The sequence below is a fragment of the Pseudochaenichthys georgianus genome, chromosome 1, assembly GCF_902827115.2.
Source record: "Pseudochaenichthys georgianus chromosome 1, fPseGeo1.2, whole genome shotgun sequence".
Classification (NCBI taxonomy): Eukaryota; Metazoa; Chordata; class Actinopteri; order Perciformes; family Channichthyidae; genus Pseudochaenichthys; species Pseudochaenichthys georgianus.
The window spans coordinates 18028737-18150632 of record NC_047503.1 but is presented as its reverse complement, the minus strand read 5'-3'; the positions used below and the strand labels follow the sequence as shown (position 1 = coordinate 18150632).

The window sequence follows — 121896 nt, the reverse complement described above, 5'->3', positions numbered from 1 at the left end:
ATATGCATAAATAAAATAGTAAAATAAGATATGAATGAACAACAAAAATAAAATGCATTACATGTAGGCTATTTGTTATTTAATTATTCAAATGTAAACCGATCTTTTTCATATGGGTGTTTGGAGTTGTACCCCCTAGATCTAGTCTCTAGTAATTCTGCGTGTGCACCAGATTGAAGCATTTTACTTCAAAATGTTCAAACATTTCTTCCCGGTATGCCTGAGAAGGCAGATATGCTTGTTTTTCTCAACAAGAACTGTTTTTAAAAGTTGAACTGTTGTAGCTTCAGGGGTTCTCAGGTTAAAGTTACATAGCAGTGAATATAAACAGACTGATTAATGTGAATATTACTTTAAACTAACCTGTGTAAAAGTTTCTCGAATAAATGTAATTTTTTTGGTGGAAGAAGCATGTATCATTTTTTTACCCTGCCCCTCAAAGAATCGGAATCGAGAACCGTTAAGAACCGGAATCGAAAAGTAGAATCGGAATCGTGGAAATTCAAACGATACCCAACCCTACTCGTAATACAATACATGATCATTATCTTTTAAATAACGTTAACTAAAGGGAACAATCTATTTGACACAGCTGATGCTCTGGCCTTCTTTAAAAACTAACTAATTTAATAACAATCACAGTTGCATTACACACAATGCACTGTTTTTTGAGAACACAAATTCGTAACTAATGTAATTTTTACATTCTGACGAAAAATAAAAATTGTTATGAATACAAATAAAATAAAAGAAGCCTCCCGTGAGTTACTACAAGCTATAAAGTCGATTTTAAAAACGTTTTATAGAATAAAAGCTCACTGCGGGACGTTGTAGAAATGCGTGTGTGCACCACGATAAAAGAGGTGTTAAGGAGTCGTGGTGGAGTCACGCATTCTGGTGAGATCAGGTTGGTCTTTGCATGCAGTTCTTTTTCCCTATCCCCTACAAATCCGCTGTCCTGTGTTATCAAGAGTTAGCAAGTCAGCACATAAACTACAGAAAGTCACTGTTGAATTTCTGTTCCTTTTTTTGGACGACTGTTGGCACCGTGTTGTTTAAGTTTCTGTTATAATGTGTCCAATACAGTTGTCCCACAAATCAATTGCAGCTTCTCAACCAAAAGCAACTATAAAGCAATACAACCCATACTGGTGCAACATGTTACATTTGAATTGCCTAATATGAGTCCACTCAGGGACCAACTGAGCCATGTCCAAAGTAGGAAAAAAAGACATGACATTATTTGACAATCATCGAAAATCAAACATTTTAATAATCACAGCAACATATTTTAGCAGAAAGACAAACTGACATACTATTAATTGTATATCAAATATCACAGACAAGATGTTGATAAAAGCTATAAACTAGCATCCATATTGGACTCTCCGACTTGCTTTATTAAGATGTCGTGTTTACATTGTCTTGTCAATGGCTGTTCATTCAAGAGTGCAGTTCAGTTACTGTGTGTTTACTGCCCCCTACTGTACTATATCTGCTGTTACAACACATGAAGGTAAAATAATGATTTGGGCTCTTATTTGGGTATAATCATAATGGTTTTCCATTTGAATACATGTCGGATTGGAGTGAGAATGTAGACATTGCTTATTTCCAAAAGCCTCGACCCAAAATGGACCTGCATGCTCATTCGTTGTTTTTGACCAGGCTGCACAAAGTGGGCGACCGTGGGCCAAAGTAGGACCACCATAAATCCGGATTGGCCCAGTAGATATTTATAGTAAATATAAATTACTCATGTGCTGCTTTTTTATTTTTTATAATCTGATCACGTCAGTCAGAGTGACAATTTTTTTTTTTGGGATCCTATTTTGCATCTTAATGCGTTTTTCCCCATGGCCAACTATTCCGTAGTTATAAATTATACACAGCACCGTCAATACAAAAAATAAGGCTGGAAAATGCAATTTCCCACTTATGTACATGTACTGAATAATTATTATGACAACTGTACAGTGGGAGAAGCTGTAAACATTATAAGAATTGCTACATCTCTGAAATATATGTAAGACATGGCATTGGCTATAATGGTAATTTTAGTAAACTACATCAAGTCAGAAATTAAAACATTAGATAAGCAATGCATTTTCCAGTAAACTAAAGGAACAAAACTACTACTGCTGTATAATATTACAAACACTTTGTTGATTATTTAGAATTGTCAGTTTAAAAAAAAAAGCTTTAAAACGTATATGGGAAAATTGCTGTGTTGGACCTGATATCAATAAGAAAGTACTGTAGAAATACATATACAAAACCCAGTTAAAATTAATATAAAATAAAACAATAAAATACATTTAAATAAAAAATAAAAATTTGCTCAGAAATGCCAAATGCTCAGAAACATTCATAATAAGAAAATACACAATAATTCCCCTCACATGTTTTCAGTAAACACACCAGCATACACAGATATACTGTACACTGGTCTTCTGTACACAGACCACCCACACATACACAACACACACACACGCACACACACACACACACACACACACACACACACACACACACACACACACACACACACACACACACACACACACACACACACACACACACACACACACACACACACACACACACACACACACACACAGAGACACACACTCATAGGCAGAGGCAGAGTGGAATTTAAGAAATGTGAGTCACACACATTAGTAAGGCTCAAAACATTTAAATACTCCCACAATGCATGTCAACTCCTACTCTGAGAGAAAGCTGTTAAATAATGTAAATTCTACTACAAACCCTTTGTTTTGTATCATGTAAATAAATGAATACATGTCAAACTATCATTTACCAATGACTAATGAAATTCAAAATAAAATGCAATCCTTTAACCGCTTTATAAGATATAAAAGGCTATAGGCTGAATACCCTCCAATAGATGGTGACCTTATGATTTTCTGAAGCTTGTGTGACAAGGTTGCGACCTCTGTGTTTGTTTGTATCTCTCTTGTCCAACAAAATCATCTCATACAAAAGATTTTTCCTGTGGCTTCCCCTCTCCGGCTGCACCTGTACCTGGGTTGTCTTTCAGCACTCCAGCAAAAGTAGGCAGTCTTCCTCTGCTTTGCTGAGAGGACCCCAAATGCAGCAGAAAGCCCCCCACCATGAGCAGCAGGCTGGCCCCCCAGCCCAGGTACAGCGCTGGGCCCAGCTCTCTCTTATAAGGTGCTGCGATATTGGGATCATAGAAGTCCCGGATAGTTGCATGGGCGGTCCAACAGATGGGTATCATGAACGCCAAGCCAGCCACCAGGAAGAGCACCCCTGCTATCCTGCCCACCCGAACCTTGGAGGCCTGGTTACCATCACCCATGCAGTGAGTGCACTTGGCCCCCGCCACCCCGAGCATGAGGGCCAGGAGGCAGAGGAGCAGGGAGAGAACAGTGAGGCTCCGGGCGGCTTGGGCACTCACAGGAAGGGCCAGGGTGGAGTCATAGGTCTTGCACTGGATCTGGCCTGTGGTCTGAGACAGGCAGTTCATCCACAGTCCCTCCCACACCACCTGGGCAATCACCAGCTCTCCCCCCACGAAGGCGGAAACACGCCACAGAGGAGCCGCACACACCAACGCCCCGCCAACCCAACCCAGCACCGCCAACACCAAGCCCAGCAGCTGAAGACCTGTTGAAGCCATGGCTGCTGAAAGACACTTGAATGTGCTCTCAATGTAAGAGAAATGTTCCTTAGAATAACCTCAGTCCAATCACTACGATGCTGCTGAGCACTCAGTAGATGAAAGTCAAGCCTTCACAGAGTTGATTCATTCAGTAAAATGTCCAGTGACTGTGAGAGCCCCTTCTTCTCTTCAGTTTCTTGTTCACTACCTGTTGTTAGATGACAGTTTTCATTACATTAAATTCATGGAAGAACATTTTAAATGAACACATTAGATGAATACTCCACCCCCAAACAGGATCATTTGTATATAATTGTGTATCCAACCTGGAAATTGTAAAGAAAACATTACTCATATATCTCCACAGGGAGTAGGAGCGTTTTAAATTAAGTGTATAGTGACATTTTAAATTAGAAAGCATATGACTGGAGAGAGTTTGTCAACAAATGTTTTGATCACATTGTGTGGCACCCATTGGCTTCAATTCCTCAATCATTTCTGAATAATTTACTGTTCTACGTACATAAGAAGTTTACATCAGAAATTCAAGCTAACAGAGATAAGTAATTGATACATAAATTATAATGTTTGCGTTGAAGCATTCAAGTATTCAAGTGCTTCAAGTCATTATAGATCTGAACTAATGGCATGGCATTTTTTTTTGTAACATTTGTACATCATATAATTACGTAATGTAACAGTAAAGTAATTAAGAATAAAAACATTGAAAGTTTTCCATCTGGACCTGTTCTTCTAATTTTCCCAGTTACAACTAAATACAACTTTAAATCTTACCTTTTAATCAATAATCTCACAATCAGATGTCCAAAGAGAGCAGGTTGATGGTTCTTCGTCGTTTCTGGGTTGTATAGTCGTGTGATGTGAGTAGTTGGTGTCTTTCTTCTGTTATGACTGGCCAGCTTGTCTCTCTGGATTTCATACACAGGGGTGTGGGAGGGCAGCAGTGTGTAATACTGCATACTAAACACACACACACACACACACACACACACACACACACACACACACACACACACACAGCTAGTTATGCAGAATAATACAGCACAAGGACACTTTGTTTCAGACATTGTTGATTGCTACCATGTTGTCATATCTTGGAGTCGGAGGGGCCATATTGAGGCGATGAATGGAGCCGAGGAGGAGATTGGAGACCCGACAAGTGGAACATTGAACAAACCCATTGTACAAAACGAGTGAAGAAAATCTACTCTAATGTCTTTATTAGCTAGCACTTTAGTTGTTGATATCATGCAGGTGGGTAAATGGAGAGTTGCTCTTTAGAGACACTAGATGGCATTAGAGAGACTACAACGATTCCAACTCCAGCCTTAACATCCCGCCCTTCCAGGCGCTTGGGTCCAGAGCAGGGGCGTCGCCTGGGGTAGGCATCCGGGGCTAAAGCCCCGGATGTTTTTTCTTTAGCCCCGGACAAATTCTCCCTCAATAATATAATACATTAACCTACTTTACCTATAGGACGGACGGCAGAATTGTAATTTCCCATGTTCAGTGAATGCAACACAGAGGCAAGACGACGCCACCAGACCAATCAGAGAGTTGCATGGAAATAAACGTGTTTTATTGGCTGACAGGTACGTACCCATCTCTGTGACAATGTTTAAACTGTCAGCCCCGGACGCGGAGATTCTGAAGATGGACATTAGACATTTCTTTAATAAAAAAGACGACAATTCTCAAGTGGTGGCTCACACAACAACCCCAGAGCCACCACCTGAGCCAGGTGAACAAGGTATGTACCTGTCAGTAAACTTACAAGTTATGTCAACATGTAAGCAAAGCATAAATTATAGCTACGTTGACGTTACTTTGAATCGCGCGGGTAAGCTAAACCGTTAGCAAGTAGCTATAGCTAGCCAGATATATTAAATAAACACTTTGTCATACAATCTAAATGTTGTGTTTTTTAGCGTTACTTGGTGATTTCAAAGAAAGCTCTCTGGGAAATGTTGACTTACTGTCTGTGTTCGACATGAAGCTAGAAGCTACCTTACAGTCGTAGTTGATCCTGAGTCCTGTCAGTTAAAGTGTTTCATAGTTAGCTTAGCTAAGCATCAACCTAGCACTGAAATATATATGGATGTTATGTGACAGTATTTCTGAGAAAAAGTCAGCTGAAATGGTGGCATAGTTGCCACTGCTTTACGTGTCGACAGCATGTTTGAACGTATTTGCAGCAGTAAATGTGGCTGTCTGGCCACTGACGTTGCCATAACAACACCTGCATTTAAATGTGCAACCTCTTTTTGTGACAGATTTTGCATGAAAATATAATTCTTCTGATTGATATTTCCTATTGACAGCTAGTTTCTATGTGAACATTATGAGATGGACAGCCAGCTAACAAGCTTTTTATACAAATACTTCAGATCAAAGCCAATCCAGTGGGGCTCCTGAAAGGGGGCAAGGGACACTATGCTCCCAAATATTAAGCCTTGACCCCCATCTTAAAATTGATATGATCAAAAAATGATCTGCATTGTCGGAGGCCTTTTTTCCTCATCATCATGTCAAATTGTACAGCTTTCCTTAGTTTTGAATGCAGAAAGATGACTATATTAGAGTATTAAGTGAAAATGACTATATTAAAGTTTTAAGTAAATATATTAAGTGAATTACTCAAACTGCATTTGTATAGGAATGATTCTGTCCTATTGGCAGATAACTACTCTAACAGTGATATCTACAAGAGATTTCCAATGTACATTTAACTATTTTCAATTGGTTAGTATTACATGTTGTGACAGTGTGGTGACACTCATTTTAATGAAGACACATTTGTGTATCTTGAAATTCATTTATTTGACAGAGCTGGAAACTGATTGACTTACATACTTGTTTGTGTTTACCTACACAGTCATCACAGATGAGCCAAACGGAGTAGAGGATGAAGAAAGGAGAACAGGAGAAAGGGACACACAAGAAGGAGATACAACAGACAAGAACGACCATGGAGACAAAAATGAACAGGAACACCAGAACAGACAAGAGTCAATGGGTAACATGACTGATTTAGGGACTGCAGAAACAGGGCCAAGGCAAGTGAGACACCACTGCTTTCCATCCAGCATGTTTGGCCAGCAAAAGAGATCATTTCAACCGCAAACAGCAAGAGATGAGGGAAGCTGCAAGAGATGAGGGATTATTATTTTCTCCTTCCATCCCTTTTTCTGTTTAATCTGATTACTAACAACTTCTAATAATTTGACATAGTTTATGATTTAATTGGAAAATGAAGTGTTTTTAAATAATAAACTCGTTTCTGATTCTGATTCTTTGATTTCTTTTTGACATCTGGGTGTTGAGAGATGTATCCATATCTCTTAATGTTGCTCTCAAAGTGCACAAGATTGATGCTTTTAACTTCAGTATTTAAAAACAAATCTTCCTGGGGGACCCCAGAGGAGGTGAGTTCCCCCCAAAATAGCACTTTATCTCTGCTTATGTAACTCCGGTGTAGTGTCCCCTCGGCAACAGATCACTCGGAGCTGGTGATTACTTTCCTGCATTTCAATGGACAGCGTATAAAAAGGACACGTGAGCTGCATTGCTTAAGAGATCCTCTCATGCTACCTCTTTTACAAAATAAGTGTCCAGTCAACAACAAAACATCAGTGATCGTATAGTGGTAGTATATTTTTCACAAGCAATGTGAAACATTAAACTTATACAAACTGGTGTACAAAACTCACATACCTGCGTTGATCTCCTGGAGTGTCTCTACTCTTTCTTCTCCACATCTCTTGTCCACCATCAGAGATTGCAAACATTTCAGAAACAGCTAGAGGTAGGGGACAAACAACTTGTTCGCTGGGCATGTCAAAGACCTCCCTGCTTTGATCAAGACTTTAGGGAGCCTTTCAGCCCCTCTAGCAAAGGGACTGGAAAGCAAGCTTTGAACATGCAGTACCATCTACAGTACATGCTGTCATGTTCCAGACACTGCTCTCAACCACTCAGGGCTTCCAGACACTTCTCTCAACACTCAGGGCCTGCACAAATACCTGCAGAAAGAAACACTTGACTTGGTGCAGGCAGTAGATTACAAAACAGCAGTTGAGAACACACTGAACAATTACCAAAGTAACGAGAAAGCACATGAGGTCTATGACAAGACCAAGGCCCTGTGCAATGATCTTGATATTCCTGAAACTGACACAGAGGAAGAAGCATAGAAACATGGAAGACTTTGTAGTCGAGGCATCACGTGGAGCAATGTGAAACATTAAACATAAATAAACTGGTGTACAAAACTCACATAGCTGCATTTCAATGGACAGCATAAAAGGACACGTGAGCTGGGTTCTGTTGCTCAGATTAGCTATTGATGATCACGTTGATAAATCTTATAAAACAAATAGCCAATCACACAAAAAACATGTTGCTGTGACTGTGAGCATTAAACAATTAACATTAAACTAAACAAACACAACAGTACGTTATTGTCCTATAAAATAAAAACATACATTTTGTCCACCGAGATAATACAGGCAGGCACCTTACCCTCAAGAGATCCTCACCTGCTATGAGAATCTCCCACAATCCATTGCCGTAACAAAGCTAATGTAGGCACACGTTTGTGACACCAGATGGCGCAATTGTGTATGTGCGTGTGGGGAGTCTTGCAGTAGAACATTTGACTGTAGCGCCGCCACTGTGGGCTAAGCCCCGAATGTTTCCAGGTCCAGGCAACGCCCCTGGTCCAGAGTGCCTATTATTTGCATTTTGCCTATTGCCGGAAGGGGTTTTGTTGATTAGCTGAGAATTAGAATTCCTGACTGTACATCAAGCTGGCAGCAATGTCTGGTTCAAATTGTATTTGTCTTTGATAGCTGCAATGCAAACTTGTTGAATAGCATGTTTGCTCCCCTATCGCCCTAGTCGCCACAAAAGATTGAACACTGGTCTGATTATATTGTAATTTCACATCTTTGTCTAATTTAAACAATATTTCAGTGTGAAACATGGAGGGACAAAAACATGACTCCTTTAAGAATGCATGCCAAAAGGGGATTGGTCCTTTTGCATGAAGTCTCCAGCCTTCGGACAGTTTAAGTTTCACTTTCCAGGGAAACCATTGAGTCAAAAAGAGGGGTAACACAGCACAAATAAGTACAGGCACACTGTGATCTGGAAGAAACGGTTGAGAAAAGCAAAGACAGATTTTGTGCAATAAGTCAGTTTTGATTTGTGTTTTTCTCAACAACAAGATGGGTTCGAGCTCAAGAGAAGGTTAGTGTCTTTACTTGTGTTTAAGCGTATATGCAGGCTTTTAGATTAGATTAGACTTTATTGTCATTACATAATGCAAGCAGAGTGTAACAAAATTAAGAGGGTCTAACCAGAGTACAAACAGTCAGTTATATACACATCTATAAGCAGTCTGTACAAAATAAATGCACAATACAAGTAAAGATATGGATGTAAAATGCATAAATAAAAATAAATACACTGAGGGGTATACAGTATATACAGCAGTATATGTGCAAAGTGCAACGCGCTTCAGCACAGCACACAACAACACTTGTTGTACTCCTTACTCCAAAGAATTCGAAGCAACTGCCTCTCTTTTATTTGTTCCACAGACTGCGACCTGAGGATCGTCCTGCTGGGGAAGACTGGGTCAGGAAAGAGTGCATCAGGGAACACCATCCTGGGAAAAAGTGTTTTCAACTCAGAGGCTTCTCCATCCTCTGTGACAGAGACCTCTAACAAAGAGTCTGGCTACTTTGATAAAAGAACCGTGACTGTGGTCGACACTCCTGGTATCTTGGACACATCAATGAATGAAAAACAGTTTAACATTGAAATAGAGCGAAGTCTCACACTGACTGACCCCGGACCACATGTGTTCCTGCTGGTGATCAGACTGGATTTACGGTTCACAGAAGAGGAGAAGTCTGCCATCAAGTGGGTCAAAGACAACTTTGGTGAGGAAGCCTCCAAACACACACTGGTGCTTTTCACCAGGGGGGATGAGCTCAAGGGGAAGTCCATTGAGACTTTTTTATACGAGGGACCTAAACTAAAGGAGTTTATCAGTTGTTTTACGGCTGGGTACATTGTGTTTGAAAACACATGCAGAGATAATCGCACTCAGGTGGCTGATCTGTTTGAAAAGATAGACAAGATGGTGCAGTTGAATGGTTACAACCCTTATACCTGGAGCATGTACAAAGAGGCCCAGAGAAAGAAGAATTCAAGGGAATGGTGGAGCAAGTGTGGAAACTGTTTGAACAAGTACGGTACTGATTTGTTAACTGCAGCAACAATCACAGCTGGTGTTGGTGCTGGTGCTGCTGTGGCAGCAGAAGAAGTAGTAGTTGAAACCGTAACACCACTTCTATGGGGCGCAGGTGGAGGGATTTTAAAAGGCCTTGGGTGGTGGATAACACCTAAAAAAGACAACTGAGTCATATCAAGCTATGATCCTTTAAAGTTACAGAGAGGAACTTTTAACCTGTCTTTGTGTAATAGATGATGCCTCTATATGACTATATACATACTGTAGTAAACAAGACCATCAATCCAATTCAAGATTGGTTTTTTTTACGAGGTTATTCTGAATACTTGTCATTGGTGCATACATGTCTGATTTTGGCTGAGGCAGGGGATATCATACAGGTACCAGAACCAGAACCTGCAGTCAGAGCAACACAAAAGGAAAGTTCCTCGTAGTAACTTTAAGCAAACTTGTGAAGTCATTCCATTGATTGCCTTTTTTGAATACATGTAGGAACAATTGCATTGCTTAATGTACATTCATAAATATCAAACACAATCTGCATTGCACGATATATAAACTCTGAATAACCAAACTTATATTGATTCTGTACACTCTTATTCTGAAAATGATTTTGTATTGAAAACACTATTCTTCCTTGTGTATATTGTAGTGGACATTTTTATTATGTCCTTATATGCTTAAACCAAAAGCTTCTCAAAACATTGTAAAACACCTATATCATTTCCTGATATGTGCTGTTTTCTTCTCATACTCTACCGTGGGTTTATCCCCAAGCGCTTCAAGGCCACAGAGCTGATTTGGCTACTAGGTTGAGACTCACACAAAGTCACACAAGAACTTCCCTACTCTGGGAACCGTTATGCTATCTACCGCTCAAGGACAGGTGTCTAATAACAATATGTGACTGTGTGAAGACAGATTTCTGAACTTCCCACTCCTTCTTGTATATAAGCTTTGCTACCATATTGTACTGCGCACACTCACGCAGACTATCCTATACTCTGTGAGACCTGTGACTTTGTATTGTATCTTATGTATTTGAAGCTTCAAATAAATAACCAGAAAGACAACTCTGTCTGTTTCACCATTTATTTGTTTTGATCACTCTGACTTGTACTCTCCACAGTATTGGGTCTCAGATTTCCATAACAATATTGTACTAGTCATAATGAAATAAAACAATGTGGTTTTAACTTTTGAAACTGTTGTTTGATGTATTAAAAAAAAGCGCTATTAGAAATGATTGCCTGTTGTGTAAGCAAGAAATCTCACCACATCATCCAGGGCTCCACACTGCTGTTTGTTTTTCATAAACCAAGTCTGGTTGATTGCATAAGATAAAGACCCACTGTGGATCTTGTGTAAAAAAAAAACACAAATCTCTTATGGGGCAATGCTAACAGAAAAACATGAACTTCAGTCAGTGTACATAACACCACATTTATCACCCATCAGTCTCAAGTTAAAGGTCCACGTGATATTAAGATAAAACTCCTACACAATTACAAGTTATATTAGGATCTACCTGATTTGTTTTACATGAAAGGTCACAAGGTTGTTTGAAACTCCTGTTACTGTGCTAGCACAATTCAACAGCTGCCAAAATGCTTTTATGATTGCTAATAGTTTTATCAAAGTTGATCAATGTAACCAAACCTACATTCAATATTTGTTTTGTAAAGATAACAAAGTGGTGCAGCTTAGCGTGAACAGAACCGCAGCCTTGTTAAAAAAAAGTTGCTACACTTTTTCCAATGAAGGGCACACTATTCACCAAAATCCTGAATCTGATCGTAATAATGACACGTCTCCTTAAGAGGTGGAGGCAAAACTGAGATTAGGGTGTTACAAGCTTTAGCATTTAAGATGTCTAAACTATTTCAACAATGTTTTAATCCCAAACAGATTTCTGAAAGTTTCACTTTCCAGGGAAACCGCGTGGTGGAGAAGACAGAGAGTTTCATTTCACTGGAAAACACTGAGGGAGGGAGAGGGAGGGAGAATGACTAACACACAGCAATGAAGAGTGTGATCTGGAAATAAAGGCTGGACAACACTGGCAGATTTAGGGGATAGAAATCGGTTCTGTGTGGTTTTTCAACCTCTACAACAAGATGGGTTTAAGCTCAAGAGAAGGTAAGTGTCTTTACTTGTGTTTAGGCATATATGCAGGCTTTAGTACTCCTTATTTGAACTAACTTAAAACTCAAGATTCAAAGCAACTGCCTCTCTTTTATTTGTTCCACAGACTGCGACCTGAGGATCGTCCTGCTGGGGAAGACTGGGTCAGGAAAGAGTGCATCAGGGAACACCATCCTGGGACAAAGTGTTTTCAACTCAGAGGCTTCTCCATCCTCTGTGACAGAGACCTCTAACAAAGAGTCTGGCTACTTTGATAAAAGAACCGTGACTGTGGTCGACACTCCTGGTATCTTGGACACATCAATGAATGAAAAACAGTTTAACATTGAAATAGAGCGAAGTCTCACACTGACTGACCCCGGACCACATGTGTTCCTGCTGGTGATCAGACTGGATGTACGGTTCACAGAAGAGGAGAAGTCTGCCATCAAGTGGGTCAAAGACAACTTTGGTGAGGAAGCCTCCAAACACACACTGGTGCTTTTCACCAGGGGGGATGAGCTCAAGGAGAAGTCCATTGAGACTCATTTATACCAACACCCTGAGCTCAAAGAGTGCCTCAGTATCTATACAGCTGGGTACGTTGTGTTTGAAAATACATGCATGGAAAACCACACTCAGGTGGCTGATCTGTTTGAAAAGATAGACAAGATGGTGCAGTTGAATTGTTACCAGCATTATACGTGGAGCATGTACGAAGAGACCCAGAGAAAGAAGAATTCAAAGGAATGGTGGAGCAAGTGGGCAGTTACTATGGACAATTTGAGTAATAACATGATTTTGGCAGCAGTATTCACCACTGCTGTTAATTCCCCTGTAGCTGGTGCTCCTTTAGCAGCAGCTGCAGGGATTTCTAAAGCCATTGGGTGGTGGATGAAACCTAAAACAACGGATGTAAAGCCATGATCCTTCAAGCTAACTTGTAAGGTCATTGTTGTGAAAAACTAAAAACATATATGTTGTAAGCATCAGTAACCACTTTAGGCAGTAAGGCATTCATTGTGTATTATAGGTGTCAAACCTATACATAACATCATGTATTATCATTTATTAATTCAACAGCTCCATCTTTTTTTTCACATGATAAAATGTAAAGTTGACAGATGTAAAACATTCATATCAATAAACATGACTTAAAGAAAAATAATGTCACTCTTTCTTATGTCTATTTTGAAATGTTAGATGTTTGGTGTTTTCTGTCTTGAACATTTTTTATTTGATGATGATGCTGTATTGGTTAAAAATGGTGTCATCACAAATGAAAAAAAGGGTCCCACAATTTTTATTTTGTGTGTTTTGGTAATGATATAATGGATGAAATGAGTAGTACAGAATTGTATACAATTTAACCTCAGTACAATCTCTGATTTTGAGTCTTTCAAAAACATGGCCAAATCCTCTCTTTGAATTGGCCAAAGGAATAGGAAGGAAACACAGAGGAAATGTATTTGTCTTAGATATCAAGAGCATGTCATAAGTTCAAATAGTTTACAGTGGATGGAAATGATTACCCTAAAAACAATTTCTTTAAAGAAATACAAAAAAAGATCTAACTTGTCAGAACCTGTAAAACATATCTATATAAAGATACACTGTACTTCTTTTATGTTCCTCATACTTTGGAAATGACACAACACCCTAATTTGATTGCAAACTGGTTAAACAGTCTAAATTCATCATGTTGTTGGTATGTTATTGTCAGAGGTGGCTCTGTTAAGAATGCTTCCTCAGTTAAATGTGATCGGTCAGCGGACGTTGACCATTGTCTCTCATTTCCTTTAGGGAAGTGAGCTCATAATGTTACTAATAATAAAACAATGGAAACGGCACATCCATAAACATTTTATTATCCCATAAGTTATGAAATCATGCCCAATGTACTTTCAAACGTTATGAGATCTATAGAGAACATGTCAACACATTCAAACTTATTATGTTGTTCAAGTATAACTCGGGACATGGGTCTCATATCTAAGCTCCAAACGATAAATGAGAGGAAAGAAAACAAAAAGAAGAAAACACGTATTGCATGTCATACCGTTTGTTCACTGCCAGCATTTAATTCACATACTTCAGTTATAGCAATGTTGTGTCCAAACTTAATAATCCTCGAAGAAGAATGCAGGATAATACGAAAACACCATTCACAGATTAATTTAAACAATCATGAGTGCAGTATACTTCTACTGTATGTCACCTTGTCTTAGTCACTAACCTCTATACCGGAACATTTGCTTTCGCTTTGCATCTTATGCCCTTCCAGACACAAAAAGCAGCTAAACCACATAACACTCCCAGCAGGAGCACAGGAGCACCTAGAGCCAAAGCCACCGTGGTGTCGGCCCCCACTGCTATGATAGCCCCCGCTAACACCAGCACAACAGCAGCAGCCGAGGCCACGCGTATATTCTTCCTTTTAACCTTCTTCTCCTTTTCTCTCTGTTTCTCTTTCTCCTCCCTCTCTGCATCCCATATTTTCCTCTCCTCATCCTTCTTCTCTTCCTCCTCTTGTATCTTCCGCTCCTCCTCCTCCCTCAGCTTCCTCTGGGCTTTCTCATACAGCTCATTGGTGTAGTGTTTCCCCCCATTTTCCTGGATCATTTCCTTGACCATGGTAATCAAATCTTTGACCTGTACTTGGTCCTGCGGGTCTTTGTTGTTAAAGGCATGGTACCGGCGTCCAAACATAATAGAGAGTCTGCGCAGCTCCTTGCACTCCTTCAGAGCATTGTCAGCTTTGGCCTGATCTTTGCATGTAAACATCATGATAGTGTACATGGAGGCATCATCCCCAAAGTTGTCCTGGATCCACTTCACAGCGTTTCTTTCCTCCTCGGTGAATCTTACTCCGAGCCTGATCACGAGTAGGAAGGCGTGAGGGCCGGGCACGGACATTGTGACGCATTCCTCTATTCTGGTTTTCAATTCTTCCTCTGTGATGCCTGTATCAAACAGACCTGGAGTGTCAATCACCTGGACCACAGTCCCGTCCACCTCCCCGCTCTGTGTCTCGCAGTGTTTGGTCACAGATACAGGGCTCGGGTCTTCTTTGAAGGCAGCTCTCCCAAGGATGGTGTTTCCTGTCGCACTCTTGCCAGATCCAGTCTTGCCCACCAGGACAATCCGCAACCCTCCAGAAATGTCCCCAGCTGGAACAGCAGAATTTAGGTTTAGCCAATTGCTAATGTTTAGTTAATGTGTTTTCCATTAATCAGCATGAGTGTGTTGGTTATTAAGCACAATTTGGGTTGCAATGGTTGTGAAAGACCTCTTTGAAGGAGGTGTATACCCCTCCATATAGTACAGACTTCACCCCTAGGACCACAAAGTAGATTTCTTAGTATTGTGGAGACACGTGAGGCCACGCATAACCTCTAGCTAATTGATATTTGGTGGCATCAATTCACAAAGAACTCAAGCATATGGGCCAGCAAACGTGGTGTAAAACCATGTGATAAAGCTGAAGTAGTTTTACGATTGGGTCAAAACATTATTTCCAATCCACAGAAGTACTTACTTCTGTTAAAAACTATGAAATAAATGAGAAGCTAGAGAATAAAAAGCTCTAAACTGGACACAATGTTAACAAGATTTTTTAACCCCACTTTTCCGTATGTGGCCAACTGTGATACTGCGGCTTAAATGAATCTCCTGGGGCACTAAAATCATTGCTAAAGAGACGACTGCAAACACGTTTACATTCACCTCAGACAGAAAAGGGACGTTGATTGTTACGCATTCTATTCAGATTTTTTAAAGCATGAATCACATTAATGATGTCATCCAAATAACAAGTCTATTGGCCAAATGGGACTACCTTTTTGTTGCAAAACACTAAATGTAGACCTATAGTAACTTGGTGCAGCTTTAATCCGTCAGGAAGCATTCAAGCACTAAACACAAAAAAGCTCATAAATAATTTGTACAATGTACAACATTGTATCTTTTATTGTAGTGGCCTAATCCTTTATAGCTTAGTAACATTGATAACACCTCTCGTTTAACAACTTCAAAAAGTTAATAAGTGACTTTAAAGAAATTAGTCTGCAGTTATAGATGTGCGAGAGACAATCTTTCCTGTTAAGCCATCAAAATCAAGCAGCCAAAGGTAGACCCTGTAATACCAGAGAAGAATAAACACCAGACAAAGGGATTTTTCACAACCTGGAAATCCTAAAATAAATGATTTGGTCAAAACAAACAAAACAATCAGGTTAAGCCTGTATAAAGTGTTTCTTGTTAGAAGGTGGTATAGACATATAGTTAGAGATTTCATGAGACAATGAATGAGCATACCGTCAAAGCTGTTCAGACCACACCCATCAGCCCGAGGAAGAGTGTTCTGCTTCTTTTCTCGCAGTGGTATTGCTGTAATGGAAATTATTCCATTGAGACAAAAACAAATTCCACTATTAGTCACTAACATCATTATCAAGGTCTAGGTTTTTACGATTTCCCTCTTTCCAGAGCCACAGTGTCACAGTAAGTGTTACATCTCACAGGGATAAAAGATAACGGTTGTTTATTTTTAACATAAGTCAGATAGGTTGTCTTACCTTCAGCCATTACTTCAATATCACTTTTTCCAGTTCCCAGGTGGCCAAATGTGTTGTTCCAGGCCTGAGTTGTGAACTTAGACAAGCTCCGTGGTTTGACTTCAGACATTGATTTTCTGGGAAACTTCTGGAAGCCTGGCCTTTGCAAAGGGGGCTTCCTATTTCCTTCTATTGTCTTCAGTTTACATCTGAAAAGTGCATCCCCAAAGAGGCTGTCCACAGCTCCGTGAATACACTGAGCAGTTTGTGTACGGGTACTCAGATCCTTTCCTGAAGTACAAATACCATAGCCTAAAAATACACCATTACAGGTAAAGTACTAGTTTAAAAATGATATTTAACTAAAAGTGCAGTATTATAATTGGCGAAATGTATTTAAGGAGGATCTTAATTATGCAGCAAAGCAGCTTTCGTGGTATTCTATTTTTATAAAATGTTATATTATTATGTTTTTATCAATATTGAAAACATATCAGAGCATTTAAATGTTTTTAAAGCTATTAAAAAAGAACTACTTTATATTGAGCATTGTTTTGGCAGATACATGTAGTGCAGCATGATATTCCCCTCTGAGATTTAGTAGGGTAAGTAAACAGAAACGCACATTTAATGTACAAGTATCCCACTACTGGACTCTGACCTGAGTTTCAACAGTCACATTAAAACAGTTACTAAATCAGCCTACTATCACCTAAAATATATCTAGGATTAAAAGACTAATGTCACAGCAGGATTTAGAAAAACTTGTCCATGCTTTTATCTTCAGTTCAAACCGGAGAGACGTGATGTAAGAATTACATATTTATTGTTTACACGTCATATGAATGAAATGATTGCCCTGATAATACAACAGGAGAATGTAATGGTGTTTGGCGATTAGGCCCCGGTTTGCAGGATAATCATTCAGGAGGGAAAGCACCGCTCCGATGAAATCCCTGGGGTCTAGACACTGGTGGTGGTGCTGAGTAGGTGAGACCGGTCTGAAGAAGGAAGGTTTAGCTTTGTCCTGGAGGAGACTGGAGGCGAGAGGGGTGGAGGCGGGTTGCGGTCATCTGCAAATGACAACTGACAGGGAGGAAGAGCAGGCATTAAAGGAATTTAGCATGTGCAGCTATTGGCTGCTGAGGGGTGACGCCCTCATATTTAATGAGGGGGGAAGGGAGCCATCGAGTGACGTGTAAGTGACTCGTGTTAGGTCTTCCTTATTGAACTTGCGCTAAGCTTCATTAGACTCGACTACTGCAATGGTGTCTTCACAGGTCTCACTAAAAAATCTATTAGGAAGCTGCAGCTGATTCAGAACGCCGCTGCTCGAGTCCTCACAAGAAAGTGGATCACATCACTCCTGTTCTGAAGTCTTTACACTGGCTTCCTGTGTGTCAAAGAATAGATTACAAAATACTGCTGCTGGTTTATAAAGCATTGAATGGTTTAGGCCCAAAATACATTTCTGACCTGCTAAATTATGAACCATCCAGATCTCTCAGGTCTTCAGGGACTGGTCAGCTTTCTGTCCACAGAGTCAGAACTAAACATAGTTTGTAACACGTTAGTCCCAACACTGGTAAACACACCTGATCACCTGAGAGCTGCCGTTTCATTCAGACTGTTTAAAAAAAAAACCAGTCTGATTTTAACAACTCAATGTGTGATTGTTATAGCAGTAATATTAGACACTAATACAGTAAACTATTAACACTGTACATATTATTGTTTGCCCGTGGGATTAGGATGATCGGTACTGATCCTCCGGTCGGATGTGATATAAAAACAAAGCGATTATTTTTGTTGTTGTAAACTCACGTGGATTAAACTACATGTATTAGTGCATTCATTTCAATTCGCGAACATATGATACATTAAATGATCGTGAGGATGATGATTGAAAATCGTTTGTTTGAGCCGGGCTGCATTTCCTGATCTAAAAACATAGCGATGGTTTTGTACTTACGCCAACGTGAATTAAACAACATTATTTTGTTAAATAAAAACATGGTGATGTTTTGTAAATGATTACATGTCTCTTATTTAGCACAGAATATGATCCTATCCGTGACATATGGATCTTAACAAATATCCGATCAGATACCTGTGTGCTTCTCAAAGTGTGGTCCGCGGACCACTGGTGGTCCGTGATCGCCCTCTAGTGGTCCGTGAGTATATTGGTAACATTTCACATTTGAAATAAATAAATACATTTAAGTTGTCCGCACTGGAATATCTCCGCAATGGAGCGAGCCTAAGTTTCACTTTCGATTGCATGATATAGCCCAGCGAAACACCTTCGTCACACATGTTGCCACCTGTTTGTACCAGTTTCAGGCGATTTGTAATCTGTTCTAGAAAAACCATGTGTTTTTTTATATTTGTGGAGTTAGGTGGTCCGCGAGTGTTTTTTTATTGGTTAAGTGGTCCTTGGTATGAAAAAGTTTGAGAAACACTGCTGTAGATCTATCAGCTGTTTATTTCACATGAGTTCCAGTGTGGCAGCTTTTCACGGCTCCCCCTGGTGGATCCATGATCCATTGCAGCTGGTTTCATTAAAATTACATTTATTTATCAAGGGGGCGTATCAAGTCCTGCGGGGGGGGTTTTCCTTTTCAGCAGGGGCCCACCCTGTGCAGATCACGGACCCGCACGGGTAGGCGTCTGAAATGAAGCGCTACATCTGTAGTTTAATTGGCAAACCATAGCCTCAATCCACTGATCAGGCCAAACAAGAAAAGCCAGAACGGGTGGCAGGTGCTTGCTTGCGCATTTGTGTTCCATTTCTCTGTCATCTGACTGCGTGACAAGCCGCCTGTCTCCTTCAGTCTTTTCTACTTGGCATGATTTTTCCCCAGCTGCTGTGAACAAGCCACTGATTGTACTGTTGATGGACAGAACTCTTCAAACCATAGGTGTAAACAAACTCATATTCCCTCCTGTAAGTCCAACAAGATGTGATGAAAGCCGTAGTGGCTGTTCTGAATCATTAGCTTTATCTGACATGAAATCTTAAAGCAGCTGCACTATTATATAGTCCAATGTGTCTCAGTGGGCTACTTCAACATCACTTAACAACCCAGTCCAATGGCACACCAAAAATAAAATATCAGTGAAAGAGACGATTAGACAAACATGTAGGTTATTTTACATTTACAAAAGCTGAATACACAGCTGTTGATCTTCCTATTGATCAAAACTCTACTCACTGACCAACGTAGATGGCATCTACAAAATCCAAAGCAACACATTTTGTTTGTAGAACAGGGTGCTTTCAATTGTGAGCGGCCTTGGCAGAACAACACATTTTCCAGCGAAGGTAGTAGAAAAACAGAATCACGTTTCAGAGGCAAAGCTGTTATCTTCTCTGGGCACAGTGTAGACCCATGTATGTGTGTGTGTGTGGTGATAATGGCATCCTCTTACCTGCAATGTGAATTTTCTCACGCGACAGCAGCAACCGTTATAATCAAGCAGCAATTTAGCTTAACCACACCGCTTTAAATTAAACAATTTATTTGAACATATTTATTCCATAAAAGGTGTTGTCACTTTAAAAAAATGCATCTATCTGGTGAGTTTTAAGAAAGGATGATAAAGCACACAAATTAATGTTTGAAGTACTTGTATTGAAGCCGATGATAAGTGAGCACTTCAACCAACACAGTCAGCGAGACTGTGTTGCTTCAGCAGATGTGAAGTACAAATCTTCCCTTAAATCGCATATTCAAACATTTCATTAATGCACTAAATATCCCCTTTACTGGAGAGTCTAATACTTTTCTGCAAACGGTTCTATTTACTCGAAAGACTTGGTTTCATTTGTCATCCCTACATCTCTCGCCTCTGCATCATGACGCAAGCGTTGTTCTGCTGCTTTCAGTCATAATGACTCACATGTTCACATCACATTGCTTTATAATGGCACCCAGCTAGAGCTATGTGAATGAAGAAACTACTCTCAAGTTTTTTTTTAGTGTTAACCCTTTTATCACTGTTTTTAGGGGTCTGGGGCCAAACTCTGTAACTCTTTTCAAACGTAGGTTGGGATAAGGTCTGTAAAGCAGTGGCAATGGAAATGCATATACTGTACCTGCAGGCAACTTTCACTAAATGCTTCACACACAGCAGAAACAAGTTGACACCAGAAAAGGTGTTATAAGTGCCCTTTTAATAAACACTATAAGCCAAACGACATTCATTACAAGAAAATGAATTTTTAAACTTTTATTTCTATTCATAATAATAATAATATATAATATTTTTATAGCGCCTTTCAGGAAACGCTTGTATTCATGAACATAAACATAAAATGTTCTGTTTGCTGGAAAACTTTCATCATTGTAATGTCATTCGGTCGTTTTGTGTTTATTGTGTTGTCATGTTTTATGTGGACCCGAGGAAAATAAGCTGATGAGCTGCATGGGGATCCTGATAAATAAAGGGACTAAATCCCTGTATGACTTGAGAGCAGTGGAAATCCTATTTTCAGGATGTGTGGGAATCCAGAGGAGAACTTCTGGCAATCGTGACTCTAGGTTAACACACACACACACACACACACACACACACACACACACACACACACACACACACACACACACACACACACACACACACACACACACACACACACACACACACACACACACACACACACACACACACACACACACACACACAATATCACGATAGATTCATAGTTAGTCATTGTATATGTATGCTTCTTGTATTAATAGGCCAGCCATTGTGCTATTAAAACATATTTTATTTTGAAAACATCATCTTAATGTGATTATAGATAGGAATAATGGCTTATATTTAAATAATATCAGTGCTTAATTCGTTGTTTTATCCGCTCTGTTACAATTCTTGTCTCTCACTGAATCGGACATTTCTCCAGTGCTTTCCCCGGCTTGGTTGCAGTAAGTGGCCCAAGGACTTGTCTGAGATCCGTGGTAAAACTGGGCCGACGGACCAGAGGATGCAGGGCGCCGAAGGCATCATCTCGCCCCGGAGTCTTGCTGACCTTCCCGGGCACACGGCCTGTCCGAATGGCCTGGTACGAACGCATGGACAGTTTGCGGTGCTGAGATGGCCCAGTTTCAGTAGGAAGCCCGCCTCGCTTTGCCAAAGTCTCAAACACTTTCTCCAGATTCGTGCTTTCTTTTGCAGACGTTTCAAAATATGCACATTCATCGCCGAGGGATTTGAGCACTTCTTCCCTAGATATTTCTCTCTCTGATTCCAGGAGATCCACTTTGTTGGCGCAGACCACCAGAGGAATCTGCGGCTGTGCGCAATGCTCTGGCACAGAGGATTTGGTGAGCTTTAATTTAGCGGCCAGAATCTCCTTTCGTAGGGCACACACCTCTTCGAAAGAGCTCCGGTCATCGAGACTGAATACCAGGAGAAAAATGTCCCCTGCATTAAAGACAAGAAATTAGTTGGATAATATGGATGTGAGAGATAGAATCAGAATCAGAATCAGAAACAGGTTTATTACCAGGTAGGGTAACACTTATGATGAATTTGGTTATGGTGCACACATAAGATAACACACAAATAGAAACTATTTGAAGAAAACTATAATAACATTAACACATATTAAAAAATATATAGTAAAACAAATAGCAGTATTGAATATGGTTGTAATCCTCGAAATATAATTGAATAAAATATTTGCAGCAATAAAAAGCAAGATTGTACACTGTGTGCATTAATGTCATGCATATGGGTCTATGATGTGGCTGAATTACGCATGCACAAACAAACTGCAACGATTCGCCTGTTATGGTTTTGGAAAATATATAAACTGAAAACAAATCTAAACTTGTGTCAGGCCAGAGACTATAACACGCACCAGTAAGGATAGATAGCCGCCGCTTGGCTGGAAAATCCCTTTCCCTGGACGCGTCCAGAACGTCAATTTGATAGCTCTCTCCACGAATGCGAAACATTTTCCTGAGGAAATCCTCGGAGGTGGGATTGTACTCCTCCATGAATCCTTCTCGAAGGTATCTTCTAACGATGGACGTCTTGCCGACCCTTGGCGCACCAAGAACCACGATGCGCTTACAGTTCTGAGGCTTGGTCGGTGCTTGCTCTTGGCCAATCTTGCGCTGCCGGCTTTTACCGTGCAGAACCAGAGCTGCCAACTGATCCAGGGGGGATCTCTTGCAGGGGTGGCTGCTGTTGGCAGTGGACAGTTGCCTAACAGGTGGCCCTGAACGCGTCTTCTTCTCCTGTTTCCACTGAGACGTGGCCACTTTAAGTATCCCCAAACCTGCTTTGATTCCCGATGAACTCAGGTGCTGTGAAGCGTTTTTGTAAGCCAGAAAGACTTTGGAGGTGCCGGTGCCCTTCTCGTCCATATTACCATGAAATTGGGGAGCATCTATGGAGCAGCTGATCTGGTTTGCCACAGGCAGAGAGGTGGTCTGTGGCACGGTAGAGATGCTGCCTCTTTCCATCATTTTAATATAGCCTAGGTCCAGCCCGTGGCTCAACAATGTGGACAGATTGTGAGAGCTGACGTTATCGGCTTGTTCAAGCTTGTCTCTGTGCAAAGGCTGATGCCCGTTGTCTTTATATGAGCCATCCTCAACCCCGTGATTCATGCGTCATGCTCATGGTCATGGAGAGGGTTGTTGTGTTCCTCAGGAGAACAGTGTGTTGAGGAAACAGTATAGGGCTATAGTACTCAGCGTATAAATTATAACACATGATTTACATTTGCCATGTTTGATTGTTATATAATTATCATTTATTATTAATAAAACAACCATTCAATGTATTATTTCATGATTATGTTTGTTTTTGGTTATTGTTATTACAGTATTAGCTTATTTATAGGTTAATTTATCAAAATGAATATGCTTATTTATCATGGCTCATTTTTTTTCTCCATGAAACATTCTGACTTCTGACAACTTAGGCTATTGTTGTTCCCTTTCATTTTAAATTGTTTTGGTAGCCTATTTTATTGCTTAAGAGAAAAGAAAGAAAACATGTGAAAGAAATAAAATACTTTTTAAAACGTTATTTACCCGAATTAAACTTTGCACACAGAACCGAAAAGCAGCCATACAAAACCAAAATTGAAACTAAAACACAATATAAGAAAAATGAATTAGAAATCAAATTAATTACATAAGGCTCTACTTTTCACAGCTTTAGAGTTTGTGAAGTAGACCTATTTAGTGTGTCCAGGTAGGACTTGAAGCAGGCAAGACAGGCAAATGTGTTAGTAGCTAATATGGAATTTTGCATATAAAACAACAAGACTGATGCCATTATCAAAATAACCAAATATAATTAAATACATAATAATTGAAGGTCATTACCAAAAGTCTGACTCTGTGGTACAGTCCCTAATAGGCTGATTAAGGTTTGATCTGTGTGGTGATAGAAACTAGGAGGGTCCTTTATGTTACAATAACTTAATAAACCGGAAACACATGTGCAATACTGTCATATAAAACTCACATCTTGTTAACAAACTCATCTGTTCCTCCTTTGTTTTGAAGCGTCGTGGTGACCATGGTTACCAATAGAGAGAACATACTTGACGCTGAGGTGCAGCGCTAGCTTGGTTAGCACTGCTAGCTAACAACGCTACATGAGTTTACCGAAACTTTCACGGCAGTGAGAACAAATGAATTACGGCGAGTCAGTGAGTAAGGGGCTCAGGCGTCTAAGTTCTGCAGGTAGGCTATGTCACACACTTCTGTGTCTTTCTTTTACCCCCCTGTCCATGTCTCTACGAGCTAAGCGTTTGCAGCACCATGACCCCTCCACCTGCTCAGGAGCTGCACTGAAGTCAACAGCGAAAATGAAGCTGTGCCTCTCTTTATTTTGTTGGAAAAGATACTCAGAACTTTGACTTTTGTTAAAGTAGCGAAACCACAATGTAGATAACTAAGTCCTTCCTAAATGAAAGTGTTGCCTTCAAACATTTTGATTATATTTCACATCATTAATCCAAATCTGCAAAGTAATTTAGAAGTCGGAGTAGAAGTAGCATAACATGGAAATAATCAAGTAAAGTAGGCCTACAAGTATCTCAAAATTGTACTTAAGTACTTGAGTAAATGTACTTAGTTACTTCCTACCGCTGACAGTAACTGTGTCCATTAATACTTGAAGAAGAACTAATCAGCACTGGTGTAAAGTAACTAAACTTAAGTTCATTTTGAGAGACTTGTACTTTACTGGAGTATTTCAATTTCGTACTACTTTATACTGCTCCCCTACTACAATTCAGAGGTATAATGTACTTGTACTCCACTACATTTATTTAGATCCCTTGCAGATTTGGATTAATGATGTGAAACATAATCAAAAATTAAATAAGGCTTTATTACACCTGGAGTAAAATCACAATCTACCCTGCAGTATAAAGTTGAAACAAGCTGCACCTTTACCAGCTTTGATAACACTTTAATGATCAATAATTATGATCAAAACATATAATATATATACATCTGGAATGGGCCAATGTGCAAAACGAGTACTTTACTTTTAGAAAGTATATTTTGATTCTAATGCTCTTGCAGGAGCCATGAAACGTGTATAGCAATGCATTTTGTTTTAATATAAGATATTTGTTTGATCACTATTGATTGGTTGGCTTGGGTCACATGGCGGCACTCATTATACTCCTGTTCACCTGCGTGAGGCGTGTGTGGAAGAGAGGGTGACACAGGGTCGTTGTACTTTGTGTTGACCGCAAGTTTAATGATTGTTTGATTACTATAGCAATGTATATGTCCAAGGAAAATAAGTTGATCATCCCAGATTTCATTCATCTACATTATTTTTAAACAGAGTTTTTGATCTCAGCAAGTGCTTTGTTGTAGCGTGTCACACACTATCAAACCTCTCAGCGACTTTGTTTGTTTGTTTTGTTTGTTTAGCTCTTGTACTTTTACTTCAGTGACATTTTGAGTGCAGGATTTTTTCTTGTAACAGAGTATTTCTACACTGTGGTATTTTTACTTTTGATCCGAGTACTTTTTCCACCTCTGCTAATCAGAGTTCAGATACCATACTTTAGTCCCAAAACTCCTTTGGTAGTTTGTTTTATGAATGGAAAAAGATACATTATGATTATTATTGTACAGACCATTTATGATTTATCTAAACTTAGCCTATAATTATATATTTAAAATGTAATTTTTGTATATATTTTTTTGATTAATCGGGATATGCAAGGTAACTAGTAAAGTTGTCTAAGTGGAAAATTGGAAGATATTTTCAACTAAAATGTACTGTAGTCGAAGTAAAAGGTAGCATACATGTGGAAATAACTGCTGAGTACTTGGGCAGCATGTGTTGCATTCTCTTAGGGAGAAAGTACATAAGAATAATGGTCAGAAAAAAAGGTGTTTCATTGGCTGTTTCTTTTGCAAAAACATATAGAATTGCAGCAGCAATTTCTTTGGATAAGGGCAAGGGCTTTGCTGCTGGCAAATCAAATCCATTATGTGAGAAACTGCACTTAGTTTGAGACTGACAACATGGAGGAAGTGAAGCAAAACACTTACAAAAGCCAAGGATCTTTCACTGTTGTTGTGGCCATGGAAACTATATTCAGAGAAATGAACAGAATTGCATAACCATGTCAGTGTTCCAGGGCGATAGCTGTGAGTTTGTGACCACTTATGTACTCTGCACAAATGAAGTAAAGCTTCTCTCACTTTTTAAAATGTAAGAATTAGGGATAAGCAACATGAAACATTATAGTCTCTGTGTGGAGAGATTACCACGAGACTTGAAGTGTGGGAGCACTCAGAATGACTGTTCCCATTTTCCAGTTTATATCTTGACTCTCTCCTCTAGAGAACAAGAAGCTGAAACCATCAGAGGAGTTGCACATCTTGGGTTCTGAGCAGCCCGACATCTGTACTCTTAAAGACTGTGAACTCCAGGCCATGTCCTTTCAGCCACAGGACATCAATAAAGTAAACCCGCTTCATCCATTTACAGTATTTACTATGAGTTTGAAATGAACTTTGCTCCCCCAAAAATACAAATCATGTTTGTGTGGCACCAAGGGTGTTTTATAGCAGTTGAATATGTTACTGACAATATGATTATGTCTGTAGATTCATATACCTAAGCCACCGAAGGGCCGCCCCAAACCAGCTCACATGGCTCTTGTGTCTAAGACACAGCCAGCTGAAGGAGCAAGTGATACTGCGCAGGGGCCAGCGACTCATCCAGTGAATCAGGACCCTGACTCTCAACCTCCAGACTGCACAGGTTGGTCGTCTTCATTTGTCCTCATGAACAATAACACATTGTACAGTGTACTGTCGTGAGAAAGATGTTCAGAATTTGTATCCTAATGCTGAAATTAATGTTATTTTCAGTGTTAGTTCCAATACTCTTTTTTTTCAGGATCAGACGGGTTCAACTTTGATGACCAAGAGATGGTTCTTCCACACAGCATTCTGGGTACTTTAGAGGATTTCCAAAGTTATTTGGAAGCCAAAGGGGAGACAGAGGTATATCATAATGAGACAAAGTGAAACAGCATTTACATTTTAACATATAGTATTTCAAATCGGGCAACCAAATACAGCTCATTCTGTAAACTGATGTAACGAAACAGAAACCGTTGACTGCACAAGCCAACTCTGGTTCCTTCCTTCTTTTTTCCACTATCCAGTTGGTGAAGCGAATAGCAAAGTCCAGGAAATACACTCCATCTGAGGCCCCAGAGAGACATGGGTCTGAGGCTGTGGAGGACGGGCGTGGGATCCCTTCAGGCTGCAGAAACATTCAGAGCAATGCCCTGCAGCACTGGCAGGCTCACATGACGCAGCGCAGACGGCAGCAGGACCTCTTATCTGGTGAGCGGATTGCACTGTACAGCAACCTGCACCAGAAATACATCACACTTGCATAATCAGTTCTGCCTGCTTGCAACCTAAAAAAAAAAGAATCAGCTCGCATTTGTCTAAGCATTAACAAGAGGTAATATATTATTGAATGAAAAACACTTGAACTGAATCAGGAGTTGATGAATACATCTCTTAGATGCATACTTCAAATTAAAGATATTTGCTCATGTATACATTCATATTTGATTTCCAAAATACCTTTTCTCCCATCTCTTTATTCATCTGCTGCTCTGTTCAACTCTCTCAAGACATGCTCGACAGGCCGGTCGAGAGCTTACTGATGAACCAAGCCAACCATTACAGAGAAACTCAGGAGCAGAGGGAGTTTCTAAACCGAGTCATGCCTCTCATCCACTCTGGATATGTATGACACACATTTGAGTCAGAATCCTCTCCTATTTGATTTGATTTTCTCTGCGGCTTCTTCACTCACGTGTCTTTACATCTATGTCTTAGGGTTACCGTGTGGGCAGTGAGTTTTGGAGCCTCCCACAGCGTATTGGAGATGAAATGAGTGGCATCGCAGCCACTCTGACTCAGACGGAGCAGGGCAGATGGTCACCTGTCACACACGTAGCACAACCGGGCAGCGTACGCCGGGAATCAGGTACACACAGAAACCTCCTTCTTCAAACTGTTTCTTCTCATGGTGCATTCGCTTGGAACATCCAGTTGGCCCAACATTCTAAAAAGTGTGAAAGTGTGAAAAGTGAAATCACATTCAAGATGTCCAATTTTCCCCCTGAAGACACATTTTTTAAAACCACACTTGGCGTTGAGGATAATCCCGAAACATCATAAAACAAATGCTCACCAAAGTAAAAAAAGAGAAAAATACAAAAATGCCTCGTGGTTCTTTGCCTCTGCCAACTAGTCAAGTCATTCGTGTCTGTCCCAAAAGGCATCCGTTGTGCAACATTTGAACAAAATCCCTCCAGGCGTTTCATTTAATTCCATGTTAAGAATGGTACAGACGGACAACTTGAAAACAGTGTGCCACTGCAGTTGCAGCCGCTGATGTATAACGGGTAACGATGAGTGATTGTCTCTTTTTTGGGGGACTACTCGGAATAAACTCTAATAATAAATCTCTCTGTGGAAAATGTTTGATTCTCTAGGAATTATTTCTGCTGAGACTCGTCCAGCGTCTCGGACTTGGGACCAGAGCACCTACCTGCAGCACCAGTGCCAGGAGCTGGGGGAGCTTCTGCAGGACATGCATATCAAAAAGCCGGTAACACAACTCACACACAACTGCAAAATAATTGCAACAGAAGTTTGAATCCACCAGGCAGTTTTTTACAGTACTTTCCATCTCTTACAAACATCGATTAAGACTCAAGGATGAACTGATTGGGTTATGGTGGTCACATGGTCAAGGTCACTGTGATCTCACAATAACATCGTTTTGGCAATAACTTAATTGCTCTTATGATTATACTGATAATTTCCCCAAACATAATAGGATAACAGGGTGACTTGATGACCTTTTCAGACTTGGATCTTTTGTTTGAGCTGGACATGGATTATCCTCTGAGGTCGTACACTGAACCTAAAAAATATATGCACCATATCTTTGTGCAGAATTTAACTGGGTTATGATGCTGAAAAAAGTGTGATGTTTAATGCAAATTGCACACGGGCATGAACACACACACACAAACCAGTTTACATACTCTTGAGCAATTATGTGATGGTGTATCTTATTACCTGTAAAAAGTACAGTTAGTACACACATGCATGATGAGATTAATGAGGAACTGGAGCCTTCACATTGAGTCCAGATATGAAGTCTGGAGCATGTTGTATAGTAGCACTGAAAAGATGTGCAGGGTTACGTCACCCTATGCGCATGTGTGCTGAGAAAGCAGGTGTCCTGTATATTTCAGGTAACGATGGATAGGAGGAGTGCGCCCATGGTGGGTCTGCATTACGCATTACCCAACCTCCCCTCCACACACACACACACACACACACACACACACACACACACACACACACACACACACACACACACACACACACACACACACACACACACACACACACACACACACACACACACACACACACACACACACACACACACACACACACACATTGTGTCCGTGACATTAGAGGAAATGGTAGCAGTGTGTTCTGCCGGGCTGGTGGATGTGTGATGCTGAGTGGGGGTTGGGGTCTGAAGTGCCTCTTGACAAACACACAGGAGGAAACAGATTGTCTTGTCAGCAGCTGACTGGTCCGTGGCTTCGTGACATACAGGAGAGCGATAATAAGGAGAGGGAGGGGCTGTAACGAGAGAGAGGAACATTACATTACATTTAGCTGACGCTTTTATCCAAAGCGACTTACAATAAGTACATTCGACCAGGAAGACACAACCTTGAAGAAAACAGAATCATATAAGAACATCAGGTTTCAAAGAGCCAATCGTTTCAAGTGCTACTCAACTGGCTTTAGATAAGCCAGTCCTTTATTAGTATATAAGTGCTCTGTTAGCAGTTCTTTGTTAGTCATTCTATCGCTCGAAGTGGAGTCGAAAGAGATGAGTTTTCAGTCTGCGCCGGAAGGTGTGTAAGCTTTCTGCGGTCCTGATGTCAATGGGGAGCTCATTCCACCATTTTGGAGCCAGGATAGCAAACCCACGTGTTTTTGCTGATGGGAACTTGGGTCCCCCTCGCAGCGAGGGTGCAGCGAGCCGTTTGGCTGATGCAGAGCGTAGAGCACGTGCTGGGGTGTACGGTTTAACCATGTCCTGGATGTAGGAAGGGCCAGATCCATTCGCAGCATGGTATGCAAGTACCAGTGTCTTGAAGTGGATTTTAGCAGTTACCGGAAGCCAGTGGAGGGAGCGGAGGAGCGGCGTGGTGTGGGAACATTTTGGAAGGTTGAAGACCAGACGAGCCGCTGCATTCTGGATGAGCTGCAGAGGTCGGATGGCACATGCAGGCAGACCAGCCAGGAGGGAGTTGCAGTAGTCTAGGCATGAGGTGACGAGAGCCTGGACCAGAACCTGCGTCGATTTCTGGGTCAGCTGTGGGCGTATCTTCCTGATGTTGAAAAGCGTGTATCTGCAGCAGCGGGTTGTAGCAGCGATGTTTGCAGTAAACGACAGGTTGTTATCTAGGATAACACCCAGATTCCTTGCAGTCTGAGTCGGGGAAACAACAGAGGGGCCGATGTTGATAGTTAGGTCAAGAGAGGGACAATCTTTTCCCGGAAGGAAAAGCACTTCAGTTTTGTCAAGATTGAGCTTGAGGTGGTGAGCAGACATCCACTGAGAGATGTCAGCTAAACAAGCAGAGATGCGTGCGACGACCTGGGTCTCTGAGCGGGGAAAGGACAGAATTAGTTGGGTGTCGTCAGCGTAGCAGTGGTATGAAAAACCATGCGGGCTAATGACAGATCCGAGCGAGTTTGTGTACAGGGAGAAGAGGAGAGGACCAAGAACAGAGCCCTGAGGGACCCCTGTAGTTAATTGACAAGGGTCGGACTCAGACCCTCTCCAAGTAACCCTGTAGGTACGGTCTTTGAGGTATGAGGTGAGGAGGGAAAGTGCAGAGCCTGAAACTCCAAGTTCTTGGAGAGTGCGAAGGAGGATCTGATGGTTCACCGTGTCGAATGCAGCAGACAGGTCCAACAGGATGAGGACAGAGGAGAGGGAGGCTGCTTTAGCAGTGTGCAGTTCCTCAGTGACAGCAATGAGAGCAGTTTCTGTGGAGTGACCTGCCTTGAAACCAGACTGGTGCAGATCCAGAAGGTTGTTCTGATGGAAATAACGGGAGAGTTGTTTAAAGACAGCGCGTTCAAGTGTTTTAGACAGGAACGGGAGGAGAGAGACAGGCCTGTCGTTTATAACGTCAGACGGGTTGAGAGTGGGTTTCTTCAGGAGAGGGTTTACAAAGGTAGGGAAGAGGGGGGCGAATGACAGAAAGGGCGGAAGAAAATATAGCCTCTAGTGGTGCTCAAGAAGAAGAGTTTGAACTTCAGGAGAACAAAAGATTGCACTTTAATTATTATGTCACATGATGTAATGGTAGAGCTAAGCTGATGATGTGTTTTTGTTTCTGAGGCCAATGGAGACTGTTTCACTGAAGAAAGACTCAGAAATCCTCTATGACATAGTGTCGACTAGTGGCGTCTGCGTTGTGTTGTGGAAGGATAAGACCTGAGTCAGCATATCGTTGGAGCCGATCTCCGTTTATTGTGACAACAGATGAACAACAAATCAGTCGTTACTACAGTATATTGTATGCCCTCACACTTCGGCCCCTGCATAGAATAAATAAGAAATAACTAATTCAGTATACACACATGTTCATAGCTTAATGCAGAAATGTCCGAACACATTGCAGTTCACCGCTCCCGTGACACAAGAAGGGAAGAGGAAAATGTGAGGGACACCATATAAAGGGGGTCCCCACAAAATAATCGTATTGGTACACGGATTGAATAAATAAATAAAAGTGCATGACAAATATATTTGACAAGGAACCCTAAAATGTACCTTTTTACAGAAATGTGACCAACAACTAGCAAAAAATATGTAATGATGACATTTACCTAAATTAAATATTTTCACTGCTTCTTTAGTTTGAACACACATGCATATACAGTACATGTTTCACAGTTGTCGGGGGGAAAGTTTTAAGGATAGTGTATGTGCACATTGATAAAGTTTAATTTAGCCATTGATATCCGGACTGTGTGTTCCACAACACCTCGTCCTCAACACCTCCTTTTGTCCGTTCCAGCTGCACTTTCTGGATGTGCGCTGACAGGACGTGCGTACCCTGAAAAGGACTCTGGGTATTGTGTTTCAATGCCCCGTGTCACAATGTTGAATGAGCGTACAAAGCTAACTACCTCCTTCACAACCGACACCCACTGTGTGGCTTTTATTACAGGAGATGTATGGACTGGAGGTTATTGGCTCCAGCACGCCTGTCACTTCTGTCAGAGTGTGTCGTGGTCCCTTACTGGAGGAGCTGGAAGACGAGACAGAGCCCAAGAACATGAGGAAGGAGGACCTGTAAGCTGGGCTTTGTTGATTTTTAGAGATTTGCCATTATTTCTTACCAAAGCTTGGTTAAATATGTCAAAATCAGGCCAAATGTCTTGCCCTATTTCAAAGGCACTACAAATCACTACCCACAAATCAGTGCCATATTATGGGTTAATTGAATGAATGGGAATCATGTCATAATCTCCAGTGCATCTTTTTAATTAATTATTTTTTTATTATTTACGAGTCATTATTATTATTTAATTTGTTTCATAAAAAGAATAACAAAACTTGTTTTTAAAATAAAAACCAGGTGCTGCACATGTGGTTCAAATGTGAGGGAGTTATGAACCAAAATACCCAGATAAGAGGGAAATGCAAATGTATGAATCACAAAAAATCGGGTGGATTTTCATATACATTTTTATTCTCAGTTGCCCATAATGTTGAAGTGTACGTCTCAACATGAACTACATTGTGTCACTCATGTTAGTGCAGCTTCCTGATGCTAAGCTTACAAATGTTAAGTTGAACAAGAAACACTTGAATGCATGATTGCCTTCAATGGTTCTCCTTTTAGGAGCTGGTTTTGTGCAGAGGGAAGAATCAGCATTCCAGATGTAAAGAAATAACATAACAATACTACAGATTCAAATGACATTCAAACTAATTTAATACATCCATATAGTATCAGAAGTCAAGGTGCAGTCTAGTTTCTATCTTGTTGGCCGTGTGGTACTCCTGATTTATTGTTCTCTTCCACAGGAATCCTCTGGCGCAGTACGATGATGTTTGGACCGAAGCTCTGCTCATTCCTGCCTTGAGGTTCGGAGGTCAACTTGCTAGCTGGACTGGAAACTCTCCCATCAACCAGGTACAGAGCGGCCTTAAAACAGATAGTTAGTCTGCACCAATGAGTTTCAAACCATGATATATCAAATATGATATCTTACCAGGCTCATAGTATGGACATGCTTTCATTTCCTATTTCCCCAGTTGCACAGTCTAGTTAAATTCATCATAACATCCCTGAACGATGTTGAGCTACCATGAATCAACATTTTTCCTGATTTTTTTTTTAATTTTAAAATTCCCTGCAGAGGTCTTACATTTTAGGGAATAAAAGATCAGGAAGCTTTAGTTTAGGTGGACAGTGATCAAGAGTACGGCAAACAGAAACGACTGTGATTAATTACAGTATGAAAACAGAATTTCTAGAAGGAATAGAGATTGAGTTGATAACACAACTGCTGTGATGGAATAAATGCGGTAAATGGATATGAAGCTACATTTACCATGTGAGTAGACCACAAGTAATTTCACCTTCCTCCATGTTTCTCTACCTGCCGTTTGCCTTTATCTGTCCATGCTTCCTGTTATTGGAGACGCCTACATCATATTAATACACTTTTCCCTCTCTATCACTCACTGGTCAGGGACAAGTAGGAATCAGTGCCACAATTATCTTTGAGGCCCTGACTGGAGAAAGAACATCATCCCACCTGGAGCTGCACAATGAGGGCAGCTCAGCCATCTTCTACAGCTGGCAGCAGCTTCCCGTGCCATGCTGCCTTGCTAACTTGCGATCACACACAATGCGTCATCACTTCTACTTCAACTCTTCCAGTGGTAAACACACACACAACCAGCCACCTGCTAAGCCCTGGCCACACACTGTTTGTCCCAGTTTCAATCCATTATACTTTATCTTTCAGCTCGTACTTATTGCACCTCAACCAGTTTTATGTTTCCACTCCCATCCAGGCGTTATGTGTCCAGGCGAAACCCAGTGTGTTGAGATTGTATTTAAGTCAGAGGAGCCAGGCATCAGAACTGAGATGTGGCAGCTCAACACCCACCCTGTGCTGCTGCGAGGTGCCTCCATGCAGGTCTCTCTGAGAGGAGTGGCTCTGCAGCAGGACACAACTGCAGACCAGAGGCTTTTCATACAGGTGGGTACAATTACAGTGTGTTTTAGTGAGCTGCAACTGTTGCACAATTTTGATAATCAATTAATCGTAAAAGTAATTTTTCATGCAAAATGGCTGAAAGTACTATTTTCTGCTTCTTAAATATGGAAATGTCATGGTTTTCTCTGTTTATTTGATCTATAACAGAATAAATATTTGTGTTTTGGACTGACAAAACAACACTTTTAAGACCTCCTTTAGACTTTATGAAGTGGGGATGGCAATTTTCACTGTTTTGTGACTCGGTTTTTCATATCAGTCTGAAAAATGTAAGCCATTTTATTAAATATTGGGAAAGAAATGAAAATAGTTACGAGTTGCAGTTTTATCTGAAAGTACGACTGCAAATTGCAAGGACAGATGACACTGAGATCTTCTTGAAGCCCATCTGTGTTTTTTTTATCTTTGTTTCTGTTGTGCGTGCGCGAGCAGACGAAGCTGGAAAAGATAGTGAAGGAGAAACTGTGTCGGTCCATTGTGTATGACGTGCTGCGGGGGGTCCGCACCCTAGAGAGACCCAGCTCTCCTGCAGAACTCTACGTCACCGAAGAGCAAGAGTTTTTACGCCAAAACCCCAAGGTAAATACTACAAGTGGGAGATGTTGTCCTTAAATCATCCCACACTTCAGTTTTTATAGGCGTTTATTTTCATATAAACCCTCCTTAGGTCTTAAAGGTGGGGTAGGTAATTTTGGAGAAACCAGCTCGAGTGCGCTAGAATTTGAAAATACGCAACTGGAAAAAATCTGCCACTTCTTTACAGAGCCCCTCCTCCAACACACACGAACACGCACATGACCAATGAGGGCACGAGATAAGTTTGTGCACAGATGGAAGGCTGACAGGCAGGTCGGCCATCGTTGTGCTTTTTTCAAAGATTACATTTTTTTATGTATTTATTGTCATTTTAAGCATTTAATATATTCATTGCTATCGGGATGTTAAGAGTATTCCATGGAATATAACAAAAAATGTTTCTGAAATAAATTACATACCCCACCTTATACACAACCGGAAAAAAACGGAAAAAATAAATTAGGTAATTTATTTATTTTTTGTATGTATTTTCAAATTCTACCCCACCTTTAAATGTAGATATAAATGTTTAATTTTTGTATTGGTTTTTCAGTTGAATTATACTTAAAGTTCAGGGTATTCAACTGTTAGAAACAATACTGTTCAAATTATTATTTTAATTTTTTTTAAAGAATGTTTTCAAAGTCAATGAATAATCGTATTTAATAATTGTGATATCAATATTGACCAAAGATAATCGTGATTATGATTTTTGCCATAATCGAGCAGCCCTAATACATGGCCAAATGTTTTACATCAGTGATATATCTGAGATGTTTCTTTGTATATAGTACCCCCTGAATCTTACTCACATTGCATGGTGTGAGGTGATCCACCAGTGGGCCCATCGTGTTGTTCTTCTTGACCTTTTAACTGAAGACAAGGGTGTGATCAGCCCATTATAGCATGTCCTTCACAAACTCAAATATATCCATCCATTATCACACTCATAATAGATACAAAATGATTATAACTTCAATTAGTCACTGTTGCCACTACACTGTACTAAATGTCATGTACTAGTGTCCTAGTAACCTGGCTATAACTGGGTTAATTATGAGGCTGATTTAGCTAATTAGACTACAGTGAATATAGAGCATGGCTGTAGTAAAGGCCCACTTAGCTTTGATAGACAACATCAATAGACATCAAATCAAGTTTTATTTATATAGCACATTTTTAAAACGATTTTTGGTCGAGCCAAAGTGCTGTACATACAATAAAAATACTTTACAATATAATCATTAGACATGGCAGCTAAAGATTGAAAACAACATAGGAAAGTGTAACAACAAATTAAGAGTACATTTATCTGTTTACAGGCTATCTACACTAATTAGGATGAATAGAAGGCTTTTCTTTCAAAAGTCATTACCAAATATTGTGATGATTGCAGCTTTCTAACCCTAACCCACATTTTATCACCACAAAGGGTGGCACACATTTGTTGTCCTCATTAGAGTCCCTTCCACAAGGTGTTTTCAGTTCATAAAAGTTCATTGTAATTCCAAACGTAAGGCTTCAAACTGTAGTCCACAAACCAATAGACAACATCGCAGTGACGAGGTCAACTTCTTATTTACAGTGTTTGATTTATACTCCAAACACTGTTTTAATTCAATCATCAGCCAGTGGAGGACCTAAAGATACCAAGGGTAATCAACCTCCAGTGAAAAGTGAGGTCAATGCTGGTGAGCCTGCAGGGTGCGACTATACTGGGTGAAAAAACAAGTCAGATTATATAGAAGTCTATGAGAGAATGACCCTACTTTTCACTTTATTTATTACCTTAGTAAACTTGTTCCTAATAAAGTAATGGTCTCAATCGGTAATTGAAGTTTTCTTCAGTGCAGCATGATGTTAATTTTGTGTAAAGTATTGTCACAATGAATGTACAATAGATGATAAAGCAGGGTGTGGTTTAGGACGTGGCTACGTTGTGATTGACAGGTAGCTATGATGATGTTGTATGGATGTATGGTTTATACTGCTTATATTGATAACTACTCCATACATTATTTTAGTTGCAGTATCTTTATCAGCCAGTGGAGGACCTAAAGAGACTGTCGCAAGAAGTGCAGCCAGGAAGCAGCTGGGACCTCTCTGTGGATACACTGCGACAGGTAGAGACATTATTTAATGTTAAGGTGCATGATAAACCTTGGTTAGTACAATTAAAGTACATGTACAGTAGCAGGTTGAACCAATGTGACGGTCGTCTTTGAATGCACTGTGCACTTGACTATCAAATGCTATACCATGATTAAAAACTCAACATATTTATTTGTCCATTCATTGGTTCTCCACCCAAGGTTGTTCTGTCTCTACCTAAGCATGAGTCGGCTCAGGAACAGAGCCTGGCCCGGATCAACTCTCTGATTCTGCAGCTCTCTGAACCTCCTCAGCTCAAGCAGCAGCAGCTAACTGCAGGAACTGTTGGGTGAGGCATAAACACAAGCAATGAGTCATGAACCATCTCTATCATAGCTTCTACACACACACGATACACACTTGTACATAGTGTAGTAAGTCTACAGGGTTATGGTGGTATGTGCTTCCCCCTGCAGGCAGCAGCTGTGGAGGGAACTCCTCGACACCATGGCTGGTGAGGCCATGTGGCTCAGAGAGGTTATGGGCCTTCCAGAGAGAGACACATGGATCTATGAAAAGGAGGAACCCCCAATCCCTGATGCTGGTGAGACTCAGACTTTCAATAAGATGTAGATTGATGGAGATTCCTTATGCTACTGAGTTATTTCATCGCAGATATGGCTGATAACAAAGATGAGAAGAGTGAGAAAAAGGGAGGAGCGGTTGCTAAAGAAGAGAGAAGTGGAGTGAAGTCCAGAGTTAAGGAGGACAGCAAAGTGGAGTCCAAGTCAGCAACAACTGAAAAATCAGTGGAGGTGAGTGAAGAGAAGGTGTTTGTTGCCTTTGACAATTCATAGATGGGCTGCTATAAGATGTTCTCTTCACTGATAGGCAGGCCAGCAGATCCAAAACTTGTTTTAATTATGAAGTATGAAGACACATCACTTCAGCTGACTTACAGCTGACCCAACTGTGAGTCATCTTCACTACTTTGAGCTGTCAGTTCATCATTCAATCATCTGATATTCAACAACTCCCATTTTCCTGGTACTACAGACTGCTGCCACACATTAGGCCACCTGCTGCCTGGTTCTCTGAAACAATGTGTTATACAGTATATCATGTGTGTCACCATCACACTTGAGGGTTCATTTCATTTATAAGAGGAGCAAAAACAACTGTGTAACCATTTTTTTTAAAGAATCACTCTTATTATTTTTGACATTTCTAGGCCATATTTTGGTATTGACCATAACCATGATATTTAAATATAATTACCACAATATTAAAAGGATATTGATGTCATGTTTACTATACCCATATAATAATATCAATCATTACAGTTCCTTCAGAGTGTAGTTTATTAAAGATGAATTTGACTGATTACACATGTATTATTTACATTTTTAAAAGAAATAATTTCTAAAGATATCCCATTCATGACGTTTTTCTGAATTATTTTGGCCAAAATAGTGAAAAATCATAGTGGAAAAATATGCTCGTGGTCCTATCCTGTTTTTTTAATAATGCGCAAAAACACTTTCACTCAGTTTCTATTTGTTTTTAATGCAGATATTTGTTTTCACCAATCCTCATTATACTCAGCCCAGAAACTTTGCATGGTCCTCTTCACAAATCTGAGCAACTTTGATGATGCTGATGACTCAGATGGTCGTCACATAAATAAAGTGCTCGGTGTGAATCTGCCCAGGGACCTGTAACATCTCTCTCCTAACGATCCGTGTCTCCATTGTCAGCCATCAAAGGCAGAAACAAATATTACATTTTGAAACAGACAACAGATTAAGTCTTTTCTGTGTGTGTGTATTCTGAGTATTCTCTACCCTGCATGATGGTTGAGTCATAGGTAAGGTACAGACTATTACTCACAGGGTACCATGGTAACAGGACACTGTGAAAACGTGCACCAGCTCTCCAACTGTGTGCCAGGGTTTGAATTAATAGACCCTGGACCACCATCTGTGGTGCACACAGCTATACACTACCCGGTACAGAACAATTTATTAAACACCACTGGAAATGTGAGAGGTTGTTTTCATGATGTAAGATGTGGCTAACTATGAACCAACTTCTTTTGGAAGTTAGATTTATTTCATTTATTTTATTTCATTAACTGATGTCTGTTGTCTATCTATCCGTTTTGTGTACAGGACAGCAAAAAGAAAGGGAAACGAAGAGAAGACATGGCGAAAAGCTCTAAGGAAAAGCAAGGGAAGGAAACTGCCTCGCTGACTGATACCACCTCACAAAGCGTCAGTCAAGAATTTATCGAAGACCCAAATGTAGAGCCGGAGGCGATGGGCATTTACAAAAGACTCCTGCATTCAAAGGCAAGTTTTTCAACTATCTTACAGTATTTTAACCTGTTAAGCCTCCCGCAACATCTTGCAAGAAACAGCGTCTGAGGGCTTCTTAACATTTAACAAACTATGAATGTGTCATACCCACTTAACGGGAAGAAACTCCGCTACCTGACGATATGAACCATTTTTACCGAAACAAAACACAAGCCTAATGCCAAGCCTCTGAATTAGCACTAAGCGAAAGAGTGCTAACGCACTTAGCACATAACTCACGGTAGAAATATTGTATACTTCATCTGATCTGCACAAACTAGATATCATATGAAAGCTGAGATTCCACAGATTCCAATGGTATAAGTTCCATCATTGTGCGACCAAAACTCGTGGCAGCGAAAACAAGCAAAGACAACACACAACTTCACTTTACGTAGCCAAAATGGCAAATATGTCTTACCTTTGCTGTTTTCTGATCAAAAGTGGTGTTCAATGGTATTAAAACGCATATAAATATATATATATAAACGCGGCTGAAGGTTAATCCAATGTCTCTGTGTCACTTTGAAATGATTACTGATAATCCATCATAACATTTATGTCAATAAGAGTAGTTTTCATATATAGCTGGAGAGCTACGAGAGTGTATGAGAGCTTCCGGTTTTGGGCATGCTGGCTGCGCATCACTCATTCACCAATGGTAATGTTTAGATGGATTTAGGAACCTCCCTCTAGATTCTATTGGCTCTATCGGTTAAAAAGTGGTCTCAACATTTTGCTGTCCTGTTTTTTCACGCTTACCCTGTTGCTGCTTTGTACAACTGAATTTCCCCTCGGGGATTAATAAAGGTTCATCTTATCTTATCTTATCTTATCAATAAGTGGGTCTTTTTTTCTAAACCTCTCTAAAAAGGTCAGATTTCACTTGTTTTGCATCAATCTTTATACAGGGTACTTATTATGTGTTACAGTTTTGATTCCTAAAGCTTTTAGTCTACTATCCCATCATTTAAGGGTGGTTTTCACTATAAGTAATGTTTTTTTTATTTGATTTTTTTACTATGTTCAATCTGAATTTACTTTAAAATAAAAACATCTATATTGATTCTGACTTTTCTACATCCAACTCACAGGTTTATCATTGCTTTGAGAAAAAAGATTATTAATTTACCCCTTTTTAGAAGTGCAGATATAGTCATTTGTTCTGGGAATGTCATTTTCGAGCCTGAAACCTGAAAAACAGGCTTGGGGCTTAACAGGTAAATGAGCAACCAAATGAAGTTCAGCGTATTTGTGAGGAACACCCATGAACCTGTGTGTTGTTTAATATGTTCTTCAGCTCTGGAGGAGATTTCTAAAGTTTGAGAACTATTGTGATGACAGCAAGCTGGTCTAAGGTCCAGGTCTAAGACTCAGGCTGTGATTAAAAATAACTTGTAAGATCAGCTTTGCAGAACTAGTATTATTAAAATGGAGTTTTTTGAAAGAAATTCAGCAGCATCATAAACTAAATTGGGTTGAACCTGTCCCTTAACCTTTTTCAAGGAACTTGATTATTTTATTCAAACTATCTAAAAAATGCAGCCATTTTAAAGTTAAACCCCCTTTCAGTGCAAGTTTCAAGTTATTATTTGATCACAATTTAAATTGGGGATCATTTAAAAAAAATCTAATCTAGGATTATAGAAATAAATTGATTGATTTTTAAAGAGATGTTAAAATCTCTTTAGGAGTTAAGTGTGAATTGGAATTGTTGTGGCTCAACCTTAAAAGAACACCTGCATTACAAATTGGAGAGGTTTGTTTAGAGAAAAGTATATATAGAAGGGACTGTCTTATTGGTTCCTAGAACAGCAACCTTTATTGGAATTTTTAAAGTAAATTAAAGACCCATCTTTTTAATTTGGGGCAATTGGAATTTTTAGTATCACTGTTCGTGTTTTATTGCTTTATGGTTCACTGATATAACTCCTTTTGTTTGTTTATACCTTGTTTTTAATCATGTTCCTCACTTTTTATTGGCATTTTCTGTCATACTCTGAAAAGCACTTTGGGCAGCGTCAAGCATGAAAGGTGCTATACAAATAAAGTGTATTATTATTATTATTATTATTATTATTATTATTATTATTATTATTATTACAAAGGACCCTCCCAGTAGCATTATGGGAGATTTTGGATCCTGCTCCATAACAGTCAGGGTGTTTAACTTTATTTCATGACTTTATGAAAGTGCAACACTTGCCTTTTTAAGATGTCTCACAGAGCATCCTACATTGATTTATATTGTTCTTTCTGACAGGTGTATGCTCTGATGGAAGACCTGGTGGACAACCTGTGTGACCTGACGGATGATCTTAAAGAGGGAGATGAACACACTATTACCACGTGAGAGGCAGGCACAGGATCCCACTGAATACATCATCCTATACCAAATGTAGGATCCATGTATCTCAGTACCAAATATTGTTGTAAAAATAAAAACAGCTTTTATTTTTCTGTCATAAATGTGGCGTAACATTAATTCTGTGTCACTCACTGTCACACTCACACATCATGATGATAGTACCGCTGACTCTGCAAAGGACGCCCCTGCCCAGGGACGTGCACAGACATTTTGGGGGCGGGAGCTCAAGGGAGAAAAAGGGCACTTCCCATAATCATTTATAAAACATGTTTTAAAACAAAAAGTTAAATATAGTTGCACATCCCTGACTTAATGACCAATTTATTTTAATACCCTCACACTAACGCAATTGTTTAATACTCAACAGAATTCTAGAAAATAATCAGCTAACACAGAGACAATGGTCTTCTTTAGTATTCACTACGCACAAGAGCAGACAACAAACTAGTCAAATGAATAGTTATTAAATGAGCAGCCAACAATCAAAATTATGAAGTTACTGTTTAAGGACATTACAGGCAAAAATATCGTTTTTCATGTAGGCTACTATACATTTTGTTATTTTGGTCTCTTTTGCTTCCATGTTTTCTTTCACTCTAATGGAAAGAAAACTTCCAAAAAACACATATAAATGGAGTTCGTTTTACTACCATGTCTTAATTCATCTATAGATTTAAAGCTAATCTGCATTTAAAAACAACATTTCAGGGGAATATACTGACTAACTATCTTTGTTAGTTTTTAGTTTTATCCTTTTCACCTGCAATGCCTTGGTAACTGCATGCAAATTAGCGCATTTTAATTAGGCCTATTTTAACGCCTAATTTGCATATCAATGTGACGATTGTGATGACGTTATTAGATACACATTTTACTGTATTCACCTTTAGTGTCTCCCAGTACATTAGCCTGTATGCCCATGATAAATTGCCATAGCTAAACCTGGAGCTAATTTATCCATTAGCTAGTAGCCTACCTAAGTTAACTATATTTGTTTTTGTCTTCTGGCTAATTAGCTGGCAGTTTAGTCATTTGTTCATCACCACTCACCTTCAGACAAGCCAAGAAAAGCCGGCATAACATGGGACAGTAAAGTTGGAGGTGCTGCTACCTGTCTGTCTGAAGTGACTGCCGATGTCCGCACCAGTGGCGCCAGCAGGGGGGGGGGCCATGGCCACCCTGATATATTTGTTGGCCCCCCCACTGGCCCCCCCACCACACACACACCGCCTCGCCAGTCACGTATGCGTAGTAGTTTATCTGATATTTAACAACAAATACACAGCCAGCGAGTCGCTTGATTTGAGCTTCCAACGCTCATACTGCAGCCCCTCCCTCTCCCTCTGCTACCATGGTAACACTCTGATACTCGCGCGCACCACTCTGATACTCGCAAGCACCACTCTGAGATTCGCACAGACAGCAGCAGGTTGCAGCAAAACGTTTTTTTCTACTGACTGAGGATCTGATTTGACAAAAATTCACCAGACTTCTAGAAGGTAAGTCGTATACGTTCGTTGCCTGTTAAGCCCCACAACACTTTAGGCTTTAGTGTGTTAGCTTTAGGTAGCAAAAAACGGAGATATGCTTACCTTTAGCTGTTATTCTGATCAAAATGTGTGTTCAATGGCATTAAAACGAGAAAAACGCTGGAAGACCTGGAAAACAGGCTCGGGGCTCAGTAAAGGCTGGCTTGACTTCAGGTATAATTCGTCTGTAAACACACTTTGGCGGCTATCCTAGTTAGCATTAGTTTAGCTTGCTAAGCTAACGTTAGCTGATGTCGGTATGCTGGGCTGTTGTAATGCGTAGGCTACTATTAATTACTGCTGTGTGTAATGTCAATTTGCAGAAAATTAAGAGAAAGTCAACAGACATCTCTTCTTATTTGAAGAAGAAGATGAGTAAAGGAGAGACAGAGCTGGCAGGGGAGCAGCAGCATAGGGCTAGTGAGGAGATGGCCATACATGCTAGAAAGTACATGTGGAACTCTGTTTTGTAAAAGTGAAACTAAAACCTAAGTACAGTTTTATTAATGTGATTGTGACCTTTTTAATCATGTAAGTCTTCTACACACTTTAGGTCTGCAGCTCCTTCAAAATGAAACGAGAATCTATGCAGTGTTTCCTCTTCTGTGTTCTGAGGTTATGAGCCGACCATTAGTCAAGTTTGTTTTCATAATGTTCTGTATGCTAATTAAAAAAAAAGGGTAATCAGTTTGTTTACAAAGTATAAATATACATATACAAAACAAATGGAATACAAGCTATATGTATTACTCTCACCACAGTGGCCTAATCTAAAAAAATAGAAATATGTCTCGTCACCTATTTTCTGTCTAATACTAAAAGGTGGGGTTTTGTATCATTTATAATGTTTTGATTTTACTACAAAGGTCAATAATAGATAGTGTTTTTGTGTTCAATCACAGTATGTATTTACCCTGTTATACCCCTTGTGTTTTTGGGTCCTGTTGAAATAAAATAGTCATGTTTTAAAACTTGATTTAATAAAGTCATGTCAATCATCTTTGATCCCAGTGTGACACAAACAGCTTTGTTCAGTCCAAAACAATTTATAACCTAGAGACATAATATAACTGAAGAACATGTTGTGTTACTGTTGTGTATTGTATGTGTTGAGAATGCTGAACATGTTGTGCCTTACAATAAAGGAACTTATTTAAGCTGTATTTGTCTTTTTAAAAGGAAAGAACAACTAGCATATATTAAAAAAAAAAAAAAAAAATCACCAACACAAGTAACACAAAACAAGGTTCTTTTAAATGTTGTTTGAAGTAAAATGTTAACTATCCATATTATATTCACTTCAGATGAATAGTATCAGAAAATCTAAAATAAGAAACCAAAGTATATCAGTAGGTGATTCTCTTTGCCATTGTTTTCATCTAGTCTATACTTTTACAACAATTAAATTCTTGGTTTTGGTGGGCCACCCCAAGATTTTCAGTGGCCCCATTTGGCCACCCCTATGATACATTTCTGGAGGCGCCACTGCACTCCGCACCGCTGTGCGCGAGACGTGGAGGGAGGGAGGGGAGAGAGAGCATCTGAACTTCACAGTCTAATCTCCCGACCTGATATTTTTATTTTTGTATTCAATCAATATATTTTTGGAAAGGGAAACTGTGCGCAACCAGCAGTAGATATATATCCATTTATTTCAACAACAAAAAAAGGGAGAAAAAAAGGGCACTTTCTCTGGAGGAAGAAAAAGTGCAGGTGCTCAAACCCACTTTGATGTCTATGTGTGCACGTGCCTGCCCCTCTCTGACGCTCTCCCGGTGTGATTGTGTATGCTGTGCGTGCGTGGCCTGCCGGTGCCGTATGCGTGTGTGGATGCCTGAGAGAGAGAGGGAGTGAGTGAGCACCGTGCTGTGGCTTATCCTTGTCCTATGCGGATTTCACCGCTGACTGCTTGCCCGAGCGGCGCGCATCATCCACCGCAGGCAGGGGTATACAGACTATTGATGGGAACTCTGTGATCGGATCAACTTTCACGTTTACCGGATATAGGAGCGGATAGAAGGGGGGAAACTGCCCTGCTTTGTCGAAGGGTTTATTACTGGGATTTATAGAGGAGAGGATGCTCAAGGCGAGAGGTGAGCAATGGGCAAGGTAAGCGGCATGTTAAAATGACCAGGTTAGCTCTAATAAGTGTGAGTGGCTAAATAAACATGCTATCATTGAATCTGTATTGAGCCGTGCTGCCGAACGGATAACCCCACTTGGCCTTGCATAGGAATGTGTGTTACACATGGCAGCCCGCATAGGGAACCACCGCAACAGTGTGTGTGTGTGTGTGTGTGTGTGTGTGTGTGTGTGTGTGTGTGTGTGTGTGTGTGTGTGTGTGTGTGTGTGTGTGTGTGTGTGTGTGGTGTGTGTGTGTGTGTGTGTGTGTGTGTGTGTGTGTGTGTGTGTGTGTGTGTGTGTGTGTGTGTGTGTGTGTGTGTGTGTGTGTGTGTGGAGGGGAGGTTGGGTAATGCGTAATGCAGACCCACCATGGGCGCACTCCTCCTATCCATCGTTACCTGAAATATACAGGACACCTGCTTTCTCAGCACACATGCGCATAGGGTGACGTAAGTTATCTGTGTTGAGAGCTTGTTGACGCACCAGGCCAGGCCATGTCACTTTATAAACTGTATCACTCTCACGTATACTTACTTAGCTACTTAGTTAGTGCTATTCAAATGATAGTACCTACAGCAGAGTTGAAGTGTAATTAACTAACCTACATTTACTCAATTATATTTGGAGGTATAGGCCTGCTACTTGAATCTACATCAGAGGGAAACATTACATCTTACTTCACTACTTTATGTGAAGGCTTTAGTCCATGGCAGTAGTGGAATGTAACAAAGTACATTCACTAAAGTATTGTACTTAAGTACTATTTTTACATACCTCTACTTTCCATGTAATGCTACATACACTTTTACTCCACTACAAGTAGCCTATTGTACTTGTACTCTAGTACTACATTTATTAAACACTCATAGTTACTAGCTACTACTTGGGTATATGAATACACATGATGTGATGCATTACTTTCATTCTTACAATAGAGTTTTAAAAAGTATCCGGAGTTGGCTTGACAAACTTAAGTACAATTATTTGACATGTACTTATACTGACAAAAACACAATAATATTATACATTTTACTGATAATATTTCCGTACTACTACTTCAGTAATAGTTTAAATTCAAGATTTGTATTTGTCTTGGAGTATTTTAAGACCATAGTAATTCTGCCTACCAAGGTTATTTTTCCACCACTTGTGACTGTTATTTTGCTCAGGAACGTATTCATATTTTGACTCTAACTTTTCTGATAACCGTTTGAATCATTTTCTATACAAAACATGTCATGACTCCAACTGCTCAAATGTGAATTTTTATTTTATTTATTTTTAACATTGTGTTGTTAGGGTTGCAGCGTAGATGTGAAGGTTCCGCCATGGGCTTGGGGTAATGGTTACATCATTTTTATTTTAAACGTTTTTATAAACCAATCAATCAACGATCAAGGAATTCATCAGAATATGAATACATATAAGACAAAATGTAACAGTACAATCTTACTATCTACACTGAACAAAAATATAAACGCAACACTTTTGTTTTTGCTCCCATTTTTCATGAAATGAACTCAAAGATCTAAAACATTTTCTATATACACAAAATAACCATTTATCTCAAATATTGTTCACAAATCTGAAAAAATCTGTGATAGTGAGCACTTCTCCTTTGCCGAGATAATCCATCCCACCTCACAGGTGTGGCATATCAAGATGCTGATTAGACAGCATGATTATTGCACAGGTGTGCCTTAGGCTGGCCACAATAAAAGGCCGCTCTGAAACGTGCAGTTTTGCTTTATTGGGGGGGTCCGAAAACCAGTCAGTATCTGGTGTGAGGGGTAGGGTTAGGGTAATGTTGTGAATCGAGTGGCCCATGGTGGTGGTGGGGTTATGGTATGGGCAGGCGTATGTTATGGACGACGAACACAGGCCACTCGATTCACAACATTACCCTAACCCTACCCCTCACACCAGATACTGACTGGTTTTCGGACCCCCCCAGACCCGAACACAGGTGCATTTTATTGATGGCATTGTGAATGCACAGAGATACCGTGACGAGATCCTGAGGCCCATTGTTGTGCCATTCATCCACGACCATCACCTCATGTTGCAGCATGATAATGCACGGCCCCATGTTGCAAGGATCTGTACACAATTCCTGGAGGCTGAAAACATACCAGTTCTTGCATGGCCAGCATACTCACCGGACATGTCACCCATTGAGCATGTTTGGGATGCTCTTGATCGGCGTATACGACAGCGTGTTCCAGTTCCTGCCAATATCCAGCAACTTCGCTCAGCCATTGAAGAGGAGTGGACCAACATTCCACAGGCCACAATCAACAACCTGATCAACTCTATGCGAAGGAGATGTGTTGCACTGCGTGAGGCAAATGGTGGACACACCAGATACTGACTGGTTTTCGGACCCCCCCAGACCCCCCCAATAAAGCAAAACTGCATGTTTCAGAGTGGCCTTTTATTGTGGCCAGCCTAAGGCACACCTGTGCAATAATCATGCTGTCTAATCAGCATCTTGATATGCCACACTTGTGAGGTGGGATGGATTATCTTGGCAAAGGAGAAGTGCTCACTGTCACAGATTTTTTCAGATTTGTGAACAATATTTGAGAGAAATGGTTATTTTGTGTATATAGAAAATGTTTTAGATCTTTGAGTTCATCTCATGAAAAATGGGAGCAAAAACAAAAGTGTCGCGTTTATATTTTTGTTCAGTGTAATTAGATAATATTATTACAGTCATAGGGGACACTTTTTCTACATTAAATACCTTCAATACTTCTATTACATATTCCTCATTGGCCTACTTAAATACTTCTACTTAACCACATTTTAAATGCAGGAAATTCACTTATTACAGCGTTGTATTAGTGTTTCTACTTAGGTAAACAATCTGAATACTCCCTCCCTCACTGATTTACAGACAGCTGTCTCCCTGCAGTTGAGCATCACTACTCGGGTGTTTGACTTCATCAGGTGACTCTTCTCGGAGTTGTTTCATCTCGATGTAGTGACAGTAGCACAGATTGAAGTACTTATTACACCACCAGATGATTCATTTAAATAGAGCTCAAAGCTGTGAGTCATAACATATCAAACGACAATGGGTGCTGTCATCGTGTCCAAGGAGTTATTGCAATACTCGCAGGCCGAGCATCCCAACAGTCTGTCTCTGGATGAAACTTGATCAAATACACACTCTGAAACTGAGCTGTACTTTATAACAGAAATTCCTTATTTATTATACTTGAGGATAGATTTTATCATTTTAATTTTGGTTTAAGAGCACATGTTGATGTTTGTGTAACTGTGCATATTCAATGTTGCACAATTTGATATATTATTGGATTTAGATAGTGTAGTATATGGGCTACAACTTGTAGCCCATATGTACTCCCACATATGTAGCCTGCAAGTCAAATAGCATTGTTGGAAAATAACAGACGCTTAGTTAAGTATTGTATTTAAGTATAACTTTGACATGTACTTACTTTATGTAGCATGTAGTATGTATACCAACTATATCATCTCAATGCAGCAATGGTAATGATTAATTTAACCTTGGAAGGGGTCGCTCTTCAGAATGAATATGTTTTCTTTTGAGACTTCAAGTAAATGCTATTGCTACTTTACTTTTAGATAAGTATAATTGTGTCATTGATTTGTTGTATAGGATTTGTTTTATGATAGAAATACTTCTTTCACCACTCTCAAATAGTGACTTTTAGCAGTCTGAAGGGTGGAAGGCCATATTTGGTCCAGGGATCACATGTATTCCTGGGAACCTTTTTACAGTAGATTTTAAATTTGGGATTGAATGACTTCACATAAATAGCAACATAAATTCCTCCCTCTAACACACTTACTGTCGATTGGCCCCAGATTCCTTCCCCTTTTAGGGCTGTAATGCACACAAAGAATAATATTACTAAAACATTGTGAGGATCAGATAAAGGGGTAGTTTCAAACACCTCGTGCAGTAGAGAGCATCCGCCATTGAAAACCTTTGTGTGGGTTTGTCTATGTCCGAACACGAAGCTGAAGATGATTTTGCAGAAAGGTGATACTGGGTGAAGCTGCTGAGTTTTACTTTCTTCTCTGTGCCCTTCATTCTCTCCCTCTCCTGCACATGCACACAAACACTGAGAGAGTTTTCTGTCAGTGTCCCTGCTGTGTGTCTCAGTTCCTCTGCGCTTCTGCTGATGTTTGCTTTATCGACAGGATGAGGTTCATGTGACTTCTTTCCCTGACAGCCTTTGTGTGTAGAGCAGCAGTGGACAGTGACATGAACATGAGATCAGGTACATGAAAAGAGTATTTTAAAGGTCAGTTATTGCTTGTTGCCCCATGATTAAAGCAGCAGCAGTCTGTTAATAATATTCTCATGTTAGCCAAATGCATGGGCACTATTTCAAGGGGCTGTTGAATGGATAGATTGTCAAAGGGTTCTGTCAAACAAAGGGGAGTACTGACCCCATTGTCTTGGGTCTGATTCCAATTACTTGATAATGAGCATCTGCATACTGCTTTAACCCACAGTTCTATACGTTGCTAGAGGGACAAAAATGTTCCCAAGAGACTGGCATTTGGCATTGAGGTCAAGTGTGTGGGAGTGTGTTTGTTGTTATGCCAATTGGCAAAAAGAGTGTTTGGCAGTAGGGGTTGCCTAAAAAAGTGCAACAGGCCTTGTCATCAAATGTTCTAGACTCTTGTGAGTAGCATTCATACATACTGTTGAACAAGTTACTAAAGCATGTCAGGTGTTCTTTTATCTGAAGATGATGCCCCAAGATAGATAATGATAAGAATGTAAACACATCACCTCTACATTGCCATTTAAAAATAAGTTTGTGTGTTAGCTGATCACTGAAGGGAAGACGTTTAGTTTGAGGTCACCAGAGGTCAGCTTTACTTTGGTGAGCACAGTGTGTTCAGTGTCAGTCACAGGGAGTTGTATCGGAGGATAGTGGGAAGTATCACTAGAGAAAAGTGTGACAGGAAAGCTGAACGATCGATTCCCCTCCGTCCTCTCTGAATTATGGACTCAGAAGAGAAAATGGGTTATGTGTGTGTCTGTGGGCAAACAGGCAGCTGCATGTGTGTGTTGGCCTGAATAAATTAAGCTGCCAAGAAGCTCCATCAGACACCTGAGTGCCAGAGCTTCTGTATGACCTACTTCCTGAGCAGGGAACCAGTGTTGAGCCACTCACTCAGTCACTATCATCAGTTATTGTGTGTATTCCTCAGTGTGCTCATTGACGCCATTAACAACACACACTAATACACATGTCGCCATACATAACATGGACACAACCATCATTAATAACAACTGGTTTGCATACTGTTTCATATTCATATTAATAATCATTGTATTATTTAGATGTTTATATTGCTTTGTTTAATTTGGTCTAAATTCTAAAACCAGTCTATTGCTGTGTTTATGTGTTGCCCCTTGCACGGATACAAAAAAAACCTATATTTAGCTAATTAGATCATCCCAAAAAAAGAGTAAGAATGAAGTTATTTCTAGAGTTTACTTTTATTCATATAATGTCTGTTTTTCTTTCTTACAGGGGCGTCCTATAACTCCTGACAGAGAAGAGGAGCTTTCATTGCCATAGCTACCTCTCCTCCGCTCCCATTGTCCACGTTCCCCCTTTCACCCCGTCTCTTCATCTTTTAAGTGTTGTTTTTTTTACATTTTTCTATCCCTCCACATCCTCCATAATCTGTCACCATGACAACCTCAGCCCTGCGCCGGCAGGTGAAGAATATCGTGCACAACTATTCAGAAGCGGAGATCAAGGTAGCCTATTAAAAACAAGCTGTACGTCATTCTGATTGAATGCCTTTAAATCAATGTCGAGTCATATCAGATCAATTAACGTCAGAACACAACTTCATCTAACTATAAACTTGCTTTGACATTTGTTATTTCTCATTTTTTATGATATGGTTACTTTGGATGAGAAAGAAAATGATATGCATACAAATACGAGAAGAAAAGGACGTCAATGATCCTCTGTTGGTCACGTGTAGGTTCGTGAAGCCACTTCGAACGATCCATGGGGCCCGTCCTCGTCTCTCATGTCAGAGATTGCTGACTTGACCTTTAATGTGGTGGCGTTTGCTGAGGTCATGGGCATGGTGTGGAAACGCCTGAACGACAGCGGCAAGAACTGGAGGCACGTTTACAAGGTGACCTCATGAGAGAGTTCTGTCAGATTCGGCTGCTCAGAATATTTATAATCCTCTCTGTGTACATGTTTCACTTCCTTCTTCTCGCTTACTAAAGCTTCAGCTGTTTCTTTAGCTTCCCTCTGACCGCTGATCTCTCACCACCATTTCCCGCCCTTCACCTTTCTCCTATTTGATGATTGACTGAGGTTGACATCTGTCGTTTGGAATGAAACACCTTTCCAACTGTAATGGATTTTGACAGATATTAGAGAACATATCCCACAGCTGTACTGTCCCTCTAGTGAAAACACTAGGTTACATTTTCACTCATCCTGACAAATGTCACAATATCGACTCCATGAATTGTCCCAAAATTGTAAAAGATATTATCAACAGTGCGTAGATAAGGTATCTTGCTGACTTAGGGGATCCTCTGACTTTCCTCTTGGGCCACAATGAGCTCAATCTAAAAACCCATTAGCTTCCTGTAGCCTATGGATATCAGGTCAACACTTCCTTTTTAATGTTGTTGTTTATAGTGCAATTTGCAACTTCAGAGGCATGGAGTTGGAAAGGAATTAGAGTTGAGAGACTACGTCCATAACAGGGTTGTTTCTGAAGTCGCCATTTTAGAGCTAATTCTAAGCTAATTTTAAGCTAAAATAACATCAGTTTATAGTTGATAGATTCCAGGACTTATTGGGCCCATGCATCCCACCACTTTAGCTCTCCAGCCGGACTGTTTACTTGCATACAACTAAAGCCCACACATTTTGGCATGCTAGCAAACTAAAAATAAAAATCCTAGCATTAGTATTGTAAGTATTTCAGCATGCTAAGCCTTTAGCTTACCTGTACAGCCTCACACATTGGCTAACACGGCTGCAGACTCTCCTGCATCCATGTCATTGCAGATCGCCCTGTACAGTAGATTTGTGTATGATATTAATGTGCTATCAGTGTATTAATCAGCTTTTGACTCCAGGCCCTGACTCTGTTGGATTACCTGCTGAAGACAGGATCAGAGAGAGTGGCCCAACAGTGCCGTGAGAACGCTTTCACTATTCAGGTACTGGACTGCAACAGGAGGAGAACCTCATCAATCTGACTGTCTCAGCAACATCTTCATTACCACAGCTTGAATTGTATTTCTTTAAGTAAATGTCATCCTTCAATAATTACCATTTATTTTATGTATGTGTGGTTCAGACGCTACGTGACTTCCAGTACATGGATCGTGACGGCAGAGATCAGGGGGCCAACGTGAGGGAAAAAGCCCGCCAACTGGTGTGTCTCCTTCGGGACGAGGAGCGGCTTCGACAGGAGAGGAGTCAGGCCCTGAAGACCAAGGAGCGAATGGCTGGGGGGGGCAGTGGAGGGGGCGGAGGGGTGTATGGAGGTATACCACCGTCTTACCACCCAGGCAGGCGGACAAGCCAGCCCAGCATGGCTGTGCTTTACGGGGAGGAGTTCAGCCGCTCCCGAGGCTCTCCATCTTCATTTAACTGTGAGTTCTGAGGGTATTTAAAACTGTAATCACTTACATTCCTGGGCCACATGGGGGCAGCAGAAACAATTTGTGAAGACAGCAGTGACATATCATCCCTTTTGAATTTACTTGGCGGGAAGCGAACAGTTACGGAGCAACATTTACAATTGTTTGAAGTTGTGTTTCTGCCAACGTGGCCAAAGTATTTGCATTCGTCAATGTCTTTTAGCTCTGTGTTATATGTCTCTAACGCTGCTAAGTACTCCACTGTGTTCACCAGCTAGTCACTAAATGTGTCTGCTGTGTTCAGGGCCGGCCCTCGGCATAGGCAGTATAGGCGAATGCTAAGGGCGCATCAACCCATAGGGGGCGCCGAAAATTGGAAAAAAAAAAAAAGTTAGAAATAAAAAAATAATATTTTTTTTTTTATTTCATAACAACACAATTTCCCGATTTTGGATCAACAAAGTACATCTTATTATCTTATACTAACAGAACTACGCCTATATTGCGTACAGCGCCCATAAACTATGAAAAAAGAAAATCTGCTTACAGTTCTGTTTCATATGGGTGTTGAGAGATGTATCCATAGATCTCCTAATGTTGCTCTCAAAGTGCACCAGATTGATGCTTTTAACTTCAATATTAAAAAAAAGTCTTCCCGGGGGTGCATGCCCACGGACCCCCCTAGAGGAGCCCCCCCCCCACTTAAATCATGTTCAAATGGATAGGATTGTGTCAATATCTTTGTTTTTGTGGTCATGCCACAATCATGCACGTGTGAATCATAGTGAGTGTCTGCATTTTGGGGGGGGGGGGGGGCGCCAGCTAAAATCTTGCCTAGGGCGGCAAATTGGTCAGGGCCGGCCCTGGCTGTGTTGCTTTACAGATAGTATACAATAGGTTTAACCCGCTCATCAATGGAGTAGGAACATTTTGAATACCACAAAAGTGAAAAAAAGAACACAGTTTGAAAACATTTCTAATAAAGCGTAAATCTCCCTTAATTGCCGCTTGTCCATGATATCATCCAGTATGACGTCCTCTTTGCGTTTTTGTAGTGTACTAAGCTTTAATATGCTCGCTGGATGGATGGAAAGCTAAAAATAACCTTTTAAACAATGTTAAGCAATGCAAAGGTGAGATTTAAGCTGGAAGTGTTCTCAAAGCGTCTTAGTGAATTAAATAGGCAAATGTACATCCAGCTTCCGTATGGGACTCATACTTGTTGCCAACCCTCCCGATTTTCGCGGGAGACTACCGATTTCATAGCCCTCTCCCGGTTTCCTCCCGGGGTCATGTTTCTCCCGCATTTCTCCCGATTTCTGAAAAAATCAGATTTACACACCACTGTTTCTACTCAGACTTTATTACAGCTACAGTACACCATTGTTTGGTTTCCATGGTAGCGCGTCTCTTTAGTAGCGTGCGCAACTATAGTCACAGAAAAACAGAACAAGAATCGACAACTCGACCCTCTGTTCACTCCTTTCCTGGTCCAGCCCACACATATGCTCCATCAAGAGGATGGTGCTACAGGCCGCAAGGCATTGCACTCAGAAGTACAATAAGCATGTTAATGTTAATCTAACAGCTCCGGCGATCCACTAGCACCCCCCGCCCCGCGGTGGTTTTGAAATTCTCCCGATTTCTGAGGTCTCAAGGTTGGCAAGTATGATGGGACTGTGTCTGATGCACTATGTGAGAGACAGTCACTGGGCTTGCATTTAGACTACTTTGCTGAAAACAGCTGCCTGCTGCGACTGAAAACAGCACTTTGAAGGATGTGAAAATGGATCACAACAGTAGCGTTGCTAGACAGCTGAACAACGAGCTGACCCTTGATATAAAGCTCTGTAAAGCTCAGGGGAGCTCCATACTCTGGTGATAATTATCATTTATCACTATCAGCTCCTTTGACATTGATTTTTGTTTCATAATATTGATCACTGCTTAAAACTCTGAACTTATCTAGAGCACAGAACAGCTAACTTTATGTGTTGGCAGTTAAGTGGATGAAGAATTCTCCCTTGTATTCACGCTGATTCCCAATTAAATGCATTTTGTGCTGAAGCTGAGCATTTTGGACAATCCGCCACATGGATTACCAATACTGCTGCGTGGGCATGAAAATATTCAAATGAGCCCCCCACTTCCTGTGCTCTTTGCCTCAGTGCGTCATTCAACCCCACGTCAATCTGACAATTTTCTCATCATACACACTGATTGCTTCCTCACTAAAACTCCTTCCCTTGTTCCCTCTGAAGCCTCGTCCTCGTCCCCTCACGCCGCCTCAGACCTGGAGCAGGCTCGACCTCAGACCAGCGGCGAGGAGGAGCTGCAGCTGCAGTTAGCTTTAGCCATGAGCAGGGAGGAGAGTCAGAAGGTAACACACACACACACACACACACACACACACACACACACACACACACACACACACACACACACACACACACACACACACACACACACACACACACACACACACACACACACACACACACACACACACACACACACACACACACACACACACACACACACACACACACACACACACACACACACACACACACACACACACACACATTGTGTAATCTCCTTCATCTCTCAGTGACAGCATACTCTCCCTCCACACACAGACCTTCCTCTGCAGCCACATGTCTCGTTGCCTCTTCATGATTCCAAAAGGACAATTTTGGTAGAAATGTTCCGAACATACGCCCACTTTAATCTAGCTAGCCCTTCCTTTGCCTGTTACCATAGAGATGGATGAAGACACACAACTACAGATAGCTCCAAGCCTTCTCCTAAAGTAGCCTGAGCAGTTACACACACAGAAACACACCTCACTACACAACTCACCATTCAGTGTCAGCATTTATTAACCCTCTAGTCGAGTGTGTCATAGGACTCATTCTAAGTAAACTGCTTATTTGTTGCCATCCAGTGATTTCTTCTTATTTTTGATAGCTAACTCCTTTAAATATCGACCGGCTCTCAAACACTTGGCCTGCATTCAACGCGTATTTTAATCACAGGTTTTTATGTGGAATCTTATATTTCGTCAACAAAATTGTTGAAAGAAATCAACCGAAATCCAAATTAAATGTTTGTCAATCATAATGAACCCACAGTTGAATATGATATAAAACAGAAAATCTCCATAATACCCAATTCTGCCATTTTGATTGTAAAATGACTTCACTGATTAGTTGATTGTCAAAATAGAAGGCATTATGTTTCCCTAAATCAACTAATCCATTAACCACCTTGTCGTTGTTGCTCTTTCAAACATACATCGCTCTTTCCTCGCACAAGTATAATTTAATCTTCTCCATCTACAGTAAAACATCCTCTGTGTTGCTCTGATCCAGCCTCTGCTCGCTGTCAACTAAATATTTCATCTGCACAAAAAAAGCCACCAGTGCTGCCTCTGTTTCACTTGCGTGTGTGTGTGTGTTTACGCACGTGTTTGTGTGTGTCCACGCTCATAACCGCGGTGATAATGTTGATGTCATGATACCGCCCCTGCAGGACCAGTGCTGTCGCCAAGGAGACGAGTCTCTGTTACAGAAGGCCCTGGATGAGAGCAGGAGAGAGAGTGAGTCGGGTACACAGGAGGTGAGTTTTAGAAACGCGTGTGCTCTGTACAGCATGTGTGTGGGTGCATTCGTGCTACACCAGGGTGAGCGGGTGCATTTGTAGGTTGTTTTTTTGGCAGGCATTAAGAGAATGAAGTGGAGTTTACTGTGAGAGAAACTAAACAAAAAGACACAGATCAGCATAACGAGGGAGGTTTGTGAGAGCTGAGAGAGGAGAAAGAGGTGCCTGCTGAATGACAATGGCTTTGTCTCGTATAACCATGAGCTCAGCATAATATTTTCCCTGAAAGCATACTCCTTATTTGTTAAGCCCCATAGCCCCCGCCGGCGGGGATACGGGCTTTTTTTTTCTCACGAAACTGTGTCTCAGGGCTTCTTAACATTTAACAACCTATTAATGTGTCATACCCACTTAACGGGAAGAAACTCAGCTAACTGACGATAGATATGAACCATTTAAAAACAAAACACAAGTGTAACGCTAAGCCTCTGAATTAGCACTAAGCGAAAAAATGCTAACGCACTTGACGGTAGAAATATTTTATACTTCATCAGTTCTGCACAAACAAGATATCATACGAAAGCTGAGACTCCACTGATTCCAATGGTATAAGTATAAAAAACTCGCGGCAGCAAAAGCCAGCAAAGACTACGCACAACTTCACTTTACGTAGCCAAAACGGCAAATATGTCTTACCTTTGCTGTTTTCTGATCAAAAGTGGTGTTCAAGGGCATTAAAACGCAGATAAACGCTGCTGAAGGTTAATCCAATGTCTCTGTGTCCCTTTGAAATGATTACTGATCATCCATCATCATATTTATGGGAATAAGCCTATCGTTTTCAGAGCGTAACATAGCTTTTGGTTTGGGCAAACAGCATGTGCATCACTCTCACTCCTCATGGGAACGTGTAGGTGGATTTAGGAACTTCCCTCTCGATTGGCTCTAACGGTTAAAAAGAGGTGTCAATCACCAAAATTGACCAATGGGTTCCAGAGATATGGCAAATTCACCCAAATAACCCCAGAGGTGGGTTTTTTTTCTTCTAAACCTCTCTAAAAAGGTCAAATCTCACTTGTTTTGCATCAATCTTGATACAGGGTACTTATTATATATTACAGTTTGGATTCCTAAAGCATTTAGTCTACTATCCCATCATTCAAGGGTGGTTTTCACTATAAGTAAGGTTTTTTTTGGACAGAAACTATAATTTACATTTTTTTACTGTGTTCAATCTGAATTTACTTTAAAATAAATAAATTCTATATTGATTCCGACTCTTCTACATCCAACTCACAGGTTTATCATTGCTTTGAGAAAAAATATTATTAATTTACCCCTTTTAGAAGTGAAGTTATAGTCATTTGTTCTGGGAATGTCATTTTCGAGCCTGAGACCTGAAAAACAGGATTGGGGCTTAACAGGTTAAAGCACACCAGCTCCTTTCCTCATTGCCTATCAACAAGCCAATCAGAGTCGCCATCTGTCTTATGTAAAGGTCTCTAGGCCTTGTAGTCGGTCATGTAACGTTGTTTCTATTTCGTCCCTACTGACCGCCAGAGGTGGTGCTTTAGCACTGGATATGTCCATCGCGCGCGCATGCGCAGCTCGAGTACCAATAACAACAAAGTCACCTGTGACCCACGTGACACCGGCTATATCAGCCGGTATTGTCAGAGGATCTGTTCCTTTTCATCTTCTCGCTGCACGAGGGTACCGTGGCTACGTTTTCGTAGCCTACAGCGTTCAGGCTTGAACGTTTGATCGGCAAACAGCTGGCCGCGTGGAGCTTCGCGACCGACAGTCGGAGCTACGGGTCGTTAGACGCGTCCTCCAGGAGCTGCGCCGGCTGTGCAGAGCCTCGACAGACAGGTTTGTGTCAGCTTGTTGCTAGTGATGGCTGTGTTTCCACACCCGCTCCCAGCCAAGTTGTCCTGATTACCGTCTTATTGTTTGTGGCTTAGACTTTCTGGTGACGACAGTGTTCCCGCTTCCTCTCCCATAAAGTTGCCCTTATGCTCTTTTGAAAGTTCTGCTTGTGGCGTTGTGCCCGAGCTATCATTAGCATTTGAGTCCCAGCTTTGGCTGCGTCCCTCATTCGATTTAGTATGGAAAGCCAAGAGTGTCATACTTTAAACCCGTTTTTCGTTTAGATGCAGAAAGTAAGGTAAGTACTTTCTATTTCCTAGAAGCTATTATCTGGTCTTAACATTTGTGTTCTGACTTGGTCGCTTGATTGTTAGCAGCAGCCGCTTGGCTAACACCTTGCTGTTGAGCTTAACTATTAACTCAGGGCAGTGCTCCCGCTCCCTGTAGCATAGGGTTTGATTGCAGTAGCGCTAGTTCGTTGTATTACTGCTCCTAGTACTAGACTCCTAGCACTAGGATGATATGCAGAGAACATCTTCACGGCGGGTGCTGTGTGCTCGGCATGTGCGGTTACTACTGTAACCAGACACGGTTCTATGCGGGCTGTTCTCTTTCTTAGAAGCTAATTATCTGGTCTTAACATTGTGTTCTGACTTGGTTGCTTGATTGTTAGCAGCAGCCGCTTGGCTAACACCTTGCATGTACGGTTAAGCTTCATTATTTAACTCAGCCGGTGAGGGCAGTGCTCTCGCTGCTGCTCCCGGTAAACGCATGGTATGGTTGCAGTAGCGCTATATCGTGGTATTTACTGCTCCTAGTACTAGACTCCTAGCACTAGGACGATATGCAGAGAACAATATTCACTGTGTGTGCTGTGTGCTCTGCATGTATGGCCATTAAGGAGGATTTCATCCTCCCAATATTATATTGTCTAGTGGGCAGCCGTTGGCTGACACTTTTAGGCACCGGCCACAGTTACTATTGTAACTAAGGTTCTAAGCCGTAAGTACTGGCCATAATTACTACTGTAACTACGGTTCCAAGCTGTGTAAGTACTGGCCATAGTTAATACTGTAACTACGGGGTTAAGCCGTAAGTACTGGCCATAGTTACTACTGTAACTACGGTTCCAAGCCGTGCACGTACTGGCCATAGGCAATACCGTAACTACGGCTCTATGCCGTGTAATGGCCATAGTTACTACTGTAACTACGGTTCTAAACCATGTAAGTACTGGCCATAGTTACTACTGTAACTACGGTTCCAAGCCGTGCAAGTACTGGCCAGAGTTACTACTGTAACTACGGCTCTATGCTGTGTAAGTATCCAAGCCGTGCAAGTACTGGCCAGAGTTACGACTGTAACGACGGTGCTAAGCCGTGTAAGTACTGGCCATAGTTACTACTGTAACTACGGTTAGATGCCGTGTGAGCCCTGGCCATGGTTACTGCTGTAACTACGGCTCTGTGCTATTCTATTCTTTAGAAGCTAGTTATCTGGTCTTAAACATGTGTGTTATTTGACTTGATCTCGCTTGATCGTTAGCAGCAGCCGCTCGGCTAACGTCTTGCGTATACTGTTAGCTTCTTTATTTTACCCAGCTAGGTGAAGGCAGTGCGCTCGCTCCCGCTCCCTCTACCGGTAATGCGGATGTAGCTACATCCCTTTTTCTGTTCGGCGAGTAGTAGCACCGCTCTACTCTTCCCGTTCAGCAGGTAGCCGGTGAAGGCTGTGTTCCCGCTCCCGGTTACACTGCATCTGGCGTTCGTCTCTAACTCAACCAGTGAAGGCAGTTCTCGCCCCCGCTCCTGGTAGACGCCAAACCGCCTTGTTTTTTCTGTTAAGCAGGTAGCTGGTGAAGGCTGTGTTCCCGCACCCGCTCCCGGTTACGCTGCATCTGGCATTCGTCTCTAACTCGACCAGTGAAGGCAGTGTTCTCGCCCCCGCTCCTGGTAGACGCGGAACTGCCTTGTTTCTCCGTTAAGCAGGTAGCCGGTGAAGGCTGTGTTCCCGCACCCGCTCCCGGTTACACTGCATCTGGCATTCGTCTCTAACTCAACCAGTGAAGGCAGTTCTTGCCCCCGCTCCTGGTAGACGCCAAACTGCCTTGTTTATTCTGTTAAGCAGGTAGCTGGTGAAGGCTGCGTTCCCGCACCCGCTCCCAGTTACGCTACATCTGGCATTCGTCTTAATTTAACCAGTGAAGGCAGTGTTCTCGCCCCCGCTCCTGGTAGACGCTAAACTGCCTGGTTCCGTTAAGCAGGTAGCTGGTGAAGGCTGTGTTCCCGCACCCGCTCCCGGTTACGCTGCATCTGGCACTCGCCTCTAGCTCAGCCAGTGAAGGCAGTGTTTTCGCCCCCGCTCTTGGTAAACTGCCTTATTTACTAATCCAGCTAGGTGAAGGCAGTGATCCCGATCCCGCTCCCGCTCCCTCTGCCGTAACGTGGGTGTAATTACATCCCTCTTTCTGTTCGGCGAGTAGCAGCAACACTCTACTCTTTCCATTAAGCAGGTAGCTGGTGAAGGCGTGTTCCCGCACCCGCTCCCGGCTACGCTGCATCTGGCTACCCACAGAATGGTTCATTCATGTAGCGCCTGTAGGGTTTCTCTTGAGCCCGAGGACGGCCATGACCGCTGCCCCTCCTGCCTCGGCCGCTTCTGGCGGTCAGTGGGGACGAAATTCGAGCATCTGAGGGAGGTTCTCACGGTAAACACCTGCATGAGCTGTAGCTGCATGCCTCGGGTGCTCAGAGTGGCTCGAATCACTGAGGTGGAACGTCTGGCAGCAGCCAACAGACACCTCTCCTTGTCACGTACTCCTCCAGATCAATTCGGCCGTTCCCGGCGACTTGAGGGAGCGATGGCTTTGTGTGCTCCCCCCAATAGAAGGACTAGAAATAGGCTGTCCTCTAAAGTGGATCGGCTAGCTGCCGATAGGGGCATGATGAAGTCGCCTCTTGGCCCTTCAGCCTGGGCCCGGTGTAGGGGCTGCTAACCCCCCGCCCCTCCTTCGGTTGGCACCCCTCCTTCGGCTGACGCACCTCCTCCGGTTGACGGAGAGTCCTCCGTCGCGGACCAGTCGAGCCAGGGGAGCTGTTTAGATCAGCTGCCCTCGGAGGCACTGGAGTGTGCCGCCCAAGCTAGGCAGACCAGGCAGCAGCACTCGGGTCCTCGCAGACCTGTGCCCACTCCCAGCAGGCCCAGGGGCCGCTCTAGCAGCCGCACTCAGCCGCTGGATTACAGGGGTGGTCTGCAGAGGTCTTAGCGGCCCACTCAACCGCCTCCCAATGACTTTCGTGCCCCATGTCACCCGCCTTCCAGGCGGCCTCGTGCCCCAGAGCCTGACCAGAACCCCCCAAGAGGCTCCAGGGTCCGGGGGGCTGGGCTCTGAAATCCCGGGGGTGGTCGGCGGTTGCTTTCCCAGCAGCAGCTCAGTTTCTGGGCAGTCTGTACTTCCGTCCCTTGGGTGGTTTTCACCTTAACCCAGGGGTACGGACCGCAGCTCCGGCCCCTAGCCTTCGGCTGGGTCTAATTGACAGTCGTCAGCGATCCGGCAGGGGCCCTACCTCTGGGCCAAGAGTTGTCCGTCCTTTTGTCCAAGGACGCAATCAACCCAGTAAGACCCTCTGCTTAGCCAGGGGGTTCTACTCGGCATACTTTCTCGTGAGCAAGAAAGTCGGCGGATTTCGCCCGATCTTGGACCTCAGAGGAAAAAACAGATTCCTGAAGGTGCTGCCATTCTATATACTGACTACTGCATACGCACAGGTGGAGTGGTTCCCAACCGAGGGATGCCTACTTCCACGTGGGCCGGGCAAGAGGATGCCTTATATTCAGTTCCTCCGGCCCTTGGGCAGACTGGCAGCTGCCTCGGCCGCTGGGCCCTTAGGCCCGCTGTCGTTGTGCCCCATGCAGATGTGGCTGAACAGCCTTCCCTTGGACGCCAAGTGGCACAGGCACAGTGAAGTCAGGGTGTCGCAGCATTGCTCCACTCTCCGTCACGCTGGAGGGGCAGGGCCTATCTCTGGTAGGCGTGCCCATGGGCGCCATCCCATCCCGCCAGGAGACCATCACCATAGGTGCATGTCTCTCAGGGTGGGGTGCAGTGCGGCAGGGCAGGACCATTCAGGGTCAGTGGTCTGCCCAGCAGAGTGCGCGCCGGGTCAACGTGCTAGAGCTTCGGGCCGTGCAGCTTGCACTCACGCACTTTCTACTTCAACTGGGGGGCAAGAATGTGTGTGTTCCTTGGGGACAGCATGTACATTGTTGCTTAGACAACAGTCCCTTCTAGATAGTGGACGTTCTCACTCCACTCTGAATTTATGTGGCTGCGATTCTGCCCGACATGTTCGGGTCGACGGCGCCACGGCGGGGTGCCACAGGTCGGTGTCCCTCTTTATGAGAGGGGCTTTACGGCAGCGTCCCCCTTGCACCCCGAGGGCTCCGGCTTGGGACCTGCCCTTGCTGCCGGATGCCCTATCACCTCCTCCCTTCGAGACCCTGGCCCAGGTGGGGCTTAGGTGGCTGCCCACAAAGGCAGCATTTCTGCTTGCCATAGCCTCAGGGAAGTGAGTCGGGGAGTTGCATGTCCTCTCCATAAACAATACATGCCCGAGGTGGGACTCTCATGCGTTGCCCTTTGGGCAAATGTGGCATTCCCGCCGGGGTCCTTCCACAAACTCACTTCAATCAGCCTGCCCAGCTGGCACGCTTTGACATTCAGGAGTACGGCACATCGAAGTTGCTGTGCCCGGGGGGTGCCCAAAGGGCGTATATCAAGGCTACTGCCTGTATACGGCAGGAGGAGCAACTCTTGAGTTTGCCCTGGCGGCACTAAAGGAGGTTAGGCCCTCTAACCAGTGGCTTCCCCACTGGGTTGTCGATACCATCTCACAGGCTTACGGGGCCAGTGGTCGCCCCCTGCCATCAGGCTGAGATGCCACTCTACAAGGAGCATCTCAACATATTGGGCTGCCCTGAGAGCGGTGCCCCTGGAGACCATCTGCGCCGCGGCGTCGTGGGCGTCTTCTGGCACATTCTCCAGTTGTCATCAGGTCAATGTCGCCACTCCCCATTCTTTGGGCGTGGTCCTTTTGCCGAGCTCCGCTGCTTCCAGTGGTGAGCAAGGGCTTGGATTCTTCATGACATTGTTGGTATAGGTCATCCAGTGCTAAAGCACCGCCTCTGGCGGTCAGTAGGGACGAAATAGAACGATAGTTACGGCTGTAACTACGGTTCTATGAGTCCCGGATGACCGCCAGAGTTCCCTGTCACTCTTGTGTGCTCGCGAGAAGATTCGGGGAACAGATCCTCTGACAATACCGGCTGATATAGCCGGTGTCACGTGGGTCACAGGTGACTTTGTTGTTATTGGTACTCGAGCTGCGCATGCGCGCGCGATGGACATATCCAGTGCTAAAGCACCGCCTCTGGCGGTCATCCGGGACTCATAGAACCGTAGTTACAGCCGTAACTATCGTTTTCCCAACAGGGATATTAATGTCGTTAGTTTGTTTTTTACAGCGGAAAATTAGTACTACACTCTGTTAAAACATTCTTCTTCGCTGACAGAAATACAACTATCTTCCGAACACCGCCTCCTCATAGAAATGAGTTTATATGGAAGTAATTTGCGTTAAGAATGTAATTCAACATATTTGTGCACCTTCAAGACATTCACAGGTTTTCTTTACAGTATTAGCTTGTGAAAACTAAATCAAAACATAAACCTAACAACAATTAGACACAGGAAAGTAAACCAAGTTTACAATTTCATAGTCCTGGTATATTAACACCAAACTTTCCACGCTTATGCAACGTAAACAAAGAAGCATTTTTATATTTCCTGTAAAGTAGTTTATGTAACAAAGTGTATTGTTTGTGTTAGAATATTTCCAGTGATTTGACCTGCAAACTTCATCTCAGCAATCTGCTGTAGCAAAGAAATAGCAATTACTAACAGCAACAGACGTCCTTGAAGAAAATGCAATCATGGGAAGCGAGCATGAAGAAAATGCAATCATGGGAAGCGAGCATGATTAAAAGGACACACAAAAACAAAAATGCAACAATAGAACAAACAACTGCAAGAAATGAGTGTGCGTGTCTGAGTGTGCGCATCCATCTCACCAGAGCGAACTCCTTGTTGAGGACCATCTGCTCCAGTAGCGAAGACTCGTTGTGGAAGAGGTGAGGCTGCATGTGGCTCCACATGAGGGGGAACCACCTGAACTCATCCACATACTTTAATAGTAAATCGTCTCCCTCGTCCTCCTCCACCGTGTCTGCACACACACATGGTCACGCACACACAAGGACAAAAGGACATGGAACAATATGTATAAATGCACACTTCATGTAGATAAGGAGCATATTATGGACCTTTGCTATATACAGCTTCACGGTGGCGTGATGGTATATCATCACTAAGCAACTGGGTTGTTTTAAGGTTGGGTTGCTAAATAAGGTGGCGGTCTGATACCATGGTGACAAAAAGTCATGCCATAGCAATAACAAATGCCATTGTAATACGTTCTAGTCCGTATCAGCTATTTCCTAATTATAATTATGTTCAATCACACCTCTATTATTCGTCTTGACTGTATCTTACTCCTGTGTTCTGCTGCTGCAGATTTAGACACTTTCACTAGAAAATCAATCAAATCTGTCCTTGAAACAACAACAAAGCTTAGAATGCACAGCCGTATGTCACCTCATCACACTTACGCCTTAAGGTTATGTCTTTACTTTTATTATAAAGGTAAGATACAAATATGTATTGTATTGTTTGTATTTCATTGTACTACAAGCTATATCAACTTCATGCGATTGATTATTCTGTCTGACGATTGTCCTGAAAGTATTTTTTTGCTTTGGTAAATGTTATTTTGGTAGATTAATTAGTGATGACTTAGGGTGTAAAAGTCTTTATTATATTATAAGGGTTTTTGTTGCTACTTTTAGGTGCCCTCCTCTCTGACTGACGTTATTCCTGACAAATTCTGCGCTGCCGGCTCCTGCAGAGTAAACTGCAACAGGACTCTGTTGCAGTCTGAAAAATCCCCTCAAGCATTATTCACTGCAATATGTCACTGTATCTCTTTGCCAATATACACACAAAACCAAACAAAATATATGCATATTGTGCCAAAGCATCTAATATACCTATTTCTACTATTATACAGGCTGTAAAATAACAGAAACCATTGAATACTTATATAACTATCAAGGATGCTTAAAACAGTTGTTATAAATGTGTGCTTTCATTCTAGCTTGTGCATATTCATACTCAAATAAAACAACATTTAGTGAGCTTTAATATTCCTAATAAGTGCATAAAGACGTCAGTATCACTTCAGCAGATCTTCACTGTTCGTGAAAACCGTGCATCTGTAAAACATCAACTTTTTAAAAATGTACAGCACAATGGGACAATGTCTTGTATTTTATTTCGACATTTTGCATGGTTTATTCAGCTTAAGAAATATCAAAATGGTGTCTTAAGATACACAATCCCCCAGGGTAACGGGGTATCCAGTAAATGTAAAACATGGTTTTGATTGCATAGTGATGATGAATTACACATTGCACACATTCACATATATTTTGAAGTAATGTATCAGAAAACTGTATAGAAATAGCTAAATTCAATAATACGTCCTTGTCTTTACCGAAATGCCTTGCTATTTAAGTTCTGACTTAGTTAACAATGACTTACATGAATGATACATTCCTCTAATACGCAAATGAATATCTTGACTCAGGAATGCATACAAAAATGGCCAATAGTATAGACATGCTACAAAACGTGCCAAATTAAAAAGAAAATCTTAAGAGATGCATATACAAAAACCTGACTCAAAACAAGTCAAAATTCTGTCTCTTCTATCTAAATTAACAAAGATCTGCCAAGCTGAATACATAAATAGGAATTGTCATATTATACAAGGACAGTATCATTTACCATACTCGCCTCCACAGATCTCCAGAGTTGACTCTCACCTGGCTCGTATTAATAGTTTTGTCTCCCTCTGTAGTCCGCCATGCTGGAGCTGGTCGACATATTTGGCCAATCATCCGAGGCCCCTCCCCCGCCTCATGACCCTTGGAACTCTACCCAACCCAGCGATGACGTCTCCTCGGACCCCTGGGACTCTGTAGGTGGGTGGCTCATCACACACACACGCTGTGAGGTTTTCTTATGCTTCACAATGTGTGTTTTTTTAACTGTAACAGCGGTCCAATCCAGCACTCCTGTGATTGGTAGCCCTTGGACGGCCCCTCCCTCCTCCTCCAATGCGTCCAATCCTTGGGCTCCATGTGAAGACTCACACACAGACCCCTGGGAAGCTCCACCCGTCTCCTCCAGTCCTGTCAATCATGCGTGGGACAGCCCAACAGACAGAGGTACCTGAGAAGTACCAAGCATCAACTAAATGCATATATGTTGTCGTTTTCAATATCTGTCCAAACAATGTTATCACTACCTTTTGCCTATTTTATTTAATGTTTTTTTTTTTTTTTCATGCAGATGGTGACGGGGAAGATCCGTTCGCTGCACAGGAAGAGAACAATCCTAAACAGGAAGCTCCTCAGCTGTCCTCCCCTCAACCTGCTAGTCCCACAGGTATTGTAGTACAAGACAGCAAGAAGTACCACAGTCTGTACATTTGGATCTTAGACGCAGTAATTATCAGTCCAGCATGAGCCTATGGACAGCAGCACTCATAGATAGTACTCACAAAAAAAAGTTGATATTGATACACAGTATAGACAAAAGGTGGTTTGCTGTTGTGTTTATTTTATTTACATACAGTATGTTCTGCTGCATTGCACGAAATGTTCCATAGCTTGTGTCCATCCCTTAGGGTTGTGATCGTTTTTAGCTTTCAATTAGTTTTAGTTATATTTCAAATGTAGCTTTGGCTAAGCTAAATTCTACACAATGCATGTTGTAAATTATGCAGGAATAAACTGCATGTGAAAAACTATTAATTGTTAGCAGTTCCAGTACAGTGCCATCTTGTGGCATTCAAAGCCGGTAAAAGAGTTCTGCGTTGTCTTCGTAAACCTCATAATATTTCTGTTCCTGGAGCAGATGAAGAGCTGTTTGGAGGGAAGGCAGACTCCGACCCATTTTCCGGAGCAGATTTTAACCCTGATCCGTTTGGGAGCGACCCTCCTGTGAACCCTCTGGTAAACGGACGAGAGTCGGCCAGCCCGGAGATCTTTGACCTGTCCCGGCTCGCGCCCCCCCTCAGCGCCCCTGCTTCACGGTTGTGTCGAACCCCAGAAGCCTTCCTGGGACCTACGGGGGCCTCGCTGGTTAATTTAGACGCACTTATACCCTCCAACCCTGCCAGCAATATGCACAACAACCCCTTCCTCTTAGGTAACAAACCAGAGTTGAAGAGCCCACACACACTTTACTTGTATGTGAATGTGAATCTAGAACCGGGTTCTCAAAGAAAGATGAAAGATAATGTCTGTGAAATGATTGTAATTTATTTTCATTTGCTTAAATGTATCAGGCCCTACACTTATAGAAATGTGTTTATTAGGATAAACCCTTTGAGATGCACCATCTCGTTTTCAAGGGGGTCCAGAAAACTTCAGGCGTGGAGATAAAAAAATAACTGCGTTGACACTTGAAACAATGTGGGCCTACTGTTTCTAGGAATAAATAATAATGAAGAATCTAACCAAGGTGCAGGATCAATAATAACATTGGTATTTAAAAAATCATATCAACTGTCATCCCTAACTGTATTTCCAAAAATACTATTGTGATATTGTCCTTTCCTTCCTGTCTCCTCAGGTCTGAGCGCCCCGTCTCCCACCAACCCGTTCCACTGCGACCAGCCTCGCCTCACCCTCAACCAGATGCGACCGTGCTCCACATCCCCCCTGCCCCCCCACATGCTCTCCTACAGCCCGTCGCTGCCCCTCCCGCTGCACCACCAGCCCTCCGCCCTCCCCTCCTCCCTCACACAGCCTCACGCAGGACTCCTGGACCTCCCCTCCAACCTTCCCCAGCCCCTCCTGCCCCTCTCCCCCTGCCTGGCGCAGCACACTCAGTCACACAGCCACAACCCCTTCCTCTGAGACCCCCTGCAGCTTCTGAGCTCCGGTCTGCAGAGGGAGACGACAGAATGGACTCTTTATTTTGGATGAATCTATGCCGACTACAACGAGACAAATGAGCCTGAACTGGACCGCGGATCCTGGTCTGATGTGATACAACTCGGATTGTATTTGACATATCAGCTGCTATACAACCTGAACTCTTGAAGAAAAAGCAAACACACAACACACACACACACACACACACACACACACACACACACACACACACACACACACACACACACACACACACACACACACACACACACACACACACACACACACACACACACACACACACACACACACACACACACACACACACACACACACACACACACACACACACACACACACACACACACACACACACTCAGGCGCACTTAAAGGTGCAAACACACATTTGCACACACCACCAAACTTACAGGGTGTATCTCAAATGTCCCTTCGATGCCTTTTCTCAATCAACAGTGATGACCCCGAGCACTCTTTACCCACAGAGCCCAGAACTGTTCCTCAAGAAGATCAAAATGAAGCCACACACTTTGATTGTCCACCGAGATTCACCAGGATCCTTACCGCTGCTGCTTCACCGACGAAAGCATGAATGCACCCGACCCCCCAAGACTCCACTCTATTTTACTCTGCTGAGCACCTGAGACAAGTTCTTTAAATAACTCCTCTTTTTCTGATGAGTCCGATATATTGAGCTTTGTTGGCACAAATAAAACACCGGAGAAATCCCAAAAGAGTGTTATACTGTTACATTCAAGACAGCATGTATCACCGATCAAGAAATAATTGATACTGTATTCCTCCCTACAGTACATACACAGTAGGGCTGCAACCTATGATTATTGTCATTATAAATTAATTATTTTTTAGATTATTCTATTTTAGTTTGGTCTATAAATGTCCTTCCCAGTTTCTCAACGTCCAAAGTAGTGTCTTGTTTTTTCCAAAACCCAAAGATATTCAGTTATGATATAAATCAGACAACAAAATAAGGAAAATGTCCATATATGAGAGGCTGAACGCAGCATTTTCTGCCTTTATTGCATAAAAACGTAGTGCTACGATTAATCTATTATCAAAATAGGCGAATCATTTCCCAACGATCGATTACTCAACTAAATTGTTGCAATCCTAATGAACACAATGATATATTTTTATAGTTGCCTTGTTATCTTGAAGGCTCAACAGCATCTGGTTAGATACATTATTTGTTTATTCAAAACTGGTCTAAAACCAACCTAAACCATAGCTCCCTGTCATAATCTGGACCTACACTGATTGTACCCAGTCAGACCCGTGTGCCTGTCTCTGCAGCTTACCCACAATGCATTCCCAGCCGGTTCATACAGTATGATGCCATGAAGCAGGGCCTCAGGGAGACCGCTCTGACCCTCCTCCAGTGAAACTCACCCTTAGAGAAAGACATTAGTCTAGAGGTAGAACCACAGGGAGAACAAAGATTTTATTTAAGATGACGAGAAGGGATAAAGTAGGAGGGAGGAGTAAAAGTAAGAAAATTAGATAACGAAATAACCGATGATAAATGTATGTATTGTCCAGTGTCTCCTCCTTTCTTCTGCTCTGTGCTCACTCTGTGTTTGGAACAAATGAATCAGACAAAAAGATGTTTGGTCATCACTGCACTGAACCTGGACATGAATGTGAAATGCCTGCCTATAGATACACACAGGCGTAGTACATATGTATTTAACAGAATGATACCTATAAATTATGAAATATTATACCAATAAATGAATGGTGTTTGCATTTTACTCTCTGCGTTCATATTGATGATTGATGAGTTACTATAACTGCCACATAGGTTACGTTTTTTTTTTTTGGTGTGCATGTCAGAAAGATTATGGAAAAAACTACTGTCCTGACTAGATATGAACGTTCATTGGTGTAAGAGCGCAGCATTGGCCAAGGAAACACATTACTTTTTGTAGGGGATCTGCATCAAAAGGCTGATACACACATTAGTATTCACTTATGGAAACTACCCTTGGCAGGAGGTCTGCTCTCTCCGGGGACCTTCTACTTCCTTCATTTGTTACGATATAAACACACTGAATATATCAATTTAATAAGAATTTAGCCCCTGAGCAACTTTCCCAGAATGAACGGTCCAGTGCTTTATCCATTTCTCTTTATACTGCCACGGTTTTCAAGCTGTCATTGGAGGTACTCAAAAGGCGGGGGCTTATTCTAATGAGCACGCATGACATAGTAAGGGGATGGTTCTGTCTGTAAGTATAATGTATGTGAGACATGTATCTACAAGCACAGACAAAATGGGTGTTCTCGACATGTCCCCTTTAAGTTGGCAGTTTTTTAACCACTTGGGGGCATTAATAGTGAGTGATAAGTTAACATTAAAGTCACTTATTAAGTTGACAAACATATACAAATGTTGCATTCAGCCGCGTTTTTTCTCGTTGTAATTCCATTGAACACGTCTTTTGATCAGATAAGGTGAGACGATCTCCCGTAAAGGTACGTGTTGTGATGTCTGTGTTTGCTTCCCCTGTCGCGAGTCCGGATCACTCAGTGATGATACTATACCTAAATAATCTGTGGAACCTCAGCTTTAATCGGATATCTTGTATGTGCAGCTACGATAAGTAATAAGGGTACTTTTATCTTGAGTTCTGTGCCAAAGTGCGTTAGCATTTTTCGCTAAGGGGTCATTTAGATGCTTCTTATGAGACTTGTGTTTTGTTTTGGTAAAAATGGTTTGTATCGTCAGTTAGCTGAGATTATTCCCGTTAATCTGGTATAACACATTAATAGGTTCTTAAATATTAAGATCCCCTGAGACACAGTGTCATGAAAAATCTTGGGGCTTAACAGGTTAAACAATGCAAAACCCAAAGCTCTGTAAAGCAGGGAGCTGTAGCTTCAGGTAAAAAAATCTGCAAAACAGAGCACCACAGGTAACATAGATTGAAATTGCTGTTAAATGTTATTATTGTCCACCATTCATCAGTAAAGCCACACTCAAAATCTAACACACACATGCACTAATATCTGAAAATAAATGTTTATGTTGTTGCTAAAGAGAACAAGGAGTAGGTATTATTCATTTCACGTCTCGACCACTAGATGGTAATATTGACCCGGCTGTTTTTGCAGCCGGCAGGTCTTCCTTCATTATTTTACTCCTGGGTAACAAAATGGATATGATTACATTCCTGTTAGTTAAGCAACCCATCAGCCAGCACACTTTATTTGATTAAGTAGTAAACAGCAGCAGTTGTTACTATTCAGTAAATATAGTAGTAGTAGTAGTAGTAGTAGTAGTAGTAGTTGTAGTATTTGTGCACTAAAGCAGTGCCATGTGTATGTGTGTACAGTACACATGTGTATACATCATCATGGACTAAAGCAGTAAAGTATTGCAAGTTGCTGCAAAAATATCTTGCCTTTGAAAAGATATTGAACTCAAAGAAAGACTGATACTATCTTCTTTAGTCCCTGCATGTATCTCTTCTCTGTGTGTGTCGGCATGAGATGCTTCACAAGAACATTTAAAACAACCACAAATTGTCTCAAATATGCACAGTTCCCGAAAACTAACTGAATCGAGGAAATCCAATCATCCCGTTACCCACAGACACACACTTCCCTCCTCTTTAATGTTTGGCCTGTCTGTCCAAACAAGATCAAGTGCAGCCTGATCACAGATCTAAACATCAGCAGCCTGCACCATTTGATTTGCAACCTCGACATGTGGTGTTGATTTGGGGAAGGAAAGGATTAAATGGATGGGAGAACAGTTGTCAGAATGAGTAGACCATTGTTGCAAAAGAATATCAGACACGATGTGGACTCGCTGTGCAGGGAAATGGGCAAACTTCACATTTACAACAGACTCAGAGGGACTCACCCTGAGCCTCCAGGAGTAAAACCAGTGAGATGTATAATTAAAAGTAAATCGTGCATGTCTTTCTGTAGTTATCAAACACTACTTGTCAGTTTTTTGGAAAAGCTTACATACAATAATGTCATTTGTTTGCTTCTTTCATTACATCATACCAGCATTGAAGTTTTGTATTGAAACTCCCCTCTTCAGCAGGTGTGTTGCACAGTCAGGTCAAGTTTTCTCCTGATCCCATACATCATGCACTCAAGCATGAAATAATAATTCCTGCTCGGTTGCCCCCCCCCCCCTTGGAGCTGTTGTTCCTTGACTGCAATGAGGCCTTTGTCCAATTTAAAGAATTATTCAAAGTAATAAATTGCGTTTTGTCCAATCCAAAATGCTCCTGCAGGCCATGTGGGAACAATTATTCTCCGGTGTTTTCTCTGGACCACATCCTGTCTGAGTGGTGGCCTATAGGAGTGTGTGTCTGACTGTGTCTAATACAAATCAGGACTTTTTAAAAATAACACAGAAGTAAATCAGCTTAGGTTTTTTATTGCTCATGAATTGCTATCATGACACACGTAAAAAATGAGGATGATAATGAGCCGTCTGTACTATGGAAGTAGGCCTAGATGTAACGGGCACCAGAGTAGGGATGAACCGTATCCAGGACTAATTTGTTTTGATTCCTGACTCAAATCATGAACTGTTTGATCGTCCCTGCTTCAGCTGAGTGCTGGGATTTGTATTATTTTTGTTGTTACAGTGACTACGGTTAGATGCAAAAATAAATATATCTTCATATGTCAACACTCAGACTGATTCACACATACTGATACACTGAGCCTGCTCTATCTTTCTCTTCCTCTCTCTCTCATCCATGTGCTCTCCTATCTGAGGGAAAATGTAAATGATGATCAGGAACATTATTTCAGCCCATCCTGTTTTTCTGTCCGCTAACCAAGACAAACCATGCTGCTGCTGCCAACGTTAACATAAAAAACCCACCCTGATCTGGTTCGCTATAGTCAACATTATGCAGGAAAGCAGCTCTGAGAGCTGCAACGTTGCATTAACAATGAGCATGACCAAACAAAAACATGAAGATAGAAAAAGAGAAGTATTTAAATAAACTGTATTACTCTCTTATGTTGTTAAAATATAAGTTAATTCCTATCGTTATAAAAAGCAGTTTTGAATGACCTTGTAAACAAAAAAATACAATTTATAGTTCATGACAACTGAAAATATCCTAATGAAGGCTCTGAGATGTGGATGAAAGCTTTGTAAAATGTCTAGAACATTGATCTTGTGCTAGGAATTTGTTATGATTGAATACTGAAACAAAATATATATGATGTGATTAATAATGGCAACTTTCTACTAACTAAAACAAAATTCCAAAGTGTATTTTACGAATTTAGATTTTAATTGAACATTATTGATGATTTGTCAGTTTTAAAAAAAGGAATAGCCTACTTCAGATTTGACTTGTAAATATCCAGCTTCCTGGAAAAGAGTGAGAGCTAAAAGGCAAACTAGCTTTTTGGCTGCAAGTAGAAATAAACGAGGCCTTGAGGTGATTTTCACACTGCCTGTAACGTCACAAGTCATGTGATTGACGGGGAGTTTCAGCGAATCCGGAGTCTGTCCGTGTTTTACACCAGCCAATGAGCGTCTGCAACTCATTGTTTACGGAAGTTGTGAAGCCAGTATCCGCGCTGCAGGTTTGGACTAAATGTTTTTGCTAAAAGTGTTTATTTAAGCGTCACAAAATGTACACACCACTTTCGAGAGATGTCATTCGTCAATGAGGACACATTCAACTTAGAGAACAGAAATGACACAGTGAGAACTTACGTTTTGATTCCACGTGTAGCCCTCGTGGGTCAACCTTCGTCGCAGACTCAACTGTGCTAAATAACTTTGATTTCGGCCTTTATCACATCATCTAAACGTTGTTGGTCGATTGTGTCTCTGCCCAAGTGCTTGCTCTGCGGGCTCAGAGGTGGGCATGAACCCCCCGAAGAGGCTCCGGTCCACAGGAGATGAGGAAGAACCACCGACTGGAGGGAAGGAGGAGTGGGGAGCTGTGGATGTGGTAGGTGTCGGTGATAGGTGATGGGTGACACACCTGCAATTTCAAATAAACAGCTAACATTGATGTTCTTAGCTAAAAGACAATATACAGCACGCTGGCAGGTTTTTTGAGTATGTGGCCAGAATGAAATTGGGGTAATTGAAATTGGGTGACGTTACATTGCTCCTATTATTGAATTGAAATTGAAATAGAGAAACCATAAAAAGTGGAAACAAGTGAGTAGAAATATGTGCATTATACACCGATGAAGAACAAAATTAAATATGAAAGTTTGGAATATATTCATTGATGCTTTCATCATGCGTAACTTGACTGTTTTGTCGTGTTTTCAGAGTATTGTCATGCCAATGTACAATGCATCCTGTTGGCTGGATGAATGTCTGCAGGCCATATTACATCAAGACTACACTGGCACCATGGAGCTGTCTGTCTTTGATGACGCAAGCACTGTATGTTTATTTTTGTACGCATTTAAACACACAGATCTAATTAGTCACAAAATATGAGACCCCAGTTGAAGTTTAAACTCTGTGTGTGTTTCCTTTAGGATGACTCGAGGACAGTGGTGGAGGGCTGGAAGGAGAGGCTGGAGGAGAGGGGCGTCTCCGTGGTGATCTCCGGCCACAACTCATCCCAACCCAGAGGAGGTCAGTGGACATTAGGTGGTTGATCAGTAGCAATTCCCATGTCCCAAGTCCATTTGCCAGCATTCAACCATGTTTCATGATGTTCTACTTCATGGAGATCCTTGGACTAGTCTTTGTATTGTGTTCACAGACAGCTGACCTTGTCTGTTTCTAGAGTTTATTCAGTATTTTGCTGTGAAGGCAGTTAGAGGAGGTTAGTGCTCAAGAAAAAGCTTAAAAGTGCACCCTGAGGTAATATCATATTATCAAAAGTGTTATTATTCATTGAGTTGCTGAGGAAAACATGTAGTGTATGTGTGTGATCCATTGTAGTAAGATATGGGACATATTGCTTTGGCTTTTTAATTTATTCCAAATAAGGGGGTTTAACTAATTAACTTTTAAAGTTTTTTTGGTCTGTAATCCAACCTATGCTTTTAGACCATATTGTATGTACCTGCAACCAGTATATAATCCTGTAAGATAACAATACCTACAGTTCCCTGGTATAAACCTAAAACTAAAGGAGTGTGTGTTTGCTGTCAGAGCTCCCAAACTGTGGCACAGTCATCCTGTTGGAATTCATCCTGATAAATCAAATACTCCCTTTAAATTTCTACCTTAACATATTTTGTATAATTACTGCTAGGGCTGCTCGGCTATGGCAAAAATCATAATCTCGATTATTTGGGTCAATAATTGTAATTATTAAATGCGATTATTCATTGACTTTGAAAACATCCATTTATTGGAGAAAAAAATGTGAACAGTATGTTTTTAACAGTTGATTACCCTGAACTTTAAATATAATTCAACTGAAAAACCAAAAAAAAAAAAGTAATAATAAAAAAATAATCATTTTATTTCGATTATGTTGTTTTCGTAATCGTTGCAAGCCATAATCGTAATCGCGATTAAAATACGATTAATTGAGCAGCCCTAATTACTGCGGTAAAATTGTCTTTCTGTGTCAAAAGTAGAAGTAGCCGAGTGTAGGAATACTCGTCCTGCATTCAGTCAACTCAAGTAAAAATACAAAAGTATTAGTATCAAAATATACTTAATGTATCAAAAGTAAAAGTACTCATTTTGCAAATTGGTCAATTGTAGAATAATATATATATGTTTTGATTATAAATACTGATCATTAAAGTGTTATCAAAGCTGGTAAAGGTGCAGCTAGTTTTAATGACTTTAATGCAGGGTAGCTTGTGAATTTACTCCAGGTAAAGTCTGATTTAAGTGTTGATTATATTTCACATCATTAATCAAAATCTGTAAAGTAACTAAAGGTATTAAGTAAATGTAGTGGAGTAAAAGTACACAATTTACATCTGAATTGTAGTGGAGTAGAAATACTAAGTAGCAACACATTGAAATAATCAAGTAAAGTACAAGTATCTCAAAATTGTACTTAAGTACAGTACTTGAGTAAATGTACTTAGTTACTTTACACCACTGGTCACTGGATCAGGAAGATTGGGGTATCATTTCTGAGAAGTTCCATATTTAGTTTAAATACATTATACTTTCTTTTGATATACTTCTTTTAACCACTGTGACACACTGTTGATGCTTATGACTGGTCAGCTTATACCTCAACATTTTCTGGTTTGGCACATTCAAACAGTCCCATGTTTGATAGTTAAACATGGTAATTTCTTACACATGGCAAAATGGAAATTGTTAGAAGACAAAGAAAAGCAAACAGACATTAACATACACTGTTCTTTTGTCTTTCAGTGGGATATGCGAAGAACAAGGCAGTGTCTCAGAGCTGTGGGCAATACTTGTGCTTTCAGGATGCGGTGAGTGTGAGTGTGTGAGTGTGTGTGTGTGTGTGTGTGTGTGTGTGTGTGTGTGTGTGTGTGTGTGTGTGTGTGTGTGTGTGTGTGTGTGTGTGTGTGTGTGTGTGTGTGTGTGTGTGTGTGTGTGTGTGTGTGTGTGTGTGTGTGTGTGTGTGTGTGTGTGTGTGTGTGTGTGTGTGTGGTGTGTGTGTGTCAGACAAAGTATGGTTCACGTTACTCTCCAGATGTCTTTAATAACACATATAGTAGTGTGTAAAAACTAATAAGATCATATTGTTTTGCCCACATATACACGCTGTACATTGAGCCGTTTGCACGCAGACCTCAGTGACTGTTTCACAGAGCTGCCAGAGAGCATGACTAGTGAGCGGAGAGCAGCGTTTCATTATGTGTGTTTTATGTATTGATGTTTATACAGTATGATTGTCTTTCTTTGAAACAGTATTTTATGGTCACTGATCTGAAGGCTGTATTGTTAGATCAACTAATCAATGGCCAAAACATCAGAATGTGTGATCTCTGTTTAGATCTATTTCTTAACAGCTTGTATCATACAGATTATCAAATGCTCTTTCATTTGAATAAAATAAAATATCTAAAGACAATAAGATTGCTTTCTCAGAAAACTCGTATGTGCTCTCTTGTATTTGTTTCATTCTACTTTTTGACACTGTTAATATACTGGTTTTCCTTAAACAACTTAAAATCAAACAGTTACCTTATACCTCCATTTAAATAATATTTTTCATCAGCATTTTTTCTTTGCACGGAAATATCAGGGAAATATTGTTTAAATACATGTCTCTGTTTCCATTGTCTATTTGATTATTTCTGTTTTTGGTACCATATGCATATTGGGATTGTTATTGTTATTATCTAAGCTAATTTGAAGTAGCTGCTATAACACCACAACTCCCTTTTAGCATCTCTATCTATCAAATCAAATCAAGTTTTATTTATATAGCACATTTATAAACGATTTTTGGTCGAGCCAAAGTGCTGTACATATAATAAAAATAGCCTACAGTAGAGACACTTTACAGCAAATACAACAGCACAGATTGTTCAGAATATCAGTATGAGAAAAACGACACCCTCTGTCCTTAGCTGCAAAGCTAGCCAGTAGCCATAACTGGTCTGTTCTATCAAGGCTGGGCTTTAAGACAAACATCTCGTATCCCTATATAGTTTGATCCATATCTCGATAACGCTATATATTACAATATAGCATGATTGCTAGATAAAACAATAAATTAGTCAATAAATAAACAAGTGTATATAAATAACCCGTGGTTATTTAAAGCCTTTTTTGTGTGAATGACTTGCCAAATGAAGAAGTACTGAGCATGTTCTGATTTATTTTTGCAATATGAACATAATAGTACATTTGATTTGGTATATGCTTGTTCACATCAAACCAGACGACACAATTGTTTATCAAAATATCCTTATATAGGATATCAATTCCTTTTGAAGATGAAAAATATCAAATTGAGAAATTACCAATCTTAAGATATTTGTTCAAGCGTGTGTGATCTTAAAAGAAAAACACCTAAAAGTATTGATAAAGTATACAATCATAGAGTGCACATACCGTCCGTACAAAAAGGCTGAGTAAAAGCCAAACTAGACGGGTATGATTTTGTCATAAAGTAACCTTTGAATTCATTTGTTGTTTTACTCCAGGATGATGTTATGCTTCCCCAAAGAGTTGGTCTGCAGTATGACGCCTCTGTCCTCCACCCACACTCTGTAAGTCCTCCCTCAAGTATTTGCTTACTCACTTCCCCCCCCCCCCCCTTTCTCCATTTCTCTTCTCCTCACTTCTCTCCCTTCCCTTTCCCTTTCTCTCTCCCTCTGATCCTCTGACCAATCCCTCCCAAAAATATACGTGTTGTTGGCCTGCGTGTGGATGTGTGTGAATCCCTGCAGTTGGCATCCAGCACAGTGCGAGTATCCGGTGTTGATGCTTTCTGTGGCCCGCCAGGTCAGAGGTCAAAGGTTGTGTGTGTGAGGGAAGTGAGGGAGACAGCATGGAGACAGCGGGCTTGCTGCCCTGCACAAACAACATGCCTATTTCTGTTATGGCTGCAATATTTTATAGTTCTTGTACGATAATATGTTGTTGTTTTTTCCAGCTTTGTATAAAATCTTACTTCTTTATGTAAACCCCTCTTTACTTTTTATTGATCTCTCTTCTGAGATGTGGCCGGTTTGTCTCGAAAAGGGAACAAGTAATGATGCATACATGATGCAAAAAAACTAAAGACTGTTTTCATGTTGCTTACTTTGCCATTTATTTTCTTGATTATTCAGTTCATTCTTTGGCCTGAAAACTGCATCATAAATTGCCATAGCCAAGAGTGACATTTGAAAGAGGTCATATGTTGTAAGGAAACTATCCAATATCATAAACAAATAGAAATTGTTGTCATAAAACAAAGAAAATCTGCAAAAGTTCACATCATTTTGCTTGATGAATGATTGAAATATTTGATTGCTTAGTCCATTAATTATTTAATCTTCATACAAATGTTCTTAAAATCTGAACAACAATTCAATCCACGATGAGTCTGTGTGGTTGTTAGTCTGTTGAAACTCAAATGTACCTTTTTATTCTGAAGGCCTTCTAATGAACTTTTTCAAAATTACTGAAATTAGTTTCAATGTGTCCTTATCAGAAAAGTTTTTATTTTGACGTGTTTTTGTGTTTGTACGTTAGCTAATTGGCTGTCAAGTTCAGAGGGTCCCTGAGGGCTCTACGGAGCGTTACACCCGCTGGATCAACATGATCTCTCAGGATCAGCTCCTCACACAGGTAAATACCCGCAGCATGTTGTTCAGGCACTACTTTGCCTCTGAATGTGTGTGTGTGTGTATGTGAGAGGTCATGTGCCAGGCATCAACCAGGTCAGATAGAAACAGGATACGTACCTGCCGCTGCTGTTTCCACGGAAATGTGGTGGTGGACTAGACCGAGGACGCAGCTCCACTCCTGACCTCTCAGTCCGTCCCGCTCCCATCGGAGGAAACCGCTCACACCGCCTGCTGAGGGGCTCAGTAGTGGAAACAGCTTGTGGTGGAAAAGATCATTTTGCAGAAATAAGTGCTGCAGGATTATTTCAGTTTCAACTGCTGACATGTTGTGCTCATTGCACTGCACCACTGTGTCAAGGTTGCTACATAATAACATCTTTAGAGACTTTTTTTATAAGCTCATAATTTGCTTCTGCACTCTGCCCCATTCAATTTCATAATAAATAGTTTTATGCCTTAAAGGTCCTCTATTATACTGTTTTTCATCAATATATTAGAGTTCTCAGTTATATACATGTCTCTGAAGTGTTTGGCTCGAAACACCAAACAGATCATGCATTGTAGCATCCCTGTATCAAAAGTGCTGATTCTGTGTCTGTTACTTTAGATGAAAATAAGGAGCCCCTCCCCACGCCCCTCTGATGCGGCTTTCACACCAGCGCTTTTCAGTTTCTAGCTCCGAGCGGGAGCTTTTCTGGTTCAGCTCCGGTTTCCCTTTTCAGCTCCCGCTCTGTGCACACCGCCCACTGGCGCCCCAGAGCTGCCCTTGCTGCGTCATGACGTCACCGTTTACATCGCTGATTTGCCCCACAACGGCAGCCATTACGGCAGCTCACAACAACAACAACAACAACTGCGTCGGGTCGATGATCGTGTTGCTTTTAATCACACGAAGCCAGAATAAATTGAATAACGACTTCTCCAACCTTATACTTTGCTCCAGAGTGCCGTGGTTCATTGTTTATTAATGTGTTTCTGCAGCATTTACCGACCGCTGCAGTGCTGGCTGCTCTTCCACGGGAGTTTATTCTCCCGTTAGCTCCCGGTTAGCTCACACTGCAGCGGCCGCTCTAAAGTATTCACTGTCCGACTCACACAAGCAGCTGATGCATATCCCCAGCTCCCCTTAGCCTAAGTGAATGTGTGTCAGTCTGAATTGACACTGTTTGGTATCACAACGCTGTTATGAAAGTTTCTCTGGTATAAAACGGGTGATGTTAGCATAGCAACCGAAGCTAAACTGACTACTTGCATCCGATAGCTGCAATAATACAAAACAACACGTCTGCCTCTCTCCACAATGATCGATAACAGTGAACAGATGGTCAAAGTAAGGCACAAATAAACAGAATCACACGAAGCCTGGTTAGTGTTGCCTGACTTTATAAAGTGTGTTTATAGGCACTACTGCTTGTAGGCAGGCATAACAGTCGACCCATGGGAGGTGGGTTTAGTTTCCTGCACGCCTCGACGTAAGAGAGACGTAAGCGACGTCACCTCTTAGCTCCAAAGCTCTTGCCTCTGGACCGACAACTTTTTGGAGCTGGAAATGAAGCGGATTCCGGAGCTAAGAGCCGGCGCAGCTCCGGTGTGAACTGGAAAACCCGGCGCTTTTCAGGCTCTAGCTCCGAGCCGGAGCTGAAAAGGCGCTGGTGTGAAAGGGGCATGAGAGATATTTGGTTAAATAGAACACAAAGGTGCTCAAGGAGGAGATTCAGGTGATAAGGTGGGGGGGTACCTTGGTGATTGGTTGGTGATTGGCTGATGGTTACACAAGCCAAAAAAACATTGTGACATCATAAAGTGGCCAAAATCTGATCAGCTCATTTTCAGACAGGTTTTATATAAATGGATCAGGACAAAAAGAGAAGGGGTATTTTTTCCGGGAAATGTTCAGAATCTCTTTACACAGAGGGGACACATGTTTATGTATAAAATACATGAGAAGGGGATTTTGCATAATAGGTGACCTATAAAAAAATGACGGCTGTTCCTCCAGAGCAGGTGGAGCCAGAGCTCTGTTGTGGCTGTGGCAGATGGTGAAATGCAAAGGATGGAAAAGATTTGAATGGTCAGGAGGAGCCAAGTTTCACAGCCAAGTCATGGAAAGCTATATGACTCGCCTAATCACACTCATCTGGAAAGAATGGAAACGTGACCCAGCATAAGCAAACCCAGCTGATAGCTCGACCCCACACTGGCACGGTGTTGGCCTGCTAACTGGAGACTATAATAATATACGGTATTTGGACTGTCGGGCCACAATGCATTTGGTAACACTTGTGTTGACATTATACACATAAGCGAACCCAGCTATTACCTGGCAGGGCATTCGCTAATTAAAGGAACATGTTGCTGTTTTTTAACTGGCTGTTTATCATTATAATGTGGGTTTTAAATGCTAATTTATCATGTTAAACTTCCCTTTATGTTGCCAGCTCCCACAACTTTCTACCCATTGCCAACAAAAGTCTGCCAGATGAAGCGCATGCCTGCTTTAGAGCTTTGGTTTGAACTTTGGTTTGAGCTTCTGCAGTTTTTGTGTGCTCGGCTACTTAAATGGGTATTGCTGGAATATAATATTTGGGGCTTCTCACTAAGTATTCCAACGTATTCAGTGTGGAGGGATTATGGTGTATGGAGGAAGCAGAGAGTCAAGCCCAGCGAGCTGGAGAGGATAGTGGTCCAGCACGCACAATGCATGCTGGATATTGTAGGTTTTCTGCTAAATTGATTACCACAGCCCTTTGTCTTTGTTTACTCTGGTCCTCTAGCATCGATTTAAAAAATACATGTGCCTTTAAACTGCTTTGACAGATCAGTTTTATTTATCTGTTCAGCTGTGGAATAGTTATTTTAAGGTGCTATTCAATGACAATCTTTACCACTTTTATAATTAATTATTTTACTTTCACCATAATAAGAAGGGACATTAACCACTCAATGATACATGATGAGACCCTTTATTTACGTAGAGATGGAACTCTACTGTTGCTGTCTGAACAAAACACACCGTCACCAAGGATACAACACAACCTGGACACACACACACACGCACACACACACACACACACACACACACACACACACACACACACACACACACACACACACACACACACACAGAGAGAGAGAGTCTGCATAACTCCTTAGCAGCCATTCCTGGATATTTATGTGATATTAAGTTTCATGGAGCACGAGAATGAGATCATGCATTGATCCTGCAGGCTTGAAGCAGCTCCTCACTTCTCCTCACATTTTCTCCTTTCTTCACTCTATCTGCCTTTACTCCCACTTTCTGGGTGAGGAAACATAATCTAGCTCTCTGAGTTAAACCAGAGATTTACTCTGAGTGTGGCTCGTTTAACCTGATCCAGAGGCGGAACCTGAGTGTTCATCTGTAGGATATTAGTTATGGTTATCACAACCCTCCCCTACCCCTCTGACTTCTGACACTGACTCACATCTTCTCTCACTGACTCACATCTTCTCTCTCTCTCTCTCTCTCTCTCTCTCTCTGTCCCCTGGTTTCCCAGAACTCATTCGTATTCCTCTTATTCATGCTTTTGGCCACAGCTTACATCTGCAAAATGTTGCAATATTACAACAGAAGGGAGAGGAGTTGTACACGCACACACACACACACACACACACACACACACACACACACACACACACACACACACACACACACACACACACACACACACACACACACACACACACACACACACACACACACACACACACACACACACTCTCTTTCTAGATTCTGTCCAGCTGTTTGACTGGCTGAATCCAGATGTTTTCCTCCATTTTCTTCATCTGTGTTTCATTTAACTTTTGCAATTGTCTTCAACTTTAACCAAGAACACGCATAGTGACATAGCTGGAGCAAGAAACATCTCAACCTGGTATGACCCTCGGATTCAAAATGCAACAAAACTACAAACACACACACACACATGCAGAGGAAAGGAGGTACAAGTAGGGCTGAGGGTCTGGAGAGAGGGGTATGCAGAACTTGAATGGTGAGAAGAGGGGGACATATAGATACAGTCCTGTAGTTGGGTTAGAGGAGAAACGGGCCCAAATAAAGTCATTAGTATAAGATCGTGTGCCAGAGGATGGAGGTGTGTGTCCTTCCAGGAAGGTGTGAGACATGCTGCTGCACTCCAACCTGTTTTGTTTGCATTCTTGCAGAGTCTTTCTGCAATGTACTATTTGTTCAAAAACAAATGTGAAATTTCCCAGAGCCGTCTGTCTGCCAAACCCTGGTCAGGTTCTAGCTTATATAATGTTATGTTTTCTAAACACGAAACAAAGTTATTTTATTTATAAAGTGGAGCTGACACTAAATTCTGTTTCCTGCTCGGTGTGAGAGACAACCTGCAGGTTGTGGTTGTATTTTTAGATCATGATAACTCTTGCAGGATTTGATTATTCAAGCCTGAGTTCAGACTTGTTTTAATGTTCACATTTAACACTATATTTATATGAATTGATATCAATATTTAAAAAAAGTATACTTATACTCCCAGCTAATACTACAGTTTGTATCCAGGTGCATTGATCCATGGTTACATTTCCCTTTTTCTCACCTCTAAGACCTTATTTAAGTACATCAGTTTTTTCTTCCACCGTGTACTTTTGCAAAATTTGCTGTAGAATCACATATTTACATTTATTCAATTGGAGATTAGTTTCGTATTTTGGAAAATCCATCTTGTTTGTTTTCTGTTACTCATCCCCTCTATTAGGAGTACTTTTACCTGTACTTTTCCCGTTTAGTTCCGTTAGTGCGCTCACACCAAAAAGAGTACTTAGTTTCGGGAACTTTTACCCCCATTTGTAGTGCCTGCTAGAGAGGTGGTACTATCCTGGGGAGAAAAAAGTACCAATTTTGATTGGCTGGGCGAATTGCAAACCACGCCTCGTAAAACTCTGAAAAGTTTTGTGAAGCCGCCATTGTATTTGCTGGCATTAGCATTATTAGCATTAGCCCTGCGCACCAACGGAGAGAGAATAACGTATTCTTTCACACACACATACGGGTATTGGGCCGAGGGCGACACCGTACTTCTGGTATCCACCGTTTTACGCGAGGTGCAAGCAGCCGTACACCGTCTAGGTGTTGCTAAGCTTCCTGTACTGAATATCATAGTCTATTGCCTTAATCAATATCTAGTCAACTCTAAAATACCACATATATGCAATGGCATGATAATATTATTGTGACAAGTGGGGTATTCACCTGGTGTTTCCAGAAATTAGACGTAGATGCTGCCAAAATCGACGAAGGCCACTGTCGTTTTCCCATACATCTGCAGGCAGTCTTTAAGGGCAATCCGACAACCCACACAGCTCCAGTGTACGCTGGTAACGACCTAAAGCACACCCCTCAAGTCCAGAGATGTAATCCGAAGACATGCAGCGATTTCTTCGGTCGTTAATTCAGAAAAAAAACCTAGTGCGCTCTTTCTGGCTACTTTAGCTAGCTGTTTACATTAGCACCTCCAGGATATTTGCACCTCCAGGAAAATGGCGTATTTATATATATATATATATATATATGGCGCGTGTTGCATTGTGGGTAGCTCGTGACGTCACTGTGTGTGAAAGAATGGCAACACAAAAGAAAACATGGGAGCGGTGGCGATAAGGAGGTGTCGGCGTTCTGGCGATTTACTCGGAAGGCTTCAGTAGAAGCTGCTGGGAGTCACAGCCGTTCCCAACTCCGGGGACTTACGGCCGGGGACTTACGGCCGGGGACTTCGGGTGGCAGTGAAGTGGAAATGGTTTGCGGCCTGCCAGTAAACCCGAAGAAGAAGAAGTGACGTCAGCGGCTCATTTCCCTTCCCTTCCCTCAGGGAAATTATTCCGGTGTGAACGCGATCTGTACTTAGTTCCATGGGGGTACTAAGTGCTGGCAGCTGAGCACTAAGTACGGCAAAGTACTTGGTGTGAAAGCGGCTAAAGGCTTACATTTTCATGGGAGAGACAAATAAGCCCTTAAAAGTGTTCACAGTGACCACCAGTATGTACACTTGCAGTGTGTCCAGAACACTATTATATTATATAAAGAGATTTTTGCTATATTAAAGTCTGAATTTGTGTTTCAGGTGTACACCTCTCATGGGCCAACAGTTGTCATGCCGACGTGGTTCTGCTCGAGGAACTGGTACCTGAAGGTTGGACCGTTTGATGAGGGGGGCAAGGTGAGAGTTCACCCAAAGTGTCCCTGAGCCTCCTCACTGTGTGTGTGTTTCACACTCTCACTTCCTCCTCCCCAGGGAGTCCCGGAGGACTTGATCTTCTTCTACCAGAGTCTTCGTCAGGGAGGGGGCATGGCCAGGGTCGACCAGTGCCTGCTGGTGTACCGTTACCACGAGAAGGCCACCACACACTCTGTAACGGAGTCAGTATCACCCCCACTCCCTTTCCCCTGCTCAGCTACACACACACACTTGGACACAGTGTTGATCCTCCATATACTCACAGCTGCCCGCTGGCATCCAAGGATTTCTCAGGACTCAAAACTCCTACACACAAATATTCACAGGCACATAGAAGCATGTTTTCGTAATCTTGAGATTTTCAGAATGTTTTTGAAATTCCCGAAACTTTCCCAGCATATCAGGAATTTAGGAATTTTAACCAGTTTTCTCACTGTGGAATATCAGGCATCTTCCTTAGGGAATCAGATCTTTTCATGAACTACCGTGTGTGTGTGTGTGTGTGTGTGTGTGTGTGTGTGTGTGTGTGTGTGTGTGTGTGTGTGTGTGTGTGTGGTGTGTGTGTGTGTGTGTGTGTGTGTGTGTGTGTGTGTGTGTGTGTGTGTGTGTGTGTGTGTGTGTGTGTGTGTGTGTGTGTGTGTGTGTGTGTGTGTGTGTGTGTGTGCGTGAGACGTGTGTGTGTGTGTGACGTGTGTGTGTGTGTGACGTGTGTGTGTCTGGAGAATGCTGTTGCCTGTGCTTCAACAAGGCCATGTAGTGTCTGCAGGTGCGTGTGAATGCCTCAAATGGTAAAACACACCAAAGAAGAAGGTCATTCCTCCCCCCCCTCCATGCCTCCATCCCTTTCATCCCCTCCTTCCTTTCCTCCTTCCTTCCTGCTTACTTCCTTTCTCTTCTTCGTCTGTCAACTTCTCGTATATCTTCCCCTGTTGACGCATGTCTTCACCCATCATCTCCCTCGCTGTCTTCATCTATCATCTGTCTATTTACGGACACCTATTTTAAGCCGTGCCTTGCCTACTTTCCACTCTCCCCTAATTCTTGTCACCCCTTCCCCTCCACCTACCTAGTGCCTACTTCCTCTTTGGTCAAAAGAAACCCTCACCTTCTTTCTGTCTATCAAACATGCACACCCACACACACACATCATGTGATAATAAAATCTCTTTCCGTGAGGTGAGAAGTGTGTTTTTAAAAGGTTAAGATGGTTCAAAAGAGGAACTGAGATGAGAGGCTTCTTAACACAGAAAGGCTTTGTTTATAAATGAGTGTGTACCCATCCCCTTGTGTGTTAGAGTGCACGGAAGTGTGTCTGCCTTTTGATCTGCAGGGTATTAGTGGGATGAAGGTTTCAGTATGTGTGTATGTGTGTACACATACAGTTTATAGTAAATCTCTGCCATGTTACTGCCATGTCTCGGAATCAACGCAAATGAACAGAAAAGCGATCCGCGGACCACCCGCGCTCCCTGATGGCGGTGGGTTTGTTTGTCATATGAGGCCCACTGTTAGTCCCAGTAAGACGCTCACTTCAGAAGATGAGAGCAGAGCACGTCCTGTGAATGTGTCCGTATAATTACTCAACATCAGTTTGTGTTTGTGTGGGTGTGAGGCACGTGCACAGCTGTGTAAATCAGTCAAAGTGCAAAGCAACAGGAAAACAAGCTAATTTAAAACAGACACATTCTTTCCATCTACCAAAAGAAATCAAACTGCTGATCTGGGTATTAGTGCATGCGGTATACCTTTATAAGAGAACATGTAGTACATCTGTCAGTGTTTCCCTTTTCAGTCAAAATGAAACAATTTCAGGCTAAATTCAACAGTCTTTTCTTAGTTTTAAAGACACCATCTCATCTTTTCATAATGTAGCATTAAGCTAATGAGCTACCTGCTTCTCCATCCATCCCTTAATCCTTCAGTCTTCACCGCTGTTTCCAGGGAAACCATTTGGAAGCTGCGTGTGGACTTCCTACAGGAGAAAGTTCTCAGCCAATGGGAGAGCTTCACCATATGGAACGCTGGGAAACAGGGCCGGAAGCTGTACCGAAGCCTGAGCCCGACCAATCAAAAGAAGGTATGCAACCTCTGGCTGTGCAGATTGATGTGAAACATTATAATAGTTAATTTTAGTTAGCTCTATTAGTCTTCCTACTGTATGTAGTGGAAACAGTCTGACGTGATGTGAGAGTGCGTCAGCTTTCAAGCTAACAATATTCTGCTTTACTCATAAGGTGAAGGCTTTCTGTGATGTCGATGAGAACAAGATCCAGAAAGGTTTTTACACATATGAGGACTCTGAGGTGAGATCAGCTACTGTTGATTCTAAGTACAAGGTCTGTTTTTTGCAAGCACGACAAATTATAAGCTTTGATTCAAATGAATGATCATCCAACAACTTTATTGCAGTGGTTTAGATTATTATGAAGATGTGAAAAACACTAATTTTTTGGTTTTCTGTGTCTTTCTTTTGATATCATCCAGCAAAGACCCAAGCCAAAAGTCCCAGTTCTACATTACAAAGACGCCTCGGCCCCCTTCATTATCTGTGTAAAACTGGTGAGCAGAAAGCGTGTTTGTGTGTTGTATGTTTGCTGTTTCTGACCGCCTGTCCCTCAGGTCTGTAATCTGAGTTAACGACATAATGATCAAGGGCGTGTGCCCGGCACAGGACACACACACACACACACACACACACACACACACACACACACACACACACACACACACACACACACACACACACTGGGGGCAGTCAGGAAATGGGTAGAGACAGCAGCCTGGTCTTTGATCACATGGCACTTATACAAACAACTGATGACTTTGCCACCGTTCATATTTGTACATTTTGTGCTCCCAAATCCTGCCAATATCTGTAGCTAGCTTTACCGTAGATACACACACACACACACACACACACACACACACACACACACACACACACACACACACACACACACACACACACATTCTGCTGTTCTGGCAGCCAAATCCCTAATTGCCTATTTATCACCTAGCCAGATTCAGACGTCAAATCTCGAGTGACCCCACCTACGGGGGCTACTAATTGCTCAATTATGGGAATTGGGAGAAGTAATCATAGGCAGAAGAAAAAGAGACCTGGACTCCATCATTCTCCCTCTCCTATGGCACACACACACACACACACACACACACACACACACACACACACACACACACACACACACACACACACACATACACACACACACACACACACACACACCATGACAAACATGATAATTCATGAAAAGAACACCTGGACTCAATCAAACTCAGTCAAATAACTATAATTAACAAATATACAATTCATTGGAGCTTTTAACATTTCTCATGGTCAAATGACTGTTGGTGACTCTCGAAGTCTTTAGCCTGTACATAACCTTTAACTTGTATTCAGTGCAGTTAAAATACTGAAGATAACAAGGACCTTCATCAAAGAGATAAAGCATGGAAGAGTTAAAGGGCAAACAATCCTATAATAGCTTTGTGTGGATTGTTTTCACCTTCTACCATGTTTTATGTTTCTGTTCCTTCCTCGTAGGACATGACGGGAGGCGTTCTGGAGGAAAACCTCAACTCCTTGCAGCTAAAGGAAGGAACTGATTACTACCATTTCAACTGACAGCTCAGAGTGATGGAGACGTGAAGAGGAGCCCTGCGGCTTTAGAAGAGGAATGCACACAGACTGAGGGATAGACAGGTGATAAGAAAGGAGTGAACCAAACACTGGCTCAATAACTCTACCAAGGCTAGGGAAAGAGTACGTTGTAATGTATGTTTTAAGCGTTAAAAGATTATTTCTATCTGTGGAAATTGGTGTGAAAATGTAAAAGTGAAAAGTTGACGCAACCGCTGATGAAAGCAAAACAGTTTTATCCCAGCCCTGTTTCCTCCACCACAATAGTGAGATAGCTATCTTTGTTAGATGAGAACACTCTCTCAGTTCTGTTCATTAAATATGAGGTTACAGCCAGGAGAAGCAAGACTGGAAACAGTGCACCAAAGCACGCTCCTGCCACATTACGCATGCTAAGGCACGACATGAGACCTTTCTTTTCCATATTCTAATTAGGAAAAGTTTTTTATAGTACTTTTTTGTGCAGTGCATACCACTGGTTGCTCAGAGGGAACTTACAAAACTGTGACATCCTGCTCTAACCCGCTATTCTTGATTAGCCAAGTAATTTTTCTAAATTACAAGACCAAGATTTAAAAAAAGAACACAGGCTAAATCCTGTCATGTTCAGAATTCTGCAGCTGTTCCTCTGTTAGGTTTGGGATGAAAGAATGGAGTATTGTGCGCTGTGCTGCGTTGAAGAGGATGTTACGCTACCTAACGTCACTATGACAGTCAGGTAAGACTCCCACCTACATTGAGTACTATCCACAGTGGAAAACGATATAGAACAAAACATCATCTGCCAAAAGTCGTGTTGAGTTTAGCTGAACCATGCAGGAGAAATTAGGAATATTTAACACATCATATCACATTTGTTTTATTCATACAAAAAATAAGAATGGGGAGTATTGTATAACCCAGAATGTTCTTTAATTTCCAGGTTTTTGTATCCGTACTCATTTTTGTAAGAATCAAACAAACTTTGTGCTAAACTACGCTAACCATCCCGCCTGTGGCTTCATTCTGCTCAACAGATTAGATTGAAAGAAGTGAGAACAGGGAGGAAGTAAGTATGTTTATTTCCCCCAAATGCCAACCTATTTCATAAAAAAACTTGAACTTTGGTTTTCATGCCAAAAGAAGGATCTGATTCTCATGCCAGAGGATATTACTGTTGCCGATGTTGTAGGAATAAAATGTTTCTATGTTTTCTAACCCTGTGTGCCCGGAGATTGGTATTTGCCAACCTGTACGCTTGAACTAGTGTTGAAGTTAGAGGAAGCCATGTGAGTCAGCACCATCACAGAAGGTTTAACTTATAAAGGGCGGGATGTTTTATGACCGGAATCACTCCGATTTCTCAATAGCCTTTGCTGATGCAACCATGCAAAATCAGATACACGCACACAGCTGCTGCAAATGTACAAACATGGATACTGCATGTATTTGTTTTTCTTTCCCGGGGTCTCTTATGAAATCTGAAGAACAATAACCTCTTTAAGAGAGCACAGTTCAGATACATAAACACGTATAAAAAGTTTATTTTACCTCACAGAGTGTGGAGTTTTTCCGCCCAAAGGTAAACAGACCTATTCCCACAAAATCTCCCCCAATGTTTCCTGGGTCAGAGACGTGGTCTGCCTTACTGTAAATGTGGCCGCAGCAGTTTGCAAGGAGGCAACAGTGGCTGAAAAAAGGGTCTTCGACTCCGCTAAACTTTTATTTTCAAAAGTTTGTTTGTTATATACTGAACATGCAGTTACAGTGTGCCGTATTAGAGGTTAGGCTCGGAGTCCCCGGGCGCTGGTCATAATGGCAGCCCACTGCTCCTAACACTAGGATGGGTCAAATGCAGAGAAACCATTTTGTTACATAGTAAGTAGGCCCATTGTGTAATGACAATAAAAGTATAACATAAACTGCAGGAGGGGGGGGGGAGAACCCGAGGCCTCTGCCACCCCTAGTACAGTGCCGTGTTGGGGCTGAGAAAAATATCACTTCCACTTAGCACTCGGTCTCCATTTAGACCCCTCTTCCCTCTGTTTGTGCACGCAAACACTAAAACAGGAAGGTGTCTTCCACAGAGATGGAATTGTTTACAGTAGGGCCGCAAGTAATGATGACCTCATTCGTCTGATGATTAGTTTCTCGATTCATTGTTTGCTCTACAACCATTTTAAGAAATAGTAAATGCCGTTAGATTTTCCCAAAACCCAAGCTGACATTTATTTAAAGCTTAATTTATCTTACCAACAGTCTGAAACTAAAGGAGTTTTAGTTTAATGTCACACAACACTAATGAACGGCATGATTTTGCTTGATAAATGGCTTAAAACAAACTGAACAAAATGATCTGCAATAAAAGGACCTCAACAATAGAGTTATGTGGAATCTTTTTCTGTTTTATCAGCAAATAATTATTTGACCAATCATCTGGCTCGCAGTTAGTTCGCAGGTAACGTATTAACATTTGTACGTATTATATTTTACACAAAAGTTATGTTTTTTGTGCGTTTTCCAACAAATGTCCGTCTGTCCGTCAGTTAGCCCACTACAACAACTATTTGATGGATTGCCAGGAAGTTGTGTCCAGACATTCATGTTCCTCAGAAGATGAATCCTAAAGACTCGGATGATCCTCTGTCTTATCCATACTCGTCAACTAAATGGATGCTATATATTTTATAATGTAACCAACCAAAATATTTTGTTTAAATTAGACCACCGTCTCTCTAAATACATCCTGTCTCCTACACCCTCTCTGCCCTCATGATTAAGCACTTGGTCGATGAGAGCGAGCTCTAATGGAGAAACTATGAAAGAAGCTCAGATAGAGAGTAAACAGAGCTTTACTCAGTGTTTACACTCCGTCTCTCTGCAGACATCAGACCTGATAACACACACACAATGAATGACCCTGACCCTGGAGCCTGCTTGCCCTCGCTGGTCAAATAAACCTGAATGTGTATGGAGAAATGCACACACACACTCCCATATGCACTTACACAGCTGTGTGTCCTCTGGCAGTGCAGCTGATAAGAGAGAGAGTCGGTGTGTTCGGGTGAAGAGAGCTCACAGAGGTCGGACACTGAAGGCTTTTTTGTTTACCTGGAACTTCACCACATTCCTATGTTTCAACACTCTGTATGGAATTAAGAGGTGTGTGTGTGTGTGTGTGTGTGTGTGTGTGTGTGTGTGTGTGTGTGTGTGTGTGTGTGTGTGTGTGTGTGTGTGTGTGTGTGTGTGTGTGTGTGTGTGTGTGTGTGTGTGTGTGTGTGTGTGTGTGTGTGTGTGTGTGTGTGTGTGTGTGTGTGTGTGTGTGTGTGTGTGTGTGTGTGTGTGTGTGTGTGTGTGGACAACGACTGTCAGTAAAAGGAGAGACACACTGTTATTCATTGGACTATTCTAAACTGGTCGACAAAAAGTGAATATCTTAAAATGTTGTTAAAGTCCAGAATATAGCTTCTCCGCATTTTTTTCTATAACATGTTACAGTATGCCATAGAAATGTATAATTCCACATATAAACGTAAAAGAGAGATATAAAACTTAGGAAGGAGAGCTAACGTCTATCAGGTTAAATCTAGCTAGTGAGATTTAGCTGCTAGCTAGCTAAATGGAATTGAAAGGTCAGTTCAGCCCAAAATTAGAAACACAGATTTTTCAACACTGAATCACTGATTGTTGGAGATATTGGCTGTATACATTATGTCACTACATCTAGAGGGGGTCTTTTTTGTACCCTAAAGTCTGTCTAAAAACAAAATTCATAATAACAATTTTAGGTCTTATATTAGTTACATTTTAGGTTTAAAATCTTTCTTTTATATGCAGTAATGTAGTATGTGCGGTCATCTTGAAAACTGTTTCTCAGTTGATCTGCTTTTATAGGTAATGCATTCTTCTTTATTGTCCAGTATGAAGTTGTCATACTGGATATATAACTGTCATCTTGAGCAAGGCACTGAAGCCACTAAAAGATCCAGTGACTTAGTTGACCCCAATCGGTAAATAAAGATGTTAAAAAATAGAGAGAGGAGTGTGCTTTGTGCAGGTAATGAGGAAAGAAAGGTCAAGAAGATTGTAATCAGAGATAGTGAGGTGTGTGCGTGTGTGAGACAGCGTTCCTCCTGTCAGGCCACTTGAGAGGAGCCAGGTGACAGCAGGGGGGTGAGGGGGGCAGGTCAGAGGCTCTGCTGCTCTGTAAATACTTCAAATGGTGAAGAGCGCATGAGGTCAAACTGCACATCAGCAGCTTAGACTTCCTCTGCTGCGGGGACAGGATTAGATCTGGGTCAGACTCCCTCTGCAGCCTCCAGAGCTTTAGGACCAGTCGTGTTTATGGGGAAATCAATGTTTCACCGTATGTTTTTCAAATCCTGTGACTGGGGGGAATGTGTTAGATGATGAAACAGAGGGAATTAAAGTGTAGGACATCACCCTACCTGACTGGTTATTCTGCAGGGAGATTCTCAGCACTCCTGGGCTAAGTCCTCCCTCAGTCCAATGGTGGCAAACATGATTCAAGTCATCATTCAAATAGCAATGTTTATACCCTGTTCATATATTTACAGACATTCACAATACATTTGTGTAAATTACAATCTAAAAATGTTAATTGTGCCCTCTATGGCGGCACCTATGACGTTAAGTGGTAACTGCACGTTTGTTTTTGTATCTCACTGTCCAGTGATTGACACTTGGAATGTCAGGGATACCCAGTTCATAAAAATGCCAACACAAAGACAGTGAGTCAGTGATGTGTGCCTAATTTGGCGACAATAACTTAACAGAAAATTATTTAAATTAAACCTGTAAGACGTTTACTTTAAAGAAATTATTTTTGGTTCCACTTTTTTAAAAGTAATCTTTTATTCAGGGTTTATAAGGAAACTATGGTTTCATTGTTGGGAAATTAATCAAATGCCAATGTTTTACATGAATGCATATATTTAAATAGCAGTTAATAAGGACACATTTTGGGCTCTATGGTTACGACAAATGTCTTGCTGCTTGTTTGCTCTGGTATTGTTGCAGTTATAAATGATGGTAATCCTTTCATAAATAGATGAAAGTGGTCCTATGGTCCAATAAGTCAAAGGGATTCTTCCAATCCTTTATCCCAAATGTTGACCTCATTATTAATGGCCCATAACGTATCTATAAAGCCAAGTATAAACCTAGGAACACTTTATAAATGTTGCCTTTTTTAAACAAATGTTAGTCTGTGACTCAGTTTCCATGTAATCATTTGAGTGTGGGTGTTTTAAAGTTAAGCCTATAGTTGTTGCGTTTGTTTTAGCCTGTTGCAGCATCCTCAAGAACAACAAAAAGGGTGGACAAATTAATGTAGTTTGATTTGATTTCTTAAAATAAATGGCTCATTTAATACAATAATCACATTTCCACAGTGCTATAATGGTGGTGTGCGTGTGCGCGCGTGTGTGTGTGTGTGTGGAGAGAAGGGGGGAGGGGTTCGGTATTTCTCGAAATGCGTTACATAGCTCTGGCAGTGTGGGGGAATGTGACGAGTCAGTAACATACTTGCTGTTCTGACTGTTTTCTCACGGGAAAACATTCCGAGATCCAAACAGACATTTAGAGCACATGTGCGACTTCACGTTACGTCAGGGCCTTTTTTCCTAAGGAGCTTCATAGTGAAATATCATGATACAGGCAGCCATATTCAATCTCCATTAAAATAGGCTACACAAAAAGACATACCTAAATCCCATGGCCAATAAAATAAACAAATCCTTCCAATCTTTGTAACGCCAACACACTGAAATTGTTTTGTGCTGTTTCTCTCTGGCATCTTAAGACCTGTATGACTTAAAAAGCAGCTGCCAAACTTCCCCTAGAAAGCTTGGCAAATACACGGGGCATTGGCTAAAAGGAATAGAAGTAAAATGCTTTAAAAGCAGCCATATTGTGTTTATTTTTCACGGGCGTCTGTCGAATTTTCTTTATTGAAGGCGAATTTTATTTGTGCATTGGCTATTTGTGGGGCAAGTTTTTTTATTACCTTATGCTATGATTCAAACATGCTAATAACTTATAACCAGTGTGACGAGCTCTGGCTAAATGCTCTTCAATGTAGGTTCAAACCGTCCAATTTAAATGTGTGTAAAAGTCTGGTGGTACAAGTGAGTCCTCGAGGGCTTTCTCCACACACACATGTCCCGGTGGTTGTGTGGGCGTGGTTTGGAGCGAGCGCTCGCGTGTCGCTCAAGTGGACTCAGCAGCTGGCACGCGCTCCACAGAGCAGGAGTTTTTAAACAAGTCTGTCGTCCTGCTGCGCGCGCTCTCTTGGATACTTATTTTACAAACTTCGTGTAAAAATGTTTTTCAGTCACACTAGCGACCTCAGCCTCGACTAAACCCGCCATGTAGCGTAAGCGCTCGCGCTGAACGGAGCTCTGTGGGACTTTTTTATACGGGATCTTGCTGTTCGGGAGCAGCAGAGCGCGCTGCTCGGAGGTCTGCTGTGCGGGACTCGGGGAGCGCCGCGGCGGACAGGACACCATGCTCCGGCCGTGGGGTGCGCTCTGGATCACGGCTGTGCTCCTGTGCATGGCGGGGGCACAGTACTCCAGCGACCAGTGCAGCTGGAGAGGAAGGTGAGGAAAAACCTGGAGAAAGGACTTATGGGCATCTAAGTTTGGATAATATCCTCTATTGCCATGCAAAGTACGGTTTCAACAAAGAAATACGATTAGATGTACGTGTCTTTATTTATCCCAGATTTGTTTTGTTTTTAATTTAAAACACTCTAGTTTTGCTCCGGAATGTTGTCAGAATGGTATACACTTTCTTACATTTGAAAAGAAGGTTTTTTGATTGTTTTTGATCTTCAACTATCATGTGTGTTTTTACTTTAACCCATGGAAATGACATTCTGTAAATGCAGTGTAATCATGAAAGGGACTGCAGTCGTGTGAGAGGGAGGCTGTGTCTTTGAAGTGGCTCTGCTGTGCATTACTCTGGATTTCAGCTGGTTCAAAGGAGTAATTAGACGCATGTATGTTTGATTAAGATTTAATATAATCTCCAGGAAGGCCACTGGAAGGTCAGAGTAAAACAAAAGGTTTCATATTCTGATGGAATGGAAACTAGTACAGATGTTTTTGGCCTGCTTTGTGCCCTTACTTGTGGTTACTTTACAGACAGAGCTCAGTGTTGCATATAAAACACATTACATAATTTTAGACGATCACTCTTCTCCAAGAGGAAAATTGCTATCAAGGATGGTTCAACCCATTATAAGTGTAAACAAGGTGCTTTAACTTGACTTTTAATCATATCATAAGCCTCTTACATATAGGAATGTCTCTGCTTCAGTTCCTACCTTAAGTAAATACAGCTATATGGCCCCTTTGATCACTTTTCCAAGTCTGCAAGTCATAAAATATGAAAGCCGGTCCTCAGCACCCTCTGTGTTGTAAAGTTTACCAGCCGCAGACTTCTTACGACTTAATAGCCCAATCAGTTCCTCGGGTTGAGGTAACTTGTGCACATCAGAGGACAGCAACAGATTAGTCAGCAGACAGCTGCACTAGACTTGATCTTAATGAACTTTGAAATATCAAAGAACCCCTTCCGTGCGTTCCCTTGTTGTTGGTGATCTTAGGCATTTGATTATGTTCCTCACTCTGGATCAGAGACGAAACCACATGGCTAAAACATATTAAAAGTAAATGTGTCTTCTCCTCTGCAGTGGTTTGAGCCACGAGTCTCACCGCAGGGACGTGGAGCAGGTATACCTGCGCTGCTCTCAGGGCTCTCTGGAGTGGCTCTACCCCACGGGAGCCATCATTATCAACCTGCGGCCAAACACAGAGCCCCCATCAGGACACATGGCAGGTCTCCATGTGTGCATCAAACCCCACCCTCTCTCCCAGGTAAGAGCGAGACATCAGAAAATGACCATTGCAGTGTGATGCGATCAGATGGGTGGTGCTCACGTGTGTCCTCCCTCCATGTGCAGGGCTCTCATGTGTTTCTGGAGAATAACGGGGACCTGAGGATGCTGCTGGCAGAGAATGACCAGGCTCAGGGCACAGTGACCTGCTTCAGCCTGGCAGAGGGGGCTCTCTTTGTGGAGTCCGTCCCCCAGGCAGACATCAGCCGGAGGATCACGGCTTTCCAGTACGAGCTGGTGCCCAGTCAGGGTCCCGGGGCACACATGTACCCGTACCTGCACCCTGGTTTAGGTGAGGGAATGCAAGCACCCATTCTTCATGGTTCTTACATGTAGGATGAAGAGATTTATGTGAATCTACTCAACTGTTGTACTTACTGTATATACAACTTTAACATTGTGTATTTTCATTTTACCTTGATTTAGTATACTTCTATACCACCAGTACATTTCAAAGCAAAAATGTTTTTTACTCCACTATATTACTAAATAAAAAAAATAAAAACTATAGTTACCTTTTTAGATTAAGAGTTTACAAAGAAGATCAGCTTATTACATATGATGCAGTTTCATAGAATAAACTAGTTTATGAAGTTAGCTACTGAATTACCAGCTACATTAGGAAAGTACCGTTACATGTAAATACATAAAACTAATAATGATCTAATTTTAAAAGAACCATCCTGCATGAGGAGTACTTTTCCTTTTGACATTTTTAAAGATTACTCAAGACCCTAAATTAACATTTATATATATGCTTTCCATATGCTTCAATGTTTTATCTCTTAGTTTATTCATAAACTGAGAGAATCTGGATGAATTAAGGTTTTATGGGCTGCTTTTAACAACAGCGAAACTATACCAAAACATCTGTTCACATACTTTGTGCAGTATAAGCTAGATTTAATATCATCTAAAAACAATGGAGTAGTATACATATTTATGGCAATACATCTATCTCAAGTAAGTGTCAGTACTCTTAAAGTGGTCGGTTAAACTCCTCGTACTTTACACAGGCCGTCTTCTTACTGACATAAAGGGAAGTTGACAGAAGGCCACGTTGTTGTTCGTCCCCATTTCTTCATCTCACCTACATGGTGCTCCTCTCTGACACACCCCCCCCCTCCCCCCACTTCCTCACTCCCACACTCCCTTGTCTCAGCCAGACTTATGAAAACAAGCAGGCCAATCAAAAGGTCACGTTAGGGTCAAGCACAAAGGTCAGCCAATCGTCTCTCAACTGTCAATCAAGAGCAGACCACCGCCCCTAAAGAAGGGGATTTGGGGTAGCCCACCCGTATGAGTAGAACGGTCTGAAGGAGGGTGGAGAGGAAGGCAGGACTGCCCTCCTAATGAGACAGAAGAAAGCCTGTCCACGCCTGTCTGTCTGTGTGTCTGCAGCTTTTATAGCTGTTTTTATAGCTGACGGGGTCAGGGGGTAATTCAGTGATTACGTCTCTTCCCTCACCTGCTGTTCTCATTCACATTCACACACTCTCTCCTGATGTCTTTTTTGTCTTGTAAACACCCGCCAAGACGGAGAAAAAGAGAGAACAGGAAGCAGACAAAGGGTGAAAAAATTCCCAGGATGATACAGATATTAATAAGGAGAGAAAATGTATTGTGACAATAAGAACTTGTTTTTTAAGTAATGTGTTAAGTATTTCATGTTGCCTTTTTTCCTGTTTTCCCATTATAGTTACCTGTAAACCCTGTTCAGATGAAGAGGTCCTTATGGCAGTGTGTACCAGTGACTTTGGTAAACGGATGCACACACACAAACATATATATTACAGGAATAGTTTGTAGTTTATAGAAATACGCTTAATCCCTTTCTTGCCAAGTAAGACAAGAAGATAAATCGACTGTCATGTCTGTGCGGTAAAATCTGAAGCTACAGCCAGCAGCTGTCTAAAGGAAACCAAACCATCCAACATGCAGCTCTTAAGCTCATAAATTAGCACATGATATCTTGAAAGTTACCAGCTGTGTTCAGTTGTTATGCTAAGCTAAGCTAATTGTCTCCAAGCTACTTTTACTAAACAGTGGTCATTAGGGCAATGAAAGAATATTACTCTTTTGGACTTTTTTTATACATCTTTCAAGATTATTTGAGTATGTTTCTTTAAATGCATCAAAGGTATGTGATCTGAATAAGCTAAATGTAGCAGAAAACTCACTTTATTGCACAACAGTATCAATCTAAAGTAGCTATAGCCAACGTTAGCTACTGTAGATGTATCTATATGTTTAAAGAATTGCGTAAGAGTATGTTTTATTGCCTATTTATTTAAATTTAGAATTTGTCGAAATGTACTTGTACATATACTCTTCTTGCACTATTTCTATTTTCTTTGTATTTACTTGCACATCTCAAAACATTCTCTTGCACTATTTTATTTGTTTTATGTCCTATATATATTCATGTTGCATTGTTGGAGGAGCCTGTGACTTAAGTTTTTTTTCTTTGCCAGATCTACACTGTAGCTACTGTGCACATGACAAAGCCTTGAATCTTGAAAAAAAGGAAGATTGATTTCTTTCAACGGCTACATTGCCCCATTATTATTCACACACTTTCATTGTTGCTATCTCTGAGTCATTCATTTAATCTCCTTCTCCTGTATCTGTAGCTGGCAGTGGCATCTTTCGAGGTGTGGGATCTAAAAACCGCTCCCCTGCTGCGGTGACTCTGAGTCGGCTGTTCCGCCAGAAGAGCAGGGTGTTTGCTCGGGGGGCAGCCAGGAAGCGGGGCTGGGGGGGACGCATCAATGTTCCCTCACAATGCATCGGGCACCCTGGAGGGGACGAGTACCTTCTGACTGGCTCCGTACATTTTGGTGAAGCCTGGCTTGGCTGTGCACCTCGATACAAAGACTTCCTGAGGCTGTACGTCAGAGCACAGAGAGCCGGAACAAACCCCTGTGAAATAGACACAAACGGAGAAATCTCTTCTGGGTGAAACAAGGTGAAGCACATCTCAAACAAGTCAGTGAGGAAGACGCAAAGAGGAACAGGCTTGAGATTTTGAGGATGTAGAGACGGTATGTTTGAGCCTGTCACAGTGATACACAGAAATACGGACGCCCTGCCATCTTTAAAAGCTAAGTCTGAAAACCTGAGCAACTTGTCAGTTGGACAGTTTGAACCTTTTAGTAGCCACCGTGCTGCAAGAACTAAATTGTCCCGTTTGACTGTATACTTCTGTGTACTCACTGTTGTTTATTCTCATAACGACAATACTGCTTGTGTGATCATTCTTGAAATGATTGTTTGCTTTGTAAAAAGCTTTCTGTAAAATGTAGAAATCTTCTGACAGAAGTGTACAGTATGCAGCTCTGTGAGTCTTTAAGTGTGTGCGTGTGTGTTTTGCAAATTATTTCAAATGGTTTCTATATATTTACAAAAAATAAAAAGCCATTGAAAGGTGTAATCATTAAAACCAGATGGTGAGTGAAGTTAATAGAAGGACCAAAATATATAGGAGCAAATATTACCGTTCTCTCTGATGAAAACAAAGAGATATTATACCCCAAACTACCGAGAAGAAAACAACCATTATGAGTGTTCAGTGGCCGTCAGCTGGCAGGAGAGCAGCAGTGCGTCAGTGCTGGCGTAGCTGCCCCTGTGGAGCTTTGAGGAGCCTCTGTTCTGGTTGGCATCCTCCTTACTTCTGCGCGTGTGTGTGTTCATGCATTCACAGCTGAGAGAGAAGCAAATAGTTAAATAACTAATGTGGTAACGTTTTTCCCCTCATGTAAGCAGACTCCTGTGGCCTAAATGATCACACAAGCTTAAACAATAAGTGCTAATGCAACGTGCCCTCTCTCTCGCACAGAGGCATGTACAGCTGTCGGAATGAAACTACCGTGACGGATGGGTGCATTGATGTGTGGGTTAACGGGTGGAGAGGTAAAAGAAGAGGCGGATGTGTGAATGACCTTCGAGGTGTGTAGCTGCACCTCTCCTCTGCCTCCTGTCGGCAGTTGTGTGCACGTGATGATTTCCTTCTTTCCTCAGGAAGAGCAAGAATGGATGGAATGTCCCCACCCACACACACTCCCTCTGCTGAGACAAACCATGTGTTCTGTACTACAGAGCAATAACAATCCTTCTTAATACCTGACAAGTATCATTCAGCAGGATGCAGTTCCGTGAAACTGCCAATGTGTCTGAAATACACGGTAACGTCACCACTAGAGTACAGAACGAGAAAAACACACACAACTTGAGACCATGTTGTGAGGTAAAACAGTAGCCATGACGCCAAATTGGGCCATGGCCGTAAAGCGGTGGGGGAAAGGGGGAGGCTTCCTCACTTCCTACCTTTCTAATTCCACATCCATCTTCAAACTCAGACTTTGTTTTGAACTCAACTACCCACCTGTAAATGTTTGTAATGCCACATTTGACCAGTGGTGTAAAGTGGGTTTTATATCGACTATGTTGTTTATTGCGAAGCTATCACAAACACAGAATCTGTCCACAGACAAACAGAAATATAAACACTGGACAAAGGGCTCAAAACAGCTTCCGTGGTAGTTCCCGATGCAGTAGGTATCTTCAGGATCACATTTTGCCATGATGACAATCACACAGACTCACGTGAAACCGATACCAGCGTCAACAGCTGTTAATGAATTAAATTACACAGACAAGCCACTTCAAAAAAAAATATTTCTATGAATCTTCTTTATAAATGTACAGATACAAGAAGCAAATATACCTATACATAATACTCCCCCTTCCTTGGGGGTGGGTTGGTGTATGCGCTGTAACATTTGTTTACTAGATATCGTTGAAGTGTTGTCAGTTGACATAACCATCTCAAACACCTGTCGGTTCACAATGTAAAGTACCCTACTTGGCCTGGTTCTTCCTTCAAATATCACTTTCACTCATGTCACCTTAAAAAAAAATTATAACATACAATTCATGTTTATTTCATATATTTTCTAACTGTCACTACCGGATTTTTGAAATGTGGCATAATAAATACAGGAAGCAGGCTTTTGAGGTTGGGAGTATGAATGAAGAGTTGCAGGTTTTTAATAGAGAAAAGTCAGAAACCAGCCTTCAAGAAAACGGTAGGCAGCATAAACGAAATATTTTTCGAGTCATCATCCACACTTATCTCACTGAGCCTGTCACTGCAACCATTAATGTTACCAAAGTAGCCTCCAAAATAAAGTAACAGGAATATTTATTTGGTCGTAAAATAAAGTCAAGTAAGATGTATAATAATAACATATGAATGAAATGTCAAAAAGCATGGGGGTCCATTTATCTGCCACAAATACCCGGTAACACTTTATATTAACGTACACAAATTAACCATCAACGAGTTGTTAATTAACATGCGCAGTATATTGTCTTTATTAGTCATTATAAAACACTTATTAATGCCTTATTCTGCATGACCATATTCTACAAGTAATATGCCATTAGTTGAGTTTTTCCTCAATAACCCTCTAATTAGTGCTTATGTATTGCAAGTAAGGAAGTTGTTGTCCAAGAGTTTTGGTCTTAATATGCTCTGCTCAATATGGGCCTAATTGGCTAGTTGCACAGGATGGCGTCTATCAACTTCCGGCGGCTGGGTGTGCGGTTGTAAACTTCCGGTCTACAGTAGAGCGGTAGAGGGAAGAGCGATAGATAGCGTATAGATATTATATAGGCACTATTTTACACTCGATGTCTCCAAGACCTACCGAAGGGTAACATCAGTGATGTACATCGGCTCGTACAAGCGGCAGGCTCAGCCCCGAGGAGCAAAAGAGAAAAGGGGTTCAAGATGTAGCTACATATCCAGCTACGTCGACAATTATGAAGGTAAGTGACTAACAAAGCTGTTACTGGCTAACTTTGACAAATTGACAGTCTTGATACAGTGTAAAGCGTTTTAATGATGTACTGTCTATTACGTTTTTTTGGATAACATGAATGATATCCAATTCCCCACAGTTTCAAACAAAGATCTACCTTCAGGGAGAGTGAGCGTCAGGGCTAGCTGTTACAGGTCCATGAGAAAGCATGAAAAGCCTCACGATCTCAGAGTAGGGAGGAAAATAAAAGGTGTTAATCGGTTCAAAGCCTCAATCAGGTTCATGTTCTGGGGTTTTGATGTGGCAAGAGTAGGTAACCTGTGATTTAGGATTCAAATAAGCCCAGCTAGCTGACGTGTTGCAACAGATTACATAGTGACAATACATTTGCTCACATCAACTGGTAGCTATTCATGTGTGTGTAGCATGAAGGGGCTACAGATTTATTTTCGTTTTTTTAACCCTCTCGTGTAAAATGATAAATACATTAGCTAAACCCAAACTTAGCTTTCATCAACGATTCTTAATGAGAGGTTGAAAACCGTCTCTGCTTTCATGGAAACCCCAGAAACTGGTTGTGACGGCTGCTGTTCTTTACTGAATGGTTAGTATAATCCATGTAGGGTCCAATTATTTGTATTGGCCAGTGTTAGGTAAGTGCTGGTTTTGTACCCTACATCTATGTTAAGCTGTTCAACATTCTACTAACACTATTTTATGTAGTTATAATTAAGTAGATAATACATTGAGAGAGCTGAGACAGGCTATACAAGCGTATCTGTTTGAATGTCCTTAAATTACAGTATTCCAAACAGCAGAACTTCTGTGTATGTGATGTGCCTTTTCCCACACCTATTACTTGCCTGATCAGCCTGCTCTCAGCTTTCTCATTTGTCTGTGTTGTATTGAAGCAGTGTCCTAAATGTAAAATGACTGACATTTTGTTTTAAGAACTGTTCACCTGTGGAGATTGCTGGAACAGCACTCTGCAACCACAATGTTGCACTGCTGTTCCAGACCGCACACTACTCCACACTCAACCTGGCTGCTGTACCCCCTGTCCTCAGCTGCACTGAAACAGAGCAGCGATGGCACAAGCCAAGAACCATGGTAAGTACAGTATGTGTTCACAACCAATCCACGGTTTAATTAATATTTCCTTTGTGCCAAGAGCTGATTTAGTATGTTGCATCAACGACCTTTTCAATTAATTTGACAATTATTTTGTGTAATTAATAGGGTGTGAAACCAGGCAGAGTGAGTGACATGGTGTTCATTTCCACTAAGCCAAAGCAGTTTACAGTTGCTGACGGTGTACGGTAATATCTATTGTCCTAAGTAATTGTATGTAGCCTGCTACAACTTTGTGATTGTTGTCTGAGTGTAAAATTGTTCTTAAAGTCCTAATTATCATATAAACATGTTCAAAGGCCGTGCGGGGGGAGCTGCCAGACCCAGATGTCCTCAAAGTCAGCGAGGCATACAAGGACTTCTCAGCAGACATCGCACCACGAAAAAAAAACCCGAATGGCTCACTACTCAACTCAACGACTAACACTCTTTCAGAGGATATGTTGGAAATGCACACATTATATATATTTTTTGCATCTACTTTCTGGATATTGTACATCTGTTCATCTGTTATATAAACTAGCATTACTTAAATATTCAGAGACTAATTGAAATGTTTAAATATGTATTTTCCCCCGATATAACATCAACCTATGTTTTGTAAAAGTTTATTAAATTAATCTGTAAAATGTTATCATATTGTGGATTTATTAAATTATGTATTTTCCTTTGTTATTTATGTGTGCGTTTGTTTTGAGGATATAATTCATTAGTACCTAAACATAGTATGGTATAACTGCTTTTTGTAATGAAATACACAATTGGTTTGGGAGCAAGAAATCTTTTAATCGTTGTTGCCCAGGCTTGCCGAAATGAATGGAAACTTATCTCCCGATTATAACATTAAATTGTGTAACTTGCTGCTGTTAAATACCGTCAAACTATGTGCAATATGTGCTTTATGTGCAATATATGCTTTATATACATATGCCATATTTAATAACTAATATATATATACCGGGCTGCTAAATCCTAAGAACTGATACAGGATTTGATTTGTAGATTTGATTTGTTTTTTATCGTTTATTTTAGCATATTGTTTATATTATAACTTAGTACTTTTTAACGCAAATGTCCCCTCTGTGGGACTAATAAAGGTATTCTGATTCTGATAACGGGACGAATTTGTACAAAGGGGCACACAGCAATGTAGTGCCGACTTTCTTACACGCTGGAAGGCCAATCGCTTTTCTTTACCCCGAAATCCGCTCATTCTTGCTCTCGGTGTGACATAACAAACTGTCAAGCTGTCAAAACTCTGTACTCAAACCGGAAGTACTCAGCCGCACACCCAGCCGGAAGTTGATCGCCATCTTGTGTCCCCAGTAGTGCCACAAGAATAGTAATTCTACCATAATAACACTTATTAACAAGACATGAAACTATAGGTGTTAATTGTGTCTAAATAATTCAAAATTAGGTATTTATATCTAATATGTGTTGGGGTATTGACAGGTGATATTGACCTGTATGTTTCATATTTGCACATTATATATTTGTAAAATTTGTACTGAAGGTTCGACAAGAAACCGGTTACAGGAAGTAGGAGAAAGTGAAGTAGACATCAATGACTAGCCTACTAATTTTCCCTTTGCAACCTGAAGGTTAAAAGGGTAAATTCCGTGCGAAAGCAATGACTGTATGTGTAAGCCTTATAGGCCTACTTACACTGTAAGGATTAGTAACATGTATTGTGTTTATGTGAAGACATTTGGAGATGTTTAAACGGTTTAAACACAATGAGAAAATGCGTTAGCATTTGCGTTAGCATTCGCGCTAGCGTTAGCATACATGCTAGCGTTAGCCATACTAGCCTGTAGGCCTACCGTTCTTATTATACATCCATGGCCTGTACACATGCTTATTGCACAGCTAGCATTAGCTATATTTACCTTGTTTACACATAGTGGCCCTATGTGTTAATATGTGTGTGTTACACTTGCATACAGTTGCAAGAAATGTGAACCCTTTGGAATGACCTGGATTTCTGCATAAGTTGGTCATAAAATGTGTTCTGATCATCATCTAAGTCACAACAATAGACACACACAGTCTGCTTAAACTAATACCACACAAACAATATGTGTTCATGTTTTTATTGAACACACCATGTAAACATTCACAGTGCAGGGTGGGAAAAGTATGTGAACCCCTAGGCTAAAGACTTCTTCAAGAGCTAATTGGAGTCAGGAGTCAGCCAACCTGGAGTCCCATCAATGAGACGAGATTGGAGGTGTTGGTTAAAGCTGCCCTGCCCTATAAAAAATACACACCAGTTTTGAATTTGCTATTCTTAAGAAGCATTGCCAGATGTGAACCATGCCTCGCACAAAAGAGCTCTCAGAAGATCTACGATTAAGAATTGTTGACTTGCATAAAGTTGGAAAGGGTTACAAAAGTATCTCTGAAAGCCTTGATGTTCATCAGTCCACGGTAAGACAAATTGTCTATAAATGGAGAAAGTTCAGCACTGTTGCTACTCTCCCTAGGAGTGGCCGTCCTGTAAAGATGACTGCAAGAGCACAGCGCAGAATGCTCAATGAGGTGAAGAAGAATCCTAGAGTGCAACTAGAGACTTAAAGAAATCTCTGGCACATGCCAACATCTCTGTTGACGAATCTACGATACGTAAAACACTGAACAAGAATGGAGTTCATGGGAGGACACCACGGAGGAAGCCACTGCTGTCCAGATAAAACATTGCTGCACGTTTGAAGTTTGCAAAAGAGCACCTGGATGTTCCACAGCACTACTGGCAAAATATTCTGTGGACAGATGAAACCAAAGTTGAGTTGTTTGGAAGGAACACACAACGCTATGTGTGGAGAATCCAAAGGGTTCACATACTTTTTCTTGCAACTGTATGAGATCATTAAGTGCCTTGTAACTTCTTTTTGTATAGTTTCACTCCGTTTGAATGTCAGTAGACTGAAAATAAGTCAATAAAGGAGCATGGCTGCTCATTCCCTGGCTCTCAAAAGAGTTTGGCTGGCTGTTTAATCTATGTTCACACAGAGACAGTACAACACATAGAGAGAGCAGTACACCTATTGTGTAAGTACATACAAGCAGGTCACACAGTATGATCACAAATAAATAAAATCTGTTTTTATTAAAACGTACAGGCTGCATTATGTGTTCTCAGCCTTGGAGAAACTTGACGTGTTTTGGTATGTGTCTGAACCTCTCTTCAGTGGTTCATTAATAAAACAGATATTTCAACGAGGTTAATTTCAGTAGTTGTGTGCTAATGTATTTACAAAGTGGAGGCAACTTTAGAATAGGGAACGTGTTCATGTCAATTAGAGTCAAACTAATAGCTTATTGGTTATGAACAAGACTTCACTTTAGAATAGAGAACATATTCTTAGATAGAAATACCTAATTAGAGTCAAACTAATAGCTTCTTGGTTATGAACAAGACTTCACTTTAAAATAGCGAACATGTTCTTAGATATAAATACCTAATTTGTAGTTATTTAGACACAATTAACACTTATAGTTTCATGTCTTGAAGTTGTTACATAAGAAGAGATCATATTTGTTAAGTGTTATTATGGGAGAATAACTATTCTTGTGGTACTACTGCCTTATTAGGCCCATATTGAGCAGAGCATTAAGACCAAAACTCATGTACAACAACTTCCTTGCAATAAATAAGCACTAATTAGAGGGTTATTGAGGAAAAACTCTCAACTAATGGCTTATTACTTGTAGAATATGGTCATGTAGAATAAGGCATTAATAAGTGTTTTATAATGACTAATAAAGAGCCAATATACTGCTAATATGCATGCTAATTAACAACTAGTTGATGGTTAATTTGTGTACCTTAATATAAAGTGTTACCAAATACCCTTATTGATTGTCTCTAATAAAGACCTATGCAAATGAAATGAAATAAATAAAACAAGATATTCTTTGCATAGAGTGCATTAATGTAATGCCACTGTTCAAGTGATGGAGGGCAGCCTCCTGCCAGAAGTGGGGCAAACAGTTTGGGTCCAGGATGAGAGGGGTCGGCCAAAATCTTCCTTCTTATACTTCTACTCCACTACATTCAAAAGGGAAATAATGTAATTTTACTTAAACAGCTTCAGCTAATTTTAACAAAATGCCTATTAAAAATTAGTGTGTGTGTGTGTGTGTGTGTGTGTGTGTGTGTGTGTGTGTGTGTGTGTGTGTGTGTGTGTGTGTGTGTGTGTGTGTGTGTGTGTGTGTGTGTGTGTGTGTGTGTGTGTGTCTTGGGTAGTTTGAGAAGACCACAACACACGCGTCCTGCACGCTGCAGACACGCAAACATGCCACACAGCAGAAACCCAACCCACTGTAGCAACACCCAACACTCCTTGGCAACCCAACCTGGCAAGGGGCCCAGGTCGCCTTGGCATCCTCTCTAATTCGGGACACACTTATCCCTCCCTCACGGGGTCTTCATGGTAACCTTTCAGCGTGAGCGAGCCTGAGATATGGAAACAGTGTGTGCTGCAGTATGCAAAGGGCACAGCTGAGCAGTCAGCTGGAGTCCAGGGAATGGCTGAGCTCAGGGAAAACACACACATGCTTACACCCACATATACCACCACTGGCATTTTATAATGTGCTGGACAGGGTGGGGTCAGTGGTTTTAAACAGTGGCACAATACTTTAGGTTAAAGTATGTCTGGTTTCTACAGGGGGTCCAAAGTATGACCTTTAATGAAGCTGCCTGCCCCCTGACACGGATGCAAGACTTTAAGGTCAACTAAAATGCAAAATCCACTTTTTCACTCTTAAACATAAATGTGTCCCCTCTATGTAAAGATATTCAGACAATTTCAGAAAAAAGATTCTCTCTCTTTTTGTCCTGATCCATTTATATAAAAACCTATCTGAAAATGAGCTGATCAGATTTTGGCCACTTTGTGATGTCATAACGATTTTTTTGGCTTGTGTAACCATTAGCCAATAACCAACCAAGGTAACACCTGCAGTGACGTGTCCTAAAACCCGGAAGTAAGCTGCGCATGGGTTCCCTTGTAATGGGATTTCTCCATAGGATTTTGGAAAATAGCTCTAAATAAGATCTGTGGGAAACAAACCTATTAGATAAATGCACGTTTTGTTCAGCCGGATAATATCCACATGTCTACCTTACTTTCATCATTTTCTAATCATGAATCCATCCATCCATCTTCTCCCGCTTATCCGTGGTCGTGTCACAGGGGTAGCAGTTCCAGCAGAGAGCCCAAACTTTCTTTTCCCTGGCCACATCAACCAGCTCTGACTGGGGGATCCCAAGGCGCTCCCAGGCCAGCGAAGAGATATAATCCCTCCACCTGGTCCTAGGTCTACCCCTTGGTCTTGTAACATTACAAATAGTCAGAAAATATTATTTACAATATTAATAAAACTGTTGGAGCCATTTTATGGGTGTTGTTGGTGTGTCAGTTTATTTAAGTTATATGTATAGTGCAATATTATTTATGAACACTGGGTGGCGGGGTTTAGCTGCACCGGGTGTATAGAGAGGCGAAGTCACGCCCATCTACTTCCGGCCCATGGGACCCCGGAAGCGAAAAATTAACATTGAATTCAATGGAGAGAGAACACGTATCTTTTGATCCCGTTTGAATTGTGCCACGAACTACACATATGATGTTTGTAAATCTTAAACAATAAGTTCCATGTCAAAAAAGTCACATTTTGTCGTAAAACTGTTGAAATATAAGACTATGAAAAATACGCGACTACAAAGACTACAAATCCCAAATCCCATTCTGGCTCGCGTAAGTGATGTCACAGGCGATAATGCTCCAAGTGGTTGCGACTCGTAATTAAAGCGAAGAAGAAGATCTCATAACTGATTTATTCCCTCCAATAAATAAGAGATTGCTAAAAATAAATTCACTTTTACAAGATGCCTGTGTGCTTTGTACCAGGTTGTAATCACATAAGTGATCATACTTATAGATCATAGCTCGTTCTATCGCTTCCCGTCTGATGAAAGGACCAGGAGTCGTTGGACCAAACATAACAGGTAATACACATGTTGTGCATGGAACACAGTCAAGCTAGCTACATAGCTAGTAGCGAGCACGTTAGTTAGCATCACATTACTTAGCCTTGTCATTTGTATTAGCCTTAACATGAAGTGAACCCAAATGTTAAACAGTAAGAGTAGTCATGATGTTAAGTATTTTGTGAAACATCTGAAGAGGAGCCTATCGCCAGGTGCTAAGGGGGCGGGAGGTAGGCTAACGGCAGATTAGCATCTGCGATCTTTTCTACTTAATGCCATCTGCTCAAATGGTTAACATTGAACATTAAAAGATCAGGCAGTTCAGGGAGAGTCGAAGGAAGGAAGGCAGGCAGGCAGCTTTGCATGACATGTATTTATTTATAGAAGGACCATGCATACACAAACATTAATCTCAGCAAAGAGAAGAGATGCAATATGCCAGATTATAGCTAATAGCTAATTTCCATCTGTGGTCCATTCTTCTGGACGTGTTTCATTGTGATGATAGTGAGTCAATCTGTTTGTTGGAAAGACAGTAGTTGAGTGATTACTGATAGAACATTATTAAAAGAGATAATTATTCAAAGTGTTGTTACTTTAAAGTGTTGTTACTGACCTTTTTCTCTTTTATTTTCTTTACCTCACCTGTAACTGCTGAGACCCTGAGGAACATGCACACTGGACTGACCTGCTCTGGCAACCTGATTTCCAGTGTACGTAATAGTATTTGGTTATGGTATATTATTTATATACATCAAAGGCACAATGCACCCCCCAGAGACACACATGTATTGAGTGTGATATTGTGCATAGGTCAAGTGAAATCATCTTTACATACTAGAAAACTGTAGGAGTGGCAACTTGTTTTGAAATTGAATTTTTAATATCCGATAATAAAGTTGATCTGTTTTCTTTATTCTTCTCTCTTCCCAGCTCCATCCATCACCGTGCTCTGTTCCTGCAGGTCCTGCTTGCTAATCAATGCTTTATTTTTTTTTACACAATTACAAATAAAGTCAATGTGTTGTATGACATGAAGTTGTGCTTCATTCGGAGTCAATAATACATTCATTCTGCCTTCAACTGCACAATGATTGTGGACTGCACCGACATCCATGTAGCTGCCCCCCAGTAAGATGAACCAAGCAAAGAGGGTCAACATCATGCCTAAGGACATCCAGCTGGCCCGCCGCATCCGCGGAGAGAGGGCTTAGACTGACCTGAGACCAGCACACCCAAACACAACGGCTCTTTTAAGAGCCACCTACAGTTTCAAAGAGTTGCAATCCTACGTTATTATAATTATTAAACTGGTTCATGTGTCACTTAGTTTACTGAACCGTGATGAAAGAAATGAGTGAGGTAGTGGTTTACTGAAGTTGCAAAGACATTAATATATGAGTGACAGGTCAGTGTAAACACAAGCTTCTGTCAATTATGGATCACTCAAACTATTTATATAAAAATATGTAATAAAGTTCTAAAACAAGTATTCGGTATATTCCTTGATAGCTTTTGGAGAAGGTTGTTTTTAAGTTTACTAAAATCTATCGTTTCAACTGTTTCACTTTATAAAAAGGAACAGGTGAGTAGAGCATTGTTGAGTTTCTTATTCTGTCAGTAAATTATCCAAATGAAATGTTCATCATTATTTTATTCAACCCTAAACAAATTGATTGTACCTTTTTAATAATGACCTTACATGGTTAAGTTAAATTAACTTCAGAAAATCAAATCTGTTCTGAGAAAAAACTAATAAATGTTTAAAGATAGGAACTTGCCATCCCACTGAAAAACAGTCCGTAGAGATTTAAAGGCGTAGTTGTAGTTCAGTCCAACGTTTCATTTGGATTCATTTCTCCAACAGTCAACTATTTTCATAAAGAATATATATATTTTTCAAAGTCAACTTTATTGTCAATCTTACTCAGTTTGTGTTTATAGACGGAGATCAAAAATACTTTTAAATCAAATAAAATTATACAATTTACAGATATGTATACAAATATATATATATATATATATATATATATCCTATATAATGATGGTGGACACTTCACCTCCAGCAGGGCAGATGGCTGCACAAGTACATCGGGGGATGCTCCCAAAACACTGACTCACTCACAAAGAGACCAGACTCGAACACTGTCTCCTGAGAGGCCTGCACAAAAGCCTTCACCCCTTCGGCCTCGTTTAAAACCCCCCAGTTGACAGCCATGACTCCGTCCAAGTTGTACCCCCCGAGCACCCTCTTCATGAGGGACGCGCATGGAGTGGATGAAAGTCCCGACCGCAGCACAGAACCAAACTGGCTGTCAACCTGCCCCGCCTGTGTAACTGCCACTTTGTCCGCTGTCCTCCGGTGGCTGTCTGGATGGCAGCTTGCTGGTCTCTGCTCAGTCGCATTGAGGCAAGAATTGCCTCAAGCCCCCGACCCCCTTCACCAGCTCCGGCACGGTGACAATGGCCTGATGTTGAGGCCGCGGCTCTGGCTCAGGTGACAAAAGCCATGCCATGCCACACTGTGCGCCCCTCAGTGCAGACCTGAACCAGTCTACATCCTGAGTGGCGATGTCTCTGGCCAGTGGGTTGTATGTCTCCTCTCACTGTTGGTAAAGTTGAGACACCGGCTGGACTACTTTGGAAGTGCCAGGCTTCCTCCACTGGCACTCAACATCTGTGGAGCTGATCTGCCACATGGCACATATTGCCAATGCTGCAGCGTGGCTGCATTTGTACATCCCCCGTGCACAATCACAGACAGCGCTCTGCATCGCGCCATCGTCTCCCATGCAGATCTGTACAAATAAAGAAAGTACCATGTTTGTTAGCATGCTATAATAGATTGAATGAGCAATAATACAAGGATGGTCCGGATCTGGGGTGGGAGGGGTTATTTTTCCATAGTTTTGTCTGATTGTTGTTGTTAGTTTTTTCTGTATTTTTTGTAATTTGTGTTGTACTGGTTGTGATTGTACATTGTATTTTTATAAATGTGTATGAATACATTTTTGAAAAACATTTGATCAACAATAAAAAAGGATTTGGTCAGGATCTAGACTCAGTGTGTAGTTTATTAATTAATCAATGCTCTCTACATTAGGAAAACACATACCAGTGTACCCGAGGGAGTCACGCACAGCTGTGCCTAGATAACCAAACAAATTGACAAGATAACCAAAATCCTTGAATCTACACACAGCAAATAAACTCAAATGACACATCGAGATGTAAAAGGAGATCACACATACAGTATAGAATATCCTGTATAGTCGATATAAAACTGGCCGCTTCAATCTGAAGAGCAACTAAAACAAAACACGGGAGTTTACCTTGTTCTTGTGAACACTAATGTTATCCACAGCATACACACAGACCACGAAGTTCTAAAGGAGAACACTAGTTACTGAAACAAAACACGTTAGTGTACCTTGTTAGCTAATGTTAGCTAGCTGACATTAACGTTACACATTGCACTCATATTACTCACCGACATCTTGTAAAGCCGGTCCCGCTGCTCTTACAGAACCGAATAACTCCCCTTTCGTGTATGTACAGCTCTCAACGTGTCCAGACTTGTAGTCACCTCGTTTTATACTTTTATTCTCATTCTGAAAGAAACAGGTGACATTTGCTAACGTGACGGCCATCTTTGTGATGGTGACGCGTATTGTGCGAGACGAGAGACCTGTAGTTCACTCAGCGGTTTCACACAAAAAAATGTGTAACTTCACAGTTTTACGACACATTTTAATTTTTTTGACTTTCAAAATATTCTTTTAAATTGACAAACATCATATGTGTCATTCGTGGCACAATTCAAACGGGATCAAAATATAACCTTTCTCTCTCCATTGACTTCAATGTATAATTTTACGCTTCCGGGGTCCCATGGAGGCTCCCGGAAAGGGAGGGACTTCGCCTCTCTATATAAAGAGGTCATAGGTGACAGGAGAGGCAGGGACACAGAAGGAAGAGAGCATACCGATTCCACCAGCCCGGCAGATGCTCATCACAACAACTAGAACTGTACAATTAACCCTGGTATGTAAAGCTGAATAAAACCTCATTATAAACTTCAACAAAGGACCGGAAACTCATCTGTTTGTGTCTGCGTCTGGATCACTCTTCAGCCCTTCTGTGAAAGTAACGGCAAAAATATATAGGACATAGGAAAGGAAATTGCCATTACAAAAACTATGAATTCAATTTTAACTGATTGACAAGGCAAAACACTGCACAGCAGCATTAAAGGACAAATATCGTCTTACCTTCACAAAACTCCAAATGTAGCCTGGGGTGGCACTAATGAAGACCCTGATTAGAGCAGATACATCCACATTGTCGAAAATGTTACTATGGACATGCATCAAAGTCAGATGTGTCGGTCTCTTCTGTGTCATATTACTCTACAGTAGTTGTAGAGGTGGTGGGCTGAGGAGTAGCTGGTGGTTTTTATTGCGTTGTTTGTTGGAGAAAAAAAATCCAAAATCCTTTTTTGCGCCATTCTAGAAAGCTGTCACTCTGCAGTGTGTGTGTCGCGTCAATTACGTCACTCTCCCACGACCTAGATGACTCGGATTTTATTTATTTGGAAAATAAATTCAAGCCACCTGACTGATACAAATATATACTATGACTATTATATGCTACTGTAACAACCAATTTTATTTTAAGTAAAATCATAACTATTTTATCATTTTTATTTAGGTGGTCACTCAGTTTTTCAAATGTACACCACTCGCCAACAGGGGGGGGTGCAGCACCCCCAGCACCCCTACTTCCCATGGCTATGCCCAGGAGTAACACCAACGCGGCCTCCACCATGAGATACTGCTGCTACAGCCCCGGCCACCGTGCCAGGAGATTCCACTAAAGTAGGCAGACTCAAAACCCCCTGTTCAACTAGTCCAGTTAGCAAAGTAGCCTTGAGTTCACTTTTAACAAGAGCAGAGGAGACAGAAACGTGATAATGGTCAGCAACTAACTGCAAATCAACCTTCCTTCACCAGTCTAACTGACCCACAGTAGGACTGGCCACACACTGCTCCAAAACAAAAGCCATCCTTAGCAATGGCTATACATACAATTTAAAGATTTTTTTAAACAAACTTCCCCAGATCCTGCCTACCAAACGTACCTAACTATCTTCTGGAGCGTGCCAGGCTCGAGGCGACTTTAAAGGCAAACATCAGCGGCCGAAACCCTGAAACGCCTGCCCCCAACAGGGAATAAATCCCCACCCAAGATTACCCCGAAAATAAAAAAGGCAAAATAAAAAATGAGTGCCTGAAGGAAAGACTGATTCAGCCCAACTAGACACTCCCCTATCTAAACTGAGGAAGCTTTTAAACGGTAAGATACTTCACAGCCAAAGCTACCAAACAAAATATCAACGCCAAACCACAAACATATACTCACTCTTTGTCTCAAAGATCGGACGGGCCCCCATTTGTTACGTTCCCTCTAAATCTAGGGGTACCAAGGGAAGTAACAAAACACAACGTTGATCAGGCACGAGAGAAAAGAGAGGAAACCGTTCTCTGGGTTTTTTCCATCGCTTTTGTGTTACAAATATCAAAACAATAACAAAATATATCCGTTGTAAACTAAACTAGAAACAGCAGTATATTTGATTGTGTTAACACTGTAAACTTGACAGCTTTTTAACCCAAACCACCTACTGGTTAAAGCACGTTATTACACGTTTAAGTAATTGCAATGCAGGTAGATTGTGTTGCTTTTTAATGACTGTTTTAAAATGTTTTTTTCTTAATGTCTTTCATTTTTGTAAAGCACTTTTGAATGTGTTGTATTTGATGAAAACACTTAAATATTAAGAGTACATACAAAATAGTGGGAAAGTAGAAGGTCAATGATATAAATATAGAATAGAAAATATCAAGATGATACTGGAAGTGATCTCTACAATAAAACAGTTTAGTGCCTGATATTAAAAAAAGATATTAATAGGAGGATGTGCAAAACAGACAAATTAATAAGGCTTTATTTAAACATTAAAGAATACTAAAGCTAGGCTAGAATTTCAAAGTACACAACCGGAAATAATCTGCCACTTCCTTACAGAGTCCCTCCTCCAACACACACAAACGCGCACATGACCAATGAGGGCACGAGATAAGTGTGTGCAGAGATGGAAGGCTGACAGGCAGGTAGGCCATCCAGTTATTTTAGCCGGGCCGGCTAAAATGATTGGTTGTGCTTTTTACAGCGCCACGACTTCCACAGATGACATTTTTCTAGGACACGTTTGATTCCTGTTTTGGATAGTGTGCCATCGATGGGTTTCATTCCATTTCAAAGTGCTGTTTGAGGCTTGGGTTGCGTTCCGATAATCCAAAAATCAGCTCCTAAATTCTAACCCTATCTCCTATTCCTTGACCTCTGAGTGAAACGTCACGGGGTTAAGGGATAGTGGATAGGAGAATTCAAAAGGACTTAGGAGAAGAGACTGCGGTACTTTAGAGAATCCGAATGCACTTTCACTATCCGACGTGTTTATGATGCGCCAGAGGACGTCATAAATGTGCGTCTGCTGCTGTGGGGAAACTATGGAAACTACAGTTTTCTATACAGCGGACTATAACATGGATGTTCAATAAGAACGAGGGACTCATCTAGAGACTCTGCACCGTGCTCTGATGCTGTTGCTTTATGCTTTATTAACGTGGACAACAGAGAAGCATATTCTTCATGACCAAAGTTGTAATTGAAATAAAAAAGGGAAAGTGAAACTTATGCTCGTCACCCTCTCCCTCCGGTCCACATTAATACAAATGATCCCAATACGTATGACTGTATGAAAAGATCTTAAAAATAAATACAAATGTATTTATTATAAACGTTAGTCCTTAACATCTATCACTGTGTATATCACCAATCAAACATCTTTTAAAAATTGAACAAACCCCACAAAGCTCAGTGAAATGTTGACTTTATTTAACAATTTCAGTAAAAACTAATGTTCATATTTCTCTTTTTGATTATAATACTGATGAACGTTCAAAACAAAGCACTTTGGCAACTTACCACATACGTTTTAAAAAGCTTAATAAGCACCGTAACTTTCATGATAGCCTATAACTTCTCCATCATAATCGTTTGTTTCCGTGAACGGCCGACTGTTGTGTGACGGCAAATGCTGCGGCTGCAAGGCATTGTGGGGCAGCAGAACCAGTGGTTCCTAAGCTAAAGGAGAGTTATAAAGGAAGTTTGAAACCTCCTTTCCTTACATTTAGAGAATTGGAATGGCACTTAACATGGCTGCCACTGACGTACTTCCGGGTAATTTCACTTGGTTAGGAAGGTTCCTAAGCTAAATGGACTATTGGAACGCAACTTTGGTGTAAACTTCGCGCACTGCCACTCCAACATCCAATCACAGAGCTTGAGGACTGATCACGGGGTTTGTCAAGCAAAGCACATGGTGTAGTCCCAAACGATAGCTGAGGATTCTGGGTAGTGTAGTGTCTTCTGCCATCCTAAACTCCGAAAAAATATTTGTTTCTCCGAATCGAAGGGGGAAAATAAAAAAGCATTGCACACAATTTAAACCATTCAATGTTGTGTAATTAACAAGGATAATTTGGTGTTTTTGAGTTGATGAGTAGTGCAGATATCACTGTAAAATAAATCGACAGTAAGGAGAATACTTACTTCCGGGTGTAAAATCCTCCGTTATCCAATGGGAATGGACGCTCACATTGCCTTTAACTGCCGCCGACATGGACCGATGCGGTGCTTCCATGAGCGTCAAATACCGCCGCCGATGGGAATACATTGCAATCAGTTGAAAACTCTTTGCGTCCGTTTATGAAGCTGAAGGAGAATCGGCGCGTCACAACTGCACGCCAAAGGACCCTGACCAAGCGTCGCTATTGGGCTATCAGGGAGTGAGGCTTGTTCAAGGCTTGTTCAAGGCTTGTTCAAGGCTTGTTACGACGAACACAATCTAAGCTTTCAGAATATGTAAAGCTTGTGTAATTCTAAGCAGGTGAAGGATGACTGTCACCCTGTTTAGTTTGGAAATTAGCTGACAAAAGCACAATGTACACTCTGATTGTGTCTGATTACTCAACCTTAATCATAATATTTTGTTGCAGTTATCAAGCCTTTATTGAAGTATATTCAGTACTTTTCAATATTGTGGAGTTGGTTTAACCTGACTTTCTGTGTGTTTATTGTCTCACAAACACTGTCATTTAGTCAACCTTTTAATAACATCTCTAGGCGCATTCACACCGCAGTACTTTTCCCACAAAGGTTCATGAGAACTTAGTTCATGAGAACTCTTTTGTTGCGTTCACACCAAAAAGAGCCGGTACTAAAATTAGTTCATGAGAACCTTTTTACCCCCTTTTCAGTCCCTGCTAGAGAGCAGGGACTTTCGTGGGAGAAAAAGGTTCCTATGTCTGATTGGCTGGGCGGATTGAAAACCACGCCCCGTAAAACTCCCAAAAAGTTTTGTGAAGCCGCCATTTTTATTATCTTCGCATTAGCATTATTATCATTAGCATTAGCCCAGCGCAGAAACGCAGAGAGACTAACTTATGGCAACACAAAAATAAAACATGGGAGCGGTGGAGATGAGGAGGTGTCGGCGTTCAGCTACTGAAGCCAGTCCCCAACTCCGGGGACTTCCGGCCGGGGACTTTTCTCCTTTGGGCGGCAGTATACGCCGTGAAGTGGTTTGCGGCCTGCCAGTAAACCCAAAGCAGAAGAAGAAAAAGTGACGTCAGCGGCTTCATTTGCCTAATCCACCCCCAGGGACTTATTCCGGTGTGAACGCGATCTGTACTTAGTTCATGAGAACTAAATTCTCATGAACCTTTGTGGGAAAAGTACTGTGGTGTGAACGCGCCTTCTGTGTCTACAGCTCAGTGTGACTGTGTCAAACACATGCATTGTCTCTCTCACAGACATGCAAATATCCTCCCATCCCCCTCTGTAAAGGCCCTGACACACCAACCCGATTTTGGGAGTCAGAGGCCGTCAGAGGCTGTCGGGCATTCGCGGCGCCGTAGTCAGGTTGGTGTGTCCCGCACCGTCGACCGTGACACGCCTTATTTGGACTGCCAGACCCGATGCATGGCCGATTCAACATGTTGAATCGGCCATGCATCGGGTCTGGCAGTCGGACCAAATAATCACTCTGATTGGCTGTTCAGCTAGCAAATCAGTGCATGAGAAGCGAAGCGGAAGTGAGGGACGTAAACAAACGATTTAAGAAGGCACACACAGACTGCTATTCATTTTCATCTCATCAATCAATCAATCAATCAATGTTTATTTATATAGCCCAATATCACAAATGTTACATTTGTCTCAGTGGTCTTCACAGTGTGTACAGAATATCAGTATGACAATACGACACCCTCTGTCCTTAGACCCTCACATCGTACAAGGAAAAACTTCCGAAGAAAACCCAGTTTAAAAGGAAAAATGGGAGAAACCTCAGGGAGCGCAACAGAGGAGGGATCCCTCTCCCAGGACGGACAGACGTGCAATAGATGCCGTGTGTAAATTGAAAAGATAATACATTTGCAACATAGGTAGTCCAGATGTTTGGAAATGCATGTGTGTATAATAGGAAGATGAATCCACGAGGATATCCATCCAGGACCGATGATCCAGGACCACAGCCACGACTCAAGATCCAGCGCTCGCGATCCAGGACACAGGACCGCAGGATCATCCATGACTCCGGATCCCGGCGTATATATACACCAAAAAGAAATAAATGTGGGGAAGCTGGGTTAATCGGAACATGAGAGTACACATGTATAGACCCCCGACAAACTAAGCCTATATCAGCAAAACTAGGGGCTGAATCTAATCAGCCCTAACTATAAGCTTTATCAAAAAGGAAGGTCTTAAGCGCACTCTTAAAAACGGATAGGGTGTCTGCCGCCCGAACACAAACTGGAAGCTGATTCCACAAATGTGGAGCTTGATAAGAAAAGGCTCTGGCTCCCATTGTACTTTTAGAGATTCTAGGAACAACCAACAACCCTGCATTCTTGGAACGCAATGCCCTAGTAGGACAATAGGGTATAATGAGTTCTTTAAGGTAAGATGGCGCCTGCCCATTAAGGGCTTTGTAGGCGAGAAGAAGAATTTTAAATTCTATCCTGTGTTCTATAGGGAGCCAGTGTAAGGCAGCCAGAACAGGAGTAATGTGGTCCCTTTTCCTAACTCTGGTTAGTACACGAGCCGCAGCATTTTGAATCCGCTGAAGCGACTTGACTGACTTCTTGGTACTCCCTGATAATAAAGAGTTACAATAATCCAGCCTAGAAGTAACAAATGCATGGACTAGTTTCTCTGCATCGTTTTGAGGCAAGATATGCCTGATTTTTGCAATGTTACGTAGATGGAAGTAGGCGGTCCTTGAAATTGATTTTATGTGGGCGTTAAAGGATAAATCCTGATAAAATATAACACCAAGATTCCTTACAGTCTCACTGGAGGCCAAATTAATGCCATCCATAGTTAGTATATCTTTAGATAATTTGTTTCGTAGATTCTTCGGGCCAAGTACAATAACTTCAGTTTTGGTCGTGTTTAACATCAAAAAGTTTAAGGTCATCCACGTTTTTAAGTCCTTAAGGCAGTCTTGAATTTTATTTAGATGATTAATTTCATCAGGCTTGATTGATAAATATAGTTGAGTATCATCCGCATAACAATGAAAGTTTACAGAATGATTCCTTATAATATTGCCTAACGGAAGCATATATAATGTGAACAAAATAGGTCCGAGCACTGAGCCCTGTGGCACTCCATGGCTAACTTTGGTTTGCGTGGAAGATTCATCGTTGACACGTACAAACTGAGAGCGTTCAGATAGATTGGACCTAAACCAGCCTAAAGCAGTTACCTGTATGCCAACTAAGTGCTCTAGTCTTTGCAATAGGATATCATGGTCGATAGTATCAAATGCAGCACTGAGATCGAGAAAAACAAGAATAGAGACAAGTCCCTTGTCTGAGGCTATTAGAATGTCATTTCTGACTTTAACCAGAGCTGTCTCTGTGCTATGATGTGTTCTAAAGCCAGACTGAAAATCTTCAAATAAATCATTG

General features: G+C 41.4%; 8 protein-coding genes and 2 long non-coding RNA genes across 12 annotated transcripts; 7 read left to right on the top strand and 3 right to left on the bottom strand.

Moving 5' to 3' along the window:
• Positions 1-1282: 1282 nt before the first annotated feature.
• LOC117454833 (claudin-9-like) lies at positions 1283-4543 on the bottom strand. The gene is made up of 2 exons (XM_034094040.2): positions 4445-4543; positions 1283-3857 (listed from the first exon to the last, which is right to left on the bottom strand). Exon 2 carries the CDS (start codon positions 3665-3667, stop codon positions 2999-3001), a length of 669 nt encoding a protein of 222 aa, XP_033949931.1. The 5' UTR covers positions 3668-3857; positions 4445-4543; the 3' UTR covers positions 1283-2998.
• Positions 4544-8755: 4212 nt separating this feature from the next.
• Positions 8756-13227, top strand: LOC117452393 (GTPase IMAP family member 8-like). The gene is made up of 3 exons (XM_034091004.2): positions 8756-8920; positions 9274-10098; positions 12184-13227. The coding sequence occupies exons 1-3, from the start codon at positions 8899-8901 to the stop codon at positions 12981-12983; spliced, it is 1647 nt and encodes a 548-aa protein (XP_033946895.1). The 5' UTR covers positions 8756-8898; the 3' UTR covers positions 12984-13227.
• Positions 13228-13343: 116 nt separating this feature from the next.
• On the bottom strand, positions 13344-16768 carry LOC117462801 (GTPase IMAP family member 4-like). Its single transcript, XM_034105164.1, has 3 exons — positions 16634-16768; positions 16374-16445; positions 13344-15226 (listed from the first exon to the last, which is right to left on the bottom strand). Exons 1-3 carry the CDS (start codon positions 16740-16742, stop codon positions 14295-14297), a joined length of 1113 nt encoding a protein of 370 aa, XP_033961055.1. The 5' UTR covers positions 16743-16768; the 3' UTR covers positions 13344-14294.
• Positions 16769-21318: 4550 nt separating this feature from the next.
• On the bottom strand, positions 21319-23166 carry rasd2b (RASD family member 2b). Its single transcript, XM_034105048.2, has 2 exons — positions 22482-23166; positions 21319-22042 (listed from the first exon to the last, which is right to left on the bottom strand). The coding sequence occupies exons 1-2, from the start codon at positions 23092-23094 to the stop codon at positions 21498-21500; spliced, it is 1158 nt and encodes a 385-aa protein (XP_033960939.1). The 5' UTR covers positions 23095-23166; the 3' UTR covers positions 21319-21497.
• A 991-nt stretch (positions 23167-24157) lies between these two features.
• Positions 24158-41999, top strand: mycbpap (mycbp associated protein). The gene is made up of 19 exons (XM_034104930.2): positions 24158-24327; positions 26462-26583; positions 26728-26884; positions 27023-27129; positions 27294-27477; positions 27777-27892; positions 27985-28135; positions 28647-28762; positions 32439-32563; positions 33302-33410; positions 33973-34165; positions 34301-34488; positions 34939-35085; positions 37107-37205; positions 37395-37522; positions 37650-37777; positions 37849-37988; positions 39345-39524; positions 41794-41999. The coding sequence occupies exons 1-19, from the start codon at positions 24276-24278 to the stop codon at positions 41881-41883; spliced, it is 2532 nt and encodes an 843-aa protein (XP_033960821.1). The 5' UTR covers positions 24158-24275; the 3' UTR covers positions 41884-41999.
• Positions 42000-43310: 1311 nt separating this feature from the next.
• On the top strand, positions 43311-68991 carry epn3b (epsin 3b). 3 transcript variants are annotated; one of them, XM_034093754.1, is made up of 12 exons: positions 43311-43397; positions 51101-51333; positions 51567-51725; positions 52693-52776; positions 52917-53214; positions 55464-55582; positions 56737-56823; positions 66711-66834; positions 66910-67080; positions 67205-67300; positions 67772-68065; positions 68492-68991. In XM_034093754.1, the coding sequence occupies exons 2-12, from the start codon at positions 51265-51267 to the stop codon at positions 68776-68778; spliced, it is 1788 nt and encodes a 595-aa protein (XP_033949645.1). In that variant the 5' UTR covers positions 43311-43397; positions 51101-51264; the 3' UTR covers positions 68779-68991. The 3 variants fall into 3 exon arrangements, with proteins under 3 accessions (XP_033949645.1, XP_033949644.1, XP_033949646.1); XM_034093753.1 differs by lacking the exon at positions 43311-43397 and adding an exon at positions 45301-45536; XM_034093755.1 differs by lacking the exons at positions 43311-43397; positions 51101-51333; positions 51567-51725 and adding an exon at positions 45301-45536.
• A 5338-nt stretch (positions 68992-74329) lies between these two features.
• On the top strand, positions 74330-92291 carry b3gntl1 (UDP-GlcNAc:betaGal beta-1,3-N-acetylglucosaminyltransferase-like 1). Its single transcript, XM_034104842.1, has 13 exons — positions 74330-74409; positions 74669-74783; positions 75116-75232; positions 75331-75430; positions 77153-77217; positions 78904-78969; positions 79940-80035; positions 86157-86252; positions 86328-86452; positions 88212-88347; positions 88505-88573; positions 88755-88829; positions 89836-92291. The coding sequence occupies exons 2-13, from the start codon at positions 74697-74699 to the stop codon at positions 89914-89916; spliced, it is 1113 nt and encodes a 370-aa protein (XP_033960733.1). The 5' UTR covers positions 74330-74409; positions 74669-74696; the 3' UTR covers positions 89917-92291.
• Positions 92292-96138: 3847 nt separating this feature from the next.
• On the top strand, positions 96139-101276 carry LOC117462458 (meteorin-like protein). Its single transcript, XM_034104734.2, has 5 exons — positions 96139-96533; positions 97631-97814; positions 97901-98126; positions 99534-99593; positions 100468-101276. The coding sequence occupies exons 1-5, from the start codon at positions 96439-96441 to the stop codon at positions 100794-100796; spliced, it is 894 nt and encodes a 297-aa protein (XP_033960625.1). The 5' UTR covers positions 96139-96438; the 3' UTR covers positions 100797-101276.
• Positions 101277-103492: 2216 nt separating this feature from the next.
• LOC117450979 (uncharacterized) lies at positions 103493-105586 on the top strand. The gene is made up of 4 exons (XR_004552618.2): positions 103493-103666; positions 104611-104769; positions 104899-104973; positions 105090-105586. It is a non-coding gene; the product is annotated as an uncharacterized lncRNA (long non-coding RNA).
• A 4961-nt stretch (positions 105587-110547) lies between these two features.
• LOC139434495 (uncharacterized) lies at positions 110548-111820 on the top strand. Its single transcript, XR_011643848.1, has 2 exons — positions 110548-111504; positions 111725-111820. It is a non-coding gene; the product is annotated as an uncharacterized lncRNA (long non-coding RNA).
• Positions 111821-121896: the final 10076 nt, after the last annotated feature.

Excerpts from the sequence above, each read along its gene's own strand:
- LOC117454833 (XM_034094040.2), bottom strand. The coding sequence starts at position 3,667 with ATGGCTTCAACAGGTCTTCAGCTGCTGGGCTTGGTGTTGGCGGTGCTG.
- LOC117452393 (XM_034091004.2), top strand. The coding sequence starts at position 8,899 with ATGGGTTCGAGCTCAAGAGAAG. Across the intron at positions 8,921-9,273 it reads GGGTTCGAGCTCAAGAGAAG|ACTGCGACCTGAGGATCGTC; the intron begins GTTAGTGTCTTT and ends TTTGTTCCACAG. Across the intron at positions 10,099-12,183 it reads AACACCTAAAAAAGACAACT|ACTGCGACCTGAGGATCGTC; the intron begins GAGTCATATCAA and ends TTTGTTCCACAG.
- LOC117462801 (XM_034105164.1), bottom strand. The coding sequence starts at position 16,742 with ATGTCTGAAGTCAAACCACGGAGCTTGTCTAAGTTCACAACTCAGGCC. Across the intron at positions 16,446-16,633 it reads TATTGAAGTAATGGCTGAAG|CAATACCACTGCGAGAAAAG; the intron begins GTAAGACAACCT and ends TTTCCATTACAG. Across the intron at positions 15,227-16,373 it reads TGGTCTGAACAGCTTTGACG|CTGGGGACATTTCTGGAGGG; the intron begins GTATGCTCATTC and ends CTGCTGTTCCAG.
- rasd2b (XM_034105048.2), bottom strand. The coding sequence starts at position 23,094 with ATGATGGAAAGAGGCAGCATCTCTACCGTGCCACAGACCACCTCTCTG. Across the intron at positions 22,043-22,481 it reads GCGGCTATCTATCCTTACTG|GGGACATTTTTCTCCTGGTA; the intron begins GTGCGTGTTATA and ends TCTTTAATGCAG.
- mycbpap (XM_034104930.2), top strand. The coding sequence starts at position 24,276 with ATGAATTACGGCGAGTCAGTGAGTAAGGGGCTCAGGCGTCTAAGTTCT. Across the intron at positions 32,564-33,301 it reads AACATGAGGAAGGAGGACCT|GAATCCTCTGGCGCAGTACG; the intron begins GTAAGCTGGGCT and ends TCTCTTCCACAG. Across the intron at positions 33,411-33,972 it reads GAAACTCTCCCATCAACCAG|GGACAAGTAGGAATCAGTGC; the intron begins GTACAGAGCGGC and ends CTCACTGGTCAG.
- epn3b (XM_034093754.1), top strand. The coding sequence starts at position 51,265 with ATGACAACCTCAGCCCTGCGCCGGCAGGTGAAGAATATCGTGCACAAC. Across the intron at positions 56,824-66,710 it reads GTGAGTCGGGTACACAGGAG|TCCGCCATGCTGGAGCTGGT; the intron begins GTGAGTTTTAGA and ends CTCCCTCTGTAG. Across the intron at positions 67,081-67,204 it reads GGACAGCCCAACAGACAGAG|ATGGTGACGGGGAAGATCCG; the intron begins GTACCTGAGAAG and ends TTTTTCATGCAG.
- b3gntl1 (XM_034104842.1), top strand. The coding sequence starts at position 74,697 with ATGAACCCCCCGAAGAGGCTCCGGTCCACAGGAGATGAGGAAGAACCA. Across the intron at positions 75,233-75,330 it reads TCTTTGATGACGCAAGCACT|GATGACTCGAGGACAGTGGT; the intron begins GTATGTTTATTT and ends TGTTTCCTTTAG. Across the intron at positions 78,970-79,939 it reads CTGTCCTCCACCCACACTCT|CTAATTGGCTGTCAAGTTCA; the intron begins GTAAGTCCTCCC and ends TTTGTACGTTAG.
- LOC117462458 (XM_034104734.2), top strand. The coding sequence starts at position 96,439 with ATGCTCCGGCCGTGGGGTGCGCTCTGGATCACGGCTGTGCTCCTGTGC. Across the intron at positions 96,534-97,630 it reads CAGTGCAGCTGGAGAGGAAG|TGGTTTGAGCCACGAGTCTC; the intron begins GTGAGGAAAAAC and ends TCTCCTCTGCAG. Across the intron at positions 97,815-97,900 it reads AACCCCACCCTCTCTCCCAG|GGCTCTCATGTGTTTCTGGA; the intron begins GTAAGAGCGAGA and ends CTCCATGTGCAG.